Raw genomic sequence first — 143885 nt, forward strand, 5'->3', positions numbered from 1 at the left:
AATATTTTCTTCCATCTGTGGCTTATATTTTCAATCTATTTAAAGTATCTTTTCCAAAGCACAAGTTTTTAATTTTTATGCAGCCCAATTTGTCAATTTGCTCTTCTATGGTTTCTGTTGCTGGTGTCATATTTAAGGGTTCTTTAGCTGATCATTTAACTTCTCCAACACAGGTTACTTTGGATACAACATGGAGACAATAACATCTACCTCACAGCACAAATTCATCAATGAAACAAATGCAGAAGCCACTGAAAGCAGTGGTTAAATGCTTGTACTTTGGCATTCCTGGTCTTAATTCAAATCCCTGCTCTTCTGCTTGTCCACCTCTATGTGCCTCAGTTTCCTCTTGAATGAGGCTACCAACAGCTCCTTAAATGAGTGAATACGTGCAGAGTGCCAAGAACACTGCTGAGTACAGAGCAAGTGCGCAACGCATGTTAACCTGTTGGGTGTGTGTTAGGGGGTGATCCTTACTTTATAAAAAGATGCATCCCAGCCTTTCTCCAAGAAGCCACTTTATTGATAATAGCTTTCTTTTTCCAGGCCAGTTTTCCCACCCTCTCCAGGGTCGTCTCCATGCAGTGGACAGGGGCTTCCTCCTACAACATAATCAGGCCACCTTACTCCTCTACTGTACTCAGAAACAGCCAGTGGCTTCCCGGCTTCTTGAAGTCTTTCCATGGCCAGCTGAGCCCCCTTACCAGGGTTCTTGCCTGCTTCTCTGCCCTTGGCTGGCCCCCTCACTGTTCCTCCAGGTACAACGGGAGCTGTCCTTTTGCTGGCCATTCCACCAACTGTTCTGTCTTCTAGGGATAGACACATGGCTCCCTCCACAACTTTCTTCCGGTGTCTGCTCAAATGCCACTTGTCAGAAAGGCCTGCCTGGCCACCACATTCCAAGCAATGACCTCCTTTCTCTCTATTCCTTCCCCCCACTTTACTTCTCTTTCTAGACCCAATCACCATCTGCTACATTTTGCTGGATTAAGTTGCATCATGTCCATCTTTCCCACTCTCGTTAGACACTTTGTTGTAATCACTGTGGTATCTGCAGTCATTATAGCAATGCAAATTATGGAACACATGCTCACTAAAGATTTGTTGAAAGACCAAATGGACCTCATAAAGCAAAATGAACCTTTATTGCCAATGTCTCCACTTTGATGTACAGATCTGTAAGACCTCTCTCTGCACAGAGAGAAGATGGATGGTGATGAAGCCACTGAGGACAGCTCAGACCTGCACTCTGAGGCCAGGACTCCTCTTCCAAACTAAGGGTGAGCTGACCCAAAAGGACGTCATTGTGGACAGGGGAACTGACAGAAGCAAACATCCATGACCAGGATCAGAGGAAAGATGGAGCTGATTCCACCACTATGGTTGTGCGCTGGCCCCAGAGAAATAGAAAGATAGCTGGGGAAACTGTTGAAAACTTCATAGGCTCCTTGGTGAAAAGTAGAAAAAGCAGACATCTTCCCTGGAGAGGTTATACGCTGCACATAGCATTGGGATTCAACAGTGTTGTCTTAGCAGTGACTTGGGGAGCGCCTCACATCAAAGCAGCAGAAGCAACTGCAGCACTCAAGGACATCCAGGGCTCCCAAACCAAGGGCTCTGGCCACTTAATGGCAAGTACAGCCTGGGTGGCAGAGTCAGAGGCTGTTCCAACGTTCAAAGAAAGGTACGAGGGCAGGCATTAGCCTGGTGGTTAAGACACTCACATCCCAAATCCGAGTACCTGAATTTCATATCTAGCTCCACTTATTGACTTCAACTTCCAGCTAACACGGATCCCGAGAGGCAGTGAAACTTAGTTGCTTATTAATATTTCCAAAATTCATGAGCCTTGTAGGTTCTTGCCATGAATGCAGAGAATAATTCTGAATACTAGCTCAAATAAACCAGGCAGCATGGTAAGTTTTTAAGCTTTTTATTTAATGAGAGAAATACATGGGAGAGTGAGGGCCTTAATCTAAGGGAGAAAGAAAAGTCCAGAGGGTCCATACCGAGCAGAGAGCAGGCCTAGAGCCATGTGCAGCGAGTGTTTAGTTAAGAGCAATTACAAGCAGCACATCGCGGGCAGCGAAGTGAAGGCAGAGAGCACAGGGCAACAAAAGTCTATAAAGTCAAAAAAGGGCAAGGAAGAAGAAAATAGGCTGGGCCCATCATGTTTCAGGCCTTTTATTCACTTCCAAAGGGGCATGGTTACATAGCCCGATGGGCAGGTGAGATCAGGTGAGATCAGGTAGGGGTGGGAGCTCACACAGCGAGCGTGGTGAAGGCGTGGTCTTCCAGCTCACAAATCTAATCAGTTTTATCCTATCTGCCTGCCTACAACAGCAGCAATGATGTTCTAAGTAAATGGACTCCTGCCACCCACATGGGAGAACTGGGTTAGCTTTCCAGCTTCAGCCCTAACCTAGCATTGGGTGTTGTGGGCATTTGGGGAGTGAATCAGCAAATGAGAGTTTCTCTTCTCTCTCTCTCTCTCTCTCTCTCTCTTTCTCTCTCTCTCTTTCTCACTCCTCTCTCGATCTCTCTTTCATAAACCAACCAAAATTTTTAAAGCAAAAGAAAAGAAAGCTATGGTGGTGGGTGATGGGGAGAGAGGAAGAGATAGAAGAGGACAGCAGGCTCTAGCCCATCCACAAAATAAAATAATAAACGGGACAGATGGGCTCTAAGGAATCCTTTAGCTAAAACTAGAAACAGAAATAATGAGGTGGGAGTGTGGAACCTGCGTTTTAGAAGTTTCTTCCTTGAAAGAGACTCTGGCTTGAGGTTGCTTCTCCAAGGTGTCTGTGTCATTTTGGGTTCCTCCAAACAGACCCCCTGAGGCGAATTGTTTATCTGTTCCCTAATGGAGGTTGGGGCTTTCCTTGGAATCCTACCGATTATCAGCTTGGCAGGAGAGTTCATATCCCCTCACTTCTTCCCAAACGGAATTCCTTTGAATTGACTTAGTTGAATTCACCGGAGCTATCTTTGCCAACAAGCTCATCCATGCTTGGGAGTTTTTGCTTTCTTCTATTACAGCCTATAAAACGGTAATGAATGTGGATTTTCTCATAGTCTCTCAGCTAATTCAGAAGAAATAGGAAAGCACAATTCTGCTGCAAACAACCCTCACTGAATTTTGATGATGATCCTAAAACTTTCCCCCTGGTGCCCAAAAGTAATTACACTCAGTAGGGGCAAAGAAATCTTTGTTTTTCAATTGCAGAACAGATGTTCTCCAGAAACAATTACCCCTACACTGCTAGTAAAAATAATCTAACAAATCGATTTTGATTTAGGAAACAGCTGTTTGATTTTGCCAGCAATAAAACCTTATTAGCAGGAGAGTTATCACTTCCATAGATCCAATGTACTTCAGAGCAGCTTTTCCTGGTTTGCCAGAATTCTGAGATTCCAGGTATCAGGAGTAAGTGCCTATCGTGGCTGATCCTGGGACAGCGGTGGGGGTTGGGGAGACAGAAAGGAAACCATGAGCACAACTGAGGGCATTTCGGACCGGGTATGGCTCGGGTATTGCAAGGTATTGCCTTGCAAATGTCCTGGTAATGTCCTGCAGGGCGACTCTGATCTATCATTCACTTAGTGTTTGTCTAAGTGTCTCTGACCTCAGGAGCAGTATCACCATTGCTACAGTTTGAGTGTGTCCACCAAAAGTTAATGTGTTAGAAATTGTATCCCTGGGGTGGTGGTGCTGTGGCATAGCAGGTAGTGCCTGCATCCCATATGGGCGCTGGTTCAAGTTCCAGCTGCTCCACTTCCCATCCAGCTCTCTGCTGTGGCCTGGGAAAGCAGCAGAAGATGGCCCAAGTCCTTGGGCCCCTGCACTTGCATGGGAGACTGGGAAGAAGCTCCTGGCTCCTGGCTTCGGATCGGCACAGCTCCAGCCACTGCGGCCAACTGGGGAGTGAACCAGTGGATGGAAGACCTCTCTCTCTCTCTCTCTCCCCACCCCCCTCCTTCTCTGTGTGTGTAACGCTTTCAAATAAATAAATAAATATTTTTTAAAAGATCACTCAGTCTCGGGTAGCCACAGAAGACAAAGACGACAGCCCTGCTTAAAAACTGTTGGTGGTTTCCCAACTGTCTACTAAGCAAAGCTCAGCACCAGTGACCTACTGGGCCATGAGCATCTTCCAGGCCTCTCCAGTCATCCTTAGCTTCTCTCCGCTGTGCGTCCACCAAGCTCTTAGCTTTCTCACTTCTGCTTCCCCGCTAAGGACAATTTCCCAGCCAGAATTAGTCATATTTTATGCAAGAAATGCATATCTTTAACTCACCTATTTTAGGACCAATTAACCCACAGGAATAGATAAGTTTGTGGTGTATGTTCTCTGAATGCATTAAAACTACAAGGAAAATAATTCTCACAGCTGCGGGGCAAACAGATCCCCATGTGCACCATGATTCTGTCCACGTACAGAATTCTGGTGACCCTCAATGGCTCGCACCCACCATAAAGTCCTCTGCTTCACTTTCGTCAACATTGGTGCTAGTGTTGGGCAAGGAATGTCCTTCTAAATGACCGTGATGGTACAGCATGACCACTGCTTCATCTCCTCCAGCGCACGTTTCCACAGCTGACTTTGTTCCCAACTCACTGGGCTTCCTAAGCACGTTTTTCTATATGAGGCTTAGCACCAGCACATAATAAAAGTTCACATCATGTTATTCTAAAACACATGAAATATTTTAAATACAACCTATTTTAATTTATAACAGTGTTAAAATAATAGCATAATAACCACCCCAATCATAGAATTCCCAACACCCAGAAACAACAGATTGGTTTTGAACTAAATGGCAATGATAAATAGCAAGCAAAAGAGGCACCAACATTTAGCCACGATCTGAACACAGTTCATTATCCACTCTGCCTACAAACTGAAATTGTACAACAAATTGGGATGTTAATTTGGAGCTTAAGAGTAACTTTGAATTTTGTGGTAGACAAGACTTTGTTAATAGATCTATACATCATATATTCAAACTCTTAAGTTCAAGTTCACATGAAATTAAACAATTTTGGGGCTGGCGCTTTGGCACAGCAGGTTAACGCCCTGGCCTGAAGCGCCAGCATCCCATATGGGTGCCGGTTCGAGACCCGGCTGCCCCAATTCCGATCCAGCTTTCTGCTATGGCCTGGGAAAGCAGTAAAAGATGCCCCAAGACCTTGGGCCCCTGCACCCATGTGGGAGACCTGGAAGAAGCTCCTGGATCCTGACTCTGGCCGTTGTGGCCAATTGGGGAGCAAACAGGCAGATGGAAGACCTCTCTCTCTGTCTCTCTCTGCCTCTCCTCTCTTTGAGTAATTTTGACTTTCAAATAAATAAATAAATCTAAAAAAAAAAAAGAAGAAATTAAACAACTTTGCCATTTTCTCCCTCTAATTTTCTCCTTTCTTCTCCCAACAATTTCTGTCAGAACTCAACAATGGCCAAAGCCTATATCAATATTAGCTCTTCTTTTAAGAAAAAAAAAAGTTTTCTTAATCATCCCTACAGAATTCAACCTATGTTTTGCTTAAATCCAGTAACATTTGCATCTATGTTAATTACACTGCTATTTCATGGGGGTATGTCCCCTCTTCTTATCTTTCCCTATCCCTCTGTAGACTAATTGCTCCTTACAGGTGGGGTCTGTCTTACTTTTATAGCTCTTCAGCACCCAGGATGGCACTGACACAGGTGTTGAATAGAAGCTTTGCATTTGGCCTAGTGGTTAAGATGCTTGTTAGGATGTCTGCATTCCACATCAGAGTACAGGAGTTTGAGTCCAAGCTCTAGCTCCCAATGCTAGCTTTCTACTGCACACATGGGTGATGACTCAAGTAGTTAAGTTCCTGTTACCCAGATGGGAGACCTGGATTAAGTTCCAGGCTTTAGACCCCAGCCTCTTGTTTCTCTCTCTCTCTCTCTCTCAAATAAAGAAATCTTATTAAAAAAGAAAATTTAGGGGTCGGTGTTGTGGGATAGTGGGTAAAGCCACTGCCTGCAGTGCCAGCATCCCATATAGGTGCCAGTTCAAGTCCCAACTGCTCCACATCCGATCCAGTTCTCTGCTATGGCCTGGGAAAGCAGTAGAAGATGGCCCAAGTCCTTGGGCCCCTGCACTCATGTGGGAGACCCAGAAGAAATTTCTGGCTCCTGGCTTCATATTGGCACAACTCCAGCTATTGCAGCCATCCGGGGAGTGAACCAGCAGATGGGAGACCTCTCTCTCTCTCTCTGCCTCTGCTTCTCTATAACTCTGCCTTTCAAATAAATAAATAAATCTTAAAAAATAAAAAAAAAATAAAATTTACATTTAAAAAAAATTTCAGAGTTTGCTTCTAATTGAATCAAATGTAAATCAATGTTAATCAGCAGTCTCCAAATGACCTGATCTCAAGACTGCCTCTTTTGGTTCAACCAGCTGTAAGTGAAGAGTCCAGAGTTTTCTAAGAAGTAAGATTTGGCCCATGTCTTCGTCTGTCTTCTGTTGCTGCACAGGAAAGCTGGAACTGCTTAAAGCTTTGTTCAGCTCGGCATTCTGGAGGCTGGGGGTCCCAGGTGAAGGGGCTGTATCTGCTGAGAGCCTTCTTGCTGGTGTAGACTTTGCAGAGTCCTGAGATGACACAGGGCACCAGCAAGAAGGCACTTATAACACATTGTCCCCGGAACCCGTGAACCCGTTCATCTGTGAGTAGATCAATCCATTCACGAGACACAGCTCTCCTGACCCAGTCACCTCTGAAAGGTTCCACCTCACAATGGCCGTCCAATGTCAATATGAGTGTTGGCAGGTGCTTCCTGACCACAGCAACACAGTGCTCACCTCCTCGGGCTTCCATAACAAAGCCCTGGAAACTGAGTGACTCAGAACAACCCAAGTCTATTATCTGACATTCTGGAGGCCCAAGGTCTGGGATCAGGGTGACTGTGGGCCTGCCTCCTTCTGTCACACCCCTCCCCCAGCTCCTGGCCATTGCTGCCGATCTCTGATGTTCATTGGCACCTGTTGCATCAACCCCACCTCTGAATTTGTCTTCATTTGGTGCTTTCCCTTTTTATTAGTACACCTGTCCTATGTGTTTAGGAGCCAATCCTACTCTGGTAGGACATCATCTTAACTAATTCCATCTCCAAAGACCTTGTTTCCAGATGAGGTCACATTCTAGGGTACTGTGGTTTATGACTTCAACATATGGATTTGGGACCAGATCCAGTTCAACCCTTTAAGGTACTCTTCTATAAAAGAGTCCCAGGGGAAACTTGAAATTATCTTCTGGGTCAAAGAAATGGGTCTTATGAGTTCACTTTCAAAGAGTCCTGGATGCCCATCAAGAGACCACTGAGAGTTCTCCAAGATGGAGCCTCTTGGGATTCTCAGGGTGCAACAAAGCCTGCTCCATCATCCTCCAACAGTTGGTTGGAGTGACACCTGTGTCTCACAACGTGAGTGATGCTTGGGAGGAAATCATGGCATTCTCTGAAGGAAGAAAGTGTAACAGGGACCTGTGCTCAGCGCCCACTCAGGGCAGTGAGTTCAATGCATTTGTTGAGTAAATGAAGGAATAAACAGCCAAGAAACATGATGCAAGTTATTGATCCAGATGGGAATAGTCCAAGCAGACACCACAGCACATCCAGAAAGGTCATCATTTACATAATTATTACGTTTCTGTGATATTTTGGAGAGATGGCAGAAAGGAAGTATGATATTTATCTACCACACCAGTCATGAAATAACAAACACAACAACCCAGGTGAAGAGGGAAGAAACAGTGAATCCACCTGTCAGGTTTATTTAAACTCTGCATATCATCATTTTTTTATTGATTTAACCAGTGTATTTTACCATCTTCCATATTTTAAACTATTTTAGGGTAGTGTTAGTCATAAAAATATTTTATAAAGTAACCACTTGGAGGTATCTCTAATGTTATCTTTTTATTTTTTAAAGAATTATTTATTTACTTATTCGAAAGGCAGAGTGAAAGAGGGACAGAGACAGAGAGATCCTCCATCTGCAGGTTCATTCTCCAGTGCTCACAGGAGCCAGAACTGGGCCAGGCCAAGTCCAGGAGCCAAGAACTCCACCCAGGTCTCCCATGAGGGTGGAAGGGACTCAAGCACTTGAGCCATCATAGGCTGCTTCTCAAGTGCATTAGCAGGGAGCTGCAGTAGCCAGGACTCAAACTGACACTCTGATGGGGATGTGAGATTCCCAAGCAGAGGTCCCACACTCTGCACCACAGTGCTGGCCCCTCCTTTTATTTTAAGCACTTGTGAGGTTCACCTATATGCTATTGAACAACCTCCTATCTTCATGTAATAGCATTTCTCGGGGTTATTTCTGTATCCATTGTTATCCACACACATAGATCGACCTTTTGACTTCTAACTGTTCTATAGCATTTCAGCAAAAGACTACACTACAGTTCATTTAAGGACCCTTTATCAGTGGATATTTAGATCAGTTCCCAATACAACTGAACATTTTTCTTCGCAATCTTGTCAAATCATTAATTCAAATTTAGTCCCAAAGTATAACTACATACTGTGGGAATGAACCAGCCAAATTTTATTACCCCGTTTCCATTCATTTCTTCAGAGTGAGGACGGACTGTGGGCCACGAATTTGTCTAAGTGCTGGAGATACAGGAGTGAACAAGGCCGGCACAGATTCTGCCTTCATGGAGCCTATATCTGCATAGAAGAAGACGTAAAATAAACATCTAAATGTATCAGTAAGCAAGATCAAGTGAACCAGCGGATGGAAGATACATCTCTCCCTCTCTCCCTCTGTCTCTCTTTCTCTCTGTCACTATGTCTTTCAAATAAATAAATCTTAATAAATAAGCAAGATAATTTGAGAGAGGAATGAGTGCTTTTGAGGAAATAAACAGGGCAGTCTGATAACAAGCCACTGGCAGATAGGAGACAAAGGGACTGGAACAACCAGGGATCAGCCAAAGAAAAGCAGAAGCAGAGAACCAACACTGAGGCGCAGCGACTTAAAGCCGCTGCCTGCAGCACCAGCATCCCATAATGGTGCCCTGGTTCAAGTCCCGGCTGCTCCACTTCCAATCCAGCTCTCTGCTAATGTGCCAGGGAAAGCAGGAGAAGATGGCCCAAGTGCTTGAGCCCCTGCACCCACGTGGGAGACCTGAAAGAAGCTCTTGGCTCCCAGTTTCAGATCAACACAGCTCCAGCCATTGCCACCATTTAGAGAGTATACAACAGATAGAAGACCTCTCTCTCCCTCTGTCTCTACCTCTCTCTGTGTAACTCTGCCTTTAAAATAAATAAAATAAATCTTAAAAAAAAAAAAAAAAAACAGAAGCAGGAGGTGACAGGTACTAAGAGGTTTATTGTAAGACAGTGACTCACTCAAGGTGGGGGCCCTGGCTACACGGGGCAAACACACTCTGGGCCTGGGTGAAGCTGCTGTCCTTGGGCAGAATCTCTTTTTCTTTAGGGAATTTCCAGTTCTGGTTCCGAGGCCCCGCACCTGATTGAATCAGACCCACTCAGGTTCTGCGGGATGACCTTCCTTGCTTCAAGTCCACTGATGACAGACTTTAATCACCTCTACAAAATACCTTCACGCCAAAGCCCAGACTTATCTGTGCTGTTGTCTGTTTTAAGAACTAGAGACAGGGGCCAGCGCTGTGGCTCACTTGGTTAATCCTCTGTCTGCGGTGCCGGCATCCCATATGGGTGCCGGGTTCTAGTCCCGGTTGCTCCTCTTCCAGTCCAGCTCTCTGCTGTGGCCTGGGAGGGCAGTGGAGGATGGCCCAAGTGTTTGGGCCCTGCACCTGCATGGGAGACCAGGAAGAAGCACCTGGCTCCTGGCTTCGCATCGGCATAGCGCGCCAGCCATGGCGGCCAACTGGGGAGTGAACCAGCGGAAGGAAGACCTTTCTCTCTCTCTCTCTCTCTCTCTCTTTCTCTCACTGTCTATAACTCTACCTGTCAAATAAAAATTTAAAAAAAAGAACTAGAGACAATCACTGAGCCAAGTCAACACAACCAAAAGACCATATAATGTTCTAGACGGAATGGCCAAGAAGGGTGACATTTGCACAAACACCTGAAGAAAGACAGAAGCCAACTCAGGGGAGAAACAAACACATAGGCCCTAATTCTGCAAACAACATGGCAGGGAGGCCAAGAGGCCTGGACTCTTAAGAGATGAAAAGGCAAAAGAATTAAATGGAGGATACCAAATTATGTGAGCCCTTTAGATCCTAGAAAAATGCGCGAATTTTGTTCTAACACACACAATATACTTCCAAAAGTTTGTAGAAAATAAAATCAGAAGATAATTTTATTTTGGTACAAAAATGAAACTCTGAAATCCATGATACTTCATATAAAAAGCCATTAAAAGGCTTAACTAGCAGGGCAACATAAATGGGCATAATTTTTGAAAGAGACACATCATTTTGTGGTACAGGGAGATTAGTTGGAAAAATATCCAGGTGAGAGTAGATCGTGGTTTCACTGGGATTCTGGTGGTGGAAATAGAGAAAATCTATAGGTTTCAGGAAGATTTTGGAGGTTAACCAACGCAGACACTGCTACTTAACTAAATATTCATTCTCCCCAGTTTACCAACAGAGCCCAGGTTTCATTCAAGGTGGACTCTGTCCCCATCACAGTCCTCGTCCTCCCCAACCATCCTTGCTGGTGGAGTTCACCTTGGAGATGGAAGAGGAGATCACAGGATAGATCCCAGAAGCTCCTTTTAGGGGCAACTCAACTAGCTTAACTTTTCAAATTTATTTGTTTATTTATTTAAGAGGCAGAGCGACAGAGGCAGAGTGCCCACCCACTGGTTCATCTTCCAAATGCCTGCAATAGCTGCGGGTGCGCCGAGGCAGAAGCCTGGAGCCAGGAATGCATTCCCGGTCTCCCCTGTGGGAGGCAGGGCTGCAGTTCCACAAGCCATCACCACGGCTGCCTTCCAGGGTCTGCAACGGCAGGAAACGGGAGCAAGGAATCACACCCAGGCACTCGCATGCGGGAGGCAGTCAGTCATCTTAACCACCGGGCTAAATGCTTGTTCCCCAACCTGGCTTTCTAAATTTTGCTCTTCTGTCTTCTTCCTGCATAACATAGGAATGCAGTTTTGGGCATTGCAGCCATCTAGAGGAAAGCCACACAACTGAGGAGTGTGCTTTTGCGTGCATATTTGTATTGAGACAAGGGCGCTTATGGGCATATATGTTGGCATCAAGAAATGTAATCCTTCATAATCCTTTATAGATGAACGGGATAGGGACTTGAGTTACCAGAAGTTAAAATTCTAGAAGTCTCTTCTCCTCCCTTGACCCACACAGCCGTGATTTGTCCTTTTTTTCCAATTAGGTTTTGATGTAGTTTAAAACAGCATGACTCCATCCGTCGTGCTCCTAAAGCCACTTGTGCATTTGCATTTCTAAGGAATCAGATCAAAATAAACAAGCTCTTGGCACTGTCTCAGATATGGGCTCTGGCATCTACCTTGCAGTAATTTCCAGAAGAGAGGGTGGAAAAAGAAGCCACAGTTCATTCTGGGTCACCACAGTAACTGACTGATGCTGGAATCAGCGTCTTCCCACGGATGGTGTTTGTAGAAAGGAGCCGCATGTGGGTGAAACCGCCTAAGCCCCATCCACTCAAAAAGAATGCAAGAGACTCAGAGACTTGATAAGCTTTCAGTGTTTCCTTTCTATCTTATTTTGGCTTTGCTAGGAACATACCTCCAGCTTGTTTCATTGAAGTAGATGCCAACGTGGCCTTGGGAATAACAGAGCTCAGGAGTTTATCTGTAGCATCTCCTGCAATGAAACTCACAACAGCCACCTTAGAGAATCCTCTGTTAGACCAGCTAGTTGCCCAGTTGTCCTCTTATTGACAAACGAAAGACCAGCTTGCAGGAAGAGCAAAGGCCTAGTATTTTAAAAATTGCAGATTCTGGCCAGCACCGCGGCGCAACAGGCTAATCCTCCGCCTTGCGGCACTGGCACCCCAGGTTCTAGTCCCAGTCAGGGTGCCGGATTCTGTCCCGGTTGCCCCTCTTCCAGGCCAGCTCTCTGCTGTGGCCCGAGAGTACAGTGGAGGATGGCCCAAGTGCTTGGGCCCTGTACCCCATGGGAGACCAGGAGAAGCACCTGGCTCCTGGCTTCGGATCAGCGAGGTACACCGGCCGCAGCGCACCGGCGGCGGCGGCCATTGGAGGGTGAACCAACGGCAAAAAGGAAGACCTTTCTCTCTGTCTCTCTCTCACTATCCACTCTGCCTGTCAAAAAAAAAAAAAAAAAAAAAAATTGCACAGTGACTCCTGTTGTTGATTTAACAATTGACACTCTTATTTATGATGTCAGTAATCACCCGAGGCTCTTGTCATGAGCTGCCAAGGCTATGGAAGCCTCTTGAGTCCACAAACTCCGCCCTTGTCTAGACAAGGTCATAATCAAAGTGGAAGTTCTCTCCTCCCTTCAGAGAAAGTTTCCTCCTTCTTTGATGGCCCCTTCTTTCCACCACTGCATGCTATTCAAATGCTCTGTGATTCTTTCTCACTCCTAAGAGTCCACAGGATTTGGATTTCTCCTGAAAGCAACAAGGCCTAAAGAATATCCAAAGGTGTGGTCAACACTGCAGCTCAATAGGTTAAAACCCCGGCCTCAGTGCCTGCACTGTTGCCTAGCGGGTTAACGCCCTGGCCTGAAGCACAGGCATCCCATATGGGCGCTGGTTCCAGACCCGGCTGCTCCACTTCCCATCCAGCTCTCTGCTATGGCCTAGGAAAGCAGTGAAGGATGGCCTGAGTCCTTGGGCCTCTGCACCTGTGTGGGAGTCATGGAGGAAGCTCCTGGCTCCAGATCAGCGCAGCTCCAGCCATTGCTGCCAATTGGGGAGTGAACCATCAGATGGAGGACCTCTCTCTCTCTCTCTCTCTCTCTCTTTCTCTGCCTCTCCTCTCTCTGTGTAATTCTGACTTGCAAATAAATAAATAAATCTTTGAAAAAAAAAAAAAAAACTGGCCTGAAGCACCAGCATCCCATATGGGTGCCAGTTTGAGTCCTGGCTGCTCCACTTGCAATCCAGCTCCCTGCTAATGCACTTGGGAAAGCAGTGGAGGATGGCCCAGATCTTTGGGCACCTGCACCCATGTAGGAGACCTCAACAAAGCTCCTGGCTCCTGGCTTCGGATAGGCTCAGCTTTGGCCATTGCAGCCATTTGGGGAGTGAACCAGCAGATGGAAGACCTCTCTCTCTCTCTCTGTTTCTACCTCTCTCTGTAACTCTACCTTTCAAATGAATAAAATAAATCTTTAACAAAAAAAAAAAAGAGAGAGAGAGAGAGAGAATATCCAAAGACAAAGTCAGTTGACCCTTGCTAGATCAGAGCACCATATAAAACATAATACACAAAAGAAAAATTACCGGTCCTGCCACTATTTATCAGCAAAATGAAATCAATTTATCTCTTATGATATTTTAGGAGCAAAACGGGACGTCATTCAATGCAAGGACCAAAGTTAGCCATGAACACTGAAGGTGTGAGTGACAGCAGAATAATCAGAGTTGGGTAAGGACCACTTCTTGCAAGAAAAATAGCTTGGTTTTGATCTTGGGAAACTGTGCGTCTGCATAAGAAATACTGATTTGGTAACAGTTATATGCTAGAATTATTTATTTTCAGTCCAGAAACATGAATGTGTGGGCACATAGCATGTAAGTGAGCATGTTCAAAGGGGGGAGGGGAAGAATTAGTGTTTGATATTTCAAAAAAGTGTTAGTATTAATCTATTTCAAAAAAAGGGGGTGAGGTCCCTCCCTCACACCATATGCAAAAATGAGTTCCAGAAGGCTTAGATACCTAATGATAAAGCAAAAAACTATGAAAGCACTAGAAAAATGGTTTTATAATCCTAAGAAAGCATCCTTGAATAAGACATAAAATCAAGAACGCAAGTAGTAGGGTTCCTACCATCCATGTGGGAGATAGAGGTTGAGTTCCTGGCTCCCAGCCTTGACTTTGCCTCAGCCCAACCTCAGCTTTTGTGGGCATTTGGGAAGTGAAACAGTGGCTGGGAGCTCTTGCTCCCTCTCTTTCTCTATCTGCCTCTCAAAAAAGTACTTTTTGTTAACAAGAGAAAGGAAAAAGCTTTTTTAAAAAATGGAAAGGCCCACAAAGGCTGGAATAAATGGTCTCAGCTAATTATAGTAGAGTGAGGTTCCTCAAAGGACCCTTGCCTGTGCAATAAAGGTGTCATTAAGCTAGGAAGTAAATGATTTAAGTTAAATTGCACCCTTAACCCAGGTCACTTGGAACAACTCATTCAACTTCTCTGAGCTCCAATGAACTAGCTTGCAAAAGGAGAAAAGTAACTTCTGCTCTCCTACAGGACTATCATGGAGATTAATGAAATATCCCAGGAGGCTGAGCTTGAGCTCTGTGTAGACCTGTAGCAAGACTGAGCTGTTTCTTGCAATAAAATGAAGAAAGAAAGATACTTGGGACAGTTCGTTGCTTTAGAAAATAGTTTCTGCAGATTCTTAGGAACACAGCATTTTTCCCTACCCCGGGCATGGACCTATCAACAGAACCAGAGTGACTGGAAGGGCTCACTCCCTCTGAGCTCTCAGAGACAGGGCTGTGCTATAGGAAAGGAAACAATGATTGCTTTGATTTGGTCCCAAACACAGTGCTGGCATTTAACATACATCTAGTCTTCACATCATCCCTTAAGGTGGTGCAGTGGGTGCTTTGGGGAGTGTGGATCCAGTATCCCAGGCCCTGATCTGGAGCAGTGGACCCTACCCCCACCCCCCAGTCACAGATGGTTCGTCAGGAAGGAAGCAGTTTGCCCAGGCTGATCTAGTCAGAATATCCCTTGCAGGAACTCGGAGGAAGCCAGCCTCTCTGTTGACTAAAGCTAAATCCTCAAACCTGTGACAGCAACATACCTGCCTTCTTGACAATCATTAAAAATAGTATGTCAATGTCAAAGTATGTTCTGGCTCCAAGGATAGATTTATCAATAGTGAGTAGTAAGACTAAAGGCATAATCTGTATGCCTCTCTCTCTCTCTCTCTCTTTCTCTCTCTCTCTCTTCCCTCTATTTCCTCCCTCCCTTCCTTCCTGTCTCTCTCTCCCTACTTCCTCCCCTCTCTCTTTCCCTCCCTCTCTCCCTCTCTCTAGTCACCCTCTTTGTAAGCATGCATATAAACACATGTCTAGACAAATCATAAAACAGTGTGCCCATCCTGAACAACTGTCCCTCACTGCTGTGCAGATCAAATACACACAACAGTATACTCTCTCCTCCACAACCCCCCTCTCCACCAGCTGTTGACATTTTACAAGCCAACAAACCAAGCTTGTGGCTAGGAAAAAAAAAAAATACCTTAGTGAGAAGAAGTGGCTAAGAAGTGGATCAGCCTGCTGGATGCAACTTGGGACAGGACACATTGCAGAACGAGATATGGCTTCTCCTGAGCCCCTGGAATTGAGGCACTCTTTCTACAAAGCCAGCACAGCCTGCAGCAGGTGTATGTTCAAGGGCACAGCATTTACTATGAGAAACCGTTTTGGGGAGGCCCTGTGTCACCAACATGGAAAGTCCCCAGACAGGTGCTTTTTAAATACTGACTCTCAGGGATCTCCACCCCTCACACACACCTAAGAGGCTAAGAACTCAGTCTGTGGGGTGGGAAAGGGGGGTTCTGCCAAGAAGGGCGAAGGAACTGGAGAGAGAGGGAAAGAAAAACAAGAGGAGAAATCACAGGACCTTCCTGTTCCTGGTTCCTGTGTTCTTAGGTTACATAAGAGGCTCCAGGAGCCTTTGTACAAATCACCCTTTGTTTTGCTAAAGCTTACTTGAATGAAGTTCTGATACTGGTAACAAAACAAAGTCTAAATAGCGCTGACAGATACTATTCCCCTCTTTTTTTCAGTGAGGAAACCAAAAGAGGAGTTGAAGAACTTGCTCAAGGTCAGATGGTTTTCCTTTCTGGGTTCCTCTAACCCTGTAGCCAAATTTTTTCTGCTGTGCTGATAACGACAGGATGTGTCTCAGCCAACAGCAGCCTGAATGGCCAGGGCCCCCTGCCTGGTGGTTCTGTGCTGTCTGCAGGAGATCATCTGATAATAAAAAAAATTTTCATCTCTCACTCCTTGTTCCTGTGTTCCACTTTTCTGGCCCTAGTCACAGTCCTGATATCTCAGGTCAGGGCAAGGCATCTCAGATCTAAGACCAAGTAGAGCACCTGCTGTTTACCCCCGTCTTATTTCATTGTGTACTTAGAGATTATAAGGCAAGTGGCTAATTTAAGTCCTTCCAGTCTGCCAAAACCAACACACTCCACCTTCTCTCCCCTCTTGTCACATACACAGGAATCGATGAAGTGAAGGAACTGGGTCCTACCATGGAACAGCATTCATACCTTTGAATTGTCTTCATTTTTGTGAAAAACACAAGGAAATGTGTATCACCTATAGTCATATCCTCCTACCATGACTGTTGTGGGGGACAGGGACCCCTGGATTATATTGTGGAGATTGAGAGTCCCAGCTGGGCTCAGAGAGACCACCCAGCAAGGCTTAGTTCAGGCTCTTGTCTTCCCACATGTGAGAATACAACCAGGAGATACAGACAGAGGTGAGCAGGAAAGCAGGATTTGTTGAAAGCCAAAGGGACGGTACACACTCAGACGTGAGCATGGGCAACCTCAAGAGAGAGAATTGCCCTCATCCAGACTGAGGGTCTTTTTTATATGGTAGGGGTGGGGGTGGGGCTGTAGCACAGGTAGGGAAACCCAAGAAGGTGTCACGGTATTTGGTGCCTGATGGGCAGTGAGGCTGAGCTGCCTGATGAGGAGTGGGTGTGCCAAGACTTCAGCCATGTTGGACCAGCATTGGAAGGTGATGGGGATTTTGTAAGATGGAAAACTTCCATTTGATATCAGAAGCCTTTTCCACATTGCCACATGTTTCTTACAGCCATAAATTCAAGGATAGGCAGGGTAACTGTGGCAGATATCTGCCCCAGGTTCTTTCCTATCCTGTTCCCAGCCTTACTTCCAGCAAAGACCAATGGGCTTATCATCATGAGCTAAGCTAAGTGTCCTCCACCCCTACTGCCTGGACACCAGGACATGGGGATAGGACATAGGTTCAGCCACACAAGGCTTTAAGCCTTGCAAGAGAAATGCAGAGACTCAGGAAGATGACAAAGCAGCTACTGCTACGAGGGTAGCCCTGCAGGTCCAGCAATAGCAGCATGGATTGTAAAATGACGGTGGTGCCAGAGGCAGCATCAGAACCAGAAGTTGGAGCCGGCATTGTGGCACAGTGGGTCAAGCCAGCATCCCATAGGAGCATTTGTTTGAGTCCAAGTTGCTCTGCTTCCAATCCAGTTTCCTGCTAATGTGCTTGGGAAGGCAGCAGGTGATGACCCAAGTGCTTGGGCCCCTGCAACCCACGTGGGAGATCTGGCTGGAGTTTCAGGCTCCTGGCTTCGGCTTGGCACAGCCCTGGTCATTGTGGCCATTTGGGGAGCAATCTAAAAGATGGGAGATCTCTTTCTCTCTGTGTCTCTCTTTCTCTGTCACTCTGCCTTTCAAATAAACAAAATACACTGAGAGAGAAGAGAGAGACAGAGAAAGAGAAACACCAAACATTCCTAGTGCATGACGCCTGGCGCTTACCCTTTCCAATCCAAGCATTTCCTCCTGCCCACAGATTCAGCACCCTCTGATACCTTTACAATAGTTTCCTTCTGCATACCTTGACCAGAAGCAACTCTCATTGCTTACAACCAGGAACTAACTGGACATTCACTGTATTCTGTCAACAACTATTTATTAAGCCTCTATCTTGTACAGTGCACTGCAGTCGTAAGAATCAGGTTTTTAAAAGACACCACCACATTTCCTAGTAGCTGCTATTTATTTTTATTTATGGGAAGATAAGAGGGGTCCCTTATTGTTAATGTTAAGGTTAACATTTAATGTAATATGAATAGCTGAAGAGATGAGTCTTCTAAAGTTCCAAATGGTTGACTATCCATAAGCCCGGCATGGAAAGCCTGCAGCACTACCACTCACTGTGAGGTGGGCATGGCTGAGAGCATGGAGTATCATAGGTCCTCATTAGTGAATGCAAATTCAAAGAGAGGACAAGGAATGTGTCTGCACCCTAGCCCCAAACTGTGACTCTCTTAGAACTGGATCAGGCTTCACACTTTCAACCACAAAACCTATATTTAAATTCTTACCAACACTTGTGACTATTAGTCTTTTTCATTTTAGCTATCTCAGCGGTTAAAATTTGCATTTCTCTTATGATCAACAATGATCAACATCATTTCATGTGCTTTATAACCATGAAGATAACCTCTTTTGGGAAGTAATAGATTTTGGTTTTATTTTTTAATTTTTACTTATTTGAGAGGCGGGAGATGGAGTAGGAGGGGGAGAGAGAAATTCCATCTGCTGGCTCACTCCCAAAATGCCCACAATGACCAGGGCCAGGCTGAAGCCAGGAGCTGAGAACGCTATCCAGGTCTCCTACATGGGTGGCAGGAACCCAGGTACGAGCCATTACTGCTGTCTCGCAGAATCAGTTTTGGCTGGAAGCTGGAGTGAGGAGCCAGTCTCAAACTCAAGAACTCCAATATGAGGTGCAGGCTTACTAACTGCTAGGCCAGACACTGACCCCTCCATTCAAATTCTTTGCCTATTTTTGTTGGGTTATTGTCCTCTTAGCACTAAACCCCAAGAGCTGTTTACATATTCTGGATGCAAATTATTTGTCATATACGTAACTGTACTAAATTTCCTTTGGTTAGAGATTTCATAGTATGCATATTTTTGACTTTTCATTCTAATCTTCACATATTCTTACATTTTTTATGTCTCTTGTAATCAGCATATAGATGGATCTTCTTTCATTCCAATCTAACAGGCTGATCTTAATTGGAGCATATAGTCCACTTACATTTGACAAAAATGCTAATCTAGCTAGATAGTTGTGTGAGTTTTCTGGGGTTGCACAACAAAGGAGCCACAGACTGGATGGCTTAAACAGTAGGAATTTCATTTCCTACATTTCTGGAGGGTGGATGTCTGAGATCAGGGTGTTGGAAAGGTGGGTTCCTCCTGAGGCATCTCTCCTCAGCCTGGCAAGGGCCACCTTGTCCTAATGTCCTCACGCGGTCTTTCCTCTGTGCCTCTGTGTCCCATCTCTCTTCTTACAGGAAGATCAGTCGTATAGGATTAGGACTCACCCTGTAAAAATAAATAAAAATAAAAATAAAAAAAGACTCGCCCTAATGACCTAATGATCACATTTAACCCTAATTACATCTTTTTTTTTTTTAGACTTTTATTATTTATTTTTAAGGAATACAAATTTCAGAGGTACAACTTTAGCAACATAGTTATTCTTCCCCCCATGCAAGGCCCTATCTTCAAATATAGTCACATTCCTGGATATTAGGATTAGAACTTCAACGTATAAATTCAGGGGACACAAATCAGTCCATAACAGTGGTAAATACATCCACCAACTAAACCAACTACTACCTACCAAGGGTTTCTATTATTCTACTTATTCTGTGTTCCTTTTTTGCCTTGTGTTACTTTGCTTTAGATATTTTCATTCTATCTTGTTTCTATTAGCATGGCAGTTGTACACACACCAACCATTATTTTAGTGTTGTCAGAAATTACAACATACAACCTTGACTTAACAAAGCACAATATTTATCGATCCCTATGTGTATTTTCTGGACAATTCAGAGATTAGAATACTTTAACTCCATTTACTCTCATTCTGATTTATATTTTTGTTGGCCTGTATTATAACTCTAAATATCTTGTAAGCCTCACATGTATTATTATTATTATTATTAATATTAATTCAATCAGTATTAATTAAAAGATCTTCACCTATTTTCTTGGAAACAAAAGTCCCTGCTTCATTTATCTCTTCTACTCTCCTTCTGCAATATGTAGAAATGGTATGTTCATTCTCCAGTGACACAGGTGAAGACAGAATTAAAATTCTGAACTCTTCCTAGACTCCTAAGAGAGGAAAGTACAGAAGTCAGAAGAAACTTTAATATCAAGCAGTAAGTTTGGAAAGAGATAAATTATTATAATGCTACAAAGAGACATCCCTTCTGCCATACCAGATGATGTTAGCTAACTTCTGTGATGCTTGCTCTGTTCTGTTGGAGAGCATACTATCTGGATAAAAAGGAAAGAGTGAAGGTGGTTTACAGGGGGTAAACGGGAGTCTGTAGATGGGCGAGGAGCTCCGTGGAGACATCCCAAGAGGTTGGCTGGATGACACAAGGGCCACCCAGAAGTCGGTAGATGCTTGCACTTCCCAAGCTGGATGAAAGGAGCCCAGAAAATCAGAGCAGAGGCTCAGAACCCCGCCCAGCACCAGCAGAGCCGTGCCCTCCATTTTTATGAACTTTCCAGTGATAAGACTCTGCTCAGAGGCTATAAATACTGTCAGTCCCCGCTCACGGGCTTGTGAAAACCTGTCTAGAGCTTTGCACCCTGTGAATATTCATCCTCGTTTCATGCAAATGAGCTGGGCGTTTAAAGTGAAAATATCCCTTCCTTTGCCAAAGCCAAACCTGTGTCTTACTTTTTGATATGATTCCAGCTGCCATAACACGTACAGCCTAACTAGTCTTCCCACAGCACTTGGCAGTATTTTGCAAGTGGCTATGCTTCAAGTCCTGGCTATGAAACCAAGGTTTGCTAAATCAACATGCTCAAAATAAGATATGTTAGTGCCATAATTTCTGTAGTGAAGGGAATGATGGCAAATTTATGTCAGAGGCTTGACCTGCTTTCAGGCCTTGTGATCATCTAAATAAAGGTCTTGGCTCCTCTTGGGATTTTTCCATCTTCATTAATAACGACCAAACAAAGGTACTTCTTGGATATATCCGCTATAATGAAATTTTCAATCAACTCTATTTGTATGACTATTGTTTTTTTAAAGATTTATTTGTTTATTTGAAAGGCAGTGTTACAAAGAGGCAGAGGTAGAGAGAGAGAGAGTGATTCTCCATCCGCTGGTTCACTCCCCAGATGGCTGCAAAGGCCGGAGCTGTGGCGATTTGAAGCCAGGAGCTTCTTCCAGGTCTCCCACATGGATGCAGGAGCCCAAGGACTTGGGCCATCTTCCATTGCTTTCCTAGGCCACAGTGGAGAGCTGGACCAGAAGTGGAGCAGTCAGGACTGGAACTGGCGCCCATATGGGATGCTGGCACTATAAGCGGCTGCTTTACCCACTACACCACAGCACCAGCCTCTATATGATTATTGTTATATTGTTCTAAGTTAACATTTATTATTTAAATAATTTTTAGTCATTCATTTGAGAAACAGAAAGAGAGAGAGATCCCACCCACTAGTTCACTCTCCAAATGTCCACAATGGACAGGACTGGACTGAGCTGGGATGAAGCCAAGAACAGAGAATTCAATCCAGGTTTCCCACATGGGTGGCAGGAACCCAATCGCTGTAGCCCTCTCTGCTGCCTCTCAGGGTCTGCATAGCAGGAAGCTGGAATCAGAAGCCAGAGGTCTCAAACCAGGCACTCCAATAGGGGACATGGACATCTTAACCAGTGTGATAACCAGCAGGCTAAATGTCCACCCCTTAAGTTAACATTTATTATTATTATTATATTATATTATATTATAATAAATGTTATTATAATATAATATAATATAATATAAATATTATTTATAATAATAAATATGACATTTATTATTATTATTAGCCAAGGGCCAGGCACTCACTGTACTAAGCTCTTCACATGCGCTATCTCATTCAGCCATTACAACAGTCCTGTAATACAGGCACTCCGTTATCCCCATTTGGAAAACACCAAGTAGCTTGCCCAAGGTCAACTGTACAGCAGTGCAGGAGCCAAGAACTAAATGTGGCTTTGTCACTCAAGCTGATGTCCCAAACCACCACGCTGGACTAAACACCAAAATGAGCTTGCGCCAGTATTATTGTATTATCTCAAAAATCAAATTAATCACCACTGGTTTATCTCGCCTCACTGCAAACTCACACAGGTCATGTGAGCAGTATCCGCCACATTTTCCAAACCATGGTGGAGCAAAGTCTCAAAGATTGTCATTCTTCCTCAGCTCCGGATCTCAACTTCTCCCGAAGCCCCACATCTTTGCATAGATTGAATGAACCTGAACAGAGAAGGACAAATATGAGGATGAGCTTTTAGGAGACTGTAGTGTAGGGAAAATGTGTGCAAGGTAGACCAAAAAGAAAAATGAAACACGTATAGACCCACACAATTGTATAACAATTCATCTGGGGCATTAGATTCTGTAGCCAGGGGACATATTCCAAATATTTTTAATATGTTTTCTTTTTTATTATCTATGCACTTATTTGAAAGGTAGAGTTACAGAAAGAGAGGAAGAGACAGAGAGATCTTCCATCGGTTGCTCCACTCTCCAAATGGCCACAACAACAAGGACTGGGCCAAGCTGAAGTCAGGAGCCAGGAACTCCACTCAAGCTCCCACATGGGAGGCAGGGGCCCAAGCACTCTGAGCCATCTCTTGCTGTTTTCCTAAGCACATCAGCAGGGAGCAGGACTGGAAGTGGGGCAGCTGGGATTTGAACCAGTACTCCAATATGGGATATCAACATCACAAGTGACAGCTTAATCCACTGCACCGCAATGCCAGCCCCCACATATTCAAACTATTACTCTTTTTTTGCCCTTCCTTCATTTTTAACAGCAAAGCTATTTTATGCTTATTGGTTCATGGTCGGGGTGGGGAGGCGGGTATGTAAAGAAGGAAGTAGAGGAAGAAATAATATTTTCCTGGCTCTGATGTTTTCAAAAGCCTATGATGTGAGAGTCTTGGAAAGAACTCTCAGCTGACAAAACATTTCTTGGAAAACAGCTTAAATAAGAGTAAGGCCACATAAGAAGCACACAAACAGGAAGTAGGAAATCTCTAAGGTGACATGCTTGAGCCAATGAGGAATGATCCAACTGGGTGGCAGATGCCATGTGCAACGTCTAGATAACGGGATTACATTAAAGAGTACACAAATTCACAGCCTATCTATTCCCCGAATTTAAATACAATCCTACGGCTAGCAGAAACCTCAGATCAACAGATTACATTTTTCCACCCTGGTTAAAACAGGGCCCTGAGGAAGAAATTCGATTACATTTCAAAAATACATCGTGAGTTGTTTGTCTTGTGCACTCCAGCTTCGGGACTGAGAAACACCTGCGACAATGTGTAACCGAGTGCACCCAGCACTAATGGCGGACTGTCTTTCTCACAGGGAGTCTTGGGAAAGGTTAGAGAGGAAGAGGCTACAGAGCACAGAGCCAGGAGACTGCACAGCCGAAAGCACAAGCCACACTTCGCTGCCAAGACAGCCCAGAGGAAAGGACGGTTTGTGTCTTTGTGGACATCCCAGAAAAGGGACGTCCAACAGTTTCAAAACACTGCTTGAAGAAAAGGCCAAGATGTTACATAAAGTAACAGCCCAGCTTGCAGCCCGCAGCCCAAGGCTACTCCTGAACCCTCCCCAGACTTATCAGGAACCCTGTTTCCTTGAAAAGGGAGAGCCACACGTTTGCACCCCGTGCATCTGATGCCAGCATTTGCTTTTCTCTGTGAGAGGAAATGACCGTGCTCACTCCCCATTTAGTCTACAAATGGAGAGAGGTCCCTGGGTGTGTGCCCGCTGAATCGGGCCCCCTCTGATTGTCAGATGTCTTGTTTCATTGCCATGAGTTTGTAGCCAATTTCTTGCGTACCCTGAACTCAATGCTTTGGCAACAGGACAGGAGAAGAAAGAATAAGAGGAGGCAATAATAAGTTCTCGGTCTTTCTGCTCAAAGTGCGGTCCAAGGATCAACAACGTCACCAGGGAGCTTGTCAGAGATGCTGCATCTCAGGGCCCTGGCGCAGGGCCCTGGAATACGAATCTGTGTATTCACACAAGAACCCCAGGTGATTCGGAAAGTTCATTGCAGTCTAGGGAGCCAGCCTCAAGCTTCTGGAAAGACCCGCAACTGTTCTCCACGCTGCTTGTGCTGGGAGCTCTCACAATCACCTGATCCATGTGGAAATGAGCTCAGGCCCTGGAGCTGATCTACTTAAATCCAAACTCTGGCTTCTTCATGTGCTCTGGAGCTTTAAACAAGGTATTGTCTGGACCTCAGTTTTCCAGTCTGTAAAATGGGGCAATGGTGTTTACAGTGGAATTTAGTTCCCAGGTTGTCTTTGAAATTAGATTACTTTAAACATGTAAAATATTTAGAAGTAAGCTCTCCATAAATCTATTTTTTTTTTTGACAGGCAGAGTTAGACAGTGAGTGAGAGAGAGACAGAGAGAAAAGGTTCTCCTTCCGTTGGTTCACCCCCCAAATGGCCACTACAGCCGGCGCACTGCACCTATCCGAAGCCAGGAGCCAGGTGCTTCTCCTGGTCTCCCATGCGGGTGCAGGGCCCAAGCACATGGGCCATCCTCCACTGCCTTCCTGGGCCACAGCAGAGAGCTGGGCTGGAAGAGGAGCAACCAGGACAGAATCCAGCGCCCCGACCGGGACTAGAACCAGGGGTGCCAGCACTGCAGGCAGAGGATTAGCCTAGTAAGCCGCGGCACCAGCCCATAAATCTATTTTTAAAAGGAGGTGTTTTCTGCTTTGGATCTCTAACAAAAGTGCTACACGCACCTTGGAGAGTTCTCCCATGTTCTTCCTTCTCTGCTGTGGAAGACGAATGATTGTAAGTGCTTCTGACAGGTCCATGCTAAGTGGCAGGCTGTGGAGCCAATTCTAGGAAAAAAAGGCATAAATCATGGTTTCCCTAACTTTTGTTCATTCCACAAGCATCTTCAGTCTTTGTTTAAACATAGCATGGACAACCCTCATGAATTATTTAAATTGAAATGTTCAAAGAATTTTCTTTCTTAAAAGCCACATCCTAAAGTAATAAATACTATCTATGAAATCAGTAGTTCAATGTGTTTGTTGCATGTTCTAATCCATATCAAAATAAAATCGTAAGGATGGAAACAAAAAGGGTAACTCACACATGCACAAAAATGTTACTCAGAACCCCAGGAAACCTCTTTGGTCTTGTATTAGCTTTGTATTAGCTCTGAGTTGCAGTTCTAAATTTTTTTTCAAGATTTATTTACTTATTTGAAAGTCAGAGTTACTCAGAAAGAGAAGGAGAGGCAGAGAGAGAGAGAGAAAGAGAGAGAGAGAGAGAGAGAGAGAGGTCTTTCATCTGCTGGTTCACTTTCCAATTGGCCGCAAACTCCCAGAGCTGTGGCAATCCGAAGCCAGGAGCCAGGAGCTTCCTCTGAGTCTCCCACATGGGTGCAGGGGCCCAAGGACTTGGGCCATCTTCTACTGCTTTCTCAGGCCATAGCAGAGAGATGGATGGGAAGTGGAGCTGGTGGGTCTTGAACTGGCGCCCATATGGGATGGCAGCACTGCAGGTGGCGGCTTTACCCACTACACCACAGCGCCGGCCCCTCTAAATGTTTTGACATCAAGTCTCTCCACCCAACCCATCTGAGCAAACCCTTTTCCTCTATTTCAGTTGAAGAACCAGAGACACCAAACAGCTTGCCCAAGGTAACACAGCCAGTGCAGGGCAGAGAGAGCAGACCACGGTCTGTCCATCCTACTCTCCCTCACCGCATTGAGACGACAGAGGGGTCCCTGCCTCCGTTCCTACCCTCGCTGCTTGGTGACTTTTGTCTTGTTCCTGTGGTTGGCTGGAGCCCTCTTCCTTACACATCAATATGGTTGCTGCAGTTGCACAACAGAGCTAGAAATATCATCCCCAGCTGTGGTGGCTTTCGCTTTGCGGTTTGCCCGTACCAGGGGGGACCAATTCGCTTCAGCATCATCAAGCTTTTTTCTCACATAACAAAAGCAGCAGCTTGCTTTTCCTTCCATCCTATGTGTCGCAACCCGTATTTCCAAGGATGAGCCTCCTGGGCCCAATTCCATTCTCCTAAAACGTGCAAAGCTGCTACAAAACAGATGTGCGAGCAGGCTCCCATGAGCAGCACCTTCAGCCCATTTCTTTTCCAGGTTTCTTCCTCTGTGCATTATCTAGTGGTAGTCTAGCAATTCTTGACAACATTAATTAATGTCCGAGGAAGGAGAACAAATTAGTGCTGTCGATTGGCTCTGCTTCGTGGCAGGCGTGATAATGTTCTAGGACATTGCATTATCAACATTCAGTTCAATTCAGTAAATATTTCTGAGGGCTCCAGATGAGCCCCCAGTGGTGTGTGCTGCATGGTTCCCAGAGTCAGATGTTGGCAGCTTATAGCACTCACAAGAGGAACGTGTCTGTTTTGTAGCATCACCCAGGGAAAGGGTTTTCATCCTGTGTTTCTTTAAATCATGCATTCTCAGTGGGGCAACATTGTTTCTAAGGGGCAAGTCTGCATCTTGGAAGCAAAAATATCTGAGATAATGCAACCCAACAAAATCTTTCTTTTAATTACTTTATTCGAGAAGCAGACAGACGGAGACAGAGAGAGCTTCCATCTGCTGAGGCTGGGCTGGGACCAAAGCCAGGGGCTAGGAAATCAATCCAGGTCTCCTACACTGTGGCAGGAACCCAATTATTTGAGCCACCTTCCAGGACGTGCATTAGCCAGAAGCTAGAATAGAAAGCAGAACCAAGATTCAAACCCAGGCACTCCTGATACAGGATGCTGGCATCTCATGCAATATCTTAGCTACTGGGCCAAATGTACGTGCCCCCAACAAAATCTTCTTGGTTAGTATTTCATTTCTCTCATCAGGGAAAAATTTACTTTAATTTTAATTAATTCAAGAAATTGTAATCGCTTATTTTTTTTTTCTTGAGGGTAGTAAGAACAGAAAAAAAAAAAAAGGTTGAGAAAAGTTTGTCTAAATGAAACTGTAATTCAAATGAGCTTCTCCTTTGTCCTAGAAACCCTGCCTCTATTGTCTGGCCTAATGGAAACGTTGTTGACCGCATCTTCATTTTTAATAGCGAAACAATCTCAATGCCCACCAACTGGAAATGATTCAATAAGCCAAGCTGCATCTGGAACACGTGGCTATTTCAAAAAGTTCATGGCAAGTGGAATTAAGAGAGAATGCAGTTTTCCATGAACCTCACATCAATTAAAGGAAGGAGGGAAGTCTAAAAAGAGCTATTGTCGTGAAAAGGCCCCACGCCATGCTGCTGGTTGGGACAAGCAGCCTGCAGCACGGAGCTGTCCGTCAGCGTCTGAGGGGAATTGGCTCCCATGGATTCCCCAGTCCCTGGTTTTATAAAACAGTACAATTTCACGGAACCCATGCACATCTTCCTGTATATGTTAAATCATCTGAGTTATGCTTAATCAACGTAATACAATGCAAATGCTATGTAAATAGTTGCTATTATTAGGCAATAATGACAAGAAAAAACAGTCTGTACGTGCTCAGCACAAATGCAATTTTTTTTCTATTTTTTCCTCCATAATTGATCCAATTCCCAGATGCAGAATCCATGGATCTGTAAGGTTAAACGTAAATGTTTATTATCACACTTGTTAAATATTATATTTGTCAGTTATATTCCAAAGCACAACAGATCTATGTGCTTTCTAAATGTATGTGTTATATTTGTAAATGCCAAAGAAAATCAATGAAAGTTTACACACTGAAATGAACTTGGACTATCCTTGGGGATAAGAATGGATTTGACACTAGAGACAGTGGAAGGGGTCAAAGGGTTTTTATTTATCTCTTTCTATGTGTTTTGCTTTTGCATTTTGCACAAGAGTGAGTCCTGGATAACGCATATAAGTATGAATAATAAATAAGTATTTATAAAAATAAGCCCTACATTATCCACCTAGATAAAACAAGATCCCCTTATTTGAAGGAAGGAAGAAACATTTTACACTTCCAGAAAGATTTGTCATTGATTCCTAATAAATCTGGAAACCGAAAGCCTGTGTGTTCTAGTGGGATTAAAGTTTCACCTTTTTAATCAAGTTTTCCAGAAATGGTATAAGAGTATGGCAAGTCTTTGAAAACATAGTTTCTTAAGGTTTGAAGTAATCAAAGAAATCAAAAAAGTAAAGAGAGATCAATTTTATTACCTAAAAATGAAACACAAGTGACCATCAGAAGTGGTTTAGGGGTTCAGGGCTTTGGCCCAGCAACTAAGAGTCCACCTGATAGGACAGCATCCCCTATCGAGTGCCTGGGCTTGAGTCTCAGCTCTGCTTCCGATTCCTGCCTCCTGCTGATGTGCACTCCGGGAGCCAGCAGGGGACGGCTCAAGTGGCTGAGTCCCGGCCACTCCCTTGGGAGCCCTGCACTGAGTTTCCAGCTGTTGCGGGCATTTGGGGTGTAAACCAGTAGACAGAAAATCTCTCTCTCTCTTCTCTCCCCACCCCAGCCCCACACCATATCTATGTCTAGGTGAGTGTGTATGCGCATGTGTGTGTGCCTTCCTGCCTTTCAAATAAATAAAAGAAGATGGCTTGGCAATGTGTACCAAAATGTAAGTGGCCGTATCTTTTAATAAGCAGTCACAACTCCAGGAATTACACAGGGATGTTTATTACTGCATGTGTTACAGTAGACAAAAATTAGAAATGACAGAAATGTCTATGAATTGGGGAATTGGAAACAAATTATGGCCAATCACATTGTACCCACTCCTGGTAATGGTCTGTATTCATTGTCATGAAAAGAGATTCACAAGATAGGTAGAGAAAAGTACTTAGAGATGACCTTATACCCAGAGTTCACTGCATCTGTGTGTGCACAGGCAGGATTCTGGAATGGTGCTCACCAGGATAGCACCAGAAATTATCACTGGCTGGGGAACTTCAGGCCATTTTCTTTTTTTTTTTTTTTTTTTAAGATTTTATTCATTTGAAAGGTAGAGTTACAGACAATGAGAGGGAGAGACAGAGAGAATGGTCTTCCCTCCATTGGTTCACTTCCCAAATGGCCACAATGGCCAGAGCTGTGCCAATCCGAAGCCAGGAGCTAGATGGTTCCTCCCAGTCTCCCATGAGGGTACAGGGGCCAAGCACTTGGGCCATCTTCCACTGCTATCCCAGGCCATGGCAGAGAGCTGGATTGGAAGAGGAGCAGCTAGGACTAGAACCAGCACCCATATGGGTTGTCTGTCAGCGCTGCAGGCGGAGGATTAACCTACTCCATCACAGCGCCGGCCCCCATTTTTTTCTTCTTTTGCATTGCTTTGGCACCTTGAATCTTAATGTCTATGTGATTTGTATTTTTAAAAATCTTTTAAATAAGTAATTAAAATGCATGCATAATGAGACAGAAAAGATATTAAAAAATGAGAGAATAGCAAAAATATTTGCATGCAGTACAATAAACAAAAGACTCACAGCACAGAGCATCAAAGTTGAAGCTCCCAATCCCAGCTGTATCACTAATGAGCTGACGGAGTCAGACCCTTCCCAAGCCACTCTTCCCTAGCCTCCAAAATGGTGAAAATAATCCCAAAGGCTTTCTGTAAGGTTAGATGAAGTAACTGTACTAACAGCAATAATGGTAAAATCTCCAGGTTAGATAAAGCAGATGGGATGTGTGTTTATCTATACTCTCTGCTAAAACCGTCCCCAATTAACAGCGTAGAAGTGGCATATCCAAGAAGACACACAAGTTGAATCAGAGAAGGATGGCAAACAGCTGTGAACAGAAGGCACCAACACCATGAGCAGACTACAAAAAGTTCATGGAAAAAAAGGATCAAAAGTTTTGTTCAGTTTGGTGCCAAAAAGTTTGAAATCCATGCATTTTTATAATATGCATTTTCCAGGGACTTTTTGAAGACTCCTTGTATCTGGGAGTTGGGCAGTGGATGAGCAAGAGGCAATTAACTCAGAAGTCAGGAAGATACGGGAACCAAAGACTGCAGGAGGTGCCACTAGAAGTGAGCTGGTCTGGGTCTCAGACTCCTAGAAAGACTTGGGAGCTGCAGGCAGCAGGTGTCCCTGGAGGTGGTGTGGAGGTGGAAGGAGTGGAAGGAGGTGGAAATGCTGTACATGAGATCACTGGACTCCCGTGTCCCCTCTCCGCCCCTCTCCCCAGCTGATAGGGGCTGACCACATTCAAGACTGAGAACCGTAATGTTCCAGAGGTGCTGCAGCAGTCCAGGACCCAAGGCCCAGCTAAGGCTAGGAGGAAGCCCTGTACTTAAAACAGAGGGATTAAGTGGAAGCCTGGATATAAATGCTAACTACCAGCCTTTTTATGAAATAAAAAGCCCATTAAAAATCAAAAGGGCCCATCGTCTGGGAGAAGTGTGGGCCCAACTGTATGAAGACTAAATCCCTTGTTGGTGGTCTTGGACCTTCCTCCATTTAGTTCCAGTAACACTAGCAGCTGGATCAAGACCACCACCCATGCCAGCAGGCATGTTGGAGGAGTCCTCTCCAAGAGAAAAATCCTGCAAACTCTGACACTTGAAAAAAATCTCCCAGTGGATTGCCAGGCTCCTCAATCACTCTGCTAAGATGTCCCTTGTCCACCAGAACACAGTTTGCGTTTTTGTGCCTGGTTAGTCACAATGAATGGACAGCCAAGGATATCTGGACATTCCACATAAGCTTCTAGTTATGGGAGAGAGAAGAGAGAGAGAGCGTGAGACACTAATAGGGAAAAAAAAATCCATGGAAATAAAGATAAGACCAAAAGCAGAAGAATTTTTACATATAATATCCATAGGAAATACTTATATTATTTTGAAATGCTGTTCTATAAAAATTAATAGTAGAATAATAAGAAAGAGCTCTCAGAAAATAAAAATATAATGGCAGAAACTGGAAGGAAAAGATAGGAAACCTAGAGGAGCCATCAAAGAAACCCTACATCCAGAAAGTTGCAAAAAAAAAAAAAAAAAACCTATATAAAAGCGTACATGGAAAACAGAAGAGAGGAAATTAGCAAAGAATAATAGAAGGCATGCAGAACATGACTTTCCAGACTGAAAGTTTCCATCAAGTGTCCAGCACAATAAACAGAAAAGAAACAGGAAAAAAACCCACAGGCACATGACCATGAAATTCCAAAAGGAAAAAAGTTTGGAATAAAAAGAAAGGAGCAGTTCAAATGAAATGGACAGGCCTTAAAATGTTATTGGAATTGGACAAGGAACAGAATCTCTGAGATTCTGGGAGGGAAAATGCCCAAGGTAAAATTGGCTCTTTAGCCAAAATGTCTTTTATTTTATAAAAGACTTTTTCAGACGCACAAGAAAACGGAGGTTTACTTCTTGTGAGTTTTTTTCATGGGAAATTTCTACAGATTGTGCTACATCCAAATAAGGAATTAGGGGCCCCCATTGTGGTACAGGGGGTTGGGCCACTGCTTAAAATGCTCACATCCCCTGTTGCAGCGCTGACTCAATCTTGGCTGCTCCGCTTCTGATCAAGCTCCCTCCTAGTGCACCTGGAAACACAACAGATGATGGCCCAAGTAGCTGGGCCCCTGCCACCCACATGGGAAACCCAGGTGGAGTTCCTGGCTCCTGACTTTGGCCTGGCCCAGCTCTGGCCATCGTGAAGACATGGAAGCAAATAGCAAAAGCAACAACCAAAAGGACTGCCCATGGTTGGTTCCAAGGAATCCCCTCAATATGAGGTGAGAGAGGGTGGGGCAGGACAATGCTGTCTTTCATACCATGCCTCCTGGTAACTGGACTTTAAAAAGCTATGCACACGGATAACTTCCATTGAAAATATCTCACCCGTGCGGGTGTTTTGGCACAGTGGGTTAAGCTGCCATTTGAGACACTAGCATCCCATGTCAGTGTGCCAGTTGGAGTCCTGGCTGCTCTGTTTCCAATCCAGCTCCCTGCTAATGCACCTGGGAAGCAGCAGATGACGGCACAAGTATTTGGGTCCCTGCTGTCTGCATGGGAGACCAGGGTGGAGTTTCTGGCTCCTGGTCTCACCCAGCTCTGGCTGCTGTGATCATGTAGGGAGTGCAACAGCCAGTGGAACATTTCTCTGTCTCTCTATAACTCTGCCTTTCAAATAAATAAATAAATTTTTAAAATTCTTTTATGAAAGAAATATTGAACCATTTATTTGTAGTTCTCTCCTTACTCTTGACCAACATAAGACATATAAATTTTCTTTCTTTTCAGCTAATCCACTGGATGAAAAATTGTTATAATTTGTTTCTTCCAGATGAGTAACTGGATTTTCTATCCCTGTGTTTCTTGAATATTACCCATAATAGCTTCAGACAAATTTTCTATTGCATTGTTCTTTTTAAAAAATATCTGTATTCATTTCCACTAGATTATAGTATGATATGTGAAGCTACTTCAAAAAGTTACATTTTTGAAACATGCATAAAAGTTTGTAAAAATGCACTTTATAAAAAAATTTATGGATTTTGAAATTTTTTATACCAATATGAATTTAGCTTTTCAGCCTATTTTTTCCCAAACTGTTTTCCCTATTTGAAAGATTGAGAGAGACCTCCCATAGACAGGTTCACTCCCCCAAATGCCCACTGGCTACAGCTGGGCCAGGCCCAAGGTGGCAGCTGGGAATTCAGTGCAAGCCTCCCAGGTAGGTGGCAGAGAGCCAACTTTTTGAACCCACACCTCCTGCCTTCCAGGGTACGCAGTAGCAGGAAGCTAGAATCAGAGGCACAGCAAGGATTTGCACTCAGGCACTCCGGTATGGGATGCGGTCATTCTTAGTGGTATCCTAACCATTATACCAAATGCCTGTCCCTTCCATGAGCTGTTTGAAGACCTTTTTATGCGGCTGACACAATTTTTAACGCCAAACCAAATTTATACTCCTGAGAGGCAGGGATCAATAATTTTGAGTCTGTGGAAATGTTCCATAAATGCCAAGATTGCGAACAAAACGAGAGGAGAGAACCACTGGGGCCTTACCCTTAGATTGCACATAAACCGCACAGCACACTTCTAGTAGTTTCCAAAACCCCTGGCTTCATCATATGTTTTGATCTAAGTCTTTTTATGTTATAAAGAATCTTGTTGTCTGGCATTGTATTAGTTCTTTATTATTGCATACCCCAAGATTTAGCAGCCCAAAACAACACACGTTTATTGTCTCACAGCTCATATGGATAAGAAATTCACCAGTGACCTAACTGTAGACTCCCACTCCAGCTGCCTCAGAAAGCAGCAGCCACGATGTTGGTAAGATGCACTTTCTGACTGGAGCTGGCAGGGCCACTTCTAAGATGGCCCCCTAGGAGTAGGCACTTGGTTCAGCAGTTAAGATACAACTTGAGGTGGGCAGCGCTGTGGCTCAGCGGGTTAAAGCCCCTACCTGCAGCACCAGCATCCCATATAGGTGCTAGTTCGAGTACCAAGTGCTCTACTTCCGATCCAGCGCCCTCCTATGGCCTGGGAAAGCAGTAGAAGATGGCCCAAGTGCTTGGGCCCCTGCACCTGTGTGGGAGACCCGAAAGAAGCTCCTGGCTTCGGATCGGCCCAGCTCTGGCCGTTTGCAGCCATTTGGGGAGTGACCCAGCAGTGGAAGACCTCTCCCTCTGCCTCTGCCTCTGCCTCTGCCTCTGCCTCTCTGTAACTCTGCCTTTCAAATAAATAAATAAATCTAAAAAAAAGAAAGCAAGAAAGAAAAGAAGAGAGGGAGGGAGGGAGGAGGGAGAAAGGAAGGAAGGAAGAGAACCCAGAGGCAGAGCTCATGAGGGACCCTCCTGAAGACTGACGGCACACACACAGAGTTTCTTAGTTTATACAAATCTTGTTCAGGAAAAATGGAACTAAAACAGATGGAGAAGGTAACTACGGTGCCATGCCAAGTGCCCAAATGCCTCGTTGTTTTTCATGAAATCTGAAGTTCCCGCAGCTGAAGGACAGACCCTCTAAAAAGGAAATAAAACACTGCCAAATAAATTATAAGACAATGTCTTCTTATCACTTTGAGTTTTTATTTCTCACTTTTCGGAGGAGCTGCCTTTGACTTACCTGTGATGTTTGTCATATCTCACCCGTGTGTCTTAATGAGAAAGGAAATATAAAATAAATAAAATGTGCAGCGTGCAGAAGTCCTAAATTGCTTTTCTGATGCAAGTTGCCAATGTCCACATTTTTCTACATGAAATCTTCCTCCTTGCCATTGATGATTCTCCTCCGGGATTTGCTTTCATAGGGCTGACACTCATCCAGAAAATTCTGATGTTGGCATCTCTTGATCTTAGCACAATCAGTCACAGCAGCTTCTCACTGCTTTGCAATTTCTTTTATCTATTCTGTAGAATTTCACAATTTCTCCTGCCTTCAATTCCATTGCTTGGCTGTATTTCAGGGAAAAAAATTAATAACACAGCTTCACCTACTTATGAATATCTTCCTTAGACTCCATCAGACACTTGGTCATTGGTTTGCAAAACAAATATAAAAAGATGGAACTTGTTCACTTCTCCAAGATGAACACATGCTTCATGAATATTAAATTTACGCTTAACTGACTGACAGTGATTGTGACATGCACCCCTGATTTCAGAGATGGTAAAATATGAAAAGTATGCATCTTATAATTAATGAGACGTAGTATCCTATTAGAACATACCAACTGGCTGGCGCTGTGGCACAGCAGGTTAAGCCTCTGCCTGTGGTGCCAGCATCCCATATGAGCACCAGTTAGTGTCCCGGCTGCTCCACTTCCAACCCAGCTCCCTGCTCATGCAGCTGGGAAAGCGGCAGAGGATGGCCCAACTCCTTGGGTCCCTGTAACCCTTGTGGGAGACCTAGAAGAAGCTCGTGGCTCCTGGCTTCTGATTGGCTCAGACCCAACAGACTGAGCTGTTTAACGCCCATGGTTTTTGTTTGTTTGTTTGTTTGTTTGTTTGTTTTGACAGGCAGAGTTAGACAGTGAGAGAGAGAGAGAGAGAGAGAGAGAGAGAGAGAGAGAGAGAGAAAGGTCTTCTTTTCCGTTGGTTCACCCCCCAAATGGCTGCTATGGCCAACGTGCTGCACCGATCCGAAGCCGGGAGCCAGGTGCTTCCTCCTGGTCTCACATGCAGGTGCAGGGCCCAAGGACCTGGGCCATCCTCCACTGCCTTCCCGGGCCACAGCAGAGAGCTGGACTGGAAGAGGAGCAACCGGGACAGAATCCGGCGCACCAGCTGGACTAGAACCTGGAGTACCAGCACTGCAGGCGGAGGATTAGCCAAGTGAGCCACGGTGCTGGCCCAAAGCCCATGTTTTTAATTGTTACACAGTGCTGCCTGCTACAAGGAATATTCTAAATGAATGCTTTTGTTTTGATGGATTCATCAAACAGCTATTGTCTGAGTACATATCATACGTACTGTGGATACAATAAAGAATAAGAAAGATGCTCTCCCATTTGACTTGCTTTTTTTTTTCAGATTTATTTTATTTATTTGAAAGAGAGAGTTACAGAGAGAAGTAGAGCTAAAGAGAGAGAGAGGTCTTCCATCCGCTGGTTTACTCCCCAAATGGCTGCAAACGGCCAGAGGTGGGCCAATATGAAGCCAGGAGCCAGGAGCTTCTTCTGGGTCTCCCACATGGGTGCAGGGGCCCAAAGACTTGGGCCATCTTCTACTGTTTTCCCAGGCCATAGCAGAGAGCTGGATCAGAAGTAGAGCAGCCGGGACTTGAACTGGTGCCCATATGGAATGCCAGCACTACAGGCAGCGGCTTTAACCTGGCAGCGCCAGCCCCCTGACTTGCTTTTTGCCTTATTTTTTTTTTATGTACCCAAAGCTTAGATTAAGAATAAAAGGGAGGGGTAGAGAAAGAGAAAAGAAGGAAGAAAGGAGAAATACAGAAAATGTAGCATTTTCTAAATTCCAAATAATATCTTTGGAAAAAATGAAAAGAAAACATATCCATAAAATAAGAATTAATTAATCAGAGAGCAAAGAAGAATTCTTTAAAAGTAAAGAGAGAATGCCCAAAATAAAACTTTTTATGAGTTAACTTGAACATAAAGTTCATTCCAGTTTCTTTCCCAGAATGGAAGTAGAGATAAGGGGACGACAACTATGTGAAGGATGTGCGGGGGCGAGGCGGGGGAGGGGGGGCATTTCAAGGGAGGATCAAGCGCCGGTGCTGTGGCACAGCGGGTTAAACTGCCACCCGATACGGACTCCGGTTCAAGTCCTGGCCGCTCCACTTCCAATCCAGCTCCCTGGGAAAACAGTGGAAGATGGCTCAAATGCTTGGGCCTCTGCACCCATGTGAGAGCCCTGGAAGAAGCTCCTGGCTCCTGATTTCAGCCTGGCCCAACCGCAGCCATTGTGACCATCTGGGGAGTGAGCCAGTGGGTGGAAGCTGTCTCTGTTTCTCTGTCTCTCCTTCTCTCTGTAACTCTGCTTTCAAATAAAGAAACAAATCTTTTAAAAAAAGAAAGGATCAGTCCAGAAGGTATAACAGCCACATAATAGGATCAGGAGTTCTAGCTCCGAACAAACAGAAAACAGAGGAAAATACACACACATGTGTATACATATGCTATATACATGCATGCAGGAGTGAGCACACACATGTCCACACGTGTGTGTTCACACACCTAGTACACACGTGCAGGAGTGAGCACACACATTAACACGTGTTTGTTCACACATCTAGTACACACGTGCAGGAGTGAGTACACACCTGCATGTTTACATATCTATGAACACATGTGCAGGAGTGAGCACACACATATCCACACGTGTGTGTTCACACACCTAGTACACACGTGCAGGAGTGAGCACACACCTGCAAGTTTACATATCTATGAACACACGTGCAGGAGTGAGCACACACATATCCACACGTGTTTGTTCACACACCTAGTACACACGTGCAGGAGTGAGCACACACCTGTATGTTTACATATCTATGAACACATGTGCAGGAGTGAGCACACACATATCCACACGTGTTTGTTTACATACCTAGTACACACGTGCAGGAGTGAGCACACACATATCCACACATGTTTGTTCACACACCTAGTACACACGTGCAGGAGTGAGCACACACCTTCAAGTTTACATATCTATGAACACATGTGCAGGAGTGAGCACACACATATCCACACGTGTGTGTTCACACACCTAGTACACACGTGCAGGAGTGAGCACACACCTGCATGTTTATTTATCTATGAACACATGTGCAGGAGTGAGCACACACATATCCACACGTGTTTGTTCACACACCTAGTACACACGTGCAGGAGTGAGCACACACCTGCAAGTTTACATATCTATGAACACATGTGCAGGAGTGAGCACACACATATCCACACATGTTTGTTCACATACCTAGTACACACATGCAGGAGTGAGCACACACCTGCATGTTTACATATCTATGAACACACGTGCAGGAGTGAGCACACACATATCCACACATGTTTGTTCACACACCTAGTACACACGTGCAGGAGTGAGCACACACATATCCACACGTGTTTGTTCACACACCTAGTACACACGTGCAGGAGTGAGCACACACCTGCATGTTTACATATCTATGAACACATATGCAGGAGTGAGCACACATATCCACAAACATGTATGTTTACATATGTATGTACATGCATGTCGGAGTGAGCACACATGTCCACACATGCGTGTGGATACATATCTGTGTACACACATACACGAGTGAAGAAAAATACTAGGTTCCCAGCATCAGAAGCAGAAAATAGACCCACAGCAAGGCCCATCATCACAGAATTTTACAGATCATGGCCAAAAAAGAAGATCCTGAAAACGTTTTAGAGGAAGAAAAGGCGGGGCGGGGGCAGCAGGGGGCTTGACTGCTTTTGGACTTCTGGACCTCAACAGCTCATGCTGCAAACTTATGGAGCAAGACATTGTTAGCTCTCAGGTAGCCAAGACTGGAGACCTTTATACAGTTAGGAGATTACTTCCAGTAAAGCTAAATAAAAGGAGCGAGGTGCAGAACAATGTACTTTGTTGGTACGTTGCTACCAACTACGTTAGAAGAAGAGTAGGCCGGCGCCGTGGCTTAACAGGCTAATCCTCCGCCTTGAGGCGCCGGCACACCGGGTTCTAGTCCCAGTTGGGGCGCCGGATTCTGTCCCGGTTGCCCCTCTTCCAGGCCAGCTCTCTGCTGTGGCCCGGGAAGGCAGTGGAGGATGGCCCAAGTCCCTGGGCCCTGCACCCCATGGGAGACCAGGAGAAGCACCTTGCTCCTGGCTTCGGATCAGCGCAATGCGCAGGCCGCAGTGGTCATTGGAGGGCAAAAAGGAAGACCTTTCTCTCTGTCTCTCTCTCACACTATCCACTCTGCCTGTCAAAAAAAAAAAAGAAAAAGAAGAAGAGGAAGAGGAGGGAAGGTGAAGGGAGTGGGGGGGGAGGGGAGAGTAGGAATGGGAAGGAGGAGTAGCCTTGACTAGGCATAGACTGTTCTGGAAATACACACAAATGGTTAATGATAATGGTTTGTATCCGCATTCAAATAAAGATGTGAGAAAAAAACTCACACTACCTGGGACTATTCTGTAATAAAGTATCCAGGAAAAGAAAGATATGAAATAAAATGTGTGTATGATGACCACAGCTACCATAGTGTCACTGATTCTGAGATGCACATTTTCCCACACGTAAGCATCTCTGATATTAGGCCACAACCTACAACCAACAGTGTGCTATCCATCCTATCAGGAGCGTTTCTTCTTTAGGACATATAAACCATGGATGGCTTATGAATAACGCATCTTAGAACTCATGACACACGTGTATTCGTCACCCACTGCTGCATAACAAATAGTGTCACAACTTAGTGACTTACCCCACTATCCATTATGCCACAGTACTTGTGAGTCATCAGTTCAAGAGTGGCTCGGGCTCTGCTTCAGGGGCACTCACGGGCTGAGGTCAAGGTGTCCCCTGGGCTGGTGTTACTGCGAGACTGAGAAGAGTCCGCTTCCAAGCTCACTGGCTCTCGGCGGGGTTCAGCCCTTGGCAGCTTGTCGGCCTCAGAGCCTCCGTGCCTGCCTGACCTGGATTTCCTTGCCACGTGGTCCTCTGTGGCGGAGCAGCTCACAGCATGGCAGGTGGCTTCATTAAGTAAGGAAGGGAGGGAGGGGGGGCATATGAGACAGGAGTCCGGGTTTTTATCAACTCATCTCAGGAGTGACACCTCTTCCCTTTCACTATCAGATGTGAGTCACTGGGCTCACTCGCACTTTATTGCACTGAAAACCTGGGGGCAGAGGTCACTGGGAGTCCTTTTACTTAAGCCATCAGCTGCTGGCCCTCAGGGTGCACACTTGCAGGAAGCTGGAACTGGGGGTGGGCTGGGACCCGAGCCCAGGCACTCTGCTACGGGATGCCAGTGTCCCAAGCAGCGTGTTAAACCTCTGTGCCCGATGCTCAATCCCCTGGGAGCCCTTTTAGCAGCTACCTGCTGTAACATGATCTACAAAAACATATGCCTGCAGATAAAAAGGAGAGAAAACAGTAGAAAGTATAAGAATGGTCATGGTGGTGGTGGTTGAAGCCAAAACTAGCAAAAAAAAAAAGGGGGGGGGGAGGGAGGGAGGGAGGAAAGGAAGAGAGAGAGATAGAGAGAAAGAAAGAAAGAGAGAGAGAGAGAGAGAAAACCTATTGTTCATCTTTTCATTGCCTGCAGGAAAATGTACCAGTGGGATCCCTTAGGGAGCAAGACCCGAAAGTCTCAGTACAAGCCTGGCCGCACGTCCCACCCGGATTGAAGTCAGTGTTGGAGCCGTGGTGGCCTCAGGCCTGTGGGTGGCCCTGGACAGTCGTGGGGACAACCAGCAATGGACAGAAGAATTCTCAGTGAGAAGCACAGAGGCCTCTCTGGCAGTGTCATCTCCCCGAGCCTTGGTATAAACCAGTGAACATTTGAAATCTTCACACCTCCGAGCCCCTTGGTTTTCTGCCACATCTTGTTCTGCCAATTCCTGACCCTGGATAAAGCCAACCACCCGTTTTCTCTGTTCCTGCTCCCAGCTTGCCACATACAAGGGAATTCTAAAATCATGCCAATCGCTTCTGCTATAAATCCAGGCTTCATGGCCCGAGCTGGGCTGGCTCTGTGCCTTATGACCAGTAAACCGCCTTTCTCACCCTCTGACAGACATGAGAAAACAGTCACAGGTGTGTGTATATGTGTAGATAGAAAGAGAAAAGAAAGAAAGGAGGAAAGGAAGGAAGGGGGGGAGGGAGAGAGGGAGGGAGGGCGGGATGATGCTGTGTTGTAAGAGGTTAGGCTTCTGTCTGAAGTGCCAGCATCCCATATGAGCTCCAGTTCATGTCCTGGCTGCTCCTCTTCTGATCCAGCTCTGCTGTGGACTGAGAAAGCAGTAGAAGATGGCCTAAGTCCTTGGGTTGCTGCACCGCTTGGGAGACCTGAAAGAAGCCCCTGGCTCCTGGCTTCAGATCAGCCTAGCTCCTGCCATTGCAGCCATTTGGGGAGTGAACCAGTGGATGGAAGATGTCTCCCTCTCTCGTTCTCTCTCTCCCTGTTTGTAACTCTACCTCTCAAATAAATAAATAAATCTGGAAGGAAGGAAGGAAGGAAGGAAGGAAGGAAGGAAGGAAGGAAGGAAGGAAGGAAGGAGGGAGGGAGGGAGGGAGGGAGGGAGGGAGGGAGGGAGGGAGGAAAAAAGGAGGAAGGAAGGAAGGAAAAGAAAGATGGGCCGGTGCTGTGGCACAATGGGTTAACTAATGCCCTGGCCTGAAGCGCCGACATCCCATATGAGTGCCAGTTTGAGACCCAGTTGCTCCACTTCTGATCCAGCTCTCTGCTATGGCCTGGGAAAGTAGTAGAAGCTGGCCCAAGTCCTTGGGTTCCTGCACCCACATGGGAGACCTGGAAGAAGTTCCTGGCTCCTGGCTTCGGATTGGCACAGCTCTGGCTGTTGTGGCCAGTTCAGGAGTGAACCATCAGATGGAACACCTCTCTCTCTCTCTCTCTCTCTCTGTGTGTGTGTATGTAATCTGACTTTCAAATAAATAAATAAATCTTTAAATATATACATATATATAATACTTAAAAAGTGTGTGAAAATTTAACAAAAAGGTAAGCTTATTTGGGGCAAAAATGTTGAAATAGACACACACTAGTATGTGGGAAAGTTCATGGAAAATATGTATTATGAAAATTCTATGCATGGATTTCAATTTCTTCTGCATCCAAATAAACTTATCTTTTAATTCTTTTTCCACGTTTTTGAATCCCTCTTTTACAGTATATTGTTTGTAATATGTCCCTGCGTGTGCATGTGTAGCATGCATTGATATTGATAGAAATAGATAGATGTAACCAGATAATAAGTGGCCCTAGAAGAGGCACATAGATGGCTTGAATGCCCCACGTGCCTCCGTGAACAAGGCTTCTCCAAAAGTCTACTTCCCCATTTCACGGGCGCCCACGTGAGCCCTTTGCTGGGCTTTTTCTTCTCATGGGGAACATCTTGATTCAAACATGAGTTCTTCCCAGTGGCCTCCCCACCACCACCACAGTGTGCCGAGGAGCCCCGGCACTGCAGTGGGCTCACGGGGAACATCTGGGATATTTTAAAATCTTCCAGGAAAACCCAATGATTTTTGACATCTGTTTGACACCAAGAATTTCTAACCAGAAGTATTTTACAGTTTCAACGTTAAGTCACTGCATTCCTTCTGGTGACGTCCTGTTTTGGCAGACTAGGATTTAGGGGAGCTGATCCGATAAAAAGGCAAACACTCCATGAAAGTCAGTATGGAGAAACAAAAATGGACGGCAGTGCCAACTTCATCCCCGGGCTGGAGTAGTTACAGTGCCCACTAGGTACACATGAGTCATTAGCAACTAATTGCGGTTTTAACAATAAAACTAAAATACATTTCCTTTCTATTTATGTATATTTTTGAACAGCTACTAAGTGGTTAGGACATGAATATCTTTCACATTTTTTGGACTTAACAACGTAATAAACAGAACTCAAGTTTGTCTTTTGCTAGGGAGTGCTGTGAAAAAAATTACTATGACTCCACGAACCCAGAAAGAGTGGGAAACTCTGCCCCAGACTCTGACCTGCAGTATTATCTGCTTCTTAGTGCTCTGCACTTGCCCTCACATAACAATCATCATATGTTGTTACAACTGCTTAGGTAGCAAGGAAGTTATCTAGAGCTTCCTGCTGATGGTGGAAACAACACACACTCACCACCACCCCCCCCATTGGAATCCTTACGTATGTGTGGGAGCTTCCTAGCAGGAGAAAGATGGCATGGCATGACACATGAATACAAACTCAGAGACAGGAAAAATTTGACAGGAGAAATTTTGGGGATGGATCAAAATAAACAATGAAAGATACATGAATGGGAATTCAACCACCTACTTCACCTTGGAGCTCCACTTGGAATGAAGACACCGGAGGCAAAAATCATGAGAGCTGCAGAAACTCTAGACCCGAGAAGGAGAATTTCATGAGTGCAAGAGACAGGTGGAGCACATGATCCCCAACCAGAGTCACACTCCTGCGTGTACCACTGATGCTCTCACAAGCACTAGAAAGAGAACAGAGAAGGAGTTGAAATAACAGAATATGTGGGAACAGACACAAAGTAGTGAATGCAGGAAGTAGACTGCGTTCTGGGCCCATTCATTTGGTGATTCCCCTAAATATCTAGGAAACCGCTTAGAAGAATGTTCAAGACCTCCCTAGGCTCTAGTCATGAGTTGCCAGGGCTATGGAAGCCTTTAGAGTTCGCTGACTTTGATCTTATTCCGATAGGGTCATAGTCAAAGTGGAAGTTCTCTCCTCCCTTCAGAGAAAGGTACCTCCTTCTTTGATGGCCCCGTTCTTTCCACTGGGATCTCACTCACAGAGATCTTTCATTTAGGTCTTCTTCTTTTTTTCTTTTCCATGGTATCTGCTACTCACAGACGGAAACAGTTTGGGTCAATTCTAAGCTGTAAGAGGACAAAGACAGTGGAAGCCATCTCTACTGCTACCTCCAGTCCGTAGGACAGAGATCACCACACAGCAAGTGCTCATTTATTTGTTGTGCTCTATGTGTGTGTGTTTATTTCCAATGTTCTATTAGAAAAGCCCAGATATTTCCAACCTATCAAGTCCACAAATCCACAAGCAGCTCATTGATTGCTCCTTTGTCTTGGGATGTCCTTTAATATCCTCCTTTCCTTTGATATCCAGTGTCTTATTCAGATCTTCATTTCTTCTCACATTAAGCTTCTCCCATCCTAACCCATCCTTCACACTGTTTTCAAAAACTCAGTTGTTCACTGCCCTACTCTGACTCTCCCCATCACTTTCTACTACCCAATAGATAAAGACAAACTTCCTTATATAAAGGCCCCATTTTCTGTTTCCTTAAACCTTCAATTTCTTCCATTTCCCTCATCCTACAACTGAATGCCACCATCCCTAATTTTTTTTATCTCTTTATTTCTATTCAGGTGCCATGCCATTTCTTCTCTCTAGAGCTGCACTATGAGACCTTGCATCCTCCAACATGCTGTTCACCTTTTTATTCCCCTGTGTCCCTGGACCTAATGTGATGACTTATATTGGGAGGGATACTTAATATGTGTGTAGTCCATGAGAAGGGCTTAAATCAGAGCTACCCTTCAGAAGAACAAGCCACCTTACTCTTTCCCTGAAGAACAAACCACCTGAATGACCAGTGAGTTCTCATTCATTCCTGGCCATCCAGAAACTTACTGGAACAGGAGCATTCCTGCAACAGAGGCCTCCAGTTTGAAGGAAGGGATGTAAGCTGGATCCAAGGGACTGTAAACCAGTCTGCTGGCCAGATCTAAGCCATGCCCCCAAACAGAGAGCTCCGGGAGAAAAAAGGTGGTAATATTGTCATCTTCCTCTGTTTGATTTTCATGTCTAATACTCAGCTCTTTCCAATTAAGGTGTATTAGAAAACATTATTTTTTAGTTCATCTTAAAACCTAACCTGACTCAATAAATGTGATACATCACATTAACTGAAGAACAAAAACCGTCTGATTATCTCAATAGATGCAGAGGAAGCATTTGATAAAATACAACATCCTTTCATGATGAAAACCTTAAGTAAACTTGGCATATAAGGTCTTCTTCAACACAATCAAGGTGATTTATGATAAACTCATGGCCAGCATCCTATTAAATGGGGAAAAGCTGGTAGCATTCCCCCTAAGATCCAGAACCAGACAAGGATGCCCACTCTCACCATTGTTATTTAATATAGTCCTGGAAGTTTTAATCAGAGACATTAGGCAAGAAAAAGAAATAAAAAAGGATACAAACTGGAAAGAAGGAAATCAAACTATTCCTATTTGCAGATGACATGATTTTATCTATAGGGGATCCAAAAGACTCCACAGAGAGACTGTTGGAACTCATAAAAAGTATGGTAAAGTGCCAGGATATAAATCAACACAGAAAAATCAGTAGCCTTTGTATACACAGAGAATGTCATGGCTGAGAAAGAACTTTTAAGATCATTCTCATTCACAATAGTTCCAAAAAAGAATTAAATGCCTTGGAATAAATTTAACTAAGAATGTCAAAGATCTCTACAATGAAAATTACAAAACAGTAAAGAAAGAAATAGAAGATGGTATTTAAAAATGGAAGAATCTTCCATGTTCATGGATTAGAAGAATCAACATTTTTTTTTGACAGGCAGAGTTAGACAGTGAAAGAGAGAGACAGAGAGAAAGGTCTTCCTTTTTCCATTGGTTCATCCCCAAGTGGCCACTATGGCCAGCACGTTGCGGCCAGCATGCTGTGCCGATCCGAAGCCAGGAGCCAGGTGCTTCCTCCTGGTCTCCCATGTGGGTGCAGGGCCCAAGGACCTGGGCCATCCTCCACTGACCTCCCAGGCCACAGCAGAGAGCTGGCCTGGAAGAGGGGCAACCGGGACAGAATCAGATGCCCCAACCAGGACTAGAACCCAGGATGCCAGCGCCACAGGTAGAGGATTAGCCTAGTGAGCCACGGTGCCTGCCAAGAATCAGTATCTTCAAAATGTCCATACTACCGAAAGCACTTTGTCGATTCAATGTGATCCCAAAAAATGATGCTAAAATTCATATGGAAACATAAGATACCCTGAATAGCTAAAGCAATCTAAAACAACAAAAACAAAGCCAGAGGCATCACAATACCTGATTTCAAGACATACTACAGGGCAGTTATAATCAAAACAGCCTGATACTGGCACAAAAACAGACCAATGGAACAGAACAGAAACTTCAGAAATCAATCCATGCATCTACAACCAACTTATCTTTGACAAAGGAGCTAAAATCAATCCCTGGAGCAAGGACAGCTTCTCTAACAACAGGCACTGGGGAAACTGGATTTCCACATGCAGAAGTATGAAACTAAATCCTTACCTTACACCTTAAACAAAAATCCACTCAAAATGGATCAAAGACCTAAATCTACAACCCATTACCATCAAATTACTAGAGAACATTGGGGAAACTCTGCAAGACATTGGCATAGGCAAATACTTCTTGGAAAAGACATCAGAAGCACAGGCAATCAAAGCCAAAACAGACAAATGGAATTACATCAAGCTGAAAAGCTGCTGCACTACAAAAAAACACCCAGCAAAGTCAAGAGGTGATCCACAGAATGAGAGAAATTCTTTGCAAACTACACAATTGATAAAGGGTTAACATCCAGAAGAGCTCAAGAAATCCAACAACAACAAAGCAAACAATCCAATTAATGGGCAAAGGACTTGAACAGGCATTTTCAAGATGGGAAATTCAAATGGCCAACAGACACTTGAGAAAATGCTCAGGATCACCAGCTGTCAAAGAAATGCAAATCAAGCATGGATCTCATACAGAAATCAACAAATAACAAATGCTGGCAAGGATGTGGGGAAAAAGGTACCCTGGTTCACTGTTGGTGGGAATGTAAACTGGTGTAGCCACTGTGGAAGACAGTATGGAGATACCTCAGAAATCTGAATATAAACGTATCACATGACTCAGCCAAACCACTCCTGGAAACTTACCCAAGCCAAAATAAATGAGCATCTGAAAGAGTTATCTTTATCCCATGTTCATTGCAGCACAATTCACAATAGCTAAGATATGGAATCAAACCAGATGTCCATCAACTGCTGACTGGATAAAGAAATCATGGTATATACATACTATGGAGCACAACTCAGCTGTAAAAAAGAAAAAATGAAATCCTGTCTTTTGCAACAAGATATATGCAACTGGAAACCATTATACTTAGTGAAATAAACCAGTCCCCAAAAGACAGATGTAATCTGTTTTCTTTGATCTGAAGCAACTAATAGAGTACCTGAAATGTAATGTATTGGAGTGAAATAGGCATTTTGAGGTTGGATGATTGTTTGCAGCCCCTGTCTCTTCCATTGAGGAATAATGGGGTTTTTTTTCCCTTCATACTATTTCTTGAACTCTTTTACTTAGTGTAGGGTTAACTCTATGATCATTAAGTAAACTGAAAATAGATCTTTGTAAAAATTAAGAGTGGGAATGTGAGAGGGAGGAGGAGGAAAGGTTGGGTGAAATTAAGAGTGGGAATGTGAGAGGGAGGAGGAGGAAAGGTGAGAGGGAGGGTTGAGGGGAGGTGTCACTATGTTCCTAAATCTGTATTTATGAAATACATGAAACTTGTATAACTTAAACAAAATTTTTAAAATAACCTAAGCTGTCATACACACTATGTATACCCTATGTGTCTTGATTTAACTGACTTAAATTCTATCCCAGAGACTTATTTTCCATTTTCTCATCCTAAGTAAGATTGAGCAAACAAAGCCTTCCTTTATAAATAGTGTAACAGTAACACGGCACCTTTCAGCCGAGGGAAGTGGAACATTTAAAGTTTCAGAAACACCATTTGTTATTTCACAAACAGTAGGGGGTTGGGAAAAAACAAAAATGGGTTTTCCATGTCTGACTTCTCTTCATCTGTAAACCTTTCCCTTTCAAGGAAATTTATAGGTTTCTGGTTTACTTTCCCTTTTGGTCATCAAATTTAATTTCCCAGGAATTATGTTTTTGGTTTTTTTTAACTTTCTTTGTTTTTTTAAGTTCTTTTCTAAACTTGTAAAAATTTCCGCTACTCTGATGTTCCGAATATTTTCCTGTGGCTATAATCCATGACTTCTAACATCTTCTTCTCTCTATTTCTACTCTCTACTTTTATTTCTCGATAAATTCCATAGATGACCAGACCTTCAGCTTCTCTAAGGGCCATTTGGAGTATTTGTATTTTTTCATTATCATATCAATATTATCTGCCAGTTTCTATTTTTTGTCCTTCTGTCCAATCTCTCTTCCTCTAAAAAGTGAACCTTTCCCTGTACATCCATAGCATTTAGGAGAACCACTTTTCTCCATTCCTCTCACATCCTTTCTCCTTTATCCACTGGCTCTTTCCAGTCTGTTTTTTTTAAGGATTTCTTTATTTATTTGGAAGGCAGAGTTACAGAGAGGCAGAAGCAGAGAGAGAACGAGAGTGAGAGAGAGAGAGAGAGAGAGAGAGAGAGCAATCTTCCATCTGCTGGTTCACTCCCCTAATGGCTGCAATGGCCTGCAGGGTTGGGCTGAAGTCAGGAGCCAGGAACTTCTTCTGGGTTTCCCATGGGGCCCAAGGACTTGCATTATCTTTCACAGCCTTCAGGAGTACCAACAGGGAGCTGGATCGGAAGTGGGGCCGCTGGGACTTAAACTGTTGCAGGCAGCAGCTTTATCTGCTGTGCCATAGCAACGGCCCCTCCCCATCTGCTTTTAGCATTGCCAACTTTCCCTTTTTTGAAGAATTCTATCACTTCTAGCTTCATGTATGGCCCATTTCTGCCTACTTTCTGCCTTCACTTGCCTTCCCTTCACTTTGGAAAATCTTAAGACGTCATAACTCATGTTCTACCTATATTTCCACATCACTGGATTGTTCCAAAGCTCCATGAACTTCTGCTTCCAATGCAACCACTCAACTGAAAAAAATCCTCTTAGACGTCAATAATCTGTTCATGGTCAGTCTTTATTCAGTCCTCATTCTTCTTTGCTACAACTGACACGGTTGATCACTTTCTGAACTTCAGTCTCAAGCCCTCTTTTCTCTCAAAACTGTGGTTCAGTCTTGAGTCCTAATGAACTCTGTGGCAAGAACTTATGGTTGCCATTCTCACTTTCCATCCTATTAACCAAACAAAGTGTTCCGTCCCATCATGGGAAATTTTTCTTCTTTGACAATGATTAGTGTAGAGGTAGATGTGGCTCATTTCGGATCAGTGTAAGAAGACCTGCTAAGGTACATAAGAAGAGAAACTTTTCTTCTTGCCCCTCCATCCCTTCTTGGGATGTTGTCACATAAAACCACAAAGCTGTGCCATCTTTGAGCTGTGTTGTCTTGCCACCGTGAAAGGAAGCCCAGGAGAGCATAGAAGCCAACACTGTGCTCTGACTTCAGGAACCTGCCAAGCTAGTGTTGTAATTACCCATGTGTTTGAATGACAATAAGTCTAGATATAGGTAAGAAACTATTGGCTGGATTGCTATTACTTGTGGTCAAACACATTGAAATTCTTCTAAACCTTTCTTCCTCATCCCTTTTCATAGAATATACTGTGATGTCTATGTGATGTCACCTAAATCCTTATTTCCAGACTTCCCCACCCTCAGCATCCTAAGCACTAGATGTTCCCATCTGGATTTCATACCATCAGATTAACACAACATGCTCAAATCCAAACTCAGCAGTTTTTCCCAAATGTCAACAAGTCTTTAGTCATCATCATAAAGATGAAGAAGCCCTTTGAGCTCTATGAGAAGAACTTGAGTTCCAAAAGCTCCAAGGTGGCAGGGGCACAGTACAAAAAAGTAAGACAGAACTTCTTAAGATTTTTGTGCTAGCATTGCTTAGTTATTTCACAATGCCAACTAGGCATAAAATCAAACAGATGAGGCAAGGGATGCACAGCAAGAAGTAGCCAAGGATAAAGCCAAAGTGAGAACAGCCGTCATCAGACCCTGAAAGTTGCCTCCTACAGAGTTTGGCTTGCGTAATGTAAACAGTGTAAGATTTTCAGCTGTGGAACAACATGGTCAGATTTACATTTTGCAAAAACAGCTTGAGTAACAGCATGAGGGATGTATCAGAAGGTGGGAAACCGAGATGAGCAAAGCAGTATAAAAATCAGAATAAGAGTGAGCTCTTGAACAAAGACTCTGCCGTGGTAATGGGGGGAAAGGACGTATTTGAAAAAATAATTAGGAGAGAATTCACAAGACCATGAGACAGACTGAATATGGAAAGTGTGGGAGAGAAGAGTAAAAAAATGACACATTTGGGTTACCCAAATAATTAATTAATGGCATAATTCTGGAAAAGGAAGCATGGTAATTATTGTGGATCAATATAAGGCAGTTCAGCTTAGCACATGTTCAAACTGAGTTGCCTGTGAAGACATCCAGGTAGAAATTTCTAGTAACCAGGGAAATATAGCCCTCAAAAGTGCAAAAGGAAGTTCTAGAAACACAGACTTGGGAGTGTGAAAGATACACATGAATGGACACACAGCTAGATGTAGGCATGGCGCTGTGTTCTGTCAATGATGGAAGTACGAATATTGTATGGGATTTCTAGGGAAACTATTTAAACTTGTATGACTCAGATGAAAGCTAGACTGTTTGCTTTTCCACTCTTCCACATTTCCTCTGCTGAAATTAAGCTTTTGGTAGCCAGAACTCCAACAGTCATTTTGACCTCGACGTGACCTTGAAAATGGAAGCCGTGCTGCAGAATGGTAGAGCAGAAAGACTGAAGGATCCTGGATTTGCAATGACTATGGAGCTCCACTTCAGCCCTGGACTAAGCACCTTCAGATTCCTTCTACATTTAACCCATTATTTGTGTTTGTGCTTTATACTCCAAGGTATAGTCCAATCATCAATTTATAGGTAATCTCTGGCATAGAAGATAATATGAGGATACGTGAGAAGTAGAAGCTATCTTCCAGTGAGGGTCTATAGGATGAGGGTAGAGACACAAGCACAGATTTCTGGGGAACCTCAAGGCGAAGGGCAGAGGAAGATAAGTCAGCCAATGAGATTTGGAAGGAAGAGATAGAAAGTGAAAAGGACCTGGGAGGTCTGGAGCTGTGCCACTCAGATTCTTAGCTTCAAGGAGTGGGGTTCTAGAAAGGACCCCATAGCCTAGCTGCAAGGAGTGTGGTTGATTGGCAACCTGCAGCTATTAGCCCCAATGTACTGCCTCGACCAGCTGATAAAGTCAGACTTTTCTTGGGCTAGTCCCTCACCAATAACCGAGTAACAGTAACAGTAGCACTGTAAACAAAGAGTGGCAGAAAATGTCCACCCCACACAGAACTCTTGTCATAGTCACTCTTTGCTCTGGAGCTCCCGCATTGGGCTACCTCACAGTCAGATGCTTCTCCTGCCCCAGAAATATTCTTCACTAACTCTCTGTCAGCATCTGCTTGCCAGGGAACCCAGTTGGAACTAAGGCTATTAAAAGGTTACACCAGTTAGTGTGCATTATTGGTTTAATCAAGCAGTAAATCATTCAATTTCAAAATGAAGAGGTAGTAGGTTAGGGGTTTCCTCAACTAAGCTAACCAACCAAATACAGGTGTTCTCACTCAAAAAAATTCATTTTCCAGTTAAGACATGCAGTGCTACCTGTTTTTTTTTTAAATCTGTTATCCAACAATAACACTGTTTCATCAATAGTATCTCCAAATTATCACCTATTTCTATGTCTTTCTTTGTTCTTAAGTTTCATCTTGCAATTTCATATTATGTAGGAAAATAAATTAGGAGGGGTTAATAGTATCACAAGTGGGGCAGGCATTGTGGTGCAGTGGGTGAAGCCACAATCTGGGATGACACCTGAATCCTGTATCAGAGTGCTAGTTCAAGTCCTAGCTGTTGCACGTTCCCAATCCAGTTTCCTGCTAATGCTCCTGGGAGGTAGTGGACAATGGTTCCTATCACCTACATGGGCAACCCAGATGAAGTTCCTGGCGCCTGGGTTCAGCCTTTCCTAACCATGGCTGTAATGGGCATTTGGGGAATAAGCCAATAGATGGAAGATTCTCTCTGTCTCTTTCTCTCTTGCTCTGTGTCACTCCCTCTCCGTCACTCTTTCAAATAAATAAATCTTTTCAAGAATCATAAACAAAGGAATTCATTCAAGTCTCTTTGTGTGTACCATTACTGACTGCTATCAAAATTCAGCCATACTACGGTGTAAACCACATTCATTGAACACATAGCTCCATACTTAAAAGGCAGGTATTAAACGCAGTCCCAGAAAATAATGGTCAGAAGTACTGTCATTAGAACTCATTGTAAAACTTGTTTCTGAGAACCCAATCATGTATTTCACAAGGACAGAGATGCTCTTTCTCTTTCTTCCTTTCATGTCAATCATCTCTTAGTTCAAATTAATCTCCCAGCACATACACCTGCAAATATGTTGGCATTTTTTTATTATAAGAAAAACACTAAGTAGATAAAAATCGGCTTTTTCCGATTCCAGAAAGCTATGATTATTGGTCCCCAGTTGCAACCCTCTCATGTCCTCCTTCAGGGGTCAGCAAATGTCCAACCAAGGACTGAATCTGAACATCCAGCCTGCTTTTGTAAACAAATTTTTATGGGAACACAGCCACGCTCATTAGCTGCCGTACTCTCTACAGCTGCTTTTGAACTAGAAGGGCAGAGTCGAGTCATTGCTGCAGAAAACATCTGGCCTACGAAGCAGAAATCACTTGCGATCTTGCCCTTAACAGATAACATTTACCAACCTCCAACCTAGTTTTTTTTTAAATCATCATAGGTTCTTTCTTGGGTATTTATTCATTCCTTGCACTGACATTTTAAAATGTTAACACCACTATTGATACATGGCAATCTAAAATCATACAATGCTTTTCAAAACTCATAATGCATGCTCTCCTTTTCTTTTAATTAATGAGTAGCTATTATTTTTAATTAACCTAATCTTTTTAAAAATTATCTTCTACACAGATGACGCTCAGAATCTTGAGCTCAACATTTAATACTCAGCCAAGTTTTAGGCAAGAGGCTATAAACTTCAAACTTCAGAATAACAACAAAAAAAAAGATTTTTATCTCCAAAAGAGGCTAGAAATAAAACATTCACAGCTTTAAGAGAAATAAAAAGGTAATTATGCCTCAATCCCTCTACTTTTCTTTCATTCCTTTTGGAAATACTGCCTCTCCAAAAACAGGAAATAAGATGACAGTCTTACAGGGCCTTTCAGTCTCAGATCTATAGATGTCACAGACCTTGCTATTTAACGGAGCAACGTCTTCTAGGAATTCATCAATGAGTCACCTCGTGGGGAGGAGGCCTGTGCTGACAGCAAACAATGCAGGGAGATTCCAGGCTTGCTCTGCTGTCCCACGTAGGTCCTAAACTTTGTACCGATGACAAGTTTGCTCCATTCAGGCACCAGGAGGCTGACTGTAGATTTCTGGTTGCCAACTTCTCTGTGTCCAGCTGACAGCTCTTTCAGTTTGCGTGGGAAAATGGAATGAGCACTTTTTCAACATAGTCCCTCATGTTTTTCATATGCCAAATACTTTCTTCCTTTCCTTCTACTTTAAAAGTAATATGAAAATCTCTGCATAAAAAGCTTAAAAGTACTGGTAAGCAAAAAAAGTAAGAAAAAGAAGACCTAAATTATCCATAAATCCTCCCACCCAAAGAAACCACTGTAAAATGTTGCTACAAGCTTACAAGTAAACACTCAGGCAAAAGACATGTCCAGACCCAGAACCAGAACCCAGAACCTACAAATGTGACTTTATTTGGAAAAAAGGATCTTGGCAAAGATTGTGATTGTGTTAAGGATCTCAAAATGCGATAATCATCGATTATCTGTTAGACCTTAAATTCAATGACAAATGTTCTTATGAGAAGAAGAAAGCCCACACAGAGAAGGCCAGGTGAGGATGGTGCGACCACAAGCCAAAGAGTGTCTGTGACCTGGAAGCTGGAAGATACAGGAAAGAATTCTCCCCTCAGGGGCTCTGGCTTCAATTTCCTGTCCTGGTACCCAGAATTGTGAGAGAATGCATTTCTGTAACTTGTCTCAAGTTTGTAGTAATCGGTGACAGTAGCCCTAGGAAGTGAATACATTTGCTCAGTAGATATTATCATGGATAGAAACACCCAGAAGCTGGAGAATAAGACAACAACTTGTAAAGTTTTTCCTAGGAATACATAGAACTTTATGTACTAAAGAAATATGTTTTTAAAAAGTCATAGTATAAGTTATTATTAACTCAACATACACATCTTTTTGAGTAGTAAGTAAATGTGACTTTATCTTTAAGATGAGCCACTATTTTTCTCAAGCAGTTCTCAATTCTTTTTTTTTTTTAAATGTATCTATTTGAAAGACATAGACAGAGAGAGAGAGACAGAGAGAGAGAGAGAGCGAGAGCGAGCTTCTGCTGGTTAACTCACCAAATGGCTCAACAGCCAGGGCTGAGCCAGGCTGAAGCCAAGAGCCTGGAACTCCATCCAGGTTTCCCGCATGGGTGATAGGAACCCAAATTTTGTGCCTATCATCTGCAGCTTTCCCTGGCAGATTAGCAGGGAGCTGGGTTGGAAGTGGAGCAGCCGGGACTGAAACTGGCACTTGGATATGGGATGCTGGCACCATTGGCAGCAACCTAATGCCACAACACTGCCCTAGTTTTCAATTTTTGACCATTGAGTTTATTTCAATTTTTTTCTATGCTGTAATAGCCATTCTTTTTTATGTCTTTATTTATGTGAGAGACAGAAATAGAAAAAGAGGTAGACATGGAAAGAGAGCCCACACCTACTACTCCACTCCACCAATGGTCAAAACAGCCGGAGACTGGGCCGGGTCAAATCCAGGAGCCCGGGATTCAATCCAAGTCTCCCACATGAGTGGCAGGAACACAACTGCCTGGGCCATCACCACTGCCCGTCAGGGTGCACATTAGCAGGAAGCTGGAACAGGAGCTAGAGCCAGGACTCCATGTGGTAGGGGATGCTGTTGCCTTGAAAGTATCTTAACTGCTCGGCTAAACGCCCACCCCCTTCTTTATCTAGATATATATGTATACCTTTAATCACTTCCTTGAAGTTTTAGAAATGGAATTCAGAGGTCATAGTCTCTTCCAGTTACCAACTTAGTGTCGCTCATTTTCAGATCTACCTTTCCTTCTTCTGCCTCAAACTAGAGCTGGGCCCTGCAACATTTCTGTATCAGCCACACGATGACAGCCTTGGTCAACAGAGGGCACTGGTGGGTCACTTGTAGTGGAGGCAGGAAGTCACTTCCCTTCTAGGTCCCACCCGGCGTGGGAGCCCAGCACCCCTGTCAGACTAGCTCCAGCCACACTCTCCCATCGCCCTGTGGCTGTTTCCATCGTATCTCTGGCCATGGCCTCTGGCTAACTACCTCCCCACCATGGGCGCTTCTACAGACCACACCGGCCTGCTCTCGGAAGATTCTTCACCACCAACGGTCTCAACCAAGAGGTCTAAATTCCAGCCCAGGCAAGGTGGGGGAACCTTCCGAATCCTGTTCCTTCGCTGTCCACTGTTCCTCAGCCTACATGTACTGACTTCTTTTTGCAGCTGCTACTTCTGGATCCCTTAGATGTGACAGGTGACTTATCACTTTTACTAATGAACAATTCTTTTTATTAATTGTCTCCTTTCCAAATACTTGATGTGCTGTCAGTCTCCCAACTGAACAATGACTGATAGAAAGTCTATATACATTTATACTATTTATAATATACATTTATACATTTATAATAATATAAATAATATAAACATATAATATATACATTTATCATAAATTAATTTCCAGAGCAGTTATTCCAATTTACAATTTCTTCCCTAAGCCTCATGCATTCTTCACAATGTAAATACGATCCCTTGCCAGTTGTTTTAATTTGCATTTTCTGATTACTAGTAGAGGAAAAGCTATTTGAGTATATGTTTTATTGGAAGGAGTCACATTAAACCAACAAAGGTTATTTCTTAGGAAGGAGACAATATAGAGAAGAGGGTAAAGGAGAAGAGACTCTCATTGATTGTTCTAAAAGCTTGAATATTTTCCAAACATTTCACAAAGAGAAAATATTTGTGTATAATTTGTATGATTGAAAGTAAGTCCATCGTGGCCGGCGCCACGGCTCACTAGGCTAATCCTCTACCTGCGGCGCAGGTACTCTGGGTTCTAGTCCCGGTCGGGGAGCCGGATTCTGTCCCAGTTGCTCTTCTTCCAGTCCAGGTCTCTGCTGTGGCCCGGGAAGGCAGTGCTTGGACCCTGCACCGGCATAGGGGACCAGGAGGAGGCACCTGGCTCCTGGCTTTGGATCGGTGCAGCACGCCGGCCATGGCAGCCACTTGGGCGGTGAACCAACGGAAGGAAGACCTTTCTCTCAGTCTTTCTCTCTCACTAACTCTGCCTGTCAAAAAAAAAAGAAAAAGAAAAGAAAAGAAGTCCATCATGAAGGTAAGGTGCTAGCCCACGTCTCCCTGACTACACTCCACCACCGTACACGGAGTTGTTGCCTACAGGTGGTATGTCGTCCCCAACCCCAATCAGCTTTCTCAGCTTCCACTCTGCTGGTGTGATCCCGCACCCACGCACCCTTCACCCTTCCTGATCCTCTGCAGTGCATGGAGCTAACAGAATGCAGCCACCAGTCATGCATGAACCATGAGCTAAAACAAACCCCTTTTATTTACAACTCACCCACCCTTGGGTATTTTTTTGAAAGGCAGAGAGACAGAAACACAATCTTCCATCCACTGGTTCACTCTCCAAATGCCTGCAACAGCTGGGACTGGGCCAGGCTGAAGCCAGGAGCCAGCTAGTCAGTCTGGGTCTCCCACAGGTGTGGCAGGAACCCAACCACTTCGGCCACCACTTGCCATCTCCAGGATGTGCACCAACAGGCTGCTGGGAGGAGAAACTGAGCCAGGACTCAAACCCAGGTTCTCCAACACAGGATGCAGGTGTCCCAAACGGCACCTTAACCACTATGCCCAACATCCTGGCCTCGGGTATTTTGTTACAGAGCACAAAATGGTCTAAGACACCTCCCTTAGCAGCTTCGGCAATGGCTTATCCAGGCCCGGCACCGCAAGTCTTGTCAGGACCACCGACTCGCCCCACTGAGGCTGCATCTGGGAGGTGAGAGGGAAGTGAGGCCTGCACGTGTGTGACAGCAGCTGAAGCTGCAGCATTTTCCGGGATGGGAGAGGCATGGTGTTAAATCCTCTGTCTCATTGTAAGAACCTGTGTAAAACCAAGAGTTGGGCCTTAAATCCAGACTTTGAGTTCCTAACACACGCTCTCCTCACATCTAGGGAGAAACAGGGTGGTGTAGAGGCCATGGGGAACACTTGCCTTTTCCTGGCTGCCAGGTGAACACGGTTGCAAACTGTGGGACTTAATCTGACCCCAAGAGAGGAAGAGGTATGACTAGTTGAGCTCAGATTACAGTCATCTGTCTGCAGTAAAACCACTCACCATCCTTCACACCTTTCAGCCTTGCATTTACAAAAACAAAAACCCTGTGAGGTGAGTTCAGGTGTGGCATAACCAGTAAAGCTGCCGCCTGGAGCGCCGGCATCCCATTTGGGCGTCGGTTCGAGTCCCAGCTGCTCCACTTCTGATCCAGCTCTCTGCTATTGTGCCTGGGAAAGCAGCAGAAAATGGCCAAGTGCTTGGGTCCCTGCACCCACATAGGAGATACAGAAAAAGCTCCTGGCTCCTGGTTTCTGTCTGGCCCACTCCAGCCATTGCAGCCATTTGGGGGGTGAATCAGCAGATAGAAGACCTCTCTCTCTCTCTCTCTCTCTGACTCTGCCTTTCAAATAAATAAATAAATCTTTAAAGAGAGAGAGAGTGGTATCAGGGATGTTTGGGAAGGGACACTAGGCGTTGTACACCGTGCTAAGGTAATCCTCACTTCCCCACCCCCTCCAGAGCTCGTTCACCCAGCTGAGTGAGGACCTGTGCTGATTTTCAAAGATTTTTGGAGTCATTTCTATTTATTTTAGCTGTGTTGGTGTTCTGAGACTGAACTTTGACCCAGCCCGAGGTATTTATTTGTGTTACCTCTGTTTCACGTTGGTCTCACCCACTAACTGTGAATTCGTCTAATGGATTAGGAGCTGCTAGACAACAGTTAAAAGCCTTTAAGACATGATTTTTCTAAAGACCCAAAGGTCCCTGCTTTCTGAGAATAGCTGCGGTGTCAAGGCAGCGAAACAAAAGCAGGAAAACCCGTTCGGTCGTGGCTCAGTCTGGCATCCAAAGCTCTCACCTCACGCCTGTGGCCAAGGGTGCTGCTCAGAAGGGCCACACAGTCTGAAAGCAGATATTCACGGTGCGTGAGTTTCTTCCCATTCTAAGAAACACACAAATGGTTCATTCAAGTCCAGACTGCTCTTGTACATATCCCTGGTACTCAACCATGTGTCTGCTTTTAAAAACAAGTAGGAAGTTTTAATGTTACGATTATTTATTTGAGAGACAGGGAGAGAGACAGACATATGTAACCACTATTCTGAATTTGGTATTTGCTCCGGGCCAAATCTTTGTGTTCTTCCCAAATTCACGACGTGATGCTATTTGGAAGAGGGAATTAGGGCCTGAGTGTAGAGTTCTCATGAATGGTATGAGTGCCCTGTGCAGGGGAGAAAAAGACCAGTTCTCTCTCTCCCCCACGGTATGAATGCAAATCAAGAAGGCAGCTGTCGGCTGGCGCCGTGGCTCACTAGGCTAATCCTCCGCCTTGCGGCGCCGGCACACCGGGTTCTAGTCCCGGTCGGGGTGCCGGATTCTGTCCCGGTTGCCCCTCTTCCAGGCCAGCTCTCTGCTGTGGCCCAGGAGTGCAGTGGAGGATGGCCCAAGTGCTGGGGCCCTGCATCCCATGGGAGACCAGGAGAAGCACCTGGCCCCTGCCGTTGGATCAGCGTGGTGCGCTGGTCGCAGCACGCTGGCTGTGGCGGCCATTGGAGGGTGAACCAACGGCAAAAAGGAAGACCTTTATCTCTGTCCCTCTCTCTCTCACTGTCCACTCTGCCTGTCAAAAAACAAGAAGGCAGCTGTTGTCCAGCCAGGAGGAGGGGCCTCAGTGGACACCAGATCTGCCAGTGTCCTCATCCAGGACTTCTCAGCCTGCCGACCTCTGAGAAACACCGTTTCTGTCATGTAAGTCCCCTCGTGTATCATTCCGTTTGTGATAGCAGCCCAAACTAAAGCAGCATGCATCATTGTCATTCTCATGCAGGTTTGTGTAATTTTACAATACCAAGAATTATTGGGCCTGTTTAACAGTTATCTAGGTAGTATACTGATACAGAAACACACACACACACACATAATATATACGTATTTAAATCATTTTACAATTTGAAGATGTATCAGTGTTGAGAAATATAGTTGTATTTTTTATCTTTTAAAAAAAGATTTATTTATTTGAGAGGCCAAGTTACAGACAAAGGGAGAGACAGAGAGAGATCATCCATCTGCTGGTTCACTCCCCAAATGGCTGCAACAGCCAGAGCTGGGCCAATCCAAAGCCAGGAGCCAGGAGTTTTTTTCCAGGTCCCCTACATGGGGGCAGGGGCCAAGCACTTGGGTCATCTTCTACTGCTTTCCCAGGCCATAGAAGAGAGCTGGATCAGAAGAGGAGCAACCAGGATGTGAACCAGCGCCCGTATGGGATACCGGAGCTACAGGCAGAGGCTTAACCTACTATGCCACAGCGCTGGCCCCTGCACTTTTTACCTTAACTGCTGTTTTCCACTGGATGACCATACCACAATTTATTAATTTATTCTCCTATAGATGGACAATAACTTTTTAAAAAATCTTTGTTATTATTAGCCAAACTGCAAGGAAAATTCTTCAGGAGGGAAAAATTCACTTTTTTTAATTTTTATTTTGTCTTTAAAATACAGTTGGTTGAATAATACAACCAATAAAGTTGGCTTTATTGTTGATTGCACAGTTCTGTCACAGATTCACATGACCGTGCCCTCAGTCACAACAAGACATGGAGCAGTTCTAACCCCCAAACAACTCCCTAATGCTCTTCCTTGTAGTCTCAGCTTCATCACTGTCTCTGATGCCTGCCAACCATGAGCCATGCACTGTCACCACAGTTGTTCCATTTCTTTTTTTAAACAAATATTTATTTATTTATTTATTTGAAAGGCAGAGTTACAGAGAGGCAGAGGCAGATACAGAGAGAGAGGTCTTCCATCAGCTGGTTCACTCCCCAGATGGCTGCAACAGCCGGAGCTGAGCCAATCTGAAGCCAAGAGCCAGGAGCTTCTTCCCAGTCTCCCATGTGGGTGCAGGGACCCAAGGACTTGGGCCATCCTCTACCACTTTCCCAGGCCATAGCAGAGTGCTGGATAGGAAGTGGAGCAGCCGGATCTCAAACCAGCACCCATATGGGATGCAGGCACTGCAGGTGGCAGCTTTACCTGCTACACCACAGCGCTGGCCCCCAGTTGTTCCATTTCTAAAGTATCATATAAATGTAATATCACAATATGTAAACTTTTGAAATTGGAGTCTATCTCACAACATAACACCTTTTAGATGCATCCTAACTGTGTATATATCAATATTGTGTTCCTTGCTATTGCTAGGTATCATTACATATTATTACATTGTCTGATATTCAACAGTTTATCTGCCCATTGGTAGACATTTACATTATTTCCAAATTTGACAATTATTCATAAGACTGCTGTAAGACCTTCACAGACAGGCTTTGGGCACCTATGTTCACAATTCATTTGGATAAATACCCAGCAGTGGACTGCAATCATATGGTAAGTATGTGTTCTTATTTCCAAGTGTTTGGGGATTTACCAGTTATCTTTCTGGCACTGATTTCTACTCTAATTCTATTATGAACAGAGAACTTGACTCATATGATTTTTATTCTTTTCAAATTTATAATTTTTGTGCTATAACACGGGATATAGTTTATTCCAATAAAAGTGTACACTTAAAAATATATGCTAAAGGGCCTGTGCTGTGGCATAGCAGGTTAAGCCACCTGCAGTGCCAGGATCCCATGTGGGTGCTCGCTTGAGTCCCAGCTGCTCCACTTCTGATCCAGCTCCCTGCTAATGTGCCTGGGAAAGCAGCAGAAGATGGACCAAGTCCTTGGGCCCCTGCACCCACATGGGAGACCCAGACGAAGCTCCTGGCTCCTGGCTTCAGTCTGGCCCAGCTGCAGCTGTTGTGGCCATTTAGGGAGAGAACCAGTGGATGCAAAATCTCTGTGTCTCTCCCTCTCTGTGTCTGTAACTCTGCCTTTCACATAAAATAAATATATCTTTTTTAAAAAGAAAGGAAGGAAGAAAATGCTCATTCCCAGCCCCACTTCCAACATTATGGTTCACTCGATCTAGGGGATAGCCCTGGAATTTGCATTTTGTATGCAAACATACGAGGTCATTCCAACACACAGGTTGTACTTTAAGAACTCTGCCTATGTTGAAATACGATGTCTTGGTCATGCATAGAAAATTGACGACTTTCTAGTTCAGAATAAGGTGTCGAGGGCAATACCAAATCAATCTCGGGTTTCTGAACTTCCATTCTGATCTGCCACTCACTGTAACTGCCTCTCTCCTCTCCCGCTGATGGCTGGCACAGCCAGCAGGCTAGGTCGGCATTGCCGTCACACACACCTACACAGTAATAAAATCTCCAGGGGACATAGATGCCTACGGTTAGCAAAGGTATTTCCTTATGTTTCTTATCTACTGCTCTTTCAGTAAGTCCACTGTGATTCCAGTAAATGTTCTAATAGTTAACATTTATCAGGGCCAGATTTTATAAGTCAGTACTGTTATTTGAAATACTCTTTTCCAAACCACTCTTCACTGTCATGTTTGAGTCCACATACGCAGACCCACACACACATTTATTCTACAGGAATCTGGTAGTTCTCATCTGTATGCCTTGCTTTGTATGAGACCCTGTGAAGGCAGCAAAAGAAAAGAGAAAGACTTGTCCTCATGGAAGACAAAACTAGTGTAAAAAAAAAAAAAAACCAGCCACACACACAAGAACACAGCCAGCTGTGTGTTAAGTACCATGTGAGTGTGTGCAAGGTGAAATCGAGTATTACCTTCACAGAATGAGGAACTCTTGCATTGAAATGGGACCCTCACTTTTCTGATTTAATTCCTAGAGGGAGAAAGCATGATATTTAGCTTGACTGGAAGGAAACACACAAGAGCCCTTTCCGTTTGCTCCTTTTCGTGCACACAGTAGCACAAACTCCCTAATCCGTGCAGTGTACATGCTGCCTCACGCCCTCTCTTAATTGGCTATGGGTGCAGGCAGACCTTGGCCCTCTAATGATCATGAAGATGTCTGAAGGTAGGAAGGATGTGTCATATACTTCTCCTGTGTCTCTTACAGAGTCTAAACTCCGTCCTTTTATTTTGACCAATAATTAGGCCCCTACTGCGAACTGGGCCCCGTACGAGGTTCCACAGCTGCTGGGGTGGCCAGGATCTCTGCCCTCACTCAGCAAGCACTTCCCCAGTGCAGGACACAGACAAGCCACGCTCCCTCCACACTCAGGAAGCAGTGTGCCGCTGAGAACGGAAGTGTACCGTACCAGCTTGCAGGGGCTGCTGCAACCAAGTGCCACAAGTCACTGGGCTCCCACGACAGGCATTTATTGACTCAGTCCTGGGGGTAACAAGCCCAAGACTGAGCTCCGTGGGGGAGGAAATCCGTTGCATGCTTCTTCCTACCTTCCGGAGGCTTCTGGCAATCTCCAACATCCCTTATCTCGTAGAAACATTGCCTCAATCTCTGCCTTCATCTTCAGACAGCTCTCCCCCTGTGTGCATAGCTCTGTGTCCAAATTTCCCGTGTCTCTAAGGACACCAGTCCTAGCGGTTAAGGTCCATTCCATCCCAATCTCATTTCAACTCATTCTGTCTACAATGCCTCTGTGTCCAAATCAGGCCACATTGGGGCTATTCAAGATGAGGATTTCTGCATATGAATTTGAAGGAGAAACATCATTCAACCCATAACACAAACAACCACACAACATGGCCAATGCGGTCATAAGGGCATATAGGAGAAGCTATGGGGATACACCAGACCACATGGCACTGAGTTTAAGGGACATGAGCAGGAGCACCTGAGAAAATGGGACAAGCGGTCAACGCTTGGGTAGACAGTGGTTCACCAGTGAGCCAAGGGGCAAGAGCTTTCATTAAAGGCATGTCTGTGCCTGGGGCACTGCAGAAAGTGCTGTGGACCTAAGACTGGGAGCGATGTAGGAAGGACAGGGGAGATGAGGATGGATAGGGAGGGAGAGCAGACCTCCAAGAGCCATGGACTTAATCCAGAGGCAGTGAGGGGCCTTGTGGGATTTTCAGGAGACTCTTCCGGTTGCATCTGCATGCTGGGAAGCTCATTCTGGCAAGAATTTGGGGGGACACTGAAAGGGGGCAAGATTGGAAGCAGTGAGACCGCTTCACAGTCTGCGAGTCTAAGCAAGATTTTATAAGGTTCTGGACAAATTCAGGGGCAGGATACATGGAGAGGGGGCAAGGGATGGATTTCCACTGGGAGGCGTGAAACAGAACGAGTCCCTACAAAGAGCTGTCTAGGGAAACGTCAGTGTGAATTGAGGGGATGAAGATGAGGCTGATGGGAAAGCCAGGTGCCAGGAAGAACAAAAAGAGGAGGCTCATTTCCCGGAGGGGGAGCGAGAGACTTGAGGCAAACATTGAGACCGTGAGATCTGCCTGGCCAGTCCTACCTGTGGGATGTCTTCCTCCTATGCCAACTTCATTCTCTCAATATCTGACACACGCGGTTTTGCCCTTGACCTTTGTGGGACAGGAAACATACGCTTAGTTAATCTCCAAGCAAGTTAGAGAAATGGGGGCCAGACAACAGTCTACTAAGGGAGCATGACCCTATGGGTTGGGGAAAGTTGAAATTTTAGGACTTGTGGCAGCCTCATAATAATGACTTTGCTAACTCAGAAAAATGCACACGGTGTTGTCCCATGGTCATTACAGACAATGCCTGCTTCCTTCATCCACTGGCCATGACACATCAGAAGGAGCAAAGATTCTTAGAAACTGGGTAACAGTGGAAATTTAATTCTAGATCAATGAAAGAAGGTTCCAGAACCCCTCCTAATGCCTCCCACCACATGCAAGTGAGTGGAGTAGCAGAGAACAGATCATCTTGGAGTTTTTCCCTTGGACTGGGCATTCAGACTACAATGCTATCTCCTGTTTCTATCTTCCTTTTCTATACTTTTCCTTTTCTATACTTTTCTATTTTTGCCTTACCCATGAAAAGTCTCTAACATAACCTAGTGTACTAGGCAGCTTTCTGTTACTATAACAAGTAAACGTGAGGAAGCCCAACTTTATAAAGGACAGGGGTTTATTGTTGGCTCACGGTTCTGGAAGTGTAAGGTCAAGGAGCCTCATCTGGTGGGGGCCTTCCTGCTGACAGTCTGGAAGTGGCATAGAGCATCCCACAGCAGGACACAGCACACTCGCATGGCTGTGTCTAAGTATATGTAGTCTCTTGTGATGCCCCTGGTATTCAATCATTGCACCCTGCTCTAACGACCTCATCCAATCTGATCACTTCGCAAAGACCCCACCTTTGAACACCACGATGCCACTGAGCTTCTACCCTCTTTGCACTGATTCACTTAGGACTTTGGGATTGAAAGTCCTGCCTGAGTCCGAGGGCCAAATCATATTCAAACCAGAGCACCTGGTGGAATAGGTGCCCAAGGAATAGGCACAATGGTAGCAAACACCTGTGTCACCACTCACTTAGCGTAAGTGCTTTGCAGACTTCAATTCATTTAAGCTGCATAATAACTGTGGGGGCGGGGCAGGTCCAATGACTGTCTCGACTTACAGATGAGTGGATGGCTGAGGCCACAAGACGTCTTCCCCCAAAATGCAGGTCAAGAATTCTGGACTGAATCCTGAGTCAAGGGCGATTCCAGGAGCCAGCGTTGTTGCATAGCAGGATAAGCCACTGCCTGTAATGTCAGCATCCCATACGGGCATTGGTTGCAATCCCAGCTGCCCCACTTCCTATCCAGCTTCCTGCTAATGCACCTGGGAAAGCAGCCGAAGATGCCCAAGTGTTTGGGCCCCTGCCACCCACCTGAGAGACCCAAATGAAGCTCCCGGCTCCTGGCTTCAGCCCAGCCCAGCCCTGGCCATGGCAGCCATCTGGGGAGTGAGCCAGGGAATGTAATATCTCTCTGTGTCTCTCCTTCTCCCTCTGCAACTCTACCTTTTAAGTAAACAAATGAATCTTGGGGGGCAAGAGTAGGTGACTCCTGCCAGGCAAGGGTGGTGGTTGAAGAGGAGGATAAATAGGGGAAGTTCTGCCACTGGGGCAGGCAGCTCCTGCACATCCAGCAGGGCGGAGCGCCTCCCCACAGAGACCCGCACCTCAGGCTAGGACCAGGTCACTAAATAGAGGAGCCAGGAGTTCCGGCGCCGGCCTCTCCCTCCAAGGAAATCAGGGTGGGAGGGGTAGTAGCAGTGACCTCACAGACTATGGGGAGAAAGCCCCGATGTGTCTTCCAGTGATTCATCTGGGTGGACTCCTTTCACACCAAGCTCAATGCAAAAGGTCGGAGTGGGGCCAGAGGGGCCCCTCCCTCCTTCAGTGCAAGAAGCGTTTCCTCCTTTTAAAGTCCAGGCAGAGTTGGAATCAAGCCCCGTCCAAACAGGAAATCGCCAAGATTCTAGGTAAAACCGGTGCCTTCGTCTTCTTTAAAGGTCAAGCTTTTCATTCACCAAGTCATTGTTTCCTGAGCGCCTACTACGTGCCAAGCACGTGGCTCGTGGTTGTTAGGGATCTCTGCGGGCGGGGGCAAAGAGAGAAAGGATGAGCGCGCGCGCACACACACACACACACACATCTGGCAAAGCCCACAAGAGAAAGCTTTTGGGGAATTGTGATGGCTTTCTTCTAAAAAATAAAAATGGAAGTGAACGTTCCAGCCTCGTCTCCCAGGAGTCCCCCCAGCGGGCCTGGACTGAGTCCCGAGCCGGGAAAGTGAGAGGCCTGGGCGCAGCGAGGAGGCCTGGGGAGGCGGGCTGGGTGACAAGGTGGAGGGGCAGAGCGGCAGCGGGCCCGGGACTCGGCTGGAGAGCTGCGCCAGAGGCAGGTGCCAGCTGCGAGTGGGCGGAGGTGCGGGCGCCAGGCCAGCGGGGGGAGGCCCCGCGTTACCTCTGCCTCCAGGAGGCCCGGCGCGCGCTCCAGCTCGCCGGGAGGCGCCCCCGCCTCGCCAACTCCCAGCTTGCGCCGTCCGTGCCAGCCTGGGGCCCGGGCGTCCCCGCCGCCCGCAGAAGGAGCCGCGGGCGCAGTCGCTGCAGCGCCGAGCGGCAGCATCCTCAGGAGAGACGCCCCAGGCTCCGCAGCCGCCTGCCTGCTCCCGGGGCCGAGCGAGCGCCGCCGCCCGCTCTCTGCGCTCCTCCTCGCCGTCGCCCGTGCCCCCGCCGCGCCTCCACCCCGGCGGCGGCCTGCACCTGCGCCCCGGGCCCTTCACCTGCGGCAGGCACCCGGCCAGGCGGGAGAGACGAGGCGCGAGACACCCGGGAGACCCGGTCCCCTCGTCTCCACTAAGCACGGAGAAGCGAGCGACGCCCGCCAGCACCCGGTCCCCAAGTTCAGGGGTGACAGCTCTCCAAAGAGGGCTATCCCGCGAGGTGAGCATTCCGGTCCCGCGGATCCCGGCCGGCCCGCGGGACTCCAGGCGCCTCTACTGCCTGCGCCCCGGGCGCCCTCCCGGGTCCTCGGAGACCGCCCGCTCGCCCCCCGCACCCCGGCGCCCACTTCGGCCCGCGCCCGGGCGGGGCCATGCCGGGGCTGCGCCGGGACCGCCTGCTGACCCTGCTGCTGCTGGGCGCGCTGCTCTCGGCCGACCTCTACTTCCACCTCTGGCCCCAAGTGCAGCGCCAGCTGCGGTCCCGAGATCGCCCGCCTGGCTGCCCGTGCGCCGGCCGCGCCTCCTCCCAGCCCGGGGATCCGGCCGCAGCCTCCTCGGACCCCGGTGCGGGCGCGCACAACTTTTCCCAAGCCGGGCGCGGGGCTGAGCCGGAGGGCGGCGGCCGCGGCGTCTCGGACTCCAAGCTGCAGGCCCTCTTCGCCCACCCGCTGTACAACGTCCCGGACGAGCCGCCTCTCCAGGGTCCGGAAGACGCTCTCTTGGCCAGCCAGGAGGCGCTGCGGTATTACCGGAGGAAGGTGGCCCGCTGGAACAGGTGAGCACCCCGCCCGGGAGACCCGGGAGACCCGGGAGCGCGCGCTCCCGGGGCCTGCGCCGCGCTGCCCCCGCCTCTGGCCTGCGGCGGCCGCCCGCGCACCTGAAGCTTGGCTGCGGGGTGACAGGGTGTTCCCCAGCCAGCCGCCCACCAGCCGTGGCAGACCCCAGAGGGCAGCCGGCGAGGGAGACCTCAGTGGGAGAAAAAGTTTCCAGCGGCCGTACAGCGAGGAAATGCGCCGAGCCCCTCCCCCTGAGCGCCTCTGTGCTCGGCTGAGCCCCACTCCCGTTCCCCGGCCCAGACCCCCCCCCCCCCCCCCCGCCCTTCCCGCTGAACCGATGCGGAGCCGCTGCTGGACTTCGGTTTTTCCAGTCTCCAAACAGAGCAGTTCCAGCGCCGCCCCGGAGGCAGCCTCACCTCTGCGGCTGGAACACACCTGGGCGCCTTCCAGAAAGCCTGCCACTCTCCGCTCCCCGCAATCCCAGCCCCGACCCGTTCTTGATCCCGCTGCCCCGTGTCAGAGATCGCCAGAGGTCAGCGGGGCAGGAAGCCAGCAGTCGGTTCTCAGACGCCCCCCTCCCCTCCCCGCTCCTCTCTGCAGCGTGGCTTGTCCCTCTCTGACGGGTGCCACAAGTTGAAGTCACTTTCAGTATCTTGTTGGGTTGACATGGACCTGAGGTTTGGTGTTTCCGCAGAGAAGGTTTAAAAGAAAAAAAGTCAGCTTGGGCATTTTTAAAAACCCGAAGGCAAATACCGTAGAGGGTGGGGGGAAAATGTATCGGACATACTTAGGATGAAATTAAAAAGGATGGTTTTGTAAAAGGGTTGGCATGGGGCATGGGGCTGTGGGCTGAGATCCTCATGCCCATGGCTAGAAGCCTTCACAGGGTTTCCTCTATTTGAAAGCATAAAACTCCTCTACATATTGCTCCCCACCCCAAGTTCACTTTCACACCACACCCATCTCTCTGCTTAATACGAGAGATTTCAAAATGAGATGTCTGGTGGTTTTATGGTCCCTCTGGAAGAAAAGCAGACCATAAATCTCTGCTGGAGCTCAGAGCTCACCCAATTTAACTGTTTGCTCATTATTCTGTACTGCTGAGAGTGGAGGGAAGGAAAAAAAAAAAACTCTAGAAAATAAAAAGAGGAAGAAGTTGAGAATTACTGGCTGAAATCAAAGTGGTGATTTTCAATTGCAACTCGATGGCTGGTGATTTTGAGAAAGAAAGCGGTTCTCAATTTCATTGCTAATTGTGTGCAATAGAAGGCAGTGTCAGTCTGCTTCTCTGTCATTTTCAACCGTACTTTTATTTCATCAGCGGCGTGGGCGTCAGGGTCAGTGAGCTAGAAGATTTTGCCCTTGGAACAATTATCTACCTACCTATTGTGGACTTGAGCGTGAGAGACTGTGGGAAAAATCATCTGCTTTTGCCAGGGTTGATCGATGTCCACCTAGTCACATTTCTGTGACCTTAAACTTCCCTATGTCACTTTGATCCTGGAGGAAAGTCCAGGAAAATATTTTGGCAGAAAAGCAAAAAAAAAAAATTTCTCTCCAGGCTCTCCTACAATCAATTTTAAGCTTGATTTCTACACCATTATCTGTCCAAAAAAAAAGCACAAACACACACATTAGCCAGAAATGATCTTGGCCATTTAACAGAGGGTCAGTGGGGGCTGGTGACCTTGCTGTCTTCAGAGGTCACAGAGTGGTTCTGTGTGATTGGTTGACTGTGACAGTGTCCCAAGCGAGGTTTGTGGGCTGTAGCACGAGGGCCAGCTGCACTTGTAAACACTGGACCTGGACCTCAGGAGCTAAGAACAGCCCATCTCCACTCTCAATGGGAGTGAGGCTGCTAAGAGGCAGAGGTGTTCTTACTTACATCAGAGTTAAAAGTGGAACTCGGGAAGTCATTAGCCAGTGTGATTTTGAATCACACTCAGAGTTGTCGTGGTGTGAGAGGTAGTCACTCCTTATGAGGAAGAAACACGTGCCCTGACGATTACACCGACACGTGGAAGTGCTGGTGAAACCCAGGTGCCCGCTGCGACAGACAGGGCCAAGGAAGGCCCCCAGCGGCGGTGCAGACGGATCATTAGAATGGACATCGCATAATCAGAAGCAAAGAATAACCTGGCTAATTGTGTTTCTCTTGCACAGACAAGCCCTCCTTGCTAGTAGCCACAACTCTGCCGGTATTTAAAATGTCGTGATTTATGATCATATGTGGAATCTTCCATGCCAGTAGTTACCTACCATTAACTGCCATACGAACCCAGTGCATCAGGAAGCTCTGATGCTCCAGGAGAGGTGCAGGTTGTAAAATCAGCCAAATCCACATTCTTCGTCACTCACTTGCCCGGAAGAGACCGTTGGTCTGAGCGATTTCTTTCATATTCTTTTATTTTTACCACCACACTAAGCAGTAGCCATATGAAAAGTGTCTTTCTACGAACTCACGCTCATTACCCTAAGAGGAAGTAGGTAATGGCTGGGCAAATTCCTTTTTGATTTCACACTGTGGAAGAGGGAGCTTGTCCACTGTTTTGAATGTTTCCGGCTTTCAACCAATATTTGTTAATTGGACATCAATGTTGAGTTAAGCCGAACCTTGGAAGCCACGTGGTGTGTAGGGTGGGCCATCTGGGTGCTACCTGACCCTCGGGCTTTCAGCAAACCTTAACCAGCTGTCCTTGCCTCCCTTCCTCTCTTCTCCCCCTCACAACATGACCAAGGGGGCACAGTCCACGTTTAAAATGTAATCAGGAAAAGTGTTCCTGTCAAGTAGTCAGCTGCTGATCACCGCGAGCCGGCCCACGCCGGGCTCCATCAGGCGCAATGGCACCGTTGGCACCTGTCTTGAATAGCAAAGAGGGAGGAGCACAGGAAACACCGTCTCACTCTTCCAGGCCACGCACTAACAAGGCACAGCCACGCTGCTCCTGGTCTTTGCCTTAATAAGCGGTGGGGGCAGGCTTACCTGGAGCACAGGTGATGCCTCATGTCAGCGCCGTGCTTACGTTCGGAGAAGCTGAGCTGCGATTTCATCCCTGGCCCGCCAGACAGCATCTGTCCTTCGACATGTCACAACGAGTCCGTTTGGCCTGGCCTTCTGCCCGGCTCTCTTTGGTCGGTTCCTATGTAGCAGACAAGGTCAAACAAGGTCAGGCCTTTCCAGTGCAGAAACTCCAGCAGCTGCACCACAACTGCTTCTCGTTTGTGACATCTTTGTCCGTTCTCAGGAAGATTATATTGTGCTGCAATTACAGATTCAGCGCTTGGGGGCGGGGGAGGGGGAGGGAGAGAGAGAGAGAGAGAGAGAGAGAGAGAGAGAGAATTGCTCCCCATCACAAGCTCCTGTCTGCCCCTCTCCTCCTACCTATTTGCCATCACTGAAAGCAAGCTTAGCCCTGAGTCTCTCTTTGAAAATCACAGCTCAGAAGCCGGGCAGCTTTTTCAACACATGACAGTCGTGCAAGGGGAGTAAACTGGCTGCAGTTTTCCTGGGGGTGCCTTGAGAAGATCCAGAAGCCAGGGCAGTTAGAGGAGAGGGGAGAGGAAGGTCCAGGAGAGATGACAAGCAATTCAGCTGGAAGGTGGAGGTGTCTAGTCTAGGAGTTCTAGAAAGAAAAGCTCCTCCTGGCCCTGTGCCATCTATGGAGTGAACGATGCCATCGCTTCACTATCTCTTCTGTCCTTGCCTCCATCTTTTTACATCTTTCCTACTCATCTCATGCCTGCCCCCAATCATTTAGAATGTAGGGTTTTGTTTTTTTTTTAAAGATTTATTTATTTATTTGAAAAGCAGAGTTAGAGAGAGAGAGGAGAGTCAGAGAAGAGAGAAAGAGATCTTCCATCCTATGGTCCACTCCCCAAGTGGCCACAATAGCCAGGGGCTGGGCCAGGTAGAATCCAGGAACTCCATCTGGGTCTCTGGTGCGTGTGGCAGGGACCCAAGCACTTGGGCCATCTTCCACTGCTTTCTTAGGTACGTTAGCATGAATCAGAAGTGGAGCAGCGGGGCCAGTGCCATGGTTCACTTGGTTAATCCTTCCCCTGCGACACCAGCATCCCATATGGGTGCCGGGTTCTAGTCCTGGTTGCTCCTCTTCCAGTCCAGCCCTCTGTTGTGGCCCGGGAAAGCAGTGGAAGATGGCCCAAGTGCTTGGGCCCTGCACCTGCATGGGAGACCAGGAGGAAGCACCTGGCTCCTGGCTTTGGATTGGCATAGCTCTGGCTGTAGCGGCCATTTGGGGGGTGAACCAATGAAAGGAAGACCTTTCTCTCTGTCTCTCTCTCTCTCTCACTGTCTAACTCTGCCTGTCAAATAAAGAAAAAAAAAAAAAAGTGGAGCAGCCAGAACTTGAACCAGTGTTCATATAGGGTGCCGGCACCTTAGGCACTGGCTTAACCCTCTGTGCCACAATGCCATTCCCAGCATGTAGGTTTCTTGTGAACAGTTCAGCCACAGATTCCCACTTGTGGCTAGTGGGCTCGTGCCTTTCTCCCAGGGCTGACATGACCTTGGCTCCTTGTCTGGTTCTTCTGCCGACAATGCCAGGTCAGAAAGAGAGAAAACGGCTTCTGCTGTGTGGAGATGGATCTCAGCATGGCTTGTGTGTGGCTACCAGAGGGACTGGGGAACCTGACTTCTGTCTCCCATTCCCATTCTTCCCAACGATAGCCTTGTTTGGCTGCTTTTGAAAGTGCTATTATTTCAGTCATTTCTGACTCCTTGGACTTACAGCTGAAGGAACCCTCCCCTCTTCTCAGAATCAACAGCGCCAAGCAGAGCATTTCCGAGAAGGCCACTCCTAGCAGGTCATTTGCAGGTTCCTGCTCCCTCATGCTAAAGCCAGGTCCTCATTGCCATAACCCCAGGAAAGAGCTGACTCACAGAGAATGTCAGTAGTGTTCATCCAGTGAGGAGAGGCAGCTCCCACTTCCAGGTAGTTCCGTTGTTTCCAGCTTCACTCAATCTCTTTTCACCAGAACCAAGTTCTCATCAGTGCCAGGAGCACAAGCGGCTAATTTTCTGCATGCAGATCCTCCTACCTGAAACACAATTGTTATGTGCCAGAGAGTTCACCTACACTTATTCATTTAGGCCTCGCAACTTCTACAGAAATAGGTGTGTATAGTAAGCAGAATTCCAGGAGGGCCTCCCAAGACGTCCACTCCTAGCACACACACGTCTCTCCTAGCTGGTCAATCAAATGGCAATATGGACTCTACCAGAAATGAGCTTTTCAGGTGTAATTAAAATTCCCCAGTAGTGGCTCCTGAGATAGGGAGGATGTCCAGTGAGCCTGACTTAATCACACGAGCTCTGAAAGCAGCAAATTTTCCTAGTGAATGAAAGGAGGAATCAGAGATTCAAAATACAGTCAAGGTGTGATGGCCCATTGCTGGCTGACTTGAAGGTGGAAGGGGCAGTGTGGCGAGGGATTGGCCCCAGCTGACAGCCAGCCCGGAAGCAGCCACCTCAGTGGTACAATCACAAAGAAACGAATTCTGCCACTGGCAAGGATGAGCTCGGAAGCACGTGGTGCCCCAGAGCCTGCAGATAAGTCCCAGCCAGCACCTTCAATGCCGCCTTCCACGGCCCTGGGCAGAGAGCGCAGCCACACCGGGCTGCAGCCGAGAGCTAGTCAATGGGTGTTACTTTAAACTACTGGGTTAGTGGTCGTTTGTTGCACTGCAATGGAAAGTGAGTATGGCACTGATGCTTACTTTGTTTGACAGCGGGAACTAAGCAAGAGACCGCTATATGCACTCTGGCCTCTCCTTGACTGTGTCCATTGTCTTGATATGTGCCATGCTTTTTGTGATTGTCCGCTCTGTCCAGCTGTAACGTCATAGCAGCTGTCTAGAGTTTCCTGTGAGACAGAATGGCCATCTGACCTTGGCATGAGCAGCCCCCAGCTTACACGTGGCCACCCTACCACATGTGTTCCATGGCCTGCCATAAGGTGGAACCAGAGTAAATACCTCTGGACCCGATAATTGGGAACAGATGACAGTGAGATTGGGGGACTGTCAGACACTGGCCACTACCTCCTAGGAAAAGGCCTTGAACAAAAGCAATCTCAACTTTAAAATCACCCCACCTCTAGCTTCTCCACTCCCACCTATAAAAATCCAGCGCAAAATCCCCCTGCTGAGACAATCTGAAACTTGGATCTGGGATGCTCTTCTTATTGCAGTAGCCAAAAAAAAAAAAAAAAAAAAAGCCGGGAAGGAAAGTTGAGAAAGTGTCATTTGCCAAGAAGAGGAATTTCTTCAGCTTCTTGTGCTTTCGGAAGAAGAGCAGCCAAGAAGTCCAGTGTTAAAGAAAAAGGGAAACCCAGAGACCCTGACTTAGCCAAAGCAGTTCCCGCTCTGCCCCTTGGCAGGTGCTGACCTGCATTTTTCCTTTGATTATTCATTAAGCTGGAGGCTGATAAGAGCCCCTGGATGTTGCTGGAGTAGGTTTGCATTTGCGTATGGCTGAGAGTGAGGACACCACTCTCCACAGCCGTGGCTTTAGCAGAGTAGAAGTTACTAGGCATAAGTTATGCCTGCTTTTATAGGCAGCGACATACATATGTGCCTAATGAAAACCACAGGATGGAAAAAAAAGGCTTAGCTCTTTTTCTGCCCTGTCACTTGGCGGAGTGTCCCACGGCTGAAACATGGAATCAGGACAGAACGGAGTTTGAGTGCTTTGGAGATGCCAGCATCCAGGACTTTCCATCCCCGGAGGCTGGCTCTGGAGGCCAAGCACGAGGGGCAGCCAGGAGAGTTTGGCTTGAGCAAAAGGCAAAGTGAAGTCCCAGAAAAGGGCCCGTTTAATTGGATTCACTAGTAATAAGCCAGGTAATAAATTTGGGAAGCACCAGGAAACAGAACAGAGTGGACAGCTAAGAAGCAAGAGCCATTAACAAATGGAGAACAACAGAGAAGCTTCAAGAGTGTTTGCGCCAAGAAGCTGGACCATAAAATAATCAAGGTGGCCTGCAAAGAGATGGGATTTAATAACCTGGGGGAGAGGTTTACGGACTAGAAAAGAAGCCCGCCAAGGGAAAGCAGAGCTGTTCACCTCTGGCACACCAAACCCAGCCCCCAGATAGCAGATTTGCCTTCCATGGTCAACCCTGGGGCAAGCTCCATAGGTCCTGGGTAAATATTGTTGACGATGCTGATCAAATGGGAATCTGTAGAGAGAGGTAAATTGTCTCTTCTGGCTCATTCAAATGTCTCATGGGCTTTCAACTTCATCTATTGAGATGGCATTTTTAAAGGAGGGCACTTCAGAAAGCTCATGGCAAATGGAATTAGAAGGTAAGTTTATTTTCTTGCACAAAAAAGTTGTGAAGTCCATACTTAAGAGATGTCTTCAAAAAGTTCATGGGAATCCATATTATGAAAAAAAAAAATTATGCATGAATTTCTAAAGTTTTGGGCCAAAATAAATTTATCTTTTAATTCCATGTTTTCCATGAGCTTTTTGAAATACACTTGTACTTCTGACTTTCAGCTACTGAAAATCACAAACCCAGAGAAAGTATCTGTCTGCTCTCACAGCTCAGCTCATGTTCCATTTTACCCTGAATTAACAATTATCCACCACGATAGCTGCTCATTCTTTTTTAAAAAAAAAGATTTATTTATTAATTTATTAATTTATTTATTTGAAAGAGTTACACAGAGAGAGAGGTCTTCTATCTGCTAGTTCACTCCCCAGTTGGCTGCAACAGCCGGAGCTGCGCTGATCTGAAACCAGGAGCCAAGAGCTTCTTCCAGGTCTCCCACATGGGTGTAGGGGCCCAAGGACTTGGGCCATCTTCTACTGCTTTCCCAGGCCATAGCAGAGAGCTGGATGGGAAGTGGAGCAGTCGGGACTCAAACTCGATGCTGGCACTGCAGGTGGCGGCTTTACTCACTACACCACAGCGCCGGCCCCTAGCTGCTCATGTCTATTTCCCATGTTCCCCTGTGCATTCAGAGATACTGGAGAAAGATTCACCAGCCCCAATGCCACAATCAAACCCTTTTCAACCTACATTTCACTGTAAGGCTTTTTAACCTGGGATTCTTGGACACCACTGAGTTCAGGTCGTGAGGGCCATGTTGCTCTTAAGTTTTACACAAAACTTTTGCGCATCTTTTTGCACTTTCCTGGGAAGCGGTTCATTACATTCGCCAAGTATTCCGCGCCTGCATCAGTAGGCTGGTTTTTCGGACAGCTCTCAGTAAAGGCAGGAGGAGCTGGCCTCGCACAACTAGAAACAGCTCCTCTGCCTGTCTTCACCCCTTGCTGCGGCCCACGTGCCAACAACCCTGGAAGAGGAGACAAGCAGCTTCTCTGATTTCCGGAAACAAACGCTGGCCAAAAGCACTCGTTGGCCAGATCCAGGACTACAGCTAGGCTGCAGAGGGTTATGATTGGCCCAGCTTGAAGGCGAGCCCCACCCCTCAACCAATCCCTGACATCAGAGAGGCAGGGTCATTGGAAATGCCATTGACCCGCAGAACTCAGCATGGGGAAGAGCAGCTTCCCAAAAGCCAAAATGGGCCAGGGCATTAGACTGGAAGGGCGCGAGAGGAACTGTAGTGAGCAGGATGATGCTGGAGCATTTCCCAACTTAACGTCCACTGAGTGACTCCTGTAGCCACTGCTCCAGAGTTTTAATGAGACCTTTTCACAAATTCAATCAATAATAAATTCCCACGTGCATATTTTTATATCGTTCATTAAAACTCCCCCCCAGGGTGCGTAGGCTGGTGGCGCAGTGGCTTAAGCTTCTGCTTAGGATGCTGGCATCCCACTTCAGAGCGCATGGTTCTAGTCCCAGCTGCTCCACTTTTGATCCAGCTTCCTGCTGATGCATCTGGGAGGCAGCAGATAAGGGCTGAAGAACTTGAGTCTGCGCCGCGCACAGGGGAAACCCCAATGGAACTACCGCTCCTGGCTTCACCTGGCTCAGCCCTGGCTGTTGTGTGTATTTAGGGAGTAAACTAGGGATGGTCAGGCTCACTCTCACCCTCTGGCTCTCTCTTTCTCTGTCATTCTGCCTTTCAAATAAATATATCCATTTTTAAAGATTCTGTTTATTTATTTATTTATTTATTTGAGAGGTAGAGTGACAGAGAGAGAGAGAGGGAAAGACAGAGAGAAAGGTCTTGCATCTGCCGGTTCACTCCCCCTATGGCTGCAATGGCTGGAGCTGCGCTGATCCGAAGCCAGGAGCTCCCTCCAGGTTTCCCACATGGGTGCAGGGGCCCAAGGACTTAGGCCATCTTCCACTGCTTTCTGAAGCCATAGGCAGGGAGCTGGATTGGAAGTGGAGCAGCCAAGACACGAATAGACACCCTTATGGGATGCTGGTGCCCCAGGTGGAGGCTTATATCCTGCTATGCCACAATGCCGGCCCTAATAAATCTTTAAAAACAAAATCTTCTCATGGAAATAGGAATCTTTAATTCTTTGGTCATTTTCTTAACCTCAGTTTTTTTTTTTTTTCCCTTGGATTCCCTAAAAAGTAATTGACACAGACCCAGCTCATTCATAAACTCAGGTCTCTCGTTCTGAGAAAGAGAACTCATCTGGGAGCCAGGACAGCTGTGTGCCAGTCCTGAGGAAAGCGCTTTCCCTCCTCAGGCCTGAATTCCTCCTCCTGAGATGAACAGGGGAGTCTGTGGCTCTGCAACCTCCTTGCAGCTGTGTTTTCCAAGCTTTTCACAACTTCAGCCAGAGTTTCCTCCTCCACGTCGGTCGGATTGAAACACAAGACAATCGCTTTTCCAAATGGGCATCATCAGCTTCCAAGGTTCTGGAAAGTGCTCCGTGGGTCCTGCAAACGACTGATGAAGATGTCACACTGAAGACGTGTACTTTAAGGTGGTGTGGATGTGGCTGAGTGAGAGCTGCCACTCACTGCTACCGCCCAGCCTGCTCATAGCTAGGCCAGGAAAAGACAAAATTCCAAACCCAAAGCTCAGTTTCTTTCTTTTTTTTTTTTTAAATTTATCTATTTATTTGAAAGTCAGAGTTACACTGAGAGAGAGATTGAGAGACAGAGAGAGAGAGACAGAGAGAGAGAGAGTTGTTCCATCCACTGGTTCACTCCCCAATTGGCCACAATGGCCAGAGCTGCGCAGATCCGAAGCCAGGAGCCAGGAGCTTCTTCCAGGTCTCCCACATGGGTGCAGGGGCCCAAGGACTTGGGCCATCTTCTACTGCTTTCCCAGGCCATAGCAGAGAGCTGGATTCAAAGTGGAGCAACCAGGACTCGAACCTGCAGCCATATGGGATGTCGGCACTGCAGGTGGCAGCTTTAACTGCTACGCCATGGCACCTGGCCCCCCAAAGCACAGTTTCTACTGAAAGCGTATCACTTTCACAGAGTGAAAAAGTTGAAGCCTCATTAGTTAAACCATTGTAAGCCCAGGACCGTCTACATAATCATTATGTTGTTATTATTATGTCATGGTGAGAGACTAAGAATAGATCTCCTAGTATAGTTTGCTATCAGAAATTATATAAATCATCAAGGGTGGACTTTGCACCTCAGACGTTTCCGCCTTGCTAGCCTGAAGCGCCAGCTAGAGAGCCCTTTTGTCAGCTGCCCAGCCAAAGCTGGATGTCTGAGATGTCATGTGCTACCAAGTTGAAGGTCAAGACTTCAAGCCATCAAAACTCATGATATTTCCTAAGAAAAGTCAGAAAAGGGACTTCAGTCATTTCGTTTCCCCAGGCTGCAGTAACAAATTGGCATCATTGCCGGTGGCTTTAAACAACAGAAATGGCTCATTTCACAGTCTGGGGGGCTAGCAGTCTAGGTGTCCATGGGCAGCCCTCCAGAGGGGAGAATCCATTCTAGTGGCTGATGGTAAACTCGACTGTGGCTACTTCGCTGCAATGTCTGCCTCCATAGACACCTCGCCTCTGCCTTCCACCTCTGTGTGTCTGTGTCTCCTGTCCGTGTCTGTCTCCTATAAGAACACTTGTCACTGGACTTAGCCCCCACCCAGTGAGCCAAGATGATCTGACCTCAAAATCCTTAACCTTAAAGCCACCACTTGCGATGCCAGCATCCTATAATGGGCCAGCATCCTCTATGAGTGCTGGTTCAAGTCCCAGCTGCTCCATTTCCAATCCATCTCCATGCTATAGCCTGGGAAAGCAGCAGAGGATGGCCCAAATCCTTGGGCCCCTGCACACACAAGGGATACCTGGAATAAGCTCCTAGCTCCTGGCTACGGATCGGCCCAGCTCTGGCCATTGCAGCTATTTGGGGAGTGAACCAGTGGATGGAAGATCTCTTTCTTTCTCTGCCTTTGTCTTTGTAACTCTGTCTTTCAAATAAATAAATAAATAAATATTTTTTAAAAACTGAAAAAAAAAATCCTTAACTTAGCTACATCTGCAAAACCTCTTTGTCCAAGTCCCTTCACAGGTTCCCTACCTTGGGCAGTGGCCCTGGGGGACCACCACTCAGCCCACTGAAGTCACATTCCATCACAACTACAAAGGCTGTGCAGGTGTCGCTGATTTTAATTCCTTAAAGGACTTTTTAAGCTTTTATTTAAATGACTTTAACATAATTATGATAGTCACGGTATAAAATAAATGTGAAATAGTTGAGAAAAGTGGATCAAAGGGAAAATAAAGATGCCCCAGGTCAACCTTTTCAGGATGCTTACTCCAAAAACCTACCCACCACAGAGTAGGCTCTGCTCTGGGGGCACCGTAAACTTTTCTCTAAGGTAAAAAGCGAGCCAGTGGCCCAGGAAGAGCAAAGTCATTCCTGGCCATGACTCAGCAAAAGACTGTCTCTGCCAGGGAGGACGGTGTCCAACACTACATCCAGAGAGAAATTTCCCAGGGGGGCTCCTTGTGTGTCTCTCAGCACAAGCAGGGGGCACCGTGCCCCAGAGCAAGTTCATGAACCACATCCACGCAGGCCCCAGGTCACCTGAAATTCTCTCCTTAGACGAGACAAGCCGGTGGGCTTGTCCTGGTACTCAGGTCTGCGGCCATGTCTCATCCAAGGACAGAACTAAATGCCTTGAAATTCCAGGGCAATGGGCAGCAGGCACGTCCTTTGGGCATTTCTCCACGAACCATTTTTAGCAGGGTTTTGGATCCACATCAAACAGTGGCACATTTAGGGTAAAACTCCCAGCAGCATCTGGAGTGCAGCTTTTGGGGCTGTCGTTCAGTGCAGAGAAATAGATTTGATAAGTAGCTGAACTGGAAGGTGGAAACAAAAGGCTCTTTATGGAGGTCAAACAGAATAAGGCAGGTGACCTCAAAGCCACCAGCCTCTGCAAGGGAGAGCCCATGCTTCAGTCCTTTTGGACTGTCCTGCTGTGACAGGCGAGCCATTTGCTGTGGAATGTGGCTACAAACTTTAGGGTTGGAAAGATATTCGAACAGATTAGAGCTAAGTGAAAATCGTCCATTCAGCAAACGCCAAGTGCCTAATTCGGGCAACAACGTAACTTCAGTGGCCCACAGGTTAAAGGTGTTACAACTCGTTCCACCCCAGCTACTAAACGAGGTGACATCCAGCTCCGTTATTAGCTGTAATCCCATTAAAAACCGGGGGCAGTCAGCCAAAAATGATGAGTTTGTGCCATAGTAACTGATCCGCCCACCTCTTTGGCAGTCACAGAGCCAATAGCCTATTAAAGATACCTGTGCTTTGTGATACGAAAGCCATTTTATCTGCATATGGGAAAATGCTTCTTCCTCATTCTCTTGGTAGGAGATGCTGGGTCAGATTCGCCCAGAAGTATTATTTACTCATGAAGATAGCCATCAGCAAGCCGATGAGTCAGAATGCTTGGACCCCACTGGAGAGGGTCGGCTTGACTCTTCTTGTCCTCCAGGTCTTGCTTGCAAACAGAAAACCTAGCTTTCCTGTCCTACCCACCCAAAGGGGCCCCATTTCTCCTTTTCACCAAGCACCATGCTATTTAATCGGGACTCTTACCACAGTTTAATGCCTTCCTATTAATTGATTTGTTCAATGTAAAATCTCACTCGGTTAAAAGCTCTTAAAGGATTGTAGTGGATTGAATGGTGGCTTCCCAAAGAGATACATCCATGTGTGAAGGCCCTGAAGCTCTGTTTACCTTCTTTGGGGAACACAAAGGTCTTTGTGGCTGTGATTAAGCATCATGAGAGGAGGAGATCGTCTCGGGTTGTCCAGTTGAGCTCCAAATCCTGACAAGTGTCCTGATATAAGAGAGGCACGGGGAGACTGGAAAAAGAGGAGATGGAGGCCATGTGACCAAGACAGCACGAGACTGGAGGCGCCAGCCAAGGAGCCCCAGGGGCCAGCAGAGGCTGGGAGAATCGAAGAATGGCTTCTCTCTAGATGCTCCAGAAGGGGTAGAATGCTACCAAATCCAGAATCCTTTCCTAGAGCAGCCACAAGCAATTAAACAAATAAAAGGAAGGAAGCACGTTTCTTTGGCCTTGTAATCCGAGCGTGCAGGGACTCGACAACTGGTTGGTAAGTGAGTGAATAAAGGAGAGTGCTTAAGAGGTTTTGCTGTTGGGCAGCTCTGAGTTTAAATCCTGACTCTGCCCTGAAAGCACTATGACTGAGGCTCATTTCCTGGTCTGCAAAGTGGGACGTAACGTCTACCCCAAGCGGTAGCTGGGAGGGTAGAGTAGAGCCGTGCACTGAGCCTGGTCCCTTTGGCATCGAGTCACCCATGAGGGAAGGACCCCTGCTTGGTTATTCTTTAATGCTCCCCATGGGTGGTCTGATTCTCAGCAGTATTCACCTTCTCCATGTGTTTGGTGCTTGGGTGGGTGATGATGGAGAAACAACTTTTGTGGTCTCTCATGGCTAGGGAAAGCAGGAGGGCTTCAGCCAAGCCGTGGCCCCTGTCTGACTCAGCCACGTCTGTAGCTTCTGCAGAGAGACAGTGCATGTATTGATCGCTCCTCCATCACTTTGATGGCAGACACCTGGTGCTTGCAAATGGGGAGAAGATGTGGACTGGGATCTGTCTGCAATTAGTACACCTGTTTCAGGGGAAGCCCTATTCCCCACCCCACCCCCCACACACACATACACAAGTACACCTGTGCTGCAAGTTTTCCTCTCTTGGAACGAAGCCTGTATGAGCTGGTTAAACAGGCTCCTCTCTGCTCAGCGGGAGCCTTTCCCTTCAAACTGTGCCTCTGAGGAGCTGGCGACATTGACAGCAGCTGACCCTTGTCCACCACCAACAACCTCATAATAAGTAGGAACTGGTTTTATCCTTATTTTCAAATGATGGACGAAGGTCAGGCAGGAGAGGTTGCACCAGAGACTGGCTTTTAACTCCAGAGCCGAAATTTAACCCCGAGTTGGACTTTGCCTCTTGTCTTAGACAGGGTCTTAGATGTAAATCTGAGATGAGATTTCTGGCCGGGAAGGTTGGTAGGCCATGCTCTTGGGCATCACCCCTTCCCATCATGGCCCAGAGGTGAGCAAAGCAGGATTACTTCCAATATCTTGTTTGGAGGTGCAGGTTGCCATGGCCATTCAGGAAGGCAAATGGGCATAAGCATCAAAAGCTTTAGAGAGTCCAACTCAGGGCTGGCATTTGTGCAGCAGTTAATATTTCATACTCCAAGGCCGGCGCCGCGGTTCACTTGGCTAATCCCCCTGCTGCAGCGCCGGCACACCGGGTTCTAGTCCCGGTCGGGGCGCCGGATTCTGTCCTGGTTGCTCCTCTTCCAGTCCAGCTCTCTGCTGTGGCCCGGGAGTGCAGTGGAGGATGGCCCAAGTGCTTGGGCCCTGCACCCGCATGGGAGACCAGGAGAAGCACCTGGCTCCTGGCTTCGGATCAGCGCAGTGCGCCAGCCATAGCAACCATTTGGGGGGTGAACCAACGGCAAAGGAAGACCTTTCTCTCTGTCTCTCTCTCTCTCACTGTCTAACTCTGCCTGTCAAAAAAAAAATATTTCATACTCCATACAGGAGCTCCTGGGTTAGAGTCCTGGCTCCACGTCTGATTCCAGCTCGCTGCTAATGTGTTCCCTGGGAGGCAACAGGTTGATGGCTCAGACACTTTGGTCCCTGCCACCCACTGGGAGTTTGGGATTGAGTTCCCAACTCCTGCCCTTGGCCTGGCCCAACCCCAGCTGTCGTGGCCATTTAGAGAATGAACCTGCAGATGAAAGATCTCTCTTTCTGTGTCCCTCTGCTTCCCAAATAGAATAAAAATTAAAAATTAGGGCTGCTGTTGTGCCACAGTGGGTTAAGCTGCCACTTGTGATGCCAGCACCCCATATGGGGTCCCAGCTACTCTGCTTCCAATCCAGCTTCCTCTTTCCTCTGGAAAGGCCGCAGAGTGGTCTAAGTCCTTGGGCCCCTGCCATCCAGGTAGGAGACTAGGATGGAGCTGCTGACTCCTGGCCCAGTGCTGGCTGTTGCAACCATTTAGAAGTGAACCAGTATGTGGTTTGCTCTCCCTTTCAAATAAATAAATGCATCTTTACATTTTTGTTCTAATTTTTAAATAGTCCAATTCATTATTCATTATATACCATATACATTTTTTTTTATTTTTATGCCAAAATGTTTTGGTGTTTGTAATTAGGGAAAAGGTCTTCATTGGTCGGATCTGTCTCTTACGTTCTGATCTCATGCTTGGGTCTCATCTCGATGCTGCCACTTTCTAACAGTGCCGCCTTGGGCAAGTCATGAGCGCTGTCTCGACCTGGCTCCTTACCTTCAAAGTGGAGGTAATAACAATCATTTCTAAGGAGTTTCTGTGAGGATTACATGAGTTAAAATTGCAAAGTGCTTCAAACAGTGCCTGGTACACTGCTCGTGTTCTCTATGTAAGGGTTAGCTACTTTCCATAACATAAAAGGATGCAGACCAATGGACCCATTTTGCATCCCTGGTTCTTCTTGAATCTCCTCTCTGCTCACAGGGACGGAAGTCCAGGTGTTTTCCAGTCCTGGAACAGTCCATGATATGCCCCTTTTTATTCGGGTCCCCTTCAGCTCAGAAGCCCCACGTCACCCTCTGCCTGGGATTACTCAACCGCTGAGCCAGGCTGTGCCTCTGAGAGGTCAAGATGGGGTCGGGACCAGTTAGCACGAGTGAAAACAAGTGATCTGTTGCTACATAGCATGAAACCAGCCCCAAGAAGAGGAAGCAATTGTATTTTAACCAGAAGGGGGTGGAGTTTGTGTCGGGAAACCAACCCACTTGGCAAAATCTGAGTAAAACCTTGCTACAGTCATTGCTTTCTCAACAGCAAACAGATAAGCAGGGTCAGTGTTTTCCACCGCCACCACCATAGTCCTTAAGGAGGCACCTTCAAAACTCAGGTAAAATCGTCACCAAAGCATCGCTTTCTCTGTAGCCACTTGGAAGAGCAGAATAGGCTCAGTAAAAACCTGGCTTTGAGTTCTCCGTCTGTACTTACTATGTTGTTACTTCCACCTTGTAGACCTTAATTTCCCTAATTCACAGGGTTTGCAAAAACTAAAATAAGACAATACTTCTCAAACATGGAAAGAATTCCAGGGAAACCACTGGAATGAGCTCAACATAATGCTAATTAGTGGTATTAAATAAAAAGACACATTCTAGTCTCAGTGAGTAGCCAAAGACTGCAATGGAGGTATTTATTGTGCAACAATATCCACATGTTCTCTTTTGTGTCTCAGCTCTTTTGTGTGGGACATGTGACTAGCTCTAGCCAATGGAATATCTTCATCACTTCCTGTGAAAGTGTATACCAGCCAGTATTTAGCCTTCTACTTCCTCTCTTTTCTTGGCCTTGATGTCTCTGAAGTTCACATGTTGGGACTTTGGTGCAACTACCAAGCTGGATCCTTGAGTCACTCTATGGAGCAGACTTCCTACTGACCTTTGTTAGATAAGTAGCATGCATGAGAAGTAAGCCTATGTTGTATTAAACCATTGAGATTCCAAGTTTGAATGGCTACTCCAGCAGAACCTAACCCTACCACACCAGGTAAATGAGGACAGATGGATTTTGCTCCACAAACTCAGGCATGAAAGAAATGAAACACTGTTATTTGAAATCCAAATCAAATAGATCTCTAAACCGCCCCCCCCCTTCCTATTAGATTGGTTGGAAATTCCATCTCAGTCATCACCAGAGCTCCTTTTCTCAAAATCCTTAGCACTGGGCAATGTCCTTAGGGTCTTCAGTCACTGCATTTGAGGTGGGCCCATCTGTGTTCCATGGATGGAGCCCACCAGGGGGGCTGGGACTGGGACTTCTGTGCCAAGCTCCAGCACATGCTTGCTTGCTGAGACTGCCTAATGCCTAAATGAGCGTTCCCAGGTCCAGCCAGCCATTGCCCACCATGTTGGATCACCTCCAGGAAACAGGCAGACGCAGGACCTAAGTCAACCTTCCTTTCCTAATCTCGGACAATCTTCATGCTTCCCCAAAATGTTGTGTTTCTTCATGCATCTCCTACTCTCTATCTCATCTACCTTCACTGAGTTTGGGCTTGAAAAAAGCTCTTGGGAAGGAGTGAGGGAAGCCTGCCTACCTGTTTAAACTTTGACTTGGTCCTGGATCACAAATGTCCTCTAAGACAAGGAAACACCAAGACACCCCTGCGTTCTTAGAATAGGGGTGGGTAAAATTCCGGAAACACAAAACTACGTAAATAACTCAATAAATTATCCTACCACATGGGTGACTGCTCATGCTGAGGAGGAAATGGACCAAAATCACAATCAATCTCTGCTTGTAAATCAGGTGGAAAATTAATACAACACAAATTAGCGCACACTCATAGGCCAAAGACTTGAAAGAATTTCATCTGGGGGAGCCACAAAGAACTTTGTCAATGAACCATAAAACTATGTGCTCCTAGCCTGATCCCTATGGGAACCTTCAACATTCAGATCCCCCTACAGTCAAATCCTCTCTCCTTCAAATGCCCATGCCTATGTGATAAGCAGTAGAACAAACCACCCTGCTATTCTTGGAAACAAATAGGTTCTGGTAAACCATTGATGAGAAGGCCCAGGGTATGGGGTTTTAAGGATTCTGCCTTTTCTTGGACTCTATATCACCTTTCAGCTGCATTTCTGCACTCAGGAAAACGGTAGAGGAGAGGACACAAATCCATCCAGTGCCAATGTCATCTGCTAACAGTGTGGCTGTGTGTCAAACACAGATTTCTTTATTTTAGGATTGCACAGTCTAAGGATGAAAGCAACCCAAAGTGTGACATTGAAGTATGCATCAAGATCGCATTTTTTGCAAGTTGTTTGACCACCAAATGCCTGCTGACTCAAGCTTTTTTTTTTTTTTTAATTAAGTAACATTTTAAATTTTGCTGTGTAGAAGTTAAGCCAGGAATGTAGGGGCTCTGAGGAAGACTTTTATGCTGTCTATGAAAAATATTAAATTGCACGGAGTCCAAGATCTAGTATAGCACTCTCAGGCCATCATCAGAGGATTAAGCACTATATTTGCTCATGATTCTATGGCTCTAGCCCAGGGTTTCTAATCTCAGCATTGCTGACATTTAGGGCCAGATAACCTTCTGTTGTGCAGGGACGTCCTTGGCCTAGTAGGATGTTTGCAGCCTCCCTTAACACTCCTTCCATGAATGCTAACAACCAAAAATCTCCAAGCACTGCCAACTGTCCCCTGCAGGTGAAATCACCTTTAGTTAAGGACATAGGTCTATGCATGGAGCAGGGATCCCATGGAGAGGAACAGCCTGAAACTGTGGAATCCCTGAGCTAGGGATCCCAAAAATGCATCATGTGTGACACAGAATCAAGGGTTTTGACATGAGGTCTGTAAGGGAATGGTTTAGGAAATACGCTCTGAATGGGAGGCATGGCCACAGCACTCCTCCAAGCCTTGACCGTCTTTATGTATGCCTCTCCCCCAGAGGGGTTCCTATCGTCAGCTGTTTCCAAATGTATTTGTGTGGAGACAGAGATGCTCTGTAACCATGTTGGTTCTTAGCTCTGTGCTCAGCACTAGAATCTAGGAAACCTTGCCAAGCTACAAGGTGTTTGCTGATTCCCCGTACTTGACCCTGGGGATCCCTGAGAAGAGAGATCAACCTTTCCTTCTCCAGGGTATCCAGCCCACCCACATCTTTGATGATCAGCCTGAAAGCTGTACAGGTAGAAATGCAGGTTTCTCATGGAAGAAGTAAGCCCATCTCGTGGAATGTCCCTCCTAGCTTGCCATAGTTATCTCGCTCAATCTGGTGTCATCTAGACTCAGATCTGTAAGGCCACATAAAGCCAGCATGGCCTAAGTAGAATGGGTAAGACCCTGAAAATATAAGCATGTATCACATTTTAGGTCATGAGGGCCGGGATTCCTAATTTATCTTGAAGTTCTGTGTTAGGTAAGCAAATCACTCTATCTGTTGGTCCTCAACTACATGTAGCTACCATTTTCTGCAAACTGTCCATCAGGTGTCTGAAAAGTGTCTGCAGTGACGATCCCCCACCTAGACTGAGTCCCCACACAGCATTTATGGGCCTGCAGACCCCACCCCAGAAGGAGGAGGCTGGGACAGTCAGTAGTGTCACCCTAGGCTCAGAACTTCAAAGTGAGAAGACTGAGGTGGCAAATGACCATGATCCAATCAGCAGTGATAAAGAGCGTGACCTTGAAGTCAGTTGGCCAGCTGTCAGATAACCTTGAGCTAACTCAAGTCAGTTTTCTGACTTGTATCAGTTTCTTCATCTGTAAAATGGGCTAACAACAGACCTACCTCACTGGATTGGTATAAAGAGTAATAAACAATATATACCAAGTGCTTCGCTGAAAGTGTTGGCATGGAGCAAGGCTCTATCAATGTTGGCTCTTACTAGTATGTGAGTGTGGGTATTGGGAGGGTGAAGATCAAGAGGGAGGGGCGGCCATCTAGAGGACCAGAGGGGAAGCGCGTAACAGTGTGGGCGTGCATCTGGCTGAGCATGTAGGTAGTGCCTGTCTGGGCTTTTGTGTTCTCAAGGGAACTTGTTTCATTGGTTGGCCAGATCCATTTGACAGGTTTGGTCTGCAGAAGTTTCAGAATTTGGCACGGGATGGAGCAGCAATACCCCTTTTCAGCCTAACCATCCACTTCTCCCAAAGAGAACCCCTAAGCATGGAAATGACAGCTTTTATAGGACACCCTATGGATGTGGCTCTCAGAAACTCCAAGAACAATTGCAGTGCCAGCAGCCTGCCGTGGCCCCATCAGCCGTGGCTTGTATTCATTGACAAGAGCCGCCACAATGAATTACCACAGCATGGGTGGCTTCCAACAGTAGAAATGTCTCCTCTCACATTTCTAGAGGCCAGAAGTCCAAAACTAAGATACCTTCAAGGTCATGCTCCCTGCTGAGGTTCAAAGGAGAATCCATTGCTCGTCTTTCCCAGCTTCAGGAGACTCCAGGCATGTCTTGGCTTGTGGCCACTTCACACCAATCTCCCTGTCCCGCTCTTCTCTCTGTCTTCTTCCCTAAGAGTGCGTCTGAGTATACTTAGGGTCCACCCGGATACGTAGGCTCATCTCTGCCCCTCAAGATCTGTACAGGTAGAAATGCAGGTTTCTCATGAAAGATGTAAGCCCATTAAGATGCCCTTAATTACTTAATTAATTAAGATGCCCTTAATTACTTCTGGAAGTCCCTTTGGACAGGTAAGGTAACATTCATGGGCCCCATTATTCAGTCTGTCACTGGGGCCATCCCAGAAAACAGAAACAAGACTTCACCCTGGTAAGCAGAACCCAGGTAACTGGGAGGGTGCAAGTATTGGCAAGAGGCATTCACAAGAGGCATAAGCGCACCATGTAAATGGAGGTCTAGAAATCAATGTTCATACTCACCTAAACGACTGTTAATTCATTTACTGCTCACTAACAAGGAAAGTGGGTGTATACAAGTGCACTGAGGCAGCAAAGTTAGATAACTTGCCCAGGCCACACAGCTGTGAGTGGCAGAGCCTGGACTCAGGATGAGAGACCTTCCTCTCTCCCTAACCCAAGAGGATTTGCCAGTTCCTCCCCCAGAGTGACCCTGATATACAGACTCAGCAACGTTTCCACCCACCAGCTACCCATAAACTTCAAAGCCTGGTCCTGTTGACTGTGAGCTGAAGGATGGACCCCAAAGGCAGGTGCACTTCTGACTTGGGACGTGAGAGGAGGAACAACAGGGTCCTGGTCTGGGGTGTGGCAGATCCTTGCAGCTCCAGCTCACTAACATGTCTCAGAGCTCTTGTTGGACTTCCTTGGCCTCAAGGGCATTGAGATAAACGGGTGGGAAGGCAATGAGCAGCAAGGGATAAAAAGGGAAATGTGCTATTTAGGTCCATGGGGTGGAGTGGTGAGGAGACGTCAGCATTCTTCAGCCTGTTCATGACAACCCACGGGACTTGGGTGTGCTGAGAGTGCATTTTGGAGAGAGCTGGTTGCTCTACATAATTCTATAGTGAGCACATGCAGCCCACAGGGACTCAGGGCTGGGGTCTTGGGAATAAACTTCATTGAAACAGTGAACACTGAAAAGACCATTTCCAAAGCCCATGTGCTTCTTGGCCCAATCCCTTCTACTCGGTGCGACTGCTGTGACCTTCCCATACTCAGGAACTGCCTAGGAGGGGCAGCAAGGCCCATTAGATAACGGCTCCGACTTCCCTAAAAGATGATGCCCGCAAGTGACGTACCAGCTGCTCAGGAAATATTTCCGGATTGTGACTTGGACAACTGCCTATCAGAGATTTACGATGAAACTGATGAAGCCTCAGCCCAGTGTCCCTCATGTCCCCTGTGGGTGCAGGGAGCTGTAGAGTTGGGAGGTAGGCGGGGAGAGGAGCCAGGTTGAAGCAGGTCTTTCTGCACACGTATGATACTGCAGAACAAAGGCATCTGCGTCTTCAGACCACCAGGAGCTTGGCGATTTTTTCCCACACTAGCTGATATTCACAATTCTGTACATTTCTTAGTAAAAATATCCCCCTCCAGGCCAGCAACATGGCTTAACAGGCTAATCCTCTGCCTTGCGGCGCCGGCACCCAGGTTCTAGTCCCGGTTGGGGCACCGGATTCTATCCCAGTTGCCCCTCTTCCAGGCCAGCTCTCTGCTATGGCCCGGGAAGGCAGTGGAGGATGGCCCAAGTGCTTGGGCCCTGCACCTGCATGGGAGACCAGGAGAAGCACCTGGCTCCTGGCTTTGGATCAGAGAGATGCACTGGCCGCAGTGGCCATTGGAGGGTGAACCAACAGCAAAAAGGAAGACTTTTCTCTCTGTCTCTCTCTCTCACTATCCACTCTGCCTGTCAAAAAAAAAAAAAAAAAATCCCCCTCCAAATTGGATAAGCATCTGATCACACAAAACCAAAGTTATTCTGAGTCACAGGAGAAACAGAACAGTACAAAGGACGTTTTTCCAAACTCCTAATGGTCAGGGAAAGAATATTGAGAAAATGTCCCTTCAAAGATCAATGTCAAGGACAAGAATGTTGAAACAGACAGATCAAACAGATGCAAGACTTAATTTGAAAGTCAAATACCATAGAAACTCACTCCCATGCTTTCATAACTTTCTTTACAATGGAGAGTTCCTGGGAATTCCGAAAATGAGTAAGACCAGCTTTATGAACTCCAGATGTAGCATTGTAGTGACACTGCTGTGTTTACGAGTCTCCCCCACTCACCCACCCCATCCAAGTTTCGAGACTAGTGTGTTTTGGGGTGGTTGGAGCTTTTGCCGCAGGAAGCTTGTCCAGGTATCTAAGAATCGGTCCTTGTAGAGCGTTCATGGAACGCTGAGCATTTGCCAAACACCGAGGATGGTGCAGAAGACATCCGAGGCAGGTCTGTGCCTTCAAGAAGCTTCGAGCTGCGGCCGGCGCTGTGGCTCAGCTGGCTAAAGCCACGGCCTGCAGCACCGGCCTCCCACATAGGCACTGGCATCCCACATGGGTGCTGGTTCAAGTCCCAGGGGCTCTACTTCTGACCCAGTTCCCTGCCATAGCACCTGGGAAAACAGCAGAGGATGGCCCAAGTGTTTGGGCCACTGTTCCCGCATGGGAGACTCAGAAGAAGCTCCTGGCTCCTGGCTGTTGTGCATCTGAGGAGTGAACCAGTGGATGGAAGATTCTCTCTCTCTCTCTCTCTCTCTCTCTCTCCTCCCCCCATGTAATTCTTCCTTTCAAATAAAACAAGTCTTTTTTAAGAGAAGCAGCAGCAGCTTAGAGCGCAGTCGAGAAGACATGGCTCTGAATCCTTCAGTGTCCCTCCCTGTCTCTTCTGCTGCAATCGCACAGTGACTGGGAAACTGAGTTTGCAACAGAGATTTTGCCTGAGTGCCCGACATCCCATTCCCACTGTCCTCCCACTGTGCAGGATGCCAAGCAGCCAGGACAAGGGCTCCGTGGACCTCTGAAGGTCGCCCATCCTAGCCCAGGTGCTGGGTGGCAGACAACACATCACTCCTCCCCACCTGGCATGACTCCTCCTAGAATTGCCACGAATGAGTAGCTCCAGGACATGGCTCCAGGGAGCAAGCAATTAGAGAGGAAGTAGTGGATTACCATCAAATTCCTCCCCGGCGAAACCCAGTGTGAACTCTCAAAGCAGAAAGCGCCAATTCTCGTGGCTTGGTAACCAGTGAATTTTGCAAACCATAGAGGTGACTTGGCAACATTGCCTTTGGAAGAGAATTTGTGACCAGACACCAGAGGGAGACTCGTTACCACACCCGCGTCACCACGGAAGAACAGGTGTTATCTGCCGTCATCCGTCTATCCACAGACTTGGGAAAAATAAGGCAGTTAAGAGATGACCGGCTATGAAGAAGGAAGGGTGAGAGGGAGGATCTCTGGAAATGTTTTAAATTATTTTTATTTTTAACTGATACAGTCACTGTAAATATTTATGGAGTGCAATGTGATATTTCAACACAAGTATGCAATGTGTAATATCAGATCCAAGTAACTGGCATATCCATCCTTCAAACATTGGTCAATCCTGTGTACTGAGGACAGTGTCTGCTCCACCATGGTTACCCTACTGTGCTACACAACATGGGATGTCATTCCTCTTATCCAGCTGCACCCCTGTACCCATTATCCATCTCTCTGCAACCCTCCCTTTCCCACACCCTTCCCAGGTTTGGGTAACCACTTTTCTATCCTCTACTTCTTTGAGATCAACTTCAACTTCCACATAGTAAGTGAGAACATTGGTATCTGTCTTTCTGGGTCTGATTTATTTTGCTTAATCTAATGTCCTCCAATTCCAGCCATGCAGCTGAAAGTAACAGAATCTCATTCCTTTTTATACCTGAATAATATTCCAGTGTGTAGAAGTCCTCTATTTTCTTCATCCACTCTTTCATCGATGGACACCTAGGTGGATTCTGCAGCTTGGCTGTTGTGAGGATTTCTGGAAAGCCTAACACGATAGCAGGTGTCTCGTGTCTAAATGATAGCAGATTTCCTAACACGATAGCAGGTGTCTCGTGTCTAAATGAACATCAGCTTCTCTTACACTAGTGAGCACCATTAGCTGCCCTTCCCGGAGAACACAGAGGGCGGGCCGCTCGCAGGGAGCTGTGCGTCTGCTGCAGGTGAGGTCAGGCGCACATCCATTCACCCGACAGGTACTCCCTGAGCATCTAAGGATCTAGTGTTGAGATAAAATGGAAATACTCCACCCTTGGCTTAGGGTGGGTGAACACAAGCAAATATGAACTTGTGTGTGTGAAGGAGAGATGCGTTGTGCAGTGGAGCACAGACACGGGAGGAGGAGGCCTGCCCGGGACCCACTGCACACGTCTAAGGAGCTGGGCCTTGAGCTGGTGGACAGATGAGAAGGCTGTAAAGTGGGGCTGGTGCAGTGGCGCAGTAAGTTAATCCTCCACCTGCAGCGTCGGCATCTCATATGGGCACCGGTTCTAGTCCCGGCTGCTCCTCTTCCAATCTGGCTCTCTGCTATGGCCTGGAAAAGCAGTAGAAGATGGCCCAAATGCTTGGGCCCCTGCACCCGTGTGGGAGACTGGAAGGGGCTCCTGGCTCCTGGCTTCGGATCGGCACAGCTCCAGCCATTGCGGCCATTTGGGGAGTGAACCAACGGATAGAAGATCTTTCTCTCTGTCTCTCCCTCTCACTGTCTATAACTCTCTCTCTCTCAAATAAATAAACAAAATCTTAAAGAGAGAGAGAGAGAGAAGGATGTAAAGAGGCAAAGCGTGGAGGGAAGAGTGCCCTGGGCAGGGAAATGCCAGGTCCCAAGACCCTCTGGTGGATGGAGCGCTGCCTTTGTAGCTGGGATGGAGGAGCGTGGGGCTAGACCAGTGAATCCCCAACAGTGGAAGTTTCTATAACCGGCACTGCCCACAGGGCAGCCACCCATCACATGAAGCTACCGAGCTGGCATGCCTGAGACCCTAAATTTTTAATGTTAGTGAGTTTAAATGTAAATAGCTCTATGTGGCCTGGCTTCAGCCCGACTTAGCTCTGGCTGCTGAAGCCATTTAGGGAGTGAACCAGCAGACAGAAGACCTTTCTCTCTACCTCCTTCTCTCTCTTTCAAATAATTAAATCTTTTTTTAAAAGACCTTTTAGGTGTAGCAAGCGCCAGAGTCCCCAAGGCTCAGATTGAGTCTGGCACGTCCCCAGAAATCCACTACATCTTTCTCCCCCTGCCTGCTTCCCCCTCTCTCTTAGCAGCTCCTCCAGGGAGCATCCTCTTAAGTCACCTGCTCCTAAGCACACAGGCCAGGTGGCCTTCCCGAGGCAGAAGCCACAGCTGAGGCTCAGGTTTGAAGTGGAGATTATGAGTTTGGTTTTAAACATATTGAATGCAGGTGCTTTTCAAACAGCTGTTGGCAAACTGTGAAACACCTGTTCAGTAAGTCAAGCTATAATGGAACACAGATTTGCTCATTCATTTGCATATTGCCTAAAACTCTTTTCAGGCTACAAAAGCAGAGAAGAGAACTTGAGATAGTTCACAAAGGCTAGAATATTTACTACATTGTCCTTTAGAGAAACGAGCAGTTGGAAATACAGGCCTACAGCTCAAAGGGCTGGATTTGTGAACCCTCTGCATACAAGTGATAACTGAGTGTGGGAGCAATCGCATCAGAAGTGAGGCGGCAGAGAGGAAGGGGCAGGGTGAGAGCGAACGTTAGGAACTCTGGCATTTTGTGGTGAATCAAGGAAGACTGAAAGGGAGACAGAGACAACGTGACTAGAGATGCATGCCTTAAAATTTGAAAGATCGGAGCTGGCGTGGTGGCACCATGGGTTAATCCTCTGCTTGCGGCGCCGGCATCCCATGTGGGCACCGGTTCTAGTCCCGGCTGCTCCTCTTCCAATCCAGCTCTCTACTATGGCCTGGGAAAGCAGTGGAGGATGGCCTGAGTCCTTGGGCCCCTGCACCCGTATGGGACACTGGGGGAAGCTCCTGGCTCCTGGCTTCGGACTGGTGCAGCTCTGGCCATTTCGGCCATTTGGGGAGTGAATGGACAGAAGACCTTTAAAAAATAAAATAAAATAAAAAATTAAAAAATAAATAAAATTTGAAAGATCAAAGGCCAGTGTTTGGCATTAGAGTTAAGATGCCCTTTGCGATGCCAACATTCCATATCAGAGTTTCTAGGTTCCAGTCCCAGCTCTGCTTCCAATCCTAGCTCCCTGCTACTGTGCACCCTGGAAGGCAAAAAGATGGTGGCTGAAGTACTTGGGTACCCGCCACTCACCTGGGAGATCCATAGGGGGTTCTGGGCTCCTGGCTTCTGCCTGGCCCAACCCCACCAGTTATGGTGGGCATTAGGGGAGTAAACCAGCAGATGGAAGAAAAGATTCACTCTGTCTCTCTCCAGCATCTAAAACCATCCACCAAATGAATTCTACTTTCTCCAGGACATTTACAACAAGTTAGCACTCAGTTATTTGGAACTTAGCGTTGCCTGGTGTAACTGTCAACATGGAGGCACACACCTTACACCCACGCCGAGCCTACTCAGAGAGAGGTGTCTGAGTCCCACTAATGCTTTCACCACTCCCCTCCCTGATCCTGCTCTGTAACTGCCCCACCCCCATGGAATTTCCTTACCTGGAAAGTTTTCTTGGTGGACAGCTTGGAGCGAAATCATCTGTGAAAGACGAGTTCCAAGACACCAAATCCCTGAAATATTTGGTAGCCCTTTGCCTTCATCTGTTTTCTGTTGCCGTCATAGGATGCCTGGACTAGGCCACTGGTGGCTGTGGAGGCTGGGAGGGTGACGAGCACCTGCCTCTGCTCAGGTTCAGGGGAGGGCCTGGCGCTGCTTCTACCCTTGGCAGAAGGGCCATAGGGGCATGGGGAACAGAGAGTTAAATTTCCAGTCCCTTCCTGGGGCTCCGCCTCCATAACCCAGATGTCGCCCACGAGGCCCCACCTCCCAACCCTGCTGCACCAAGGAATGAAGGCTCCAACACATGAAGTCTGTGGAACACACTCCTACCATAGCACCCACTGATACCAAAAATGTAATCAGGCCACAGTAGCTGCCCCTGCTGGTACTAGTTGAACACTTCCCAACTTTTTTTCTGAAATAAATGCATTATACTGATTAAAATGCCCATGTTCCATACAGGACTGCTTGAGTTTTGTGGGTTTTTTTTTTTTAAGATTTATTTATTTGAAAAACAAAATGACAGGGAGAGAGGGAGAGACAGGGAGAAAGAGAAAGAGATCTTCCTTCTATGGGGTTCCTCTCCAAATGCCTGCCAACAGCCAGGGCAAGACCAAGTTGAGCCCCTGGAGCCAAGAACTCCATCCAGATACCCCCACATGGGTTGCAAGGACCCAAGTATGTGAGCCATTACCTGCTGCCTCTCAGGGTCACATAAACAGGAGTAGGACTCTATCCCAGACACTCAGGTCAGGACTCAGGCATCCCAAGCAGCTCACCCCACTGTGTCACAACACCCCTGCTGTAGCCTCCATCTGCAGCTTCCTGCAGCTTTTTATTTTTTTAGTTGATAAATTTTCTTTACTAATTATAAAAGAAAAAAAAATCAAACAGTACCAATGGCCACTTTGGTAAAAACATAGCAGTGATCAAACCGAAGGAGGAGCACAACCTCTGGGCAGGTTTTATTGCCAGGATATCAAAGCCCTTGGCGGCGAAGGCAGCTGGTGCTTCACACAGCAGCATCTGCCAAGGGTTCGCCTTCAAGACTTTCCCAGGCTGTCTCTCTTTTCCACTCTTTAGCAGCTCTAGTATAACCCCGTGGAAGTAGTTGTGAGCTCATAGACACAATCACACAGAGTGTGGAGAAACCAGCCATCCAGAATCTTCTGCAAAAACCTCAGGGATCTGCAGAATGCGCCGGCCCAGTTTCCATTCCTTCTCATGGTCCAAAATGTGCTTGGTTTCACGTGCAGCTCTCTGGAGCATCTCTTCAGCCCGACTGGCCAGGCGTGCAATGGTCCCCATTCTGGTGCAGGCACACAAGGAAGTAGCTGTGTCTTCTGCCGTCTAGCATTCTGCCAAGGGAAAGATGCGAGAAAGGTCAGCGTGTCGGAGGCAGCCATAAGCAATGGATGTCAGAGCAGCTTTCCATGCCTCTGCAGTTAAAACCTGTCTCTTTCTATTTCCTTCTATTTGTCCATGGATCATTCTCACCTGAACGTGTTTTAAACTTCTTCTCGTCTTCCCAGCACCACAGCAAATCCAGCACGGGACTCTAGAGTAAGTTGAGGGTCGTACCAACCAATCCTTTGAGTGACAGCAAATGACACCTAGAAATGAAGATTGTCCACTGTCCACCACGTAGATGATCATATCTGCTTTTTCCTCAAATACTCTGGTTTTTTTTAAAGATTTATTTGTTTATTTGAAAGTCAGAGTTACACAGAGTAAGGAGAGGCAGAAAGAGAGAGAGAGAGAGAGAGGTCTTCCATCCACTGGTTCACTCCCCAATTGGCCGCAACGGCTGGAGCTGTGCCGATCCGAAGCCAGGAGCCAGGAGCTTCTTCTGGGTCTCCCACACGGGTGCAGGGACCCAAGGACTTGGGCCATCTTCTACTGCTTTCCCAGGCCATAGGAGAGAGCTGGATCGGAAGTGGAGCAGCCGGGTCTCGAACTGGTGCCTGTATGGGATGCCGGCGCTGCAGGCCAGGGCGTTAACACTGCATCACAGCGCCGGCCCCAAATACTCTTTGTTGAATAGCAGCCAGCTCAGATATATCAGATATGACCTCCTCTGATTTTACTATGCTTAACGGCATGGAGCACCCTGGGATAAACACAATCTTCCCGCCACCATCATCCGTGCTATCCTGATAGACAGATTCTCCCCTCTCTGCCTCCACCGGAGTTCAGCCCTGAGGGCCAGGAAGGATTTTTAGAAATGAAAATGGGGACAAAGATGTTTCAAGGTGAAGGGACCTCAGAGGACAGGGAATACTGAACACAGAACCTGGGAAAGAGGGGAATGCGGACAGCGCTAAAAAGTGCAAGAGGTTACCCTGGGGACGGGTGGAGTAGGGGATCTGGGTGAGAGTGCATGGTCAAGCAGCAGCTATTGAAGGACGTTGTCGAGAGAGACACCTGCTTGGAGCTGAGCTGCGGAGAGTTAACCTGACAGTGAAGGGCCCAGAGTGAAGAGGGTAAAAGATCAAGGTCGTGAGTTACGAGGCTATCCAGTATCTTGGTAGGAGGGTTGAGTTAGGGCACAGACATCAGGAAGAACAGGAAAATCTTAAAGGTGGTATGGGAGGAACTGAGGAACTCAGAAATGACTTAGAAGGGAAAGGAATCAAAGGCAGCTGTGCTTTGCAACTGGGAAAACCCTGGAACGAGCAGTGTGCTCTGTGGGTTTGGAGAACGGTTACCGAATTCCACCTTCACAGCCCACAGAGAGCATCGTGTCTATATTTGCTTTGTCTGAGACCAAAATTATTTCAAAAGGGCCTGCCCCCAACTCCCCAAGAACATGTAAATGTAATAAAGGCATCTCTGCCCTAAAACCAAGTGGGAACGGAGGTCTGAGCCTATTCCGTCTATTGTCCTAAGACAAGGAAATTTAGGCACCGAGGGAGTTTTCAGAGCTGAAGCCGTGTGGTCAGTGACTGGGAGTGTGGGGAGCCAGGCCAAACCTCGAAGAAGCTTCTGGATCCTCCCTGAACCCTCTGAGTCACAGCTGTCTCCGCTCCTTGCCTAGGGCACTCACAGCACCTGGCAAGGCCGTGCCACTCCCCAGCAACTCCACCCTGGGATCCCAGAAGGAAACAGGCACGGGTTGGCACGCCGCACGCACTCTCTGCTCCCTAAATCCCAGGAAGTACATGAGGACCCAGGCTCCCACTCAGCCCATCGAAGTCCCAGCTCCAGGCTTCTCACTGCTCCTTAGACAGCAGGCACCCGCTCCCACGCCCCAAGCCGGGCCGGCCTGGGATGTCCCTCGCAGGCCTTGATCTCTCAGTGCCTGCTTGCCGTGCACACTACGAGACCGCAGACAAGCTACAGCAGGGTCCCGAGTCCTGCCTGTGGCTGTGCAGACATGCCAAGACGTGCAGATGGCACTGTCTACTGCCACTGTGTGACACGGATGTCTTCCCTTGCTTCGGGAATGTTCCAGAGTGTTCTGCTCCAGCTTGCAAAGCTGTTTCTAATTACCCAGTAGGACTGTGATTTTGAAAATTCATCATCCACCTGGGCCCTAGCCTTCATAAACAGTAAAAATAATAAGTAAAAATAGCAGCCAAGTGGTATGGTCCCTGCCACACATGCGGGAGACTTGAGTTCCTGGCTCCTGGCTTTGCCCTGGCCTAGCACCAGCTGTTATGGGCAGTTGAGGCATGATCCAGCAGATTGGAGATTTCTTCTCTCACTCAATCTCTCTTTGCCTTTCAAATAAATTAAATAAATAAATAAAGGTAGCAAGCGTTCTTGGAGATCTACTCTTTGGTAGCGTATTATTGTGGTTAATTCCTTTTTAAAAATGTATGTTATTTACTTGAAAGGTAGACTGGCAGAGAGAAAGAGATGCAGAGACAAAGAGAGAGATCCATCCCCTGGGTCACTTCCCCAATGCCCAGAACAGCTGGGCCTGGGCCAGACCAAAGTCAGGAGCCTGGAACTCCATCCGTACCCCTCATGTGGGCATCAGGGACTCAAGTACTTGAGCCATTGTCTGCTGCCTCCCGGGATGTACATTAGGAGGAAACTGGATTCAGATGGGGAGTGGGGACTTGAACCCAGGCACTCTGATATGGGATGTGAGTGTCCCAAGTGGTGTTTTAACCTCCATACCAAAAGCCTGACCCTGCACTTAATTCTTTTTTTTTTTTTTTTTTTTTTTTTTTGGACAGGCAGAGTGGATAGTGAGAGAGAGACAGAGGAAAGGTCTTCCTTTTTGCCGTTGGTTCACCCTCCAATGGCCGCTGCGGCCAGCGCATCTCGCTGATCCGAAGCCAGGAGCCAGGTGCTTCTCCTGATCTCCCATGCGGGTGCAGGGCCCAAGCACTTGGGCCATCCTCCACTGCCTTCCCGGGCCATAGCAGAGAGCTGGCCTGGAAGAGGGGCAACCGGGATAGAATCTGGCACCCCGACCGGGACTAGAACCCGGTGTGCCGGCGCCACAAGGCGGAGGATTAGCCTGTTAAGCCACGGTGCCGGCCTTAACTCTGATGGCATTTAATGAGGTAGCTATAAGATCTTCATTTTCCACGCTAGGTAAACTGAGGCTCACAGGGCTTAAAATACTTTCGAAGCTTGCTGTTTGTCCCCAGGCTTCTCACTTGTGAGTTCTGGCCCAGATCTCATGTCTGGTACACAGAGCAGCAGTACGAGCCAGATCCCCAAGTTCACTCCACTGCTGCGAGGCACAGCCAGGCCTCTGTGACACAAACTCTGTGTCCTGTCCTCTGAATGTGCTCCTGATTGGCTCTGTTCAACTCCTGTACGTTCTGTGACACGCTTACCTCATTCCAGCAGAGGTCAAACTATGTCCCTGTCATCATTGTCGTCAAAACAGGCCTCGTGTTTGGCTCTTGCGCTGTTTCTTCTGGGTTAGGGAGAGGACAGGAAAGGTTCCTGCTGGAGTTGGAGGCGCTTGAGCTGGTCCCTGTGAGGAGCTCTGCAGGTGAAAGCCAAAAGCAAAATGGACCGAAATCTTGGAAACTTCGCAAGAAAAAATTATAGAGAAATGGAGAAAGGGAGAGAGCCCAGTAACTCTAGTTTAGTCTAAAAATGAAATAAGGGTTTAAATTAAACACTGAGTAACACCAAAGACTATTTTTTTAAAAGATTTATTCATTTACTTTAAAGTCAGAGTTACACAGAGAGAGAGAGAGAGAAAAAGAGAGAGAGAAAGGGAGGGGGAAGGTCTTCCATCAGCTGGTTCACTCCCCAGTTGGCCGCAACAGCCGGAGCTGCGCCAATCCGAAGCCAGGAGCCAGGAGCTTCTTCTGGGTCTCCCACAAGGGTGCAGGGGCCCAAGAGCTTGAGCCATCTTCTACTGCTTTTCCAGGCCATAGCAGAGAGTTGGATCGAAAGTGGAGCAGCCAGGACTTGAACCGGTGCTCATATGGGATGCAGGCACTGCAGGTGGCGGCTTTACCCGCTATGCCACAGCGCTGGCCCCAGCCACCGAAGACTATTAAGAAAAGCACCTATCATGTTGACTCTCATATAAAAAGAGATTAGGGAAGTGGTTTTGTTTGTTTAAGAGGAACAAAAAGTCCCTAATAATTGTGGACGTGGGGAACGAATTTCAGAGTCTTGCCTGGACACTGTGGGGTCAGAGACAGCAGGCTCCCTCCCCCATGGTGTGGGCTGTGTAGGGGAGGAGCTGACACTGTCTTCTAAGACCCAGGCGAGTGTGTAACATACCAGGGACAGGATTTGCCTCTGTCGAAGGGCAACTGATGGACACCCAGTACTGACAGCGAGAGGAAGCAGGTGTGTGCTGTTCGGATCACTGAGAAGTCTAAGTGTGGTGACTACATTCGGGCACTCAGGGATGCTACTGGGCAAGCGCTTGCTCTCGGTTGCTCCCCGTTCTATTGTGCTCTCCTCGGGCAAGCTCCCTGGCCACCAGCAGCCCCCACGCTTACAGTTTGTTCAGAGCTGAGAATCTCAGAAGAAAAAAAAAGAGAGAGAGAACAGCTCTTCTTCTGGCAGCCCCTGAGAAGTTTGTAGGAATCCTCAGACTGGGACATCTCGGGACATTTGCACATGCCTGAACTAACCCTTGGAGCCAAAAGGACAGGGCATTGTGGTTGGAAATTGTAAGTCACAGACCACCAAGCTGGTCTTGCCAGGTCAAGGAGAGGCAATGTACAGAGTATGAAGTCAAGAGGAAATGTATAAAGTAAGAAAATGAAAGCTACACATCACCACCCCTAGCAGGGGTGGGGAACTTTTTTTTTGCCAAGGACCATTTGGATATTGATAACATTGTTCATGGGCTGTACAAAATTCTCAACTTAAAAATTAGCCTGCTCTGGCCGGCGCCGTGGCTCAACAGGCTAATCCTCCGCCTTGCGGCGCCGGCACACCGGGTTCTAGTCCCGGTTGGGGCACCGATTCTGTCCCGGTTGCCCCTCTTCCAGGCCAGCTCTCTGCTGTGGCTAGGGAGTGCAGTGGAGGGTGGCCCAAGTCCTTGGGTCCTGCACCCCATGGGAGACCAGGAGAAGCACCTGGCTCCTGCCATCGGAACAGCGCGGTGCGCCGGCCGCAGCGCGCTACCGCGGCGGCCATTGGAGGGGGAACCAACGGCAAAAGGAAGACCTTTCTCTCTGTCTCTCTCTCACTGTCCACTCTGCCTGTCAAAAATAAAAAAAAAATAAATAAATAAATAAAATTAGCCTGCTCTACAGTGACTGAATTTCAAGTCTCACCTGCAGTCACTTGGCAGGTGATTCCATGGGTCTTACACAGCCCACAAACCAGATGCTCCCTACCCCTGCCCTAGGCCTTCCAGCATCGAATTTGGTCTGTGTTCTTTCCATGCATACCAAATATACATGCTTGTGTGCTCATGTCCATATAAGTACATGATGTGATGTTTTTAATGAAAACCATGAGGCTCACTCTACATATTGTTCTGAAATTAGATATTCTTCCGCATCACTACATATACAGCCACCTCTTTATAAATATTTGCTCTTTCTCCATTTTTATAGATATAAGCAATATATCAATGAACATCTTTGCACATGTACCTATTTTCTTGAAAAGTTGTGCAAATAATCCTACAGGATAAGTTGCAGAAATGACGCTGCAAAGTCAAAGGGTAAACTCATTGCAGGCCGGTGCCGCAGCTCACTTGGCTAATCCTCCACCTGTGGTGCCGGCACCCCGGGTTCTAGTCCCAGTCAGGGCGCCAGATTCTGTCCCGGTTGCCCCTCTTCCAGGCCAGCTCTCTGCTGTGGCCCAGGAGTGCAGTGGAGGATGGCCCACATGCTTGGGCCCTGCACCCGCATGGGAGACCAGGAGAAGCACCTGGCTCCTGACTTCTGATCGGCGCACCGCGCCAGCCGCAGCGCACCGGCCGTAGCAGCCATTTGGGGGATGAACCAACAGAAGGGAGACCTTTCTCTCTCTCTCTCTCTCTCTCTCTCTCTCTCTGTCTAACTGCCTGTCAAAAAAAAAAAAAAAAAAAAAAAAAAACCTCATTGCAGACTTTGAAATGGGTCGGGAAAGTGCCCTCCAGAAAGAAGACCTGGACTTTTGTCAGTAAGACAAAAAGGCATCACACTAAGTCTATTTGAAAATTTGTTTTTAAGATTTCCATTTTAAAAGGAGTTTTCCTTATTGTAAAATTCATGTGCGTAAGTACACAAGCTGGGCTGTACAGGAAAATTCGTTTAAACCAAGAGCAAAAGGGGCAAATATTGTGGCACAGCAAATGAAGCCACTTCTCGGGGCGCCCGCATCCCATCCCACTGCCTCCTGCCTCTGCTTCTAGTCCAGCTTCCTGGGACACAGCAGATGATGGTGCAAGTACTTGGGTTTCTGCCACCCATGTGGGAGGCCCTGATACAGTTCCTGGCTCCTGGCTTCAAGTTGGCCCAGCCCCGCTACTGCCAGCATTTGGGGAGTGAACCAGGGATGGAAAATCTTTCTCTCTGTGCATCTCCCTCTATGTCACTTTTCCTTTCAAATTAATTAATTAATTAATTTAACAAAACTTTTAAATGAAGAACAATAAAAGGAACCAGCCCCAACTAGCTGGTAAAGTATTTTAGAAAGCTAAAGAAGTCCAAGCAGTATCATACTGGAGTATAGCTAGACAGAGCAAGGGATAGAATGGAGTTGCCAGAAATAGACCCAAATAAATAAATAAATCTTTTTAAAAAAGAAAAGAAAAAAAATAGACCCAAAGACAGGCATTTGGCACAGCAGTTAACACACAAACGCCTGTCCCATGTCCAAGTTCCTGGATTCAAATCCCTACCCTGCTCCCACGCCCCGTGAACCAGCAGATGGAGGAATCTCTCTCTACCACTCTGCTTTTCAAATAAATTTAATTAATGAACTAGATAAATATTAAGAAAAGAAACAGACTGAGATATAAATAAAAGTTTGTCATATGATAAAGATAGCATTTCCAAGCAGTGAGATTAACAAATGGATTCTTTAACAAATGATTTTTGGAGAACTGGCTAGTCATCTGGGAGGGAAAAAAAAGACAAATCCATATTAAGACCTTTTACCTAAATAAATTTCAGACTTGGCAGATATTTAAGTGGAAAAAAATGAAACCACAAATTACTAGAGGAAACCATGCTTTGGTTTAGTTTTATATTCTTATAATTTCCAAGTGAGACAGGTCTTTCTAGGAACAAACACAAGTCAGAGCTGTGAATGAAACAACTGGTCATTTCAACTTCATACAAATAAACATTTTTGCATTAGAAAAAAATCACCCTAAGTCAAAAGATTAACAATAAACTGGGAAAAGTTATTGGCAAATCATACAGAAAATGAGTAATTTCCTGAATGTGTAAAAGCAATTGAACAAAAGACTAACCACCCAGTATTGACATGGGCAAAAGAAATACAAAAACTCCGGAACAAATGAAAAGATGCCCAAGCTTCACTCATAACAAGAATACACACACAGATTCAAAATAGACCCAGAGGCAGGCAGCTGACCTACCAGTTACGAGGCAACGCGTACTCTCAAATCCCATGTTGGAATGCCTGGGTTCAAGTCCTCTCCCCTCCTGATTCCAGCTTCTAGCTAACATGTGCCCTGGGAGGCAGCAGGTGATGGCTCAACCATCCACATGAGAGGCTGGGATTGACTTCCCAGCTGCTGACAGTGGCAGGCATTTGGGGAGTGAACCAGTAGGTGGAGATTGCTGTCTTTGTCTCTACCTCTTTGTCTTTTAAATAAATTTAAAAGCAAATAATAAATAAATAGTGTAGGCACTTGGTGCAACAGATAAGACTGCTTGGGATACTTGCAGTGTCCCATAACGGAGTGTCTGGGTTCTGGCTCTGCTCTGATTCCAGCTTCCTGCTAATGCACCCTTGGGTGGCAGCCAAGTGATGGCTCGAATACCTGGGTCTGTGCCACACACCGTGGGAGACCTGGCTTTGACCCAGCCCAGGCCTGGCCCAACCCCTCTTGTCAGAGACAACATTTGGAGAACAACATACAGAAAAATCGCTGTCTGTCTCTGACTCGCTCGCTCTCACTCTCTGCCTTCCAAATAAATACAATAAAATCCTTGAAAAGATTTCCTAAAAACAAAAGACACCGTTCACCTATTAAATTGACCAGAATCAAAAGTAAGCAATGCTGTGGGCCAAGCTTCATGAATGTGGCCTCACCCAATGCTGGCGCAGCAGTTTCGGGATCTAAATAACAGCAGAATGCCTGCCCTTTGATCAACAACACTCAAAGGCATCTAATATACAGATGGATTCCCACACGCGGGAAACGTCCTACGTACGATTAAGTGTCACAACACCGCTTGTCGCAACAAAAGATCACAACCTAGAATTTCACCAACAGGGAGATGGATTATGTCTTGGCCCATTGGGCTGCTGTAACAAAATACCATGAAACTGTTTTTTGTGTTTTTTTTTGTTTTGTTTTTTGTTTTTTTTTTAGCCTGGAGGCTGGGAGGTCCATGATGGGTGCACCAGCAGTCTTGGTGTCTGATGAGCGCTTGTCCCACAGTCCATAAACCTTTGTCTTTCCACCACGTCCTCACGTGACAGAGGGCCAAGCTAGCTCCCCAGGTGTCTTTCCCACCTGTGCGGGCTCTGCCAAAGGCCCATCTCTTTTACATACACATATATAAAGATTTATTTTATTTATTTGAAGGGCAGAGTTACAGAGAGATCTTCTATCCTCTGGTTTACTCCCCAAGTGTCCACAACGGCTGGAGCTGAGCCGATCCGAAGTCAGGAGCCAGGAGCTTCCTCTGGGTCTCCCATGTTGAGTGCAGGGGTCCAAGCACTTGAACCATCTTCTACTGCTTCCCCAGGCCACAGGCAGGAAGTTGGATCAGAAGAGGAACTGCCGGAACACAGACTGGCGCCCATATGGGATGCTGGCATCACAGGTGGTGGCTTTACCTGCTACACCATAGTGCCAGCCCCAAGGGCCACCTCTTAACAACATTCTTTTAAGGGTTAGATTTCAACATATGAATGTGAAGCCAATCAACTCAGATCATCACAAATTAATTCTGTCATTTCCATTCACTGGAAAATTATGCAGCCTTTAAAGAACTTTCCACACACCAAATTGGAAAAATCATTAAAACCTACTGACATTGGCCAGCGCCGTGGCTTAACAGGCTAATCCTCTGCCTTGAGGCGCCGGCACACCAGGTACTAGTCCCAGTTGGGGCGCCAGATTCTATCCCAGTTGCCTCTCTTCTAGGCCAGCTCTCTGCTATGGCCCGGGAAGGCAGTGGAGGATGGCCCAAGTGCTTGGGCCCTGCACCTGCATGGGAGACCAGGAGAAGCACCTGGCTCCTGGCTTCGGATCAGCGAGATGTGCCAGCCGCAGCAGCCATTGGAGGGTGAACCAACAGCAAAAAGGAAGACCTTTCTCTCTGTCTCTCTCTCTCTCACTATCCACTCTGCCTGTCAAAAAAAAAAAAAAACCTACTGACAAGAGAACTAACCAAATTCCAGGACAATGCAGATTTTATATTATCATACCTGTGAAAATAACTGTGGGGAGCATTTGGCCCAGCGGCTAAGATACTGGTAAGACACTCGTGCCCCATATCAGAGTGCCTGATGCCAGCTTCCTGCCAGTGCAGACCCTGGGAGGCAGCAGTGATGGCGCAGGTCAACCAGGGCTCTCCATGGGAGACCTGGACTGAGTCCCGGCTCCCAGCTCCAGCCTGGCCCAGACCCAGCTGCTGTAGGTATCTAGGGGATGACCCAGTAGGTAGACGTTCTATCTTTGTCTCTGTGTCTCTCTGTCCCTTCACCCTCTCTATCCCTGCCTCTCAAATTAACAAATTAAAAAAAAATTTTATCAACAACAAAAAAGAAGGTAGAAATAAACAATGGAAAAAAAATAGCAACATCTGTTGCCTCTGGACCAGGGAAGAGGTAACCTGGGGAACACGGATACGAGCAAGATTCCAGAGACTTCAGGTTTTAGACCCTGGAAATGTGTTTTCTATTCAAAAATAATCCAGTAAAATTAAACATTTTTAAAGGTTCTTTTTTTTTTCTCCAAGAGGTGCTGCTCCTTTTAGAAGACAATTATTTGAGACAAACCCCAGTAAAGAGCAAAGCGATCTACACTTCTCTCAGACTCACATGACTTATATAACCAAGGTTTTCTTTTTATCCACGTACACAGCCATCGACACTTAGTGTTTTGCTTTTATGATACATACTTTTCCTCTCCCTTGAAAAGTAAAGCTTGCTTAACAGCCAGTATTCTCTTGGCTGATATTGCACCTCGTTGCATAGCCATATATTTTATGTAAATGGATTTTAGATACCCATTTAAGGCCGGCATCGCGGCTCAATAGGCTAATCCTCCACCTTGCGGCGCCGGCACACCGGGTTCTAGCCCCGGTCGGGGCACCGATCCTGTCCCGGTTGCCCCTCTTCCAGGCCAGCTCTCTGCTGTGGCCAGGGAGTGCAGTGGAGGATGGCCCAAGTGCTTGGGCCCTGCACCCCATGGGAGACCAGGAGAAGCACCTGGCTCCTGCCATCGGATCAGCGCGGTGCGCCGGTCGCAGCGCGCCTACCGCGGCGGCCATTGGAAGGTGAACCAACGGCGAAAAGGAAGACCTTTCTTTCTGTCTCTCTCTCACTGTCCACTCTGCCTGTCAAAGAATAAAAAATAAAAATAAATTTTAAAAAAGATACCCATTTAAAATAGAACAATAGGCCAGCGCCACGGCTCACTAGTCTAATCCTCCGCCTGCAGTGCCAGCACCCTGGGTTCTAGTCCCAGTTGGGGCGCCGGATTCTGTCCCAGTTGCTCCTCTTCCAATCCAGCTCTCTGCTGTGGCCCAGGAAGGCAGTGGAGGATGGCCCAAGTCCTTGGGCTCTGCACCCGCATGGGACACCAGGAGAAGCACCTGGCTCCTGGCTTCGGATCAGCACAGCGTGCTGGCCATAGCGGCCATTTGGGGGGTGAAACAATGAAGGAAGTCCTTTCTCTCTGTCTCTCTCTCTCTCTCTCACACTGTCTAACTCTGCTTGTCAGGAAAAAAAAAAAAAAAAAAGGAAAAGGAAAAGAAAGAACAATAGCTCCCCTTGCCATATTGACTGGCTATCTTAGAATTCTACTTTTTTTTTCTTAAGCATCACAAGCAAGGGAGAAAGCAGATGTCTTCTATGTTGGCCATTTCTATACCTGTAATCACACAGCCATCATCAGAGAACAGGCCAGTGGTGTGATGGAAACCAGCTCTCCCCAGCTGACTTGTAACGTTTGCCCATTCCCGTGATGTAAATATTCCCACCGTAGCCAATACAAGCTGCCTGCCCTAGCCCACGGTAGCCATGTCCCTGTTGGTCACCCTTTTGGGAATAAAGAGGACTCCAGGGAAGTTGATTAAATCAACTGAAGAGATGGCTCTTGACAGCCCTACCTAACCATGAAGACATCGAAACCAGGAGGAACGACAGAGAAAAGCCAACCAGGAGCCATGGGTCCCCCAGCAGCAGTCACCGCGACTGTTTCAAGCAGCAGTCTGTTCCAGTCCAGAAGTTGCATCCATCTGCCACGTTTGTTATTTGCTTTGGACGCTGTATCCACAGCTGTGGTTGTAGCTGGAATCCATTAGCCCTGAGCTCCACTTAAGAAAACTCCACCTCCTCCCCTTCCCTCTCCCAAAACCCAGCTCGTCCAGCAGGATTGTTCCTCCTGCTCTATGCTGCGCTGGCCTGGTTCGGGGCGACTGACTTCGCTAAGGACTTCCCACTCTTTCCAGCAGACTCCCCAGAGAACTGCAGAGTCACACAGCTTTAGCTTCAGTGCAGCCTTGGGAACCAGAGCCTAGCCAGACTATTTTTAAAAATGAAAAGAAAATGGCCGGCGTCATGGCTTAACAGGCTAATCCTCCACCTTGTGGCACTGGCACACCGGGTTCTAGTCCCGGTTGGGGCGCCGGATTCTATCCCAGTTGCTCCTCTTCCAGGCCAGCTCTCTGCTATGGCCCGGGAAGGCAGTGGAGGATGGCCCAAGTGCTTGGGCCCTGCACCCGCATGGGAGACCAGGAGAAGCACCTGGCTCCTGGCTTCGGATCAGCGAGATGCGCCGGCCGCAGCGGCCATTGGAGGGTGAACCAACGGCAAAAAGGAAGACCTTTCTCTCTGTCTCTCTCTCTCACTATCCACTCTGCCTGTCAAAAAAGAAAGAAAGAAAGAAAGAAAGAAAGAAAGAAAGAAAGAAAGAAAGAAAGAAAGAAAGAAAGAAAGAAAGAAAGAAAGAAAAGAAAAGAAAAGAAAAGAAAAGAAAAGAAAAGAAAAGAAAAGAAAAGAAAAGAAAAGAAAAGAAAAGAAAAGAAAAGAAAAGAAAAGAAAAGAAAATGCTGATAGGGTAAGGAAAAGCTGGCAGTGGCCTACAGACCTGGTCAACAACTTGGCCTTTCTCTTTATTTTCATAAAACACTGGGTCGAAAGCAGTTTAACATTACTTGCTTAAGAATGATCCCAGGGGCCAGCGCCGTGGCTCACTTGGTTAATCCTCCGCCTGCGGCACCAGCATCCCATATGGGTGCCTGGTTCTAGTCCCGGTTGCTCCTCTTCCAGTCCAGCTCTCTGCTGTGGCACGGGAGGGCAGCGGAGGATGGCCCAAGTGCTTGGGCTCTGCACCCGCATGGGAGACCAGGAGGAGGCACCTGGCTCCTGGCTTCGGATCAGCGCAGCGCCGGCCGTAGCAACCATTTGGGGGGTGAACCAATGGAAGGAAGACATTTCTGTCTCTCTCTCTCATTGTCTAACTCTACCTGTTAAATTAATTAATTAAAAAATAAAATAAAAAGAATGATCCCAACAGGGAAAATTGCTCCTTTGTCCAGGTGGGGAAGGCAGCGGCTGGCTGGATGGACCTGCTGTTGATCTTCAGGCATGGGATAAGCTGCAGTCTCCTTACCCCAAGCCAAGCTGGAAGGCTAGCCAAGAGCCTGCTCTCTCGGAAGAGAAGTCCCTACCATTATTCCTTCTGCAGAATGTCTAAAACAACAGGGTGTTCCCTTGCCTTGCCTCAACGCCTCTGCTCATTTACTTCCCAACGCAAGAGCACCTGCCCCGTCTCCACTTCAGCCCGAGCACCACGATTCTGTAGGATATAGTGAAGTCCTCTCTCCCCCCACAGTCAACAGCCCCCTGTCTGCTTCATCGTAGAATCATCTTTCCCATCTCCAAACTGCTCTGGTGTTTCAATCTGCACCGCATGTCTAGCAGTTGACATAAGTGGCCTTATAGTTTGCCTTGATTCTTTCACAGACGTGCAACCTGTCCCGCTCCTGAACTAGACTCGATACTTGTCAATGGCAGGGCCAGCAGTTTTTACATTTTTTTTTTTTTAATCCTCGCAGAAAAGGCTGCCAAGCAGGATGGACAGCCAGTTGCTAATGAATTCTTCTTTTCCTCTATGCTGTATTGATTCAGCTTCAAGCTTCACCCTCCATTCTTTTCATTCTCAACAACTACCTTCTCTCCCCTACCTCCTGATGCCTTGAGACATGAAGTGTGGGGCGAGGCCCCATGTCCTTGTGTATCATGCTTGCTTTGCTGCCCTTGTGTACCATGTATGGATGGTCTCTTTGCCTATTTCACTCAGCAGATGGTAACTCCGGTGAGGATGAGGAAGGACCACGTGGCTGCTTTCCTCCTCCTTGGGGTCCCAAGCACAGCTTAAAGCCTGGCACACAGCAGGTGCTCAACGCACTCCTGAGTGAGTGAAAGAACGAGTGTGGAGAACGCAGCCGAGGGCTTCAGCAGGTCTCTGCCTTCTTGTTCCTCCAATTAAAAAAATAACGAAAACAAAACCCCTGACTCTTTCAGGCGACACAAGATGTACAAAGAGCAGATGAACCTCACCTCGCTGGACCCCCCACTGCAGCTACGACTCGAGGCCAGCTGGGTCCAGTTCCACCTGGGGATCAACAGCCACGGGCTGTACTCCCCGTCCAGTCCCGCGGTCAGCAAACTCCTGCACGACATGAGGCACTTCCCCACCATCAGCGCTGGTGCGGTTCCTGGGCTCAGGCAGGAGGGGCCGACCGTGCGCCAGGGAGGCTGGGTGCACCTGCCAAAGGGCTGGTGCTGACAGATGGGTAATAAAAACATGGGCTTCCATCTTTTTCCCTTTGAAAAGAGATCTTCTAACCCTAGCCTCATCAGGACCCCATCAGGGAAGCACAGGAGGTGTCCTGCACCCTGAGAGAAAGGCGACCCCTACTGTTCATCGGGTGCGTCTTCTGTTAGACAGCCACCTTATGGCAAGGGCAGGATCATTGCCATGGGAAAACCAAGACTCAGAGAAACTGGGTAACCTGGCCAAGGACCTAGTTGGGAGGCTGGGATTCCAACCCAGGCCCTCTGTGTGCTCTGAAGTGCTATGAGAGTGTGCGGTGACACAGTACATCGTTAGCACGGATAAAACCAGACTTGGTCTCCCAGGCAGGTGTTGCTGGAACATCCACTGAAGGGCTGGAGAGCGCGGGCCCTGGGATGGAGCAGGGTGGGAGGCGGCAGCCCCTTGGGCTCCAGGAGATCCCCTACTGAAGGGTCAAGGTCTACATCACAGTAGCCCCCTCTGGTGAAGCAAAATCTAGGGTCCCCGTGTGGTTGGCTCTCCCGGGAGCATGGTTGGGAGTTCTCACTGCCTTTTTCCTCCTCTGCAGATTACAGTCAGGATGAGAAAGCCTTGCTGGGAGCCTGTGACTGTACCCAGAGTAAGTGTCCTGGCCCTGCCTACAACCTGCCCCCTCATCGTCCTAGCACCCACTCCAGGGATGGCCCTGCCAGGGATGGAAGATGCACACTTCTCTCTGCCCAATCCCTGAGATGCGCCCCCTCCCTAACTCACCCCCACCCCACAGAAAGAAAAGGCATTTCAGAAGTGCACTAGTGTAGGACCCCCCCCCCCCCCCCACACACACACACACACACACACACGGTCCAGGGACAGACATCATCAGCATCCCTGGGGAGCTTGTTGGAAACACAGAGCCTCAGGCTCTACTCTGATTTTCTGAATCTCAATCTGGATTGTGACAACACGTAGCAGGGGTGCAATTTCAAATTGAAGAAGCCAGGCCAGCAACGTCCTGGATTCACCTGGGGAGCTTTTATTAGAATCACCTCCCCAGGTGAGGCCCAGGCATCTGCATTTGTAAGTGCTCTGTGTAAGTCTAGTGCAGGCAAACTTGAGACCCCCTGCTGGGGCAAATGACTAACAGAAGCAAAAAGCTAAGAGAGTGTAGCAGAGCTCCCATGGTGGGGGGGGGGGGGTGCTGTGGACTGGTTATGGGTGGCCCTGGACACTGAAGCCCCCTGTCAGTCACCTCCAGCCACAGGATAGCCTTGTTCATTTACCTCAATGGGTTGAACAGGTGAGAAATTTATCCAGGTGGCATAACGTATCAAAGGTGTGAAAGACAAAGGTTTACAGGGCCCAGGCTTTCCTGTCCTTTAACTAAGCACCTGCTGTTTGCCACGTTCTAGAACACAAGGCGAGGGAGACATTTGCTGTGACCCTCACAAGAGCTTACTGCAGGGCTAAGAGGCTGAGGCCAGTGAGGTGACTCAGATGCAAATTGCTTTTTAAATTTTTAGTTAGTTCGTTGAGAGGCAGAGAGATGGAGCCATGACAACTGGGCAGAGCCAAGAGCCAGGAACGCAATTCAGGTCTCCCATATGGGTAGCGGGGACCCAGTATTTGGCCCATCGCTGCTGCCTCCCAGGCCATGCATTAGCAGGAAGTAGAAACTGGGGAGCCTAGAGCTGGGTACTGAATCCACACAGGACGTGGGTGTCCTAATTGCTAGGCTAAACACTTGACCCCTCATGTGCAAAATGCAAGGAGGTGCACTCACTGCACTGTACCCCCAGCCTGGGACACAGCCTCAAACAGGAAGGGAGAAAGAGAAGCAGACTGGTCTATGGCTCCCACAATCAGAGGCTACAAAGTGCAACTAAGACACAAGAAAGGGTCCGTTCTTCTTAGGAAAACGTTCTTGGGGATTTTTGGCGAGCATCTATCTGAGGAAACCTGTAGAGCTTGCCTTTCTCCCATGCTGACAAAGTACTGTCTCTTGCTCCCGGGCACACACTCATGGCCTGGCCCCTTGGAGAAGAAGCTCCACTTGCGATGCCAGGCTCCTGCTGAAAGGTGGTGGGGAGAGCTTAAGTACACGAATCCCTACCACCCTTGTGAGAGACCTGGGTTGAGTTCCCAGCTGCTGGCTTTGGCCATGCCCAGCCCCAGATGTTGTAGGCATTTGGGGAGTGGACCAGCCGTCTCTGTCTCTCTGTATATCTGATGCCCATCCCTTTCTGTCCTAAATAAATAACTAAAATTTGAACACTTTAAAGAAATTGTACTGTACCCCATAAAAACGTACTACACATTAGTTAAAAAAAATTAGAGAAAGCAGAAGACATTGGCTGGGTGTATGGACCTAACGCACTCTCTGCCTCCTCCCAGTCGTGAAGCCCAGCGGGGTCCACCTGAAGCTAGTGCTGCGCTTCTCCGACTTCGGGAAGGCCATGTTCAAGCCCATGAGGTAAGTGACCGCCATCCTCGCCGCCGTGCCCGCCGCGGCAGCTCAGTGATGGTAAAAACGATTCCCAGAGCAGCCCTTCCACCGATGGAGTGGAGGCCTGCGGCGGGCAGCTGGCCCTTGGGGCGGGGTCCGGAGGCCGGACGCTCAGTCCCTGAGCTGCCTAAGCCCTCCGGAGGGCGGGGTCGGGGTGGACGGCTGCATGTGAGCTTCACCGGGTAGCCTGAGATAATCCCCATGGCCTTCTCCCACCCTCTCGGAGTCCATTGGACACTTGGACTTGGAGCATCCCTCTGTGGCCTCCGGGTCTAAGTAACCTAGAGAACCACTGCTGTATAAGGAGCTTAACCTGGTTTTCTGATGTAGGAATCAGTTTCTTGGTCCATCTAAATACATAACTTTTCAAAGATGAACATGAGACAAATGTCTACATACATATGAATTTTTACATCTCATCAAATATATGTAATATGCCATATAGATTTAGAAATACTGCTTCCCCACCACCAACTCACATTGCACTTGTTAAAAAGTTTTTGACATTGGTTAACATCACTCAGTCAAGTTCAGGGTCATTGTTAAATCAGTTCTCCAATTCCCCTCCCCCATCACCACGAACCACCTGTTGTAGGCAGTTCCATCAGGCAGTGAAACCAGCATGGACCAAACTCATTTCAGGTGAAAGAGTCTGTCCTGAATGAAACAAAGTGACCAAGGGGACCCTCATCATTTGAGAAACGAAACAAGAAAATTTGCAAGACTCTCTTCCCTAGGGACAATTTCCAGCGACACTGCATTTTATATTCAGGCATATAAAGTGCCAAAATCCGTCATCGCTCACTCGTGTTGCTTTCCAACGGGAGCTATGGCAGCAACACACACGGTGATGAGCCGAGCTTCCATAGTGGGCAGGTGACTCTGGCACGACGCACAGCTGAACACAAGAGCTGCCAAAGAGATTCCAGCCATGAGTTTTAAATCATCAATAGTCATGCACTCTTTTTAAAAGATTTATTTACTTATTTGAAAGGCAGAGTTACAGAGAGAGAGAGGCAGAAACAGAGAGAGAGAGAGAGAGAGAGAGAGAGAGAGAGAGAGAGAGAGAGAGAGAAAGTCTTCTATCCCCTGGTTCACTTCCCAAATACCCACAACAGCCAAGGCTGGGCCAGGCCAAAGCCAGGAGCTTCATCCAAGTCTTTCGCATGGGTGCAGGGGCCCAAGCACTTGGGCCATCTTCGCTGCTTTCTCAGGCACATTAGCAGGGAGCTGCATCAGAAGTGGAGCAGCTGGGACTCAATCCGGCATCCACACAGGATGCCAGCGCTACAGGCAGTAACTTAACCCACTGCACCCCAGCACCAGCCCCAGCAGCGAGCACTGGTTAGGGAGAGGCAGCTTGGAGCGCATTGCTGTAGAAACATGCAGTGTTCATGAGGAGCCGGAGGTTGTAGTGAGTCTGCACATTCGACACAGCTCCCACATCCCTGAATTGACTCCCAGGAGCAGAATCCTCTCAGCTGGCACATTGCGAGCCTCTGTTGTCGAAAACGGAAGCCAGTGTGCACACAAGAGCTCCTGTTTCACTTTTCCGTGTCAGGAAGGGGCAAGCCACTGGAACCTGCTGGTGGCTTTTTTGTTTCGTTTTGTTTTGTTTGTAGGAAAATAAAGTAACATCTCTCTGCCCCGACAGTTAGAAACAAATATGACAGTTGCCCCAATCACCAGCCTTTTGCTGGAGCACAACCCCAAAGCGCCACCATCCAGTGCTGAGGGCCATTTTACCCATTCTTATGCCATAGAACAAAGTTCAGTGTACAGCTCTAGAAAATGTAGTTCACAATCAAAATGGTATCCTCTTAAGAAGCGTGCTTTGAAAAAAATCATGCTTTTTCTGAAAAAAAAATCTTTTTCTGGAATTTAAAGTGAATAGCATCTGTTTTTTGTTTTTTTTTTTTTTTTTTTTTTTTTCTTACTAAAGAGGGAAAGTAGATATTCACCTTTGGGAACAAAGTAAAAATAGCTTTCAAATTTAAAAATCGCAACCACCATGTGCCAGACAAAACAAGGAAACGATGTTTTTGAAAATCCTAAAGGAGTTCTGAAAGATTACAGTCAAGGGCACTCCAAAGTGTGTGGAAAAGGAATTAAAAGATCAAGTTCATCTGGGTGCAAAGAAATGCTGAAATCCATACACAGGCTTTTTCATTATATGCATTTTTGGGGAACTTTTTGATAAATTCTTCCTTGCATGGACTTCAACAATTTCTTGCTCCCAAAATAAACTTATCTTGATTTCCATTTCCCGCAAACTTTTTCAAGTAGCCTCGTATTCCTGTGGATGAAATTCAGGAATTAGAACGAGACCGGGGACCCATTCTGTTGGCCCAGGCCTAGGCGTCCACAGCGATGCTGTGGAGAAGGGGGGGGAGGCCTGAGCGAGGAGCGCTGTGCTATAAATGTGGCCGTGGCTTTTAAAATAGAATCTTCGCTTTTGGCAGCACCTCGCTGTGGTTTCCAGGACTGGCTTGCGCTTTTTTGGCAAAGTGCACATCCCCCATTTCAACTGCCAGCGCTGTTTATTTACAGATGTCTGCAACACGACGTACATTTACATTGTCTTTGCAAGCCATCGTAAGAGTCCCACATGCACGTGAAGGATTATAAAATCAGCCCGAGCCTCATTCTTCCATGTTTGTCAGCATCAAGGCAAACTCAGCCCTAGAGGCCGGAAGTCAGCCCATGGCGCCCTTTGAGATCAGGAGACGCTGTCCTGAACACACACAAGTGCACACACACACACGTGCACACGGGCAGGAATCCATCACGGATTTTAATGTGCACAGAAATCAGTATCTGCTATTCCAGCCTCCCGCAACGCTCCGTCCAGCTGGACCTGCTCATGTTATTTTGTCTGAAGGGCCAGTCTCGTGTCATTTGTCCTAAATCACGCTAAGAGCCAGAGCTGGTCTGTTCTTCAAACCTCATACGAAACTGCGTCTCCGGGGCACTTTTCCATTTTCCGGTCCTGGCTCACGCCGCACCCTTTTCAGCCCGTGGCATCTGGACTGCACAACCTCTGGTTCCGCCAAGCAGTCTCTCTCCTGTTCACACCCGCAGCACAGCGTCTGTATTTCTTCCCTCACAACTGCTAGGCTTTCGGAAGAAGCAGCCACTGTCACCGAGCAGTGGAAACTTGGTTGCGCATCTTCCCTGAGCCCGGGGAGCGCAGGGCCACTCCTGCTTTGTCGCTGCTCGGCCCGTCTGACGTGGAGAGTGTCGGGGCAGGGGCTTTCTCGCGGATCAGGCCCCTCAGCTGTCTTCTCGGGCTCACAGCTGAGGCCTGAGTCCAGGGCGTGACTCCCTCCCTGCCTCCAGACAGCAGCGAGACGAGGAGACGCCCGAGGACTTCTTCTATTTCATCGACTTCCAGAGACACAACGCTGAGATCGCAGCTTTCCATCTGGACAGGTAGGGTCTGGCCCCAGGGGATGACGCGGGCCGGAAGGGCGCTGGACAGACCTTCAGAGGGAAACTCCCTGGCTTTCTACTTTTAAAAATTCTTTATTTATTTGAAAAACAGAGAGACAGAGATCATCCATCTGCTTGCAAAAAAAAAAAAATCCAAAAGCTTGCAACAGCCAGAGCTGGGCCAGGAAGAAGCCAAGAGCCTGGAACTCCATCCAGGTCTCCCATGTGGGTGGCAGGGACCCAGGCACTTGAGCCATCGAGCCATCATCTGCTGCCTCCCAGGGTGCGCTGTTAGCAGGCAGGGAGAATCGGAAGCAGAGAGGGACTTGAACCTAGGCTCTCTTACATGGGATACAGATGTCCCAAGCAGCATCTTCACCCTTGTGCCAAACACCTGCCCCTCACTTTCCACCCTCTTCATACTTCAGTGTGGTCCTTCGAACCCAACCCTCCAATGCGATCCCATGGATCGAAAAATACTGGATCTCAATGTAACAAAAAGAACAATTTAGAAAGAAAACTAACCCTGCCCCGCTGCCCAGGGGGCCGCCTTCTACATGGCATTGCCCTTCGCTCTAGTTTTCCTGATCTGAGAATGAGAAGGCGGCCACTCCCATTGGTGCAAGGAGTCTTCAGGTCAGGAGACTAGTGGTGAAACCACGCCCCTGAACTTCCTGGCTCCTCCCACGTGCTCAGGCATTGCTGTTCCAAGTGTGGGCTCTGGAGTAGCCTCACGGGCACCACCCAAGAGCTTTTTAGAAACGGGCGAGCCTCACCCTGAGCCTCAGTCACAACCTGCGTGTGAACAAGACCCCTATAACACGGCCTGGGTGGGTGGAAGAAAGCCCAGGAGGCTTGGTGGGGGTAAGGATTCTCTCTCTACCTCCCTAGTCCTGGATCTGCCCTGGGCACCAGCAGCCCACTACCGCAGAGACCCCCCCACCCTCTGTGGCCACCTGCTGGGCACGGCCAGGAATGTCAGCCGATTCCGAATGTGCTCCCACCTAGGTACAGGTCCTCTCCTCCCCACCTCCCTGACCATCCCTGAGATGCCAACAGGGCCCCCTCTCTTCCAGGATCCTGGACTTCCGACGAGTGCCGCCAACCGTGGGGAGGCTAGTGAATGTCACCAAGGAGATCCTAGAGGTCACCAAGAATGAGATCCTGCAGAGCGTCTTCTTTGTCTCCCCAGGTAGAGTCCCCAGTGCGGTTGAAAGGCACAGGTCACCGTTAGGTGCGGCAGAGGTCTGGCCCCTGCCGGTAGCACATGCAGGACTGGATGGGCGGATGCCGGCATCTCACACTCCCATCTGGTCTGCTTGAGGATAACACAAGAGGAAGTGTGGACCGGGTAAGGCTGTGAGGTGCTGACCAGCCTGTGTAGGCACCCAACCTACACAAGTGGCCTCCCTGGAATCAGGGTACCGAAGAATGTCCTTGTCATGTGGACAGGATATGGTGAGATGGGGGTCCCACCCTGTCTTTGCTCTATTTCAAAATTGCTTGAGCAGTAATCCCTAGCCCCACCTCTGGAAAAGGCATCACTCCTTCCTCTGCCTTTTCCCAAGCTGAGTTTCAGGTTCCCCATCTCTCCCGGTGGATTTCTCAGGACAGGAAGATGGCGCGCCTCCAAGCCCCCCTCTCACGTCTGTCTCCTCTCCCAACCTCCAGCCAGCAACGTGTGCTTCTTCGCCAAGTGTCCGTACATGTGCAAGACCGAATACGCTGTCTGTGGCAACCCGCACCTGCTGGAGGGCTCGCTCTCTGCCTTCCTGCCATCCCTCAACCTGGCCCCCAGGCTGTCTGTGCCCAACCCCTGGATCCGCTCCTACTCGCTGGAGGGAAAAGAGGAGTGAGTTGGCTCCCTGGCCACAATGCCGTGCCCCCAGCCCTGCGAGTCCAGTCCTGGAGAGTTGCCATGCTCCCTAGACCCGAGACCTCTGGCTGGCCTGGCTTTGGGACCCCGGAAGCTGCCTGGGTGCTCCTTTGGCCCTCTTCCTACTGAGAGTTGAAAATGCATGCGCAGGACACATGGTTGAGCAACACACAGCAGCCCCACCTCCACAAAAGGCAATGCTCCCTCTCCTGCCTTTTCCCAAGCTGTGCGTGCCAGGTTCCCCCTCCCTCCTGATGGACGCCCTCCAAAACGTGCGCTTCCTGGGGCTCTCCACATTGATGCAGGTGGCCTGGGTCTGTCCTCACACTTCAGTTCATATATTCAGCTATGAAGCACCTACCACACACCTACCCCTAAGTGCTGGTGGGTATGGACATCACAGACACAGGCTGCCCTCTCCCCAGGAAGCTCCACGGTCCAGTGGGGGCAGAGCAGCAGGCAGATCACAGAAACACAATCCTTCTGTAACAGAGAGGCACCAAGGAGCCGTGGGGCAGGCCCCTGGCTCCCCGGAGCAAGACGCATGAAGCCAAGGACCCCCCCCCTTGCTGAGCCCCAGGGCCTGGCACACCCCAGGGCCCATCACAGGTCCTCAGTGTTAGCTGAGTGACAGGCCCAACTGCCAGGCCGCCTCCACCATGGTGGGAGGGGCAGTGACCAAGGAGGAACGGCTGGAGGACACGACAGATGCTAAGGGGTTTTGTGAGGAAGAGGCCCCGATGGAAACGGGGCAGAGGAACATGAACGAGAGAAGTGTGACCTGGGCGAGGGCCAGGGTTCCAGTGCCCGCCTCCACCTGCCCTGTCGTCTCCCCTCTGCCCTGGGGCACCCCAGCCGTCCGGTTGATGCCAACAGAACAATAGGACCAGAAGCTTCTCCCCATGTGGACTCTGTAGCCTCCCACGGGGCACTGCCCAGGGTCCTCCAAACGACCCGGCCACTGCCCGGCATGCCAAGAAGCTGCCGGCAGTCCAGGCAGGACCAGGGAGGCAGGGAGGCAGGCATCGGGAGTGGGGTGGGCCCCCAACTCCTCGCTGTCTGGCTTTTCCAGCCCTTGGACTTCTTCTCACCCTCAGGTGGGAGCTCAACCCCCGCTACTGTGACACAGTGAAGCAGATCTACCCGTACAACAGCAGCAACCGGCTGCTCAACATCATCGACATGGCCATCTTCGACTTCCTCATAGGTGGGTCCCCGTGCTAGGGCGCCTGGCAGACCCTGGTTGGCCTGGGAGTCCCCTTGGCCTTGACTGGAAAGTTGCAGCCGGGCTGGCTGATGAGCACTGAACACCCCACACCTCCCCAGCCTCAGACATGGCAGAGGCCCAAGAGGACAGAAGTACATGTGCTGCCCCCAACTTGAGACAACCGGAGGCAGTTGTTAGGGTCACCACTCCTAAGGCAGGCACCCAGCCTGCCACAAGGCCTGTGGGCGTCAGAGCTGTTAGATGTTCCCTTCACCGTGTCAGCGGAAATCAGGTGGGGGGAACAGCGCACCACAATGTGTGGCCACAGGAGGGCCCAGGGTTACACAGTTACAGAAGCAAAGGTGGCCAACACCCCCATGCCTGCTCTCCCTCGCTCAATGTTTCTGCCCCTGGGGCTGGGACTGGGACCCAGGCTACGCCTTGGATCCAAGACCACTCACCTGGTGTTTGCTTGTTTAGCTTCCTTCTCTAACACCCTTGGGGAAATGGCAGCCCATGGCCCAGGTTCCGACTCCTGTCTCTGAACTGCTCACCGGCCTCCCTCCCTGCAGAGGGCTCAGGGGGCGGGGGTACCTGTGCCCCAGCCCCAGCCCCAGCTCCCATCCCCTGCCCCCTTCCCCCACAGGCAATATGGATCGCCACCATTACGAGATGTTCACCAAATTTGGGGATGATGGGTTCCTTATTCACCTTGACAACGCCAGAGGGTAAGTCCAACTCGGGGTCCGGCACCCCTGTCTGCAGCCACGCTCCAGTGCAGGGGCTCAGGGAAAGCAGAGGCTCCAGGCTGCGCCTCCACCGCCACGGGCCATCTCCTCGCCCTTTTTCCTCTTCATCTTTGCCAAGTGCCACCTGCCTGCCCTCCAGCCCATGCACCTTCTGTGCCCTCCAGTGAAGCAGGCTGAGGTTTGCTGTATTTTTTTTTTAAACCACACAGCTCCTGGAGGCAGACAACAAGGCTTTTATCCTCACAGCTGGCCCTGTGAGGTTGGTTTTAACATCCTTGGAAAGACGCTTTATATCAGCAGACGGAGATGGGCTGGAGAGGCGGCTGCCACAATCCCAGGCATTTTTACCCCAACCGCTGGTTCAAAAAAGGCTGAGGCAGAGAAGAGAGCAGCACGAGGGAGTGCAAACGATGCCCTTGGCACCATGCAGAAGCCCGTTTCTCCCCCCAGGTTCGGACGACACTCCCACGACGAGCTGTCCATCCTGTCGCCTCTCTCGCAGTGCTGCATGTGAGTGTCCCGCCTGCAGGTAACAGGGCAGGGAGCAGCTGGGGCCGGCAGCCTGCTTGCCGCCAAGCCCGGAGCCTGGAGCCAGTCTTCACCGGCCTAGACGTGGCTGGGTAGGGTGATGTGAAACACCTCACTTCCTGCGCTTGCAACCATCAGCTCCTCCCCAGGCAACGCTCAGGCTTTTTCCTCCGGCATGGGACGGAGTAGGATCCCATCTTTGAAGGCTGCCATCACCGCCTTTTATCTTTAACCAGCTCAGATACTCACCCACTTTGGCAGAGCCTGACAACCTTCATTAACTATTACTGTCTGATCACCTTCGAAGTGAAGTCCTGGCCACCATTCCTCTGGAGGACATCTAACCTACTTGCCTCCCTCTCCTGTTTTAGCCAGGATTGTGAAATTGTCCACCTGCTCAGCCACAGCATCCAGAGCCAATTGTAAACATGTGTTTCACACCTAGTGGGACCTCGTCAGTTGTGGGGAACTCGGAGGGGAGTATGGATGGGCTTTATCGACGTCTTAGGTGCACTTAAACACGTCTTCCTCCTCCCTCCCCTCCTGAGCAGGATGGGAAAAACTGGTGTGGTGACAGAAGCCAGACAACTCAGCAGCTTACGCATCTGGAAAGAAACCCAGGGGCCAGTGCTGTGGCGTAGCGAGTTAAGCCACGGTCTGTAGTGCCAGTTTGAGCCCTGGCTGCTCCCCATCTAGCTCCCTGCTAATGCACCTGGGAAAGCAGCAGAAGATGGCCCAAGTGCTTGGGCCCCTACAGCCACATGGGAGGCCCAGAGGAAGCTCCTGGCTCCTGGCTCCCGCCTAGCACAGCCCCATTCATTGCAACCATCTGGGGAGTGAACCACAGGATGAAAGATCTCTGTCTCTCTTCTCTCTCTCTCTCTCTCTCTCTCTCTAACTCTGCCTTTTAAATAAATCAATCTTTACTAAAAATTATTCTAAAGTCAAGACTGGTCCCATCCCATCTGTATCCCTCTGATTTTAGGATCTGACACTCACAGAGACTGGCAGAACCCAGGGCTTTTGAGCCGGCAGACAGCTTTGTCAGTTCACCTACTAGGAATTTTTCCCATTAGCTTTCTATCTCCTTGAAAAATCTTAAGTGTCACTTCAAGTTTGGTTCCCTGAGCAATGTCAGGGCAAACACCAGGCCTAACATCACTGTGAGTGACAGTCATTACTGTAGTACAAATGGCTCAGCAGGCTCCTGACCAAAGAGATTGGGCAAAGGAGTGCTAAACACTGGATGGCACCTTTCCTCACTCCCCTCCCACCTGGTTTTCATTCAATGTGCTTGAGAGGCTCTAAGAACATCTGAACATCCGCCTCCCAACCATGTGGGGGAAGAGGTCCAGGCAAGTTCCTTTCTTTACCTTTGCTTATTTGGTTCCTGTGACTTTGTCTTCTCAGGATAAAAAGGAAAACACTTGAGCACTTGCAGCTGCTTGCCCAAGCCGACTACAGGCTCAGTGACGTGATGCGGGAGTCACTGCTGGAGGACCAGCTTGCCCCCATCCTCACAGAACCCCACCTCCTTGCCCTGGATCGGAGACTCCAAACCATCCTCAAGACAGTGGAGGCGTGTGTAGAGGCCCATGGAGAGCAGAACGTCATAGCCGACGGCACGGCAGAACAGTCAGCCCCAGACTCCGGCCAGGCTAATTTGACAAGCTGAGGGCTGAAGTCAAATTTCAGAAAATCCACCGGAAGCCAGTGGTGGGCTCCAGAGTACACTTCCTTTAGGCAGTCCATCTCTTACTGCGGGGGTGGAGTCAGACTCAGGAAGGAGGTAAGGCACTGTCCCAAACAGCAAGTGGGAGCCACTGAACTTGACCTTGACTCCCTGGTGCACTGCTCCTATAGTGACTTGCCTTGGCTCCATCAACCTCAGCAGTTACTAGCTTCTTCAAGGCCACTGTCTCCTGAGTACAATCGGAAATCTGGATATGGGTCAAGCTCGGAGGGTTTGGAAACCTTGTTCCCAGGAGAAAGTTTTTAACTGTAACAAATCAAATAAAAGGACATCAAGTGGATACCAGCTGTCCTCCAGAGCCTCATTATAACCACAAGTAAAACGTACTTCCTGGTTCAGGCAAAACACCTTTGTGTATCGCAAGCATACTAAAAACCTGCGAGTGGGAACTCTCAAACTGGCTCAAATCAGACCTCACCCATTCTACATATTTTACAGTCACCGGCCCAGTCTGAATACAATAATCTCTACTCACAGCCCTCGAGTAAGTTCTCAGAAGTTTACAAGAAGTAAAAAAAAGATTTGCTCAAAATAGCAGAAAAGGGGTGTTCCAACCTGAGAGTATGAAATACCAATTGAAATAACATCAGGTGTATCAAAATTAGCAGCCAGTGACGACAGGAGGGAAACAGATTGGGGACATCTCAAAGGTCAGGACAGCACCTGAACAGACGCGGCAGGTGCGTGAGCTGGGAGCATGGCAGGAACAAGCCAGGGCCAACCACAAACTTCTTCACATAAAACCCCACAGATTGCCCCCACTTACTCCCTAGAGCAGGGGACTATCTGGAAAGGTGAGGCCCTCCACGTGTCCCCCACCTCAATCGTCAGATCCAAACTTTAAATGGTTTCTTTCCCAAACCTCCCTTAAAACGAAGTATAAGAGGGGTTCTCTCTCCCTTCCATCTTCTCCCTATTGACTTGTTAACATCTAGAACTCCCTTATTAATTATTCCATAATAACTAACACAAACAACAGCAATGTCCCCATTCAGGGGAATGAAGCCCAGTAAAACTGCCTGATTTCACAGATCAGCTTCTCTTTAAGGAAGGTCAGACGCTCAAATACTGCAAGTGCGAAGGGAATAGAGAAAAGCTAAGGAGAGAACCGGGGCAAGACCTAGAAATGTCACCCAAGTCCACTCCAACATGTCCAGGGCCAGCCTGGGAGGACAAATAAGGGCACTGCGAGTGCCTGGGATCAAGTCCCATGTCTGCTTCCAATCCAGCTTCCAGCTACTGCACACCCTGGGAAGCAGCGCATGGACGACTTAACACCTGGGGCCCTGCCATCCTTGAGGGATATCTGGCCAGAGTTCCCGACGCCTGGCTTCAGCCTGGCCCAGCTTTGGCTGCTGTGGACATTTTAGGAGTGAACCAGCAGACAGACGAGCTCTTGCTCTCTCCCCCTTTCACTCTGCCTTTCCAATAAATAAGTAAACAGATACGTGTATATATTCTCATGAATATGTACTTCTGACCTCCCCTGCTGCTCCACGTCTCTGGTACACAGGCCCTGCACACTGTCTCCCCCAGATAACATCACTACCAGTGACTGAGCGCTCACCTGTGCAAGGGGCTTTACTCCTGTTAGGGAGGAAGTTGGAAATTAGCCTGCGTGTGTGAGGGGCCTGAGGCAAACCAAAGTTTCTTCGGAGAGGACTTTTAACAGGCTTGGAAGGACACTTTAGAAGCAGTATTCTACATTACAAATTGCTGCCCACACCTCAGTAACTTTACAGGTGGGCTCAGTCTTCCTTCCCCCTCCTCCCAACCCCAAGAAAAGCTCCCAGGGGACTCTCTTCAGCCAGGTGCCATGTGGGCTCACAAGTCTGGTAACACTGAGTCATAAAACCCTGAAAAAATGTTACCTAATTCACACAATTAGCAAACCCTTTGTCCAGGAAGAGGAGGAGGGGAAGGGGAAACAGCGGGACGAACAGGACCCCATTCCCTTGAATACCCGTCTCAAGGCAAACTAGGCACTCTCGGATTCTGTCTGGAGAGGTGCCCATCTGTTCTGATAGACGCCCTAACCCATTAAACTTTGCAACCTTGCTGACCACTGTCCCGCGTCTGACTTCCATCTTGCACAAAGACAAAACCCCATCCACTCCCCTCTGCTAATACATTACAGAAGTAACACACCGGCCACCTTTCCTCCAAACTCCACCCTCCAGCATGCATGGATGAAAACTAAGGCTCAGAGGGGCCGGCGCTGTGGCACAGCAGGTTAAAGCCTGGACTGAAGTGCCGGCATCCCATATGGGCGCCAGTTCTAGTCCCAGCTGCTCCTCTTCCGATCCAGCTCTCTGCTATGGCCTGGGAAAGCAGTAGAAGACGGCCCAAGTCCTTGGGCCCCTGCACACATGTGGGAGACCCAGAAGAAGCTCCTGGCTCCTGGCTTTGGATCAGCGCAGCTCTGGCTGTTGAGGCCACCTGGGGAGTGAACCAGTGGATGGAAGACCTCTCTCTGTAACTCTTTCAAGTAAATTAAACAAATCTTTAAAAAAAAAAAAAAAAAAAAACTAAGGCTCAGAGAGAACTGAGATCACAAAACCTCATGGTGTAGATGTCCGCTGAAGTTGTTTCCACTGTTAACACAAAACCCCAACAGCATCTCACCCGATTATTAAATTACATCTGTCATTAAAATGAAAACTCAACTCTGCCCTAACCCCAGAAACTGCTTTACCCGAGATGGCCCTACAGCTGCAGTTTCCCACCTCAACTGTGTCTCCCACCGCAAATCATTTGTTTCTTTCCTTCATGAGGGACTGGGGCAAAGATGTTGAAAAAACAGCACTAGGGGGTTTGGGACCTCCAAGCCACCGAGCCTCTGGAGGGTGAGCTACAGCTCCATTCCAAACCCCACTTCTGTGATTACAAGAAATTCACAAACTGAAAGTGACACAGTTTGCTTGATCACCATCTGTACAGTACACAACCTTATTAGTCATGTATCTTCCACAGTCTTAGTTTTTGACAGAAACTTACCATCTGTTAAAATCACCAGAAAAAAAGGTCCCTTCTTAGAACTATCCGGTTCATCTAACATTCACCTTGAACCAGTGCTCAATCTCCTAGGAAATAGAAATTCTCAGGGGCCAGTGTTGCGGCATGGCAGGTTAAGCCACCGCTGGTAATATCAGCATCCCATATGGGCGCTGGTTGTGTCCCAGCTGTTCCACTTCTGATCCAGCCCCTTGCTAATGGCCTGGGAAAGCAGTAGAAAATGACCCCAGTGTTTGGGCCCCTGCCACCCATGTGGGAGATCCGGATAAAGCTCCTGGCTCCTGACTTCGGCCTGGCCCAACCCTGGCCGTTGCAGCCATCTGGACAGTGAACCAACAGATGGGAGATCTGTGTCTCTCCTTTTCTCCATAACCGACTTGAAAAATAAATAAATCTTAAAAGAAAAATTCTCTTGATTCTATTGAAAACTTTTCATGTTACTACTGATAGCAAACTACAAATGAAAGGGAATTGTACAGTATGTGAATTAGGGCAAGTGGGTTTCGTGGAATTTATTCCAGCCACCCCAAAAGTCAGGGAGAAGATTTCAGTTTGAAGACTGATACAGCCAATTCTTTTACTACATTTGGTAGTAAACAGCAAAATGAACAACAAAAAGCAGAAAAAAATTGCAAACAATGAGGCAGTAAGTCCAAGAACTAGACTCACAGCACACAGACTCAAACAGCAGGTCTGATGGCCTCTGTGCAACTTCAGGTGGGAGATGTGTGCTGGGAGACTCAGAACTTTCACTCTGGGGGCCGGCACTGTGGAGCAGCAGGAAAGCTGCCGCCTGCAGTGCCAGCATCTCATATGGCCGCTGGTTCAAGTCCCGGCTGCTCCACTTCCGATCCAGCTCTCTGCTGTCGCCTGGGAAAGCAGTAGAAGATGGCCCAAGTCCTTGGGCCCCTGTACCCATGTGGGAGACCCAGAAGCAGCTCCTGGCTGTTGGCTTTGGATCAGCACAGCTTCAGCCATTACAGCCAACTGGGGAGAGTGAACCATCGGATGGAAGACCTCTCCCTCTCCCTCCCTCTTTCTCTCTCCCACTCCTCCCCCTCAGTCTCCCTCTCCCTCTCTCTGCATAACTCTTTCAAATAAATAAATAAATCTTAAAAAAAAAAAAAAAAGCTTTCACTCCACTGCTAACGTCTGCAAACAACTGTGAGAGGGTTATAAAGTATTGATTTGGGGGTTACAAGCACATTTTAGCGAACAATGGGCACACTTACAAATGTAAAATCCTTGAATGATGAGAATCAAGGTAATTCATTTGAGGTTAACAAAGATGATAAAAAGCTCTCCATCTAGTGGTAACATTAAATAACAAAGTTACTTAAGAAAACTGGCAGAACTTCTCACAAAACACTCATTTGGTTCTGCAAGTTATGATGAAGTCAGAGCTCTGAAGTTATGTCACAAAACAAGGTGTAGCTGTCTATGTGCGTAACAAAGCTGCTTTCTAAACTGACCCTACAGCAGGAGGATGAGACGGAAGATTTCTCCATTCAAATGCATTTAACAGCCTGTGCTGGCAACTGTTGCGACAGATCGCTTTGGGGACAAAAATAAATGGTTACCTTGCCATGGGCTCCTTGACATTATTCTACTCAACTACAAATACACTGCTAAGGGCCTAACAAAATCGCAACCACAACTTCGTGACTGGAGAGAAAACAATATTTTAAAAGCTGACATCATGCTTCTTCAATTTTAAAATGTCAACTTCTAAGCCATTAAAAAACCCAATAGATGAGTCTACATGGGCCACTGTTCTACAGGGAAAGGCAACTATAACCAGGACAGTCAACCCAGGGACATTTTCTTTAGAGATAGTCCACTCATTCTAAAAGTTCCAACTCCAGCTGGCTGGGGAAAGGAACTAATGAGCCTGACAAAGAGCACAACAAGAGCACTCGTCAGCATACAACGCATCTCCAACTTCTCTGGACGTGAGTACGGCTGAATCATCTCACCCCTCAGCTACCTGAGGGATAAGCATCCAAGCAGCAGAAATAAGGCTTTATATACGCAAAACATAACAGCACCCCTCGATGACTGAATGCATACACTGAATGAAAACAAAACATAAAAGCACGCCTCAATGACCAAATGCATACACTGAATGAAAACAGAAGAGCATGCTAATGCAGAAATGACACCTCCCCACTAGGGCTGGGAACGCTGCAAGCTTACGACCCAAACTGTCTTTAATAAAAAGACCGCCTTTCGGCTTGCGACTCTATCTTTTCCTTCCATGACTCACTAGACAAATCTGCTACATATCAATTACCCCTCAAGAAGTTTTCAATATCCATTCTTTGATAAACTGAATTGGAAAGCAATGCAAACAAATTACTCTTTCCAAACGCTGACCCCCATGATGTAATTTTCATTCTTGCCCACCATCATAGCTGACTTTCAGGGAGGGAAAGAGGTGAAGAGAGAAAGGGAAGAAAGACTGATCCATTTAAGAATTCAAATTATTTAATCTCTTTTTATTATGGGACCTACCATTAGGACAATCTATAACAAAAAGAAGAGTATATTAGCACACACAGTATAATCAGACTGGTAACCAGGAAACAGTACAAAATGGTCCTTTGGCCATCGACACTTTCTAGAGCAGATCTCATAATTCACGTACCAAGCCCAGAAATAATGACTTCTAAAGCCCTGAATATCAGCTAAGACAAATTAGGCCAACAGGGATGTCTCACAGATACCTAGATTGCACAAAGATAAAGCTTTAAAGGTAATAATTTTCGAATTTAGACTTATCTTTAAACTTGCTAGGTTAAAAACTACAAAAGGGAGTAAACAGCAAGCCAAATGATTTAATAGTAAAACTCATTTAGAAAGCAGTATATGTATCTAAATATACATGAACATGATTATATACATATACGAAACTGTGCAATTTTATGGCATTCTAAATAACTCATTTAAGTACATTTTTGGCATTTAAACAAAGATCAAATCGAGCTTTAAGCTATTAAGAACAGAACTTTTTAATTTTTTAAATATAAAAAGGTAGCTAAACACAAAGATAAGTACAGATCAGAAAATCTTCACTCAATGTAGATTATTTTGGAAATTAAAAATTTCGTAACATGGTGGCTTTCTATCCCACACTGCAATGTAAATAAAACCTCTTTCCCAGATTTATACTCCAAACTAAGTAACAATCTAAAAGCTTTTCAAATGTACGGGGAGGAAAAAAAAAAAAAAACAAACCACTATGACCAATTCAAATTACCTGGGAAAGGATGGGGGGGGGGGTAATAATAATCACAGCCAGTTGCACATAGATGGAAAAATGTTTGCAGTCACTCCCAAATGTACCCCTACATTATATATAAATCACAATGAAAATAAAAGTGCCTACATTATGGAACTGTTGAACTTTTGTTTAAAAAAATAACAATAAAAATAAAGTGTTGAGTATCACTGGAATAACGTTAACACATAAGGCTGGAAAATACTGAAATACAGTTAAGACTCACTAGTTTAAAAAAAAGAAATTTGCCAGAAACAAATGTCAGGTGGGAAAGCAGGACTCTCAGCAGGACAGCCTCTCAGACCAACGGGAAACAGCATACACAAACCCTACCACTCCCCTGACCCACCAGAAACTCTGACACAGAAAGAAAAGAAAAAGGTTAAAACAAAGTAAAAAAAAAAACTTCTTCCCAAATTCCATGACCCAACAAAATTAGTGGGAGAAATTTCATTACACCGAACTTCGTCTCCTGGCTTCCCCCTTTAGCCGTGTCACCTCCACTTTTGTTATGACACTTGTCTATCTGTCTCTATTCTCTGTAAATTCAATCTCCTGGAATCAGAATTCAACAAGCACAGGAGATCTCACTGGAGTCAACTGAAGGACATACATTAACTGAAAGCTCTAAGTTAACAATCCAGAGTGTAGACCTCAAATTCTTATTCTCAACTCAGCATCTGACAATCAGTATTTGGCACTAGCTGGATAAATAAAGGTCTACTCAGAATTTGTGAGCCAAGGCAGGTGCAGTTATAACATAACCTTGTATTTGCAGTCTATGATTTGGTTTCGATCTTAAAAGGAAGGTATAGATAGCCGGACTTAAGGTTTCAGAATTGGAGAGGAAACATTTAACAACAAGATACAAACAAAATCAGGCAAATTAGCTTGGCAAACAAAAAGGGGAAACTTAACCGATCATACCCATCTAATAATTAGCAAAATGGGCATTTTTCCACCCTTAAAGTATTTTAACTACAGGCAGATATCTTTCTACTACACTAAGATGTTTCTATAGCCATTTTTCTTAATCCTCAGAGCTTAATGAGAAATCATTTATTCTACAAAGAAACACAGCACATAGGGCCAACGGTGTAAGTATGCTTGTAACTGGAAAATTATGTCATACAACAGAAAGTCTTGCATGTTACATCATGACTCTAAGATAGTTCACTTGGTGCTGGGATCGGCCCTCACCACAAAGCATGGCACTCGCTGCCCGGGCTGAACACTAACACTGCACACAGAGAAGCAGTGGCAGCAAAGTCTCCAGAGAAGTCTGGCTATTTATTTGTGTATGAGCATTCAGTTAATGCTCCAAATTAAAAATGGTGCAATAAAAGCAACTTTTAATATAAAGAGACAAGAAGCTGCGATGCCAGTGGCCACTGGGCGCTGCCAACAGGGAAGGAGAGCAGTCTGCAGGAGGGGACGCACAGTTTGGGGAGAGGAGAGAAGGGAGGACAGGAGGCAGATCTCAGACAGACAGTGACACGAAACTGTTGTACTGCTGGATGTTTCGCTTGAGGATGTCTGAGCAGGGGCCAAGAACGCGCTCGAATCTCGGTCGGTCCAGCTTCACGCACTTCAAGGGACCGCGAGCAACCACTGTGGCAGCGCGAGGACGATTCATCAGAAGCGCGATTTCCCCTGGGAAAGGGAAAAGGCGGTCAACGCAGGCCAACTTCCACAGAACACACTCCTAAAGCAGGGCATTCAGACGAAGAAACACTTGTTCCCTTTCCCCATGTAATACACAGCACACCACATCTGCACATTAAACAAAACACCAGCTAATACATGTAAGAATCAATAGCTCAAACTGAGTGGGGATCAAAATCGCACACTATGTGTCTGAAAGCCAAATACAGTTGTAATATAAAAACAAAATTCGGGGGGAAAAAAGACAAAATTATGGAAGATAGTAATATCTCAGTGAGAAATTACAAAGAAATTGTGTATTCATTATAAGACAATCCACACCTACCAAAATAATCAGAAGGCCCCAATCTTCCCACTTCAACAAACTCTTCATTTTCAGACCGACGTTGTAGCACAGCAGCCGACCCCTAAAATAACATCATCAAAAAGCTCAACAAGCAAGTACTTTCAAACCTAGGGTGGCAATTTAAATATCCTGTGCAATTCTAGTTACTCTGCAAAAACGGAGAAAAGGAGTTCAGTGGTTATCTCAATCCCTCTGTGTTCCTGTGACACAAGATGACTGAACAAGTCACCACATAACTGACTTCACTCAACAAGCACCCCCCGCAAGCACGGTTCCCACCAAGCTAGGGTGAAAGAGTTCAGCCTCCGGTTACCAAGCTGCAGAGAGGCAAAATCCAAGCTCACTGTTTAGTAATTTACATTTCTGGGGACTACCACACCTGTTCATTTATTTATTGTCCATGGCTGCTTCTGTCCTCTGACAACAGAGCCAAGACTCGCCAGAGACGTCAGGGCCTACAAAGCCTAACTTACTCCAAAGAATCTTCCAATCCCTGGCTTTAAGTAAAACCAGTCAGCAACTAGCAACTCAAATTCACAGAAATCAATTACTTGGATCTGCCTGACAGGCAACAGTATCTGCTATACGTTTCCAAGGCTTGTGAAGACAGAAAAACAGTAACTTTGCAGAAGGTAAACAATGAGCTTTCACCAGCTATTCAGACCCACAATTATGACTCAACGTCATTTAAAATGCAGTGGCCTAGCAGAAAACCCAACACTTGCATTTCAAAATAAAAGGTTATTTTCTAAATAAAGCTTCAGGTAGTCTTAAAAACTAAAACTCGAAATCAGAATTAGCCCCCCCCCCCTCTTATGTACAATTTTGAAAAGAATTAAATGCAGAATTGTTTACCTCCAAAATAATGAAGAATTCATCTCCTGGTTCTCCCTGCACCACAATCTTCTGCCCATCTTCAAACTGGACAGGTTCCAGTGCGTCGGCTACAGTGAGACGTTCCCATTTATCCAGAGATTCTGAAAGACAACAATCAAGAGACGTTCTTTATTATCCAGTGCTAACAATTTTAAAACAAAAAGCATAAAGAGATTCAGCCAAACAGCCATGCTCACTCAACATCTAAAGGTGTTGCAGATTAAACATGGCACCTGTTTTCAATTACCTCTGGTCTCAGCAGGTTCTCGGGTTACCTGCAGATGGCCCTTATATCTCTACTTCAGCAGCCCTGTGTCCAGGTTTAACAACTGTACCCAATTGCAAAGGACTAAGAAAATGGGATGAAAAAGTATTCCTGAATATGGCCATCACTGCAAGTCAAACCTACCATGACATATCCAAAAGTATTACTATCACCATCCATATTATTCCACAGATTGCAGAAATACCTTACCTATTTAAATTCTCAGCTGAATTTACTGTGGGAACTACAAGGAGCTTGAAAATAACTTGTTACCAAAGGCCAAATTTACACCTAAGACTCTAAGCAAATGTAACTATTTCAAAGAAAAGGCAAAGGAGGGGAAAAAAAAAACAAACAACTCATTATAACAAAACAGTGGCAGAAGACTGTTACCTTATGAAAATCACCATGTCGCCTTCTCAAGAACAGGCTCAACAACACCCCGAGGCCACATCACAAACTGACAGAAATATCTCCAATTAATCTGCTTTTCACTTGAAATTTCAACAAAAGTCTGTCATTTTTTCAAAGGACGCTCGGAAATACTTTCCAGAACCATAAACTCAGTGATGGGACATCTGGTCAGCCTATCTCCTCGGGAAGACTGAGAAGCACCTGCGCCTTCAGGAAACTCCTCCCACGACCAGTCATTTCCAGCTGAGCATTTGTCACACACTACCAAAGACAACTTTTTAAATTCCTCTAATTCAATCAAACTTTCAATGCTGTCAAGAATTCCAGGTGTTTTTCATTATTATGAATAAACAAAAACAAATAACTAGAATTTTTATAAAATAGGTTCTCCTGAATATCACTATCATTGATTTAAAAATTCTTCACCAGAACTCACCTAAAATGGACACTTTGCTAAGGAACTCTTCATACATCTTCCGCTTTCTCAGTGTGCTTCCCTGAAAATGAAAAAGATAACAGAACTCACATCCCCAAAAGGTGTAATATCAGATAATGAAGTAACAAACAGTAACTTTCAAATCAACTTAAAAAGTAGAAAAGCCAAAGCTTGTTGATGTTGTTGCTTTATTTACCATCATTCTACTTCAAGCTGAAGACAGGCCCACTCTGTAAAAGTTTTGCTCTTCAAGTGAAACCAGGTGCGGCCAGCACAGTGGCACAGAGGGTTAAGCCTCCACCTGCAGTGTTGGTATCCCATACAGGCGCCAGTTTGAGTCCTGGCTGCTCCTGTCTAATGTGCCTGGGAAAGCAGCGGAAGATGGTCCAAGTACTTGGGCCCCTGCACCTACATGGGTGACCCGGAGGAAGCTCCTGGCTTCAGCCTGGCCCAGCCTTGGCGGTGCAGCCACTGGGGAGTGAATCAGGGAGTGAAGTACATTCTCATTCTCTCTCTTCCTCCCTCCCTCCCTCCCCTTTTATCTCTGCTTTTCAAAAAAGTAAATCTTTAAAAAAAAAAAAAAGAAATCGGGTACGTGATCAAAGAAATTGCAGAGCACTACCAATTAGTGAAACATCGAATAAGCAAATGATCAGTTCTTCAAAAACCCACCAAGCAATACGTGATTTCCAGCTTAGAATCCTGCCCTACAACCCTAATTCTCCATAGACAAAAGAAAAGTAAGTATCACTGCTTATACAACCCCTCCCCCCAGAATGCCCCATAGACCCAAACTAAATCAAGTTTTCTTATCTGCAGAGACTTGGGGGAATGACGAAGGAGACAGATACAGTCTTCTAAAACCACCTTCCCTTACTCAGCAAACTGCCTTAGCACCCATCACCCCCTCCACCAAAACATATAAACCTACACGCATAAACACATATGTAAACTCAGCTGGCCTTCCCTCTGCAGATCCAAGCAGATCACATATATTAAGAAACATTAAAAACCTTTTCTGAAACATACGTTTTCTTATTGTCATTATCCCCTAAACAATACAGTATAACTATTTACATGGCACCTACATTAAGTAACCTTATACCCAATAACAGAGATGATTTAAAGAAACACAATGTGTATACATTACATGCAAACTCTACACCATTTAATGTAAGACTTGAATATCTGAAGATTTTGGTATCTGAGGTGGCAGGGGCAGGGGAAGCTCCTAGAACCAATTCCCCCATGGACACCAGGGGATGATGAAGTATCCTAGGGGGCTTGAATACAAAAAATTGCAAAGTGCATCAAATTATACTTTCAAATGGCCACATGGGCACTACACAAACTCAAGAAAACCATTCAAAGTTATGGATGTCACTAGCTGGTTCTTAAACACCCAAAGTTACTCAGTATAAACTTAGGTTCTCAAAACATTTGACTAACTCAGCGTCTAACATTCCCATTGTTGTATTATTTTGCCTATTCCTCCTGTAAGAGGCACAACATGCCCGTTACTGCCAACACCCCCACAGTGTAGGAGTCTGGCCTTAGGTGACTTCATGACTTAAAAGCAGGCTACCTGGGTAAAATTAGTTAAGATGTGCCTATCAGCTTCTAAACATAAATTAATCTTTACATGTATACATTTTGTTTCTCATGTTATTTCTGGCCAAAATATAACTGTCTCAAATGGCATAATGAATAAGGCAAAACTGAGTTTAATGCAAAATATTCCATCATTAAAAGTAAGGAATGGTCTCATTTTCATTTGGTGATATTGTTCAAACATTAGTCACAAAGACCAGAATGTTTAAAAAAACAAAAAACAAAACAAAAAACAAACCATGGTCTCTTACCATAAGGATTCTTCTATAGCTGTCTCGATCAATACCCCACAGTTTCACATTAGTCTTTGCTTTGACAGTGGCTGCTCGAGGTGTTCCATAAATCAAAGCAAGTTCTCCAAAGCTCCCTCCTTCCCCAACACTGGTTGCCCATTCATTGTTGACATAGACCTAAAAGCAAATGATTGATATAAACAAAATGCTTTTTCCCTATATACAAAAATATCTAAGTATTAAAAATCCTCAAACCTTTTTAAAAGTCAGAATCCTAAACTTCATTTTTAAAAAACACAACATATTATGTTCTTGGTACACAGCAGGTTAAAACAGCTGACGGCTGAGTTCTGACAGTTAAGTGAATTAGGAGTGCCTACAGTGTACCTGGTTTAATTGTAAGAAAAAGGTACTCTGTAGAGATGGGAGAAAAAAAAGATACCCAGGGGCCAACAGTAATGGATAAAGCTGCTGCCTGCAGTGCTGGCATCCCATATGGGCACCCGTTCGAGTCCCAGCTGCTCCACTTCCAAACCAGCTCTCTGCTACGGCCTGGGAAAGCAGCAGAAGATGGCCCAAGTCCTTGGGCCCCTGCACCCATGTGAGAGACCCAGAAGAAGCTCCTGGTTCCTGGCTTTGGATGGGTGCAGGTCTGGCCAGTGCAGCCAATTGAGGAGTGAACCAGTGGATGGAAGTCCTCTCTCTCTCTGCCTCTCCTCTAACTCTTTCAAATAAATAAATAAATCTTAAAAAAAAAAAAAGCTACCCAAGCATTATAACATCAACACTACAGAGTACTGTGCTGTGCACTGTGTTACACATTTTACTTGCATCAGGTCACTAAATGTTCTAACAATCATAGAAGATCAATACTATTTGTATCACCATTTCAACTGTAAACAGAACTTACAAAAAAAAAAAAAAAATGAAGTAAGTCTCCTAACAGCTGGGTCTAGACTCTATCTTAAACTGGTCTTATTCCACAGCACACATGCACTTCTTAAGCAAAAGCTTTCTGCTACTTCACTGCAAGCATGCCATTATTTCAGCAACAGTTTTTAAGTGCATGTCTTCCTGAGAAAATAAAGTTCCTGTATGTCATAAAAACACTCAGCAAAAGGTACTGATGGAATATGACATGCAAAGGGGCTAAAAAGCCCATCAGAAACACTATTCTTAATGCTTATAATACAAATCAATACACTGACTTTTAAGATTATCAATATATTTTTGCCATTATTAATCTTACATCCATCTCTCCTTGATCAATCACATAGAAGTTATCTCCTTCATCACCTAAAAGAAAGTAAAAAATTTAGAAGCATATTCCATCACTTCTCAGCCTCTTGGCTAAGATCAAGTGTATTAATTCCAAATTAAACAAATTGACACTCCAAAATTAATACAAAATAATACACTAATTTTATGGTAGTATAGTAGTGCTGTGAAAGAGTGTTATAAACTTGCACAATCTCTTCAGAAAATACTTAAACTCCAGCTGTGTATTTTAAAAGAAAACTGATCAAATTTTTTGGGGGGGAGGGCATTTCACAGTGAGCATCTCCAGGGAAAAAAATTTTTAAAAATAAAAATATAAAAAGCCAAGGGCTGGCTTTGTGGCACAGCAGGATAAGCCATCATTGACAAGGCTGCCATCCCAAATCTGAGTCCCAGCTGCTCTGCTTCCAATCCAGCCTCCTGCTAATTTTGCACCTGGGAAGGCCACGCAGGATGGCCTAAGTACTTGGGTTCTTGCCACCCACATAGGCAATATGGATGAGTTCCTGGCTTCTGGCTTTGTTTTGGCCATTGCAAACATTTGAGCAGTGAACCAGCAGATGAAGATATGTCTCTGTCTGGCTCCCACCTCTACCTTTCAAATAAATAGATAAATCTTTGTTTAAAAAGCCACATATTGCGCACAGAGTTACTAAATGCTATGGCATCTGCAACCACACTAGACACAACTCAAATACTTAATTAGTAAAATAAGATTGTCACAAAACTGCAAAATATATTGTTTAAGATCATGAAAATGTCACGAATAAGTAAGGAAAAAAGGAACAATACCCAAAAGATTTAACCCATAACAACCTCTGTAGGTAAAAAGGTAAGATTTTATATAAGTTATGGAACCTTATAAACAGATGGGCTATATAATGAAGAATGTAGGTTTTTTGTTTATTTTAAAAGTGGTTAGTAACAGAAGGAAAATGATAGAATCAAAGAAGCCAACAAATTTCAGTAAGACAAAACCCCAAAAAGCTTCCAGTCTCGCTTCCTCTCCCTTAACAACAAACACTGCATGCCACAGAAGTAGCCGTACCTTGCTGAATGACAGTCTCTCCAGCAATAAAGGAGACTGGAAACATGGCGTCAAAAATATCACTGCAAGACAGAGAAGGCCTCATATCACATTTCCCATGTCTCTTCTGTGGTTTTCAAACACTAAGAATTAAAGAGCCCAGACTTCAGCCCAGACAATCATTCAATGAACAGTTATTAAGAGTCTTAAAACACAGAGAGGCCAGCATGGTGGCATAGTAGGTTAAGCTATCTCCTGCAATGCCGGTGTTCCATATGGGCACTGGTGAGAATCGCAGCTGCTCCACTTCCAATCCAGCTCCCTGCTAATGCCCAGAGAGAGCAGAAGATAGCCCAAGTGCTTGGGTCCCTGCCACCTGCACATGGGAGGCCTAGAAGAAACTCCTGATGTCGGCCTGGCCCAGCCCTGGCCCTCACAGCTATCTGGGGAGTCAACCAGCAGATGGAAGATCTCTGTCTCTCCTCCTCTCTCTGTAACTCTGCCTCTCAAATAAGTTAAGTCTTTAAAAAAAAAAAAAAAATTGTAACAATGAGAATTGTAGCAATGAGAATAGTTCAGGACCACAGCCTCACTGGCAAAATAGTAAAAGAAAGAACGTGTACCTACCTTCTCTCATTATCATCAAGATGTGAAAACAGCACATTCTTTTCAATGGCTTTGGCTAAAGCAGCCATTGTCTTATAATCCTTTGGTATAACCTAGAAAATAATTGAAGGACAAATGACAATTCTATAAACCCAAAAAATTCATGTTTGCAGTAAGAACTTGTTATTTCAATTAAATGTCAAGCCACATTATGCTGCTTTGAATTAAATATTTTCACTACAACACACTTATCTTTGATCTATAAAGGTCTCAACAAATATTGACTAATTCATCCCCTTAGCTACAGCCAAGCCTATATGTAAAGACTGGTAACCGGTTACTAGTTAACAACAAAGAGACCAGAAACACTTCACCCAAAGGTTATTATTATTTTGATGCAAAACTAAGTATTTTATACCAATCAGTCATTTTAAAAATTGTGATCATGCACTATTAGTTTCATAAACCCTAAGTGCCAGGATAATTCAGTTATCCTTTAATGTTAATAGCATAACTCCAAACAGCAGATCATGGAAAATGAAGCTTACAGGAGTCATAGGACAAAAGGTTAAGAGCCACAATAGAACTATAAGAAAAAGACCGATTCAGGAGAAAAAGGAGTAAAACAGCAGCACAGAAATGTGAATGACAAACCCTGACGCAGCTATTCACAGGTTGTCATCATTCTCAGTTACTTCCTCTGTGCGATTACAAAAACCTGTTCTCCAGCACCCAAAAACACATTAGGAGTCACCCTGCTTTGTATTTTGCTATTCAAAAGTGCATGCATTCACCAAATGAAACTGGATGACTACCAAGCAGGTTCCAAAAACACTTCGCCCGTGGTTAGACATCAAAGCTACCTTTCTAACATAGGAGGCCGCATCCTCCTCCGTGTAGACTTCAGCACTGATGGCACCTCGTCGCCGCCGACCCTTAACCACCGGGTTGGGTGGAGGAGGAGAGATTTCATCCTCCCTGGAGTCTGTACGGGTGCCGGCTTTCTGCAGATTCTGAATCTGTTTTGCCTCCTCCTAAAAGGAATTGCAGGTTTATAAAACGAGATCTTGCAGCAAGCAAAGTCAGTACTCTCATGTTCCAATGACAGTCCACATCAGTCATGTCAAACTCTTCTGTTATCAATGTACATTTAGGGGAAAGGCCAATTCCAAACAGGAAAAAAAAAAAACTAGCTAGTGAAGTTTGAGAAAGAACACTCTCAGATGCTATTAATGCTAGCCTTTATTAATGAACCAAAGCCATTACAGCAGGATGATAATAACGTATGGACAATGATTTGTGATGCACATTAACAGTAACGTAGTACAAAATGAAATCCCAAGAACAGGGTATTGTGTGTGCTACTGCAGAAAGCAGGAGACACCACGTTATCCAGGAATGATAATTCAGATGCAGCAAAGAGACCCAAGAATGTCTAATTACTGAGTTATTTCACTAACTCAATGAACATTTCTAGGTCTGCCATGCCAAGACCTATGCTAGGCAATGGGAACATAAAAACAAATAGGTCCCATGGCTATGGAATTCACATAATGGCCTAGGTCTCAAACATAAACTACTAATAAAATGATTTATTTAAACAAGAAATTTAAAGAATTTAAATAAAATCAAATCTAATGATACTCCTGACTGAACTAGAAATATTATTTAATATCAAGGTTTATACTTGGTTTTTCTCAATACACCTTTAAATTATGTCAGGCCTGATAAAGTTGAGATTTTTTTTTTTTTTTTGAAGACTTATTTATTTTAAAGAATTACAGCAAGAGAGAGGTCTTCCATCCGCTGGTCCTCTCCCCAATTGGCCGCAACGGCCAGAGCTGCGCCGATCTGGAGCCAGGAGCTTCTTCCGGGTCTCCCACATGGGTGCAGGGGCCCATGTGTTCTATTGTGCTCTCAGGCCATAGAAGAAAGCTGGATCAGAAGTGGTGCAGCCGGGACTCAAACCAGAGCTCATATGGGATGCTGGCATTGCAAGCAGCAGCTTTACCCACTATGCCACAGCGGCCAGCCCAAGAATCTGCATTTTAAAATTATTTCTTGGGGCCAGCGTTGTGGTGCAGTAGGTGAAGCCATAGGCACGCCATTTTAAGTACCAGCTACTCCACTTCTGATCCAGCTCCCTGCTAATGTGCCAAGGAAAGTAGCTGAAGATAGCCCAAGTTCTTGAATCCCTGCCACCCACAGGAGAAGCCCAGAAGTTCTAGGCTCCCGACTTCGCCTGGCTCAGCCCAACCATTGCAGCCATTTGGGGAGCAAACCAACCAGTCAGAAGATCTTTCTCTGTCTCTCTGTAACTCTGCCTTTACAATCAATAAATCTTTAAAAAAAAAAAAAAAAACAACTTATTTCTGTTTACCTTATATAAATAAAAAATTTTAAAATAAAAAACTATTTCTTACTGAATAAATTCATATATAAACTGAGATGAAGTACTAAATATTCTTCATCTTTTTTTTAAATCCAGGATCTTAAAAAGATATTCTTCTCAGGCCTACAGTAAAGAGTTCTTATGCTAGAAATAAAAGGGGAAAAAAATTAAAATGTGTTATGTTTCACTTTTCACTTATTTGACCCATTCTTCATTAGTTTTTTAAACCATCTTTCAAATTCCAAATGAACTCAGTATTTAATGATTTTAGAAAAAAATTTAAGAAAAAAGAAATTAAAGAAATATCCAGGGACTTTGTTTTCCCCCTTGCATGGTCCCTTGGTCTTGCTTCTGACATCGAGATAAGCACTTATAAATGTGCAGCAAGAAAAATCTAGAATAATCATCAAGGTGTGAATGGCATTCATGTCTATCAGTAGTCTCCTTCCTGATTTCTTTTTTTTTTTTTTTTTTTTTTTAGGAGGCAGAGGTTATTTTCTTCATTTCTCTGCATTTTCTAATTTTCACTTTGGAACACAGAGAAAAACAAAAATAACTTGTATATTTTTGTATAGGTATAACTGAAAATGTATTTACTTCTTAACCCAGAAATCCAGTACTATATCTAAAAAATTTATTCTACAATATGCACATATGTGAAATGGCACATCTTCTAAGTTATCTGCTGTACTACTGATTTGAAGAGTAAAACATCGGGAACAAAGTTTATCAATAGGGATGATTAAGTAAATTATAGTGTATCCCCAAACGTAATGGAATGCCACTCGGAGTTCTTTATGTATCAATTCATCTATAAACGACCCTGTGTTACCTCTGGAATACTGACTGCATTCAAGGAAGGCAAAGGGGTGGGAAGGAGATCTTTTAGTATTGTACCCTTTAGTACCTGCATAAACCGTGTACAAATATCTTTTAAGAATTCAGTGTTTAGAAAACTCACTTAATTTTCTTTCTGGTAGCTCCAATAACCAATAAGGTTTTCCCACTCTGTATTGACAAAGAATTTTAAAGTTCGTGTATAAATTAAAAAACACCCTGTGCTTAAAGTTTGAGTATAAATGACAACACAAACTCCACCTCCAAAATTTGTCTGTTATGAAAACTTCATATGTAACATCCGGAACAGTATTCTACTAAATTTTTAAGATAATTCTGAAAGTAACAAAAGCATTTTAATATTGCCTCATGAATTCCAGCAAGTCTTTTTCAAAACAGCATTCTGAACAGAACCGAACCCTGATGACTCAAGAGCCATTCCTGAAACCATCAGCTTCTAATACACACAGCACATTTTTATATCCTTGCTCTTGCTGTTGTCACTCTGCGGCCAGGTTCCTCCCCCTTCAGCTCTCCTGCTTCTCAAAACATTGACAACCACCACAGAACACTCCCAGTCAACTTTTCCGGCCAATTACGTTCTCAACTCTAAGGTCAAATTCTGTCCCCACCACTTCCTTAATGTTTTTACAACTGTTTGTTCCCTCCCAGCCCACTGACTTGAGGCCATATGCCTCACTTTGGCCACAGAACGCAAAGTGGACACAGCATCCCAAGCCTGCTTATGTGGCTGGCTCTTCCCGTCTTGATTTTGTTCTGTCTGCCTGAGAACAGCACGTACGGCTTATATAGTGGCTGCTCCTTCTGCTCACTGCAGAACAAGGTACGTACAGTCAAGACGACAAGATGGGCTGAGCCCAGCAGAGCTGACAATGACCAAGAAATGCGGCCTGCTGTAGTAAGCGCTGAAATTTGGGAGTTTAGCAAGGGCTAAACTACTTCGCTATAGAAGCCAGGTTACTTAATTTCTCTTGGTTTTACCTGCTACCTCTGTAAAATGGTGATAAATCCCCTACTTCAGACATCTAAAGTAATATGTGTAAAGTGCCTGACACAGTACCCGCACACAGGAGACACACAAAGGTCATCATTAATTATCGACCATACAGGCACAGTTCTAAAAACACATGGATAAAAGACTCAAATTCCAGATGGTGGTCTGAACTAAAATAAAGAAGTCTTCCACAGACCAACCATGAAAGGTTTTTGGTACATTTTTTATGGAGCAGTTGAGTACCAGAAATACAACCCCTGAGCTGAGGTGATGAGAATGTGACTATGTTATTTTCAGACACACAAATTAACATTTGATATATAAAACAATGCCCTGTTGAAAGTCCAGGTATGCATGTTCAACCCTGGCTAAATAAGTGTATGGAAGTGAATAAAGACTCTTAGATTATAGCACAAAGTGTGGTGGCCCATAAGAGTAATGAGATTAATACATATTAAATCTCAAAACACCCATCTGCAAAAAAATCACTTCAATAATTATTTCTATCCACCTTGGTGAGTCTTCAAACAGTGCTATGGTTAAGTACAGGCGCTGAAAAGAGCACCACACATTCAACACTCCCTATAAAAAGATACACACTTAATGTCTCACCAACTTAATCCCCTCATTTGATGGTCTCTATTGATGTCCAAAGGATCACCTTACAATGACCCATTTCAAAACCAGATCTCCAGGAACGCACTTGATTTCAAAACAGAGAACAGAGAACACCCAAGGCCTGGCTCTAACGTACCTTGTTTGAAAACTGCTTGAACAAAACAAAGTCAGAATTTCTACAACAATTCCAAGACAGTAAGGCTATACCTTCATAGGGATTGGTTGGTTTGTTTTTTGTTTTTGTTTTTTTTTTCTTAATTCCAACTACGGTACCATTAAATACCAATAAACAATTGCTATGATGTAAACATCTATCCCCCACAACTCATTCAGCAGTTTAATCCCCAAAGTTTTATGTTAACCATTAACAGAGGGAAAGAACCTTAATCCCACCACCATGGTGTTTAGAGGCAAGGCTTTGGCAAGTAGTTTGATTAAACCCGGTCATTAGGGCAGAGCCCCACGACTGAATCCTGGTGGCTTTATGAGTCGGAAAGAGACCACAGACAGCGAACATGGCAGCTCCCTGTCTCTTGCCCTGTGACATTCTGTACTGCCTTAAGACGTCTACCACCAAGGCAGATGAGACTCCTAGGCATTGTATCTCCAGAACCAAAGAGCCAAAGGAAACCTCTCTTCTTACATGTAACCTGCCTCGAGTATTTTGTTATAGCAACAAGAAGCTAAAACAGCGTTTCAAGAAGACAGCAGAAAATTCCAACACCTGAGCTGCCCATATTTTAAATGTTAGCATGCAGATTCTTTTAATAAAATGTTAAGAAACTGTCCAAACCAATGGGAAATAACGGAAATATTTCTACAATACAGTTTGATATTTCATGACATTTTAAAGAAATGTCCCAACTGGTTCATAATCACTATGAAACACCTCAAAACGTTAATACGCCCAAGAAAACCTATAAGTTTATCTCATTGATTTATAGAAAATCAAACAACTCAAAACACCTGGTAATCCAGACAGTTTCATTTATCATTTCTTGAAAGAAGTGGAAGTACTACCCTTGACACACACGTGTCATTCTGCTTAGAAAAGCAATAAGGATACGCCAGCGTGTACACCAGGGGAATGACACTGTGCGAAAACGACACTCAAGTTTCTCCAGGGAAAATAAACAAGCCTTGACCAAGACTATACCCAGAGTAAAATGTTGACAGCCATCAATCGTGACCTCGCCACTCCTCAGTAAATCCATCTGAAATCACTCTGCAGGAAAACAGACTTCACTATTTTCAGCACTTCTGATGTGCATCAGTCACACGCTGTAGTCCAATGTTTCATTACACAGTTTTAAAAGGTGAGATAAGGTGTACTAAGCTTGCTTGCTTGGTTGAGGAGAAGCATTAACTGCTTTTAATTACTGACTGCTGTAGTAGTTCTGATCTGTTATGGGCAGTTTTATGTACTAATTAAAACAGTTTTGGAAGCCTTTTGTTGCCAAGTAAACCTTGCATACAGATTGATTTTCTGGTAAACTCTACAAGTTAAGAATTTTCAAATTACCACAAATCCCTTAACTATATGTCTTATTTGAAATTCTGTTTTGGACTTATTTGGTCGAAATTCCTTTTGTTCCAAAACACCCAAGTCAGCAACATTTTACAGCACTAAATCTAACGATGGCCGGGGTCAGCTCAGTATCTCCCCACATTCATTTTTACCTTCTCCAGCCTCTCAAAATACTCCCTGAGGAAGGCCATGGGCCGCTCGGGGCGCGCCGTGCACAGCTGCACGATGGAGTCCTTGAGCAGCGCCTGAATGTTGTGCTTCTGGACGTAGAGCTCGCATTCCCGCAGGCTGCGCTCCTCCTCGCTGGCGGCAGTGCTACCAGACGCCATGGCTCTCTGCAAGAACACACACACATATGCTTCTGTAAACTATTTATAAAGCACAAATGCCAATTTTCCTCCGAGCTCTTAAATTCGTTAGCCAACTGGTTTAATGGGGATTTTTTTTTTTTCCCTAAGTAGGTTTTGTTTTTAAACAGGGAGTTGGGGACGAGAGAATAAAACACGTACAGAATTTTCATTCTTCCAAATAAGTGTTTCATTTAGTTGCTGCAACAGGGCCTGGGCTCTGCAGGCAGCAGTGAGAGATGCTCATCTCGGCTCCTGGGAAGTGGGAGCCAGTGTCCCTGCAGAGGCAGGCTGCTGGGGAGTCAGGTCCTTCGGGGAATTTCATTCAGTGCTCCCTTGCAAAAGAAATCATGCTGACGTGGGGAGTGTGTGAACGGTAAACAGGACAGAGAATTACAAGGGCACAGAAGTCAGCTCTAAGTGAAAGCAAGCGAGCACAAGGAGGAACACCTGACATCCCCTGACCCATCAGTGTCCTAACCTCACACAGCACAGGACCAGACTGGCCCACTAGCAGCTTCATCACAATTTTTTAAATCCCAAAAGGAACCCCAGAAGAGTTTTTAAAGTAACCTTTTCGTTTTGGAACCTTTCAACACATTCCAGTGTTACCTCTAAATGAGAGGGAAAATCCTTCAGAGCGGTGGGGGAGAGCAGGGAAGGGAAAGACCCCTTAGGACCAGAATATTGTCAAAACAGCTCACTCATGTGGGCAGAAAAATGCTAAATAAAGCATGTTAAGTTTCAAACCTACATGAAAATCCACTAATTAGATCCCATGTAATGGATGTTAGAAGGTTCAAACTACCTTGAGGAGAAGTAAACAGAAATGTAACAAGGAGCAGCTAAGCTTATCTAG

At 46.5% G+C, this 143885-nt stretch overlaps 2 protein-coding genes and 1 long non-coding RNA gene across 3 annotated transcripts in view; 1 reads left to right on the forward strand and 2 right to left on the reverse strand.

Moving 5' to 3' along the window:
* Window positions 1-61928: 61928 nt before the first annotated feature.
* Window positions 61929-64529, reverse strand: LOC133776614 (uncharacterized). Its single transcript, XR_009868441.1, has 3 exons — window positions 64077-64529; window positions 62944-63013; window positions 61929-62007 (listed from the first exon to the last, which is right to left on the reverse strand). It is a non-coding gene; the product is annotated as an uncharacterized LOC133776614 (long non-coding RNA).
* A 944-nt stretch (window positions 64530-65473) lies between these two features.
* On the forward strand, window positions 65474-121515 carry FAM20A (FAM20A golgi associated secretory pathway pseudokinase). The gene is made up of 11 exons (XM_062215693.1): window positions 65474-66445; window positions 108934-109118; window positions 109776-109826; window positions 111581-111659; window positions 115032-115124; window positions 116201-116316; window positions 116796-116976; window positions 118098-118207; window positions 118854-118935; window positions 119407-119466; window positions 120895-121515. Exons 1-11 carry the CDS (start codon window positions 66042-66044, stop codon window positions 121157-121159), a joined length of 1626 nt encoding a protein of 541 aa, XP_062071677.1. The 5' UTR covers window positions 65474-66041; the 3' UTR covers window positions 121160-121515.
* A 5214-nt stretch (window positions 121516-126729) lies between these two features.
* Window positions 126730-143885, reverse strand: part of PRKAR1A (protein kinase cAMP-dependent type I regulatory subunit alpha) — an 18971-nt gene continuing 1815 nt past the window's right edge. Inside the window, exons 2-11 of the mRNA XM_062215413.1 lie at window positions 142832-143014; window positions 137153-137323; window positions 136311-136402; window positions 135705-135766; window positions 134628-134674; window positions 133397-133555; window positions 131535-131595; window positions 130399-130520; window positions 129523-129604; window positions 126730-129185 (exon numbers count right to left, since the gene is read on the reverse strand). Coding sequence (XP_062071397.1) covers window positions 129013-129185; window positions 129523-129604; window positions 130399-130520; window positions 131535-131595; window positions 133397-133555; window positions 134628-134674; window positions 135705-135766; window positions 136311-136402; window positions 137153-137323; window positions 142832-143008 — 1146 coding nt within the window. The 5' untranslated portion in view covers window positions 143009-143014 and the 3' untranslated portion in view covers window positions 126730-129012. The remainder of the gene's footprint in view (window positions 129186-129522; window positions 129605-130398; window positions 130521-131534; window positions 131596-133396; window positions 133556-134627; window positions 134675-135704; window positions 135767-136310; window positions 136403-137152; window positions 137324-142831; window positions 143015-143885) is intronic.

The sequence above is a fragment of the Lepus europaeus genome, chromosome 18 (genome assembly GCF_033115175.1).
Source record: "Lepus europaeus isolate LE1 chromosome 18, mLepTim1.pri, whole genome shotgun sequence".
Lineage (NCBI taxonomy): Eukaryota > Metazoa > Chordata > Mammalia > Lagomorpha > Leporidae > Lepus > Lepus europaeus.

What these genes read in the sequence shown, in the direction of transcription:
- FAM20A (XM_062215693.1), top strand. Translation starts at nt 66,042, where the DNA reads ATGCCGGGGCTGCGCCGGGACCGCCTGCTGACCCTGCTGCTGCTGGGC. An exon ending in TCGCTGGAGGGAAAAGAGGA is followed by an intron (nt 116,977 to 118,097) that starts GTGAGTTGGCTC and finishes TCTCACCCTCAG; the next exon opens with GTGGGAGCTCAACCCCCGCT. An exon ending in CACCTTGACAACGCCAGAGG is followed by an intron (nt 118,936 to 119,406) that starts GTAAGTCCAACT and finishes TTCTCCCCCCAG; the next exon opens with GTTCGGACGACACTCCCACG.